Here is a 140,888-nt window from a genome sequence, read left to right as displayed (position 1 = left end):
TTTTGAAGTGAGTATTAAATCGTATATTATCTCACATTTGTTGTTGATCTGTTGCTCAGTCATGCCCAATTCGATGACCCCATGGTCTGCAGCACGCCAGGCTTCCCTGTCCTTCACCATCTCCCAGAGCTTGCTCAAACTCATGTCCATCGAGTCGATGATGCCATCCAACCATCTTGTCCTCTGTCGCCCCCTTCTCCTCCTGTGTTGAATCTTTCCCAGCATCAGGGTCTTTTCTAATGAGTCAGCTCTTCGTATCAGGTGGCCAAAGTATTGGAGCTTCAGCTTTAGCATCAGTCCTTCCAATGAATATTCAGGATTGATTTCCTTTAGGATTGACTGGTTTGATCTTGCAATCCAATGGACGCTCAAGAGTCTTCTCCAGCACCACAGTTCAAAAGCATATATTCTTCAGCACTCAGCCTTCTTTATGGTCCCAAACCTCACATCCATACATGACTACTGGAAAAACCATAGCTTTGTTGCCAAAGTCTCTGCTTTTTAATACACTGTCTAGGTTTTTTATTGTATTAAAACATCTCTGCTTTTTAATACACTGTCATAGCTTTTCTTCCAAGGAGCAAGTGTTTTTTAATTTCATGGCTGCAGTCACCATCTGCAGTGATTTTGGAGCCCAAGAAAATAGTTTCTCACTGTTTCCATTGTTTCCCCACCTATTTGCCATGAAGTGATGGGACCAGATGCCATGATCTTCATTTTTTTAATGTTGGGTTTTAAGCCAGCTTTTTCACTCTTTTTCACCTTCATCAAGAGACTCTTTAGTTCCTCTTCGCTTTCTGCCACAAGGGTGGCGTCATCTGCATATCTGAGGTTATTGATATTTCTCCCGGCAATCTTGATTCCAGTTTATGCTTCATCCAGCCCAGTGTTTCTTATGATATGCTCTACATATGAGTTAAATAAACAGGGTGACAATATACAGGCTTGACGCACTCCTTTCCCAATTTGGAACCAGTCTGTTGTTCCATGTCTGGTTCTAACTGTTGCTTCTTGATCTGCATAGAGGATTCTCAGAAGGCAGGAAAGATTGCCTGGTATTCCCATCTCTTGAAGAATTTTCCACAGTTTGTTGTGATCCACACAGTCACAGGCTTTGGCATAGTCAGTAAAGCAGAAGTAGATGTTTTTCTGGAATTCTCTTGCTTTTTCTATGACTGATGGATGTTGGCAGTTTGATCTCTAGTTCCTCTGCCTTTTCTAAATCCAGCTTTCTGCCATAAGGGTGGTGTCATCTGCATATCTGAGGTTACTGATATTTCTCCTGGCAATCTTGATTCCAGCTTGTGCTTCATCTAGCCTGGCATTTCCCATGACGTACTCTGCATATAAATGATTATCTCACATAATCATTTCTAAAAAATTACTCCCACTGCTCTGTAGAGACTAGATTGTTGAGGGGTTCAAATGGAAGTGAAACAGGGGAAGAGGGCGGGCACAATTTTTGAAAGAATGACATAGCCCAAGAACACAACATAAACCACTTAGAATCAAATGGGTCCAGGATGGCAGACAAGTCAATTTCGACTCAGCCTTGATCTACAATCAGCAAGCTAAATGACACACCCAGAGGTGCCATGACGGTTCCAAGGTACCATCAAAAGACCAAAAAGTGGGTGGTGGCCCAATTCCTGGAAATTTCCAGCCCTTCCCCAAAATAGTTAGAAAAATCTTCCCACTCATTACCCTATGAAATTACCCGCCCATAAAAACGAACCACGCCACCTTTCGCACTGGACTAGCCCTCTGCAATGGCCCACACTCTACCTATGGAGTGTGTTCTCTGGGAATACATCCATGTCTTACCTATCACTTTTGTCTCTTTGTGAATTCTTTCTGGGATGAGACATCAAGAACCTGAGATTCATTAGCTCCTGAAACCAGGACTGTGATCTCAGTTGGAAGACTGTGGGTTTTGGCTGGGTTCGAGTCCCAATCTAAGGTAACTGGTTTCAGAAGCAGGGAATGGAGGGGCAAACTACTTCAGTGGTCCACAGAGGGGAAGATGAGCTGCCCCACTGTGGAAGTGGAAATGGTGAAGAGTAGTCAAATTTGGGATTTCCTAGGTGGCTCAGTACTAAGGAATCCACCTGCTAGTATAGGAGATGCAGGACACACAGGTTCGATCCCCGAGTCAGGAAGAACCCCTGAGGAGCAAATGACAACCCACTCCAGTAATCTTGCCTGGGAAATCCCACGGACAGAGGAGCCTGGTGGGCTACAGTCCATGGGGTTGCAAAGAGTCGGACAGGACTGAGTGAGCACCAAGAGTCAAATCAGTGTATTTTAGACACAGGCCTCACAGGACTTGCTGACAGATTGGATATGGAAGATGAAGGAAAGTGAGGCGTACCAGATTTTTGGTTCTAACCATTGGGAATTTGGGGTGCCTTTCCGCAAGACGAGGGGCGGGGGGGACTAGGGAGGAGGTGCTGAGTGTGCCGTTAGAGGTGCGGTTCTCCCTTGTCCATTCTTCTGTATCCAGATTCTCTGCCTGTACTTTATTTCATCTTCTGTGGGACGTTCTCAGAAGATGTCTCTCATGAGCTGCTGCTTTGAGGGTTGAACATTCTGGGTGTCCACTGTTGTCCCCACGTGGCATGGAGAACTTTGTCTGTGCCTCCCAACAGATTCCAGCTCACCTCTGTGTCCTGCTGGGCTTTGACCACAGACAGGCTGGACTTCTCCAGGGTCTGCCCCCTCCAGCTCAAAAAATGCTCTGCTTCTGTGGCTGAGTCCTAAATACAACCCAAGCTAGAAACCGAATAGTAAGAACAGAGCAGTCCTTGCTTCATCACTCCTTACTAAGTAGCTGTGTGACCTTGGACAACTGACAGAACCTCTCTGAGCCCCAGTGGGGAAACAGTCCTGGCTTTCAGGGCAGTTGTAAGAATGAAGTGAAGTTCCTTATGTAAAGCACTTTAGCTTGGAGCCAGGGGGAAGAGGGGGTGAGCCCTAGTCCACAATCAGATACCAGGATTCTATTTATCTCTGCTGGTAATGCCATGTGACCTTGGGTAAGTTCCCTCTGAGTTGAAATGGACTTGTTCTGTGATATCTAGGAAAAATATCCAAAAAAAAAAAGTCCCAGTGTGACCCATTTTGCTAGTTCCTACATGGTCTTCTGTCACTTTGCAATAGCATCCATGGGCTCTGCATGCAGGACATGGAGACTGCAGACCAAGGAGCACTCCTCAGCAGGCGCGGCCGGGCTCTTAGACAAGGGGCCTCTGCGGTCGGTGGGCTCAGCTGTTCATGGAGGCCATCCTCGTGGAAGACAGACACCAGCCCGGAGGCTGGTCACTGACTTACCCAGGAATTCATGAGCCCAGAGGCCAGGGGTCACCTCTCTCACACCAAGTCGGCCAGAGCACAGGAAACGCCGGAAATGGTAGTTGGTCCAAACAGACGTGAGTGACAGTGGGCGGGCAGGCAGCTGCGCTGAAGCCAGGGCTAGCCCAGGGCCAGCAGGTGTGTGAGCAGGTGCTGAGCTGTGGCCAGGTGCTGCCATCTGTTCAGGCAAGCTGTGGCAGCGGGATCTGGCTGGGGCACGTAGGTGAGTGCTTGGGAATCGGAAGTGGATGGTAGAATAGAGCTAGGGTGCAGGAAGCCAGGTGGAGGTTTGAAGGGGGGAGGGAAGCTCTGAGCAGAGCAAAATGGGGGTGGAGGGGCTTTGGGGACATTGTCTCCAGGGCACCTGGGCTGGTTGCCCAGCCCAGCTGGTGGCATCAACCTCGGGAGAGCCATTTCCTGGGAGCACAGATCTTGCTTACATTAAAAAGGCTTCAGGGGGCTGCTGGCTGGGTGCCAGGTGTCTTGTAGGCATCCCAAGGGCTGGGCACCATTCCCTCCATTGCATGCAGGAGGAAACGGAAACCCAGGGAAGAGGGGTTTGCCTGATGTCAAGTAGCTAGTAAGTGGCAGAACCAGAATTCCAACCACATGGTTGGATATTGAAGGGCTTTTTCCTCCCAGTTTTCAGTATTATTAATAAAAATAACATTGGTAAGGAATAAATTACATTTTTTTCTTTTGGATTATTCTCAGGAGAGCAATTACAGGGTCAAAGTATTAGAGCATTTTCATAGATCTTGATATATGACATTTTACCCCCAAAGAGATGCATCAATTTACAAGCCCAATGGCAATGGACCAGTTTCACCTGAAAACGATCCCACAGCCCCTCCCCGCTCAAACACTGCTGAACCCCAGAAGCTGTGACCTGTCCTGACCACAACCCTCCCTTCTCCCAGGAGTAAGCCCAGTGCAGGGTTTTGTGATACAGTCCATTGAGGTTTTAACTGGGATGGTACTGAACTTATATATCACAAGGGGAGAGTAGACCTTTTTATAATGTTGTTTTCCAATCTATGGACATGGCATAGCTCACCACTTACTGAAGCCTTTTTATCTCGTAACTGAGTCTTATGATTTCCTCCAAAGAGAAAGTCTGTCTGCAGCAGTGAAGACCCAGCACAACCATAAGTAAATATATAAAATTTTAAAAAACTAAAAGGTTAGGGGTATACAAATCCATTTTCAATTATGTTAGAAAGAACTGATGGAGGAAAAACTCATAAAGTAGGTGCCCTTAGACTTGTGGGTTGATGTAGCTGTAGCTGATTCATCAGACTGTTGAGTTCTCTCTACTTTTGTGGATGTTTGAAGCTGCTCATAATAATTTTAAAATATACCTGAACCATTAAGTGATATTCATCAATGAAGGCCTGTAGTTATGGAGCACCTGCTATGGGCCAAGCACTGTGTGAAGTGTTTCTAGGGTCCAAGAGGTCATATTATCCTCACACCAGGGCTGAGAAGACAGCACGTGTTACATGTGAGAGGGATCTAGAGGGATGCGGTCGCCTTGAGAGGACAGGGCAGGGGATCAAGTGTGGGGGTGTCAGGATCTAACAGGGCCAGGTCCTCATCTTTCAGCAGCAGGCAGTCACTGGGTTCTAACTACAAGTGAAAAACCAATAACTGTCAGTACAAGCCTATCACACATAAAGCAGTGAGAGTCAGAAGAAACACCTAGCCCATATGTCTGCCTCTAAGGGGAGGACCTGGGGTGGGGGTGGGATCAGGAAACTGCCAGTTTTTCATTATAACCCTTGTAGTTCTATTTGTCCTTAAAGAACGTGTATCTGTTACTGACTTTATTGAAAATAAAACTTAAAAGGAAAAGGAGAAACAAAACAGACGATCAAAGAGGTGAAATCACTTCCCCAAGGTCACACAGGATGCAGAGCTGAGCCAGAGTTCAGACTTGAGATGGTGGAGCCCGACGGCCCCCCCTGGGCCTGCTGCTGGGGATGGGCAGAGGGCCATGTGGTCAAGGCGACCCGACTCATGCTGAAGACTGGTTCTTTTCACTATCAGATGTTGCTGAAGTTTGAGCTTAACAGTGAATGTTAATAAGTCCTTAATGAACCTCTTTTCTCGTGTTTGACCTTGCAGGCAGGGCAGCGGAGGTTCAACGTCCACCAAGCAGCCCCAGCTCATGCCGGCAAATCAGCAGCGTTCTCCCAAAGCAGGCTGCGCTGTTTTGCAAGCACGCCGATGGGCTGATCTCCCAGGGGGGCCACAGATGCATCCGTTAAAAGGCTGGGTTTGAACCCAAGGCTCCGCATGTGGGGTTCGTCGGGGTAGTGGTGGGGTCAGAGCGGAGCCATCCGAGTTCGGGGAAGTAAGGCCTGTTCTTGATCACATGACGGGGGGCGGGGCTGTGGGCCCCGGAGGCGGTGGCGAGCGCCAAAGAACCCGGGCGTCGACCTCGGAGTTGGCCCGGGTTCGCGGAGCTGGGGAGGATGGGGTGGGGAGGGCAGCTGCAGCAGAGGAGAGACGGGGGCTGGAGAAGGCGGAGGGGGCGTTGGGGGAGGACTGGCTGGGCCCGCGGCGCAGGCTGGGCCAAAGCCCTGGGCAAGGGCGGGCAGCGGCAGAAGACCAGGATGACTGGGGCGGAGGGGCGGGCGGGGAAGAGGAGGGGCGAGGCCAGGAGGCCGCAGGGCTCGGGTCCCCAGGGCTTCGGGGCCCAGCGAGGATTTGTGTCTTTATCCCCCCAAAAAGCCACTGACGAGTCTGGAAAGCTTGCTCCACCGCTAAGAGAGGAAGAAACGGAGGGACCTGCAGCTCCAGGGCGCCGGAGTCTGAAATCCAGGGGCGCAGGGAGGGGCGGAGCTAACTGCCGCGTCACCCCGCCCAGCCGGAGACGAGCAGTACGAGGCCCCGCCTCTTCCGCTGGTTGGCTCGGGGCGGAGACACGTGACCCGGGGCGGCCAATCCCCGCGCTGGCCGTGCCCTCGGACCCGAGCGGTTCGGGAGCTCCGCCGCGTGGAGAGGCGCGGAAAGATCGGCCGGCAGGGGGCGGCAAAGGGGCGGCTCGGGCTGTCGGGGGTCGCTAGTGCGGCCGGCCGTAGGTTGATCGTCAGCCGTCTTCCGACGTCCACTTGACCAAGTGACCCATTTCTCTGAACTTACTCTGACTTGTGTGTTGGCCGAGGCCGTCCGGCGTCCACGGACCGTGGTCGTTTCTCGTGTGGTCTGTCAGGGTGTCCTTGTACAGCCCTGCTTTGCTGGGCCCGCGTTCCAAGGCCCTGAGGGTGGCAGTGTAGGGGTCCATGGAGGCCTTTGGAGTTGCAAGTCCTCTGTCCTCCCCACTAACACTCACCCTGCCCCTTTGTGAGGTCCGGGACTTCTGAGTCAGCGTCGTGCTCGCCGCCTCCTCTAGGAAGCTTTCCCTGAAGCCCCATGGCTAGACGCCCTGGGGCTCCCCAGGACTCTGCGCTTTCCTCTTCTGGAAGCATCCTTTTTTGGGGAGGTTTCTTCTGGCTCAGCCGGTAAAGAATCCACCTGCAATGTGGGAGACCTGGGCCCGATCCCTGGGTTGGTAAGATCCCCTGGAAAACGGAAAGTCTACTCACTCCAGTATACTGGCCTGGAGAATTCCATGGACTAAACAGTCTCAAAGAGTCGGACACGACTGAGCGACTGTTACACTTTCATTTACAGAGGGCAGGGGTCCCTTCCCCAGCCAGGGCCCCGGGCTCATTGGGGGGTCCATGAAGGCGAAGTAAAGGGCTGAAGTTGGCCCACTGGCAACTGACCGGGAGGAGATGCAGACAGGGAAGCCTCTTCCAGGGGAGTGGTGCCTTGTGAGGGCTGGGAAACCGGCCGCGTCCTCTGACCCCTCTGAACCCCCATCTGGACCAATGACTGGTTAGGGAGGCCTCGACCTGTCAGGGGGCCCCAGGGTAAGGAAGATGTTCCTTAGAAAGCCTCCAAGGGAGGATTCTCTGTACTCAGTATTCACCCCTTGAAAACGGCAGGTAACGTTTGAGTATCCAAAACTAAGGAAAGCACAAGGCGAAGCTTGGCTTGTTCTGTTGCAGAGGCCACTCACCCCAGTGGGAGCAACGCCTTTGCCAAAACACAACACAAAAACTGGTTGCTACCGAGTTTTCTCACTGTGGCCTCTCTCCAGGCAAAAGGGTAGCTCTAAAGTCGCCAAGGTGGCCCTAGTGTAAAGAACCACCTGCCAATGCAGGAGACATAAGACATCAGAGACGCAGGTTCCATCCCTGGGTCGGGAAGATCCCCTGGAGGAGGACATGACAACCCACACCAGTGTTCTTGCCTGGAGAATCCCCATGGACAGAGGAGCCTGGCAGGCTACAGTCCATGGGGTCGCAAAGAGTCAGACACACTGAAATGGACTTAGCATGCCCACAAAGGCACCAAAAGGTGTGCAGTGAACAATTTATCTCCACTTAATCACTTTCTGCAGTGTTTTTGTATTTCATTCCTATCTTTTCTTGACTAGATCAAGTACCAATTTAAGCTGTTTTCACTCATGTGGGATCTTAGTGCCCTGATCAGGACTTAAACCTCGGGACCTCTGCAGTGAGAGCCTCCAGTTCTAACCCCTGGACTGCCAGGAAATTCCTACTATTTTCAATTCAAAAAATTATTTCTACTGGATTTACGTTACTGTAATAGTCCTACTGTGGTTTTTTTTTTCACTTCAAAATCATTTTATACTTTTTATTTCTATCCTTGTATTTCTATTAGGATTTTGTTGGTAGTGGTGTTTTTTAACCTCTAGCTTGAGTTAGATACTTAATTCTTTAATTTCTATTCATCCTTATTAATAGAAATATTTAAACCTATGTATAGCTATGGCTGGAGTTGGTGATGGACAGGGAGGCCTGGCGTGCTGCGATTCACGGGGTCACAGAGAGTCGGACACGACTGAGCGACTGAACTGAACTGAACTGATACCTATGGATGATTCATGTTGCTATATGGCAGAAACCAACACAATATTGTAAAGCAATTATTTTTCCATTAAAAATAAGTTAAAAATAAAAAAAGAAGTATTTAAAGCTATGAATTTCCCTCTGAGTACTCATTTAGCTGTAAGTTCTTAGGTTCTCATCTGCAGTGTTTCAATTATAATCGTTTTCTAGATATTCCGAATTTTTGACCTGATTTGTAAGAACAATTTAAGGGTTTTAAAATTTACAGGTAGTAACACTTTTTTGTTTTGTAGTTTGGTTATAATTTCTAATTCTAATTGTCTTCTTTAGTCTTAACTTTTTGTACATATATCTGTGTGAGATGAATTAAATTTTCCTACTACTGATGTGTGTTTTATTCTTTCTCCTTGTATTTCTTTTATTGTATGAATGTGGACTCTGTGTTGCTTGATGCAGTCATGAATGCTATTTTGCGCCTATTAGATATGTGGTATCTTCCCTGGGACTCACACTCTTTCTTATTATAAGATGCAACTCTTGACCCATTTAACATTTTGCCTTGAACTTGACCCCTACTTTCTGTTTGTTTGCATTTGTTTGTTATCCCTTGCACCTTCCTTTTATTTGCATTCTTTCTGAGTTTTCTGGTTTGGGAGTCACTTTTACCTCCAGCTTAGAGTTGAATGTGAACTATCTGACAGCCATGTCTCTTTACTGAACTGAACTGAACTGAGTTTATATATATTGATGTGTTTATATATATTGTTTATATATATTTATATTTATATAGTGTATATATATTGATGTGACAAATCTTCTGACATTCAATGAAGTCATTTTATGTTTTCTATTTTTGTAGTTTATAAAATATTTGCTTAATTTAGGTGCAACTGTTTCTTCTGATATTTTGGAAATTTTGTAGCTGTGTACTTGTGATTACCTCTGTAAGTTTGTATAACACACTTAATCCTTTATTTCTCTAAGGAGACCTATTGACTCCCAGCTATGAATAATGATGACATTTAAGCTTTTTATTTAGTTAGTTATTTGGCTTCGCCAGGTCTAAGTTGCTGCATGCAGGGTTTGTTAGTTGCAGCATTCAAGCTCCTCCCTGATAGCTCAGCTAGTAAAGAATCCGCCTGCAGTGCACGAGACCTGGGTTCGATCCCTGTGTTGGGAAGATCCCCTGGAGCAGGGAAAGGCTACCCACTCCAGTATTCTGGCCTGGAGAATTCAATGGACTGTATAGTCCTTGAGGTCGAAAAGAGTCAGACACGACTGAGTGACTTTCACTCATTCAGACTCTTACTTGCAGCATATGGGATCTCGTTCCCTGACCAGGGATCAAACCCAGGCCCCCTGTTGGGAGTCTGGAGTCTTAGCCACTGGACCACCAGGAAAGTCCCAGTGATGACACTATTATGTCTTTCCTTTCTCCTTCCTTCTCTCCCCATCCTTATCACAATATAATTTTAAATGAAAACAAATATCAGGATAAACACATCAATTTATATCATATACATGTATATAATGGGCTTCCCTGGTGGCTCAGATGGTAAAGAATCTGCCTGCAATGCAGGAGACCAGGGTTCGATCCTTGGGTAGGGAAGAATCCCTAGAGAAGGAAATGGCCACCCACTCGAGTATTTTTGCCTGGAGAATTCCATGGACAGAGGAGCCTGGCGGGCCACAGTCCACGGGGTCACAGAGAGTGGGAACACGACAGCAACAATGCCGTCTAACATGTCATGGATTTTAAGATGCTCGCCTCATGCAATAACAGCTTTTTAAATAAAAACAAAACTCTTTCCTATCCCACAATCCCAGTGGTCACGCCCCAGATGGACTTCAAGGGCATCTTGATTTTTTAAAATTTTCCCTCTGAACCATAAGTCCTTGCCGGGGCTCCCAACAGAGTCCCTGTCCTCTCTGGGGCCAGTTGGAGGAGGTGTCCCGTGTCCTTGCCAGTGATCGCAGGTGGAGCTGCTCCGGTGCGTCGCCCGGATTCCAGGCACACGAAGCGGTCGGGCGGGGGGTGGGGGTGACATCACCCTGCCTTGGTGCTCCTTTTTCTCCAACCTCTTTGTGCATCTGGGCATGGCTGACACTGGCTCCAAACAAATCCTGTTTGACAACATCTTATTAAGGCCTTCTGGAAGTTTCTCAGGACCCCGGATTTCCCAGAAGCTCACCTGGCGCCAACTCCTGGCTGTGCCGATCATGCTGAGGCTGAGCCTCCTCTAGCTCCCGAAACCAGGGCCGCCTATCCGCCCACACCTTGTACCTGCCTCCCTCCAGGCCTTTGCTTCTGCGGCTTCTTCCACCTGGGCTCCCATCCTCCCTTCAGTTTTCACCCAGAGAGCTCCCTGGTGGTCCAGTGGCTAAGCCTCAGCGCTCCCAATGCAGGGGCCCCAGGTTCGATCCCTGGTCAGGGAACTAGATCCCACATGCAGCAAGTGAGACCTGTGCCACCAACTAAGTAAATTAATAAAAATAAATATTAACCATAAAATAAAAATGGAAAATAAACCTCACCACTGGTCTGAACACTCAGCCTGAACATCACCTCCTGCTGGAAGCACTGGTCCTCTTCTCCTCTGGCACCCTACAGCCTGACCGGGCAGGCAGGGGGTACCGGGCCACTGGAAGCCCAGGCTCCATCCTTGGACCCAGGTCTCTGCCACCCTTCCTAGAACAGCAGTGGCCACAGAGCTTCCTGAGAGGAGCGCTGGACTCAGACAAGGCCCACTTTCCCCCAACTGTAGTTGCCACAGTTGTAGAAGTGGCGAAGATGAATGCAGAGAGTTGTTGCCAGGCAGCTCCCCTATGCTGGGTAGTGGAGGAGTCGTTGCCAGTCCTGCCTGGCAGCCCAGGAAGGGGCTCAAAAACGGGGAACGAGCGTTAGTGTTTTCTATACTGTTATTATATTAGCTTTATTGGTGTATTTACATTAAAGTGTAAAATCTTAAGTGAGCAGCCAGATGAATTCTTCCACAAGTCCACACTGTGATTCCATGCCAATCAAGTTAAAATACATTTCAGCCCCAAAAGTCCGGCAAGGGCAACCGCTATGCTGACTTTTACCACCATAGATTAATTTTCCCTGCTTTTTTGCACTTTGTATCAATGGAATCACACAGTCTTTGCTCTCCTGGGTCGAGCTTATTTCACTCAACATTATTATGTTATCCATATGTTATTATGGGGCTTCCCTGGTGACTCAGATGGTAAAGAATTTGCCGACAATACAGGAGGCCCAGGTTCGATCCCTGGTCAGGAAAATCCCCTGGAGAAGGGAATGGCTACCCACTCCAGTATTCTTGCCTGGAGACTCCCATGGACAGAGGAGCCTGGCGGGCTACAGTCCATAGGGTTGTAAAGAGTCAGACGCAACTGAGCGACTCAGACTTTCACATTTATATGTACTAATAATAATAACAACAACAGGGGGTCCTCCCGGGTGGTCCAGCGGCTAGAGGACTCTAGAGTTCCCAATGCAGGGGGCCCAGGTCTGATCCCTGGTCGGGGAACTAGAGCTCACAGTCCACGACTAAGACTCAGAGCAGCCAAAAAATATATTTAAAAAAAACAACGACAACAGTAATGATTGTACCCCCCTCCCCTGGGGCCTGGCACATGTCATGTGATTAGTTAATAGTGAGTCTTGGTTGAGGGAACTTGACCCATTCTGGGTTTGTTTTTTTGCAGGAGAAGGTGACCTGAATCAACTCCATTGTTGGCAACTGCTCTGAAAGTGGAAATCAGGACAGCGGAGAACGTCAGGGAGTTCATTTCACTGGTTGCTGGTGTCTGCGGTTTGGCTTGGCTGTTTATACGTGCCCCTGGCTGCATCCTCGGCTCACCCCAGACGGCTGCCTTCTGTTGCCTCTTGGAGTCCCGGGGCCCTGCCCCGCCACACCTGCTCCTGTCCCGCCCAGGTCACCGACGTGTCCGCTCCTTGCTGGCCTTGGTGTCCAGGACTCCGCTCTCCTCCGCTGCCGTCTGGGGTAGATACTCAGCAGGTGAGACATGCAAGGCGCCCCTGGGCTTGCCCTTTTTTTTTTTTTTTTAATAATAATTTTATTCATTTTTTAATGGCCATGCTGGGTCTTCGTGCTGTGTGGGCTTTTCTCTGGTTTCCACGAGCGGGAGCCCCTTTCTCATGTGGTGTGTGGGCGTCTCATTGCGGGGGCTTCTCTTTGTTGTGGAGCGCGGGCTCTAGGGTGCGCGGGCTTCGGTAACTGCTGTGCGTGGGCTGGGTCGTGGTGACTCACAGGCTCAGTTGCCCCTCCGCAGGTGGGATCTTCCTGGACCAGGGATCGAACCCTTGTCTCCTGCATTGGCAGGTGGATTTTTTACCACTGGGCCACCAGGGCAGCCCTGGGCTTCATTTGACGTAGGGAAACATTCCCTCGTTCTGCTCCAGTGCCCCCAGGTCGAAATCTCCAGGCTGGCGTCTCAGCCCCTGGGCTCCCAGGGGGTGGGTTCTTGGTGGTCCTGACGTCCCTGCCAGAGGGACAGGCCATGCCACTTTTTCCCAGGGTCCCTTCCCCAGATGGGAGACTGAGGCTCCAAGTGCGGGCCGAGTCTTCATTCAGGGAGTGGATGAGAAATGCACTCAGCCAGCACCTATTAGGCAACTGCTGTATGCCCCGTGTAGGCACCGAGGACCCAGAGATAAGCTGACCTGTCCAGGCCAAGGAGAGTCCGTCTCCAGGGAGGGGTCTAGGGAAGCTTCACCAAGGGATTGGCCTTAGACGCAAGGGGACTTTGACCAGGTCTAAGTGAGGGTATTCCAGGCGGAGGGAACCACCAGAGCAAAGGCTTAGCATTGGAGAGTGTTCAGGGCCAGCCGTGGGCGGCGGCTGGATGAGAGACGCAGTCTGCTAGCGAGCCCTGGAGACTCCTTTTGGAGCAGGTGCAGGATGTGAGCTCTGGGCCTTCCATCCACCCTCGACCTGACCCTGTGCTGACCCCTGAGTAAATCTCTCCAAATCTCTCCCTGTGGCAGAGAGATGAACAGAGCGAGGGTGCAGCGAATGCGTGAATGGGGTTTGAAACCCTCAGTCCATGCCGGGGAGGCAGGGAGGGCTGAATGAGCCAGGGCCCTAGGCCCAGGGGTGACTAACTCAGCACAAGGATTAGTCTCGGTTCTATTAGTCATGCTTGCTGCTTTCGCCTCCTCAAGCAGGCCATTCCTGCACTCCGCTGGTGATGGGGGCAAACTCAGCTTCTCTGGCAGGGCCAACCGGAGGCTTGACCACCTCCCCTGATTCAGTCATTGACGGACTTGCTGGATGAGTTTGTCTCCAAGGTCTCAGGTGCCGCCCCGTTCGCTCTTTGCTGAAGTGCGGGTGTCCCTGATTCAGCCCCTACGGAGTTGGCCCCAGGAGCAGAGGCCCAAGAAGAAATGCTGATGGGGGATTCACTCTTAAATGGATTCCTGTTGTGGTTCAGTTGCTAAAGTGTACCCAACCTTGGCTGCAGCACACCAGGGTTCCCTGTCCTTCACTGTCTCCTGGAGTTTGCTCAGACTCCTGGCCATTCTTTTGACATTCTTATTTTAACCCCTTTTCTGCCGGACAGTCTGTCTTCATCTGGGGGAGGGGGACCAGAGGCCCCGCCCTGGGCCATGCTCAGGGCTCTCAGCTCTCCAGGCCCCAGGCAAGCAGATGGGGGGAGGGGCCCCCAAAGCAAATTTTCTCTCTTCCTGCAGTACCCCCTCCCCCACCCCTCCCCCTCTACCCTTTCCCCTGCCCCCCTCCTCCCACCCCCCAGCTATGCACCAGACCAGGGATTCTGCCCTCTGGACCTTCTTACCTCTGGTTGCTTGCTTGTGGGGAGGTAGGATGGGGGGGCCCTCGGGTCACCTATGCCCTGCAGGGAAGCCCCCAGGTCAGGACCCTCGAGGAAAGGGCAAAAGTTCAAGGCAGGGGCTGGGCTGGGCTGCCTCCCTGAAGGGGCAAAAGGCCAGGGTCCATGATGACCCAGCGAGAGCAGGGGAGGCCTGTTGTCTTTCCTACCAGCAGGGGGCGCAGGCGGGCCTTGGGGGGGGTGAGAAAGGGCGAGCCTCAGCCCTGGCTTTAAAACATTCAATTAAATACCTCCAACTAATAAAAAAAATAAATAAATAAATAAAACATTCAATTAGATGAGAACTGAAAAAAATGCAAAACCTAAAGATTGAGGGTTATGTTTTATAGCATGGTATATAACTCAGTGCCTCTCAATTATGTTATATAATTATATATAATATATTATATATAATAAATGTATTATATACATAATAAATATAAATAATATATATAATTATGCATTATAGCCTCAGATAGTCCCAAGGAACTGTTCCAAAGGGGTAAGGGAGAAGCCAGGCTATATAGGAGTTTTTAAAATAAAATGAATAAAATGAAATAAATAAAAATGAAATTTTTAAAATGTGAAAATTTTATTTTCACATTTTATTTGTGAAAATAAAAATGTAGTCAAACATCAAAAGATTACTGCTAGTAACAAAAACCAGGCATCTCAAGTTAATGATTTTAGTGCCTTTCTACGTATAAGAAAGTACAGCAGTCTGGGCTCACGGAAATTGTTCCTTCGATACACATCTTGACTACCTCAGGCCGGTATCCAGTTTTTTTCTGTCTTGAATCCCCTCGAGGCGCATTGTGTGGGGTGGCTGCCGTGGCTGATCGCTTAACAGTGGGCAACATCCTTTGTCTGGGGCTTCTCAGTTGGTGCTAGTTGGAAAGAATCTACGTGACCACAGAGGAGACTTAAGAGACATGGGTTCGATCCCTGGGTTGGGAAGATCCCCTGGAGGAGGAAATGGCCACCCACTCCAGGAGAATCCTGAATGAATAGAAAGAGTCAGACATGACTGAGCACTGAGATTCTTTGTTTACTGAAAAGGCAGGCAACATTTTGTCCATATAGATTTTTTTAATGTATTTTTATTTCAGTTGTATTGAGATATAACTGACATACAGTATTGTATAATGATTTGACTTACTTCATGAAATAAACATCTATCCTCTCATAAAGATACAAAATTAAAGAAATAGAAAAAAAATCTTTCCCTTGTGATGAGAACTCTTAGGATTTATTCTTAACAACTTTCATATATAACATGTTGTTTCGTCACTAAGCTGTGTCCAATTCTGCGATCCCATGGATTGTAGACCACCAGGCTCTTCTGTCCATGGGATTTTCCAGGTAAGAATACTGGAGTGGGTTGCCATTTCCTTCTCCAAGGCATATAGGTATTTTTTATTGTTTCACATGATCTGCATTTGTAAAACTCAGGGCAGAAGCATTAAAATACCAATCCTGGACCCACAGCCCCTCCTCCCGGAAGTGATCCCGGCCCTTCACTCTTGGAGAACATCCTTCCAGCCCTTCTCCAGAGCATTCGCTTATGCAAGGACACAGGCGCACACACACACACACATACACACACACACAGAGCAAGATGCCAGGCTGCCAGATGCACTCAGAGACACGCATTCACCCAGACACACAGGGACACGCCGACACACGGGAACTCTTGCAGCACGTAGAGAGGTTGCTCAGAAAACTCTCTGGTGTGGGTGTATTTAGGCAGACACATCTCTAGCGATGAATCTAAATATGTTTTATTTTTATAGGTTTTGCATAAGAAACCTCGCCTCCTTTTCCGGCCTTCTTCCGGCCACGCCAACAACAGGCATTTCACGTTTCCAGCCCATCTTCCACGCTGTGGGTGAGGCCAGCTGCTAGGTGCAAGGTGGCCCACCTCTAAACTCTTCACAGCTGATGACACATTGCCGGGGCTGTTTGGGTAGTGGTGATGGGGTGCCCTGGGTGTGGGCATGGCGTTCAGATTCAGCAGGACGCCCTGGGAGTCAGGGCTATGTCAGAGGCCAATGGCTGGCTTGTAGCCCTTGACCTTCTTTAGGGACATGTCTGAGGCCTTGGGGACTCTTTGGATTTGTGTGGGCCACAAACATTGATTGGCCTCTGAAAATCCAACCACGCTGAGCTGCAGGTAGACCCTGGAGAGACCCCTAAGGAGAGTGCTCTCCCACACTCGGGGTTTTGGGTCTACTGTATGCACGGGGGCCCAGCCACTCTGCCTGCAATTCCACCGTTATCGCCACTCTGGCGAATGTTAGAGACTTCTCTTCAAAGCCACTCTACCCCAGTGGGGGTGGTCCTAGCCTCAGCAGAGCCCACAGGGGCCTGACTGGTTGACACTGACTTCTGCAGTCTGTGGGTGGGTGTGTTGTCAGGGGGACGCATTGTGACCCCCAGCTTCAGGCCCAGCTCTGAAGGTGTTCCCGTTGGGTGGTGCTGGCCGTGGAGGTGAAACTGCTTAACTCAGATGGAGTTTGCACTCAGCCAACATCCAGATAGGAACTTGAACCCACTGTCCTTTAATTAAAATTGCATACCTGGTCTCAGGACTTAATGAAGCCCAGGTTCTTTATGTTTTGTCGTGGAAAGAATTCAATGTGAGACAAAGTGACAAGTGGATTTATTTAGACATTCCATAGACAGAATGTGATCCACCTCAAAAAGCAAGATGGGCCTTGGGAGAAACACATGCCACAGAGTGTGGGCCATCTCAGAAGGCAAGAGGCCCCTAAAAATGGGGTGGTTTGTTTTTTATAAGCTGGATAGTTAGTGGTAGGCTTCCCAGGTGGCTCAGTGGTAAAGAACCCACCTGTCAATGCAGGAGACACAGATTTGATCCCTGGGTCAGGAAGATCCCCTGGAGAAGGAAATGACAACCCACTCCAGTATTCTTGTCTAGGAAATCTCACGGTGGACTACAGTCCATGGGGTCGCAAGAGTCGGACATGACTTAGTGACTAAGCAACAACGAGTGGGAGGTTTATTCCAACTGTTTTGGAAAAGGGGCAGGGGCTTTTAGAAACTGGGCCACTGCTCACTTTTTGGCCTTTATGGCTGGCCTCTGGACCTTCGTGGCGCCCCGGCCATGCCATGTAGCTTATGAGTCACAATAAGCGTATAATGAGGCTCAAGTTCCTCTGGAAGTTGAATCTTCCACCGTCTTGGATCCAGCTGGTTCTACCCAGTTTATGTCGTGACTTCAAGGGCTATGTCATTGTTTCAGAGGCTGTGCCCTGCCCCCCCTTCTCTCCAGTTTCTAAGGCATTTAGAGGCCTCAGACCCTGAACAAGATCTGAGCTTCAGAAGGCATCTCTGCAGGCTGCCAGCTCCCAAGAGCAGGTGAGCCCCGCAGAGAAACCTGAACAGGACCCACAGACGGGTGTAGATGGACACGGGAGAGGACTGAGTCTGCAGTGTGTACACCCTGGGCTGCCCCCGCGCCTGGCTGCCAACCTGTCACACCTAGGCCTGGGCTGGGGATCCAGGCCTGGAGACCAAGAACCTTCCAGAGCTTCGATTTGCAGCCTCAGCCCCCTGGAGTGTGCACAAACCGTACAGGCTTGTGGGCCAGAGCTTGTGTCTCTACTCCACCGAGCCTCTGTTTCCCCTGCTGCCCCGTGGGGGCGAGGTGTGGGGAACCAATTTATTACTGACTGTTGGGAGGTGCCACCGTGGCCTGGGGCAGAGTCTGGCTTCTGGTTCGGAGTTGACTCAGGCCCGAGGGGCTGACACCCCCTCCCAAGTCCCAAGCATCTGTCCACCCCGATAGGGCTCGTTTGTGTGAGGTTGGAAGCCTCCCGCTGTCGAATCAGGGCAGACGTCTCCAATGGGTTTTATTTTTATCCTTCAGCCACATGTCTGAAACAACCGAATCAGAAAGGTGTCATAAATTAAATCTCTACAGGAGTCCTTGGGGCTTGGCTCCCTGCCCAGAGTGCCGAGGGCCCCAGGAGGAGGCTTCTGCCAGTCCCGTGAGCAGCCTGGCTCTCCCAGCTGACAGGTGCTGCCCACGGAGGGTCCATGATGTGCCAGGTGACGTCTTGGGTGCTTCCCACACAGGTTCCCACCTATAGCCAAGTGGAGGAGCTATCCCCACTTTACAGACGGGGAAACCGAGGCTGGGAGGTGAGGCTTGTCCCAGGTCACCCGACACGTGAGAGGCAGAGCTGCCGCCCCAGCTGGGTCTGCCTGTGTCCACAGGCTGTGCCGCCCCTTGGGCAGAGCAGGACAGACAGAGTTCCCAGGGGTCGCTGTCGCTGAGTCTGAGCTCTTACCCCTTGCTGCAGGACGGACAATAAATGGAGAGACGAGCTGTTGGGGCAGAGAATAGCGATTTTTTGGACAGCCAGCACACTGAGAGGGTGGTGGACTAGTGTCCCAGAGAACCATCTTCCCTGACCTAGAGTTCAGGTTTATCTTGCTTCTTTTTCGGCTGCGTTGGGTCTTAGTTGCGGCACGTGGGATCCTCATCGCATCCTGCAGATCTTTCTTTCTTTTTTTTTTTATCTTATTTTTTTTCCCCTGCAGATCTTTCATTGAGGTGCATGGACTCTCTAGTTCAGGCACAAGGCCTCAGTGGCTCCGCGTCACGCACGATCTTAGTTCCCCAACCAGGGATCGAACCCACGTCCCCTGCCTTGCAAGGTGGATTCTTAGCCCCTGGACCATCAGGAAAGTCCCTTCATGCTTCTCTCACACTGGAACGGGAGGGGTAAAGCCCTGGTTTCGGCCAGACTCTGGAGGGGATGTGTTACTTTCTTCCTTCCCGCAGCCATTCACTGGTGGGCCTGGTCAGGAGGTTTCCTGTGAGCTGAGCAGAAGTCTTTTAGCTTAACTCGCGTTACCTGGGAAGCAGGGTTCCCAGAGATGGGCCATCGTGTATCATTTAAGCTGATAGGCGTCATCCCTTTTGTGGTTAACTTGTGCATGCGTGCGTGCTAAGTCAGTTCAGTCGTGCCTGACTCTTTGTGACCCCATGGACGGTAACCCGCCAGGCTCCTCTGTCCATGGGATTTTCCCGGCAAGAATACTGGGGTGGGTTGCTAATTCCTCCTCCAGGGGATCTTCCGGGCCCAGGATTGAAACTGCATTTCTTACATCTCCTGCCTTGGCAGACGGGTTCTTGACCTCTAGCGCCACCTGGGAAGCCCAGGTTAACTTGTAATCGAATACAAAGTTCTTTTCTATTCTGTCTTGACCACTGCCGGGGAGAGGGTGCAAGAGAGGTGAGCCTCTAGCTCAGGCTCACAGATCCAGGAGCTTCTGGAGGAGGTGACGCATGGGCTTGGTGTGAGGAATTTGGAGAGAGATGGGGAAGGCACGTGAGGTGAGAGATGGGGGGACACGGGGGGTGGGGCATTGTGGGGCGGCCGGAGGAGGGGCTCAGACTGAGCTGTGTGGGCAGAGCTGTCCTGGCCTGAGTGCGCTGGGTGGGCCGGGGGTGCCCCAGGTGTGAGAGGCCCGAGGCGGTGGGCACGACAGCCGCTCCAGGACTTCTCTGCCCGGCATCACTGAGCAGCATGTGGCCATGCTGACTGTGTCCTTTTATAGGCAGTATCTTTTCTGTCTCTTCTTGGACACTTTTGGCATTTTTCTCTTCATCGTGAGTGTTCAGAAATTTCTTGATGGTGATGTCTGGCTTTTCTGTTGTAACTATTTCCTCTCGTGTTCACTTTTTAATTCAAATGTGACGTATATTGCATGCATACATTTTCAGAGTACAGCTCCAGGAATTTTCACATTCGTCTACACCTGTGTAACCATCACCTGGCCCAAATGCTGACCACTCTCTTCCAGCCTCCATTGGATTTCCTGGCACCCCCGAAGGAAGCCACTATTCTGACCACCAACCCCATTGATTGGTTTTGCCTATTCTTTTTTTTTTAAATTTATGATTTTATTTATTTTTGGCTGTGCTGGGTCTTTGTTGCGGTGCACAGGCTTATCTCTAGTTGCAGCGAATGGGGGCTGCTCTTCATTGTGGTGCATGAGCTTCTCGCTTCGGGGGCTCCTCTTGTTGGGGAGCATGGGCTCTTGGGCCCTCAGGCTCAATGGTTCTGGCCCATGGGTTGAGTTGCCCCACAGCATACAGCATCTTCCCAGACCAGGGGTCAAACCCGAGTCTGCTTCATTGGTAGGTGGATTCTTAACCACTGGACCCCCAGGGAAGCTCAGTTTTGCCTACTGAACGTCACATCAATGGAAACATATAGTCTGTATGCTTTTGTGTATTTTCCTCTAAATAAACTTTAAAAATTTTAGAACAATTTTAGATTTACAGTTACTGGGAGGATAGCCCAGAGAGTTCCCCTGTAGTCATGCTTGTTAATATGGTAGATTCGTTACGATTAGTGATCACACAGCGAAACATTTTTACTAACTGGAATGCGTACCTTATGCGGATTTCATTTTTTTTTTTAATTTATTTATTTGGCTGCACTGGGTCTTAGTTACGGCAGGTGAACTCAGTTGCTGCATCTGGGATCTAGTTCCCTGACCAGGGATGGAACCAGGCCCCCGGCATTGGGAGCCTGGAGTCTTAGCCACTGGACCACCAGGGAACTCCCCCAATGTCATTTTTCTGTTCCAAAATCCCTTCCAGGACACCACATTATGTTCAGCTGTCATGCCTCTTCAGGCTCCTCTTGGCCGTGACAGTTTCTTAGGCTTGTTTTTGATGGTCTCAGCAATTTTTTTTTCTTTGATGTGGACCGTTTTTAAAGTCTTTATTGAAATTGTTACAGAACTGTTTCAGTTTTATGTTTGATTTTTTGGCTGTGGGGCATGTGAGATCTTACCTCTCCGACCAGGGATTGGACCTGTGCCCCCTGCATTGGAAGGTGAAGTCTTAACCACTGGACAGCCAGGCAAGTCCCCTTGGCAGTTTTAAGTAAAGTCAGGTATTTTGTATTAATATCATATTTCTCAGTTGGGGTTTAGCCGACATCTTTCTCATGATTAGGCTCGAGTTACAGGTTTGGGAGGAAGACAACAGAGGTGAAATGTCATTTCTTCACATCAAGGGCACATATAATCAGCGAGGTTCATCGCTGCTGATGTTGACCTTGATCTCCTGGCCGGGCTGTGTTTGTCGGGTATCTCCTCCGTGAAGTGACTCTTCCCCTCCCCTTCATACTGTCCTCTTTGGAAGGAAGAGCCCACACCTACAGCCCACACCTGAGGAGTGCGGAAGTGTCCCTGAGGGTGGGGCATGCTCAAGGAATTCTAAACTCCTTGGGAAAAAAAATAAATTCCTTGGAATTCTTTTGCATGGGAGATTTGTCTCTTCTCCTCCATTTAGTTATTTACTTTATCATTTATTCATATCAATATGGACGCATGGATATTTATTTAATGCTGTGGGCTATAAGCCAATGCTATTTTGTTTTTCTTTATTCTTCTGAAATATAGTTGATTTACAATGTTTGGTAGTTTCTGCTGTATCAGTTCAGTTCAGTCGCTCAGTCGTGTCTGACTGTTTGCAACCCCATGAATCACAGCACGCCAGGCCTCCCTGTCCATCATCAACTCCCGGAGTTTACTCAAACTCATGTCTATCGAGTCGGTGATGCCATCGAGCCATCTCATCCTCTGTCATTCTCTTCTCCTCCTGCCCCCAATCCCTCCCAGCATCAGGGTCTTTTCCAATGAATCAACTCTTCGCATGAGGTGGCCAAAGTACCGGAGTTTCAGCTTCAGCATCAGTCCTGCCAATGAACACCCAGGACTGATCTCCTTTAGGATGGACTGGTTGGATCTCCTTGCAGTCCAGGGGACTCTCAAGAGTATAGCACAGTGAAAAAGAATGTATATATGTTCTTTTTAAGATTCTCTTCCATAATAGTTTATTACAGGATATTGAATATAGTGCCTGGGGCTATACAATAGGACATTGTTCTTTGCTTTATGTATAGTAGTTTGTATCTGCTAATCCCAAACTTCTAATTTATCTCTCCCTCACTCCCTTCCCCCTTTGGTAACTGAAAGTTTATTTTCTATGCCTCTGAGTCTGTTTCTGTTTTGTAAATAAGCCATTTATATCATATTTTAGATTCCACGCGTAAGTGATATCATGTTATTTGTCTTTCTCTGGCCTCACTTGGTGTGATCATCTCTAGATCCATCCATGCTGCTGGAAATGACGTTATTTTTTTCTGTTTTATGATGGAAATGTTCCATTGTATATATTAATGCATACCGCATCTTTACCATTCATATGTCAGCGGACATTTAGGTTGCTCCCATGTCTTTGCAGTTGTAAACAGTGCTGCTGTGAACTTTGGGGTGCACTTAGAATTTTCGTCTTTTCTGGATGTACGCCCTGGACTGGGATTGCTGGGTCATATGGTAACTCCAAGTTTAATTTTTTAAGGAACTTCCATACCGTTCTCCACAGTGGCTGCACCAGTTTACATTCCCACTCACAGTGTCAGAGGGTTCCCTGTCCTCCGCTCCCTCCCCAGCATTGTTGTCTGTGGACTTTCTGCTGATGGCCATTCTGAACAGTGTGAGCTGACACCTCATTGTGGTTTTGATTTGCATTTCTCTAATATCCAAGGCCACTTTATTTTGTCGCTCAGATTGTTGGCGCTTTGGCCATTGGGCACTCTTGCAGTCGGCTCCTGGGTCTCTTTGTCACGCCCCCATCACTCTGTGGTGTGTATGTGTTGGGCACCTCCTTGCTTTCTGTAACTACAGAGTGCTCCCGGCTCATCCTGTATAGTTCTTACCCTAGTCTTATCATCTGCGATTTCTCCAAAGAGCACCACTTCTTTTGCTGGAGAAGGGTATTAGATATCAAAATCAACTGTGATCACAGTTACTGCCATGTCCTTGTTATACTAGGTGTTCGCAGCTAACAAAGCAAGGCGATCTATTTGCGTAAGTTTAGACTGATGTCACCAACCAAAATCAGTTATTGCGTGGAATATTGCAGCCTCTTGCCCTTGTTTATCTCAATCTCCCACTCCAACAACAGGAAACCTGGCTCTCACCATCCGCCACCTATTTGCTTAATTGTTCAATTCCGGGATACCTCTGGAGTGGTTCTAGAATCATTAACACCTGTCCCCGTGGGAAACAACTTTATTAACTAGACCACAGTTCTTTTTTTAAAAAACCTTATTTTGGGCTGCATTGGGTCTTAGTTACGGCATTCGGGATCTTCACTGTGGTTTGCAAGATCTTTCCTTGCAGTATGGGGGCTTCTCTCTAGCTGTGGCACAGATTCAGGACTTGTGGTTTGTGGGCTTAGCAGTCCTGAGGAGTGTGGGATCCTAGTACCCGACCTGGGATCAAACCCTCCTCTCCTGCATTGGAAGGCAGATTTTTTACCACTGGACCACCGGTGAAGTCCCTAGACCACAGCTTTTTTTTTTTTTGCCTTTTAGTCTGACAGTCTGTACACATTTCCAGTGTTCCTTAGGTCTGTACCTTATTCCCCCAGGCCCTTCAGTGAGGTTGTTTTATCCATCTCTAAGAGAATTAGATTTTTTTGGTCATATTCTGCATAATATCTTGGGATCCCTACCTCCTAAATGGTTTTTAATAATTTTGCATACTTTTAAGATTCACCCTTTGTGATATACAGTTCTGTGAGTTTTGGACTTCCGTGGTAGTGCAGTGGATAAGAATCTGCCTGCCAATACAGCGGACGTGGGTTCTATCCCTGGCCTGGGAAGATTTTACACACTGGGGAGCAACTAAGCCCATGTGCCACAGCTACTGAGCCCGCGCTCTGGAGCCTGTGAGCCACAGTTACTGAAGCCTGGACGCTCTGGGGCCCGAGAGCCACAGCTAACGCGCCCCGGAGAAATGCTGCATGCAGCAACGAAGACCCAGCAAAGCCGAAAATAAATATAGCAAAGGGTACATGTCAAAAAAAGTTCTGTGACTTTTGACAGATGCTAATGAAGCTCCAATATTGTGGTCACCTGATGCGAAGAGCTGACTCATTGGAAAAGATCCTGTTGCTGGGAAAGATTGAAGGCAGGAGGAGAAGGGGACGACGGAGGATGAGATGGTTGGATGGCATCACCGACTCAATGGACACGAGTTTGAGCAAGCTCCGGGAGTTGGTGATGGACAGGGAGGCCTGGCGTGCTGCAGTCCATGGGGTCGCAAAGAGTCAGACACAACTGAGCGACTGAACTGAGCTGAACTGAATGTTCTTATATTTACTATCACACAGTAATTTCACCTCCTTAAAAATGCCCTGTGCTTTGCCTATGACCTTCTAGCAATCCCTTTCTCTGTTCAGCACTCCTGGCAGCATTCATTTGGTTTGCATTCTTAATAGTTTTGCCTTTAAAAAATAAAATAGTTTTTCCTTTTCCGGAATATTCATAATTGGAGCCATACAGTGTTTTCAGACTGGCTTCTTTCATTTACCAGTGTGCATTTAGGAGTCATCCATGTCTTTTTGTGACTTATTAGCTCATTTCTTTTTATCTCTGAATAACATTCCACCGTATAAATGTAGCACAGTTTCTGTTGCCCCTCATGCTTGCCCAGTTTATTATCTCCAGGAACTGACTTCCCAGGTGGTGCTAGTGGTAAAGAACTCATCTGCTAAAGCAGGAAACGTGAGAGATGCTGGTTCAGTCCCTGGGCCAGGAAGATCCCCTGGAGGAGGGCATGGCAACCCACTCCAGTATTCATGCCTGGAGAATCCCATGGACAGAGGAGCCTGGCGGGCTACCATCCATGGGGTTGCAAAGAGCTGAACGTGACTGAAGCACAGGAACCGGCTACCCTGGGAGGGGTAGTCTCTTCAATGTCAACAAGGCCCCAAGATGTCCAAGCGTCAGAATTATGGAAAACCAATAGGTGTGACTAATACAACCAGCCCCGTGATGTTGTGATGTCATTCTAAGGGCTCCTTGGGGGTGATGATAGAGGAGGCTTCTAGAGAGTAAGGCATAAGTTTCCCTAAACAGCATGGAAAACATTTTATTGTGAGAATAGGAAGGAAAGGACACAGGTAGCAAGTATTAGGTGTCCCTCTGAAGCCGTGTAATTCTGACTAGGGCTTGAACATGGTCTTTCAACTGAGGTCATACACCTGGCCTCAGTACTTAATGAAGTTCAGGTTCTTGATGTCTCATCGCAGAAAGACTCCAGTGAAAGACAAGGTGATAGGTAAGAAGTGGACTTATGTAGAGAGAAACACCCTCCACAGACAGTGTGGGGGCCATTTCAGAAGGTGAGAACAGCTCTGGGATATGGGGTTAGTTTTTAATAGGGGTGGGTAATTCCTTAGGCTAATGAGTGGAAGGGATAGTCCAGCTATTTTGAGGAAGGGGAGGGGATAACATGGGCTTCCCAGGTGGCGCTAGCGGTAAAGAACCCACCTGCCAAAAAAATTAAAAAAAAGAACCCACCTGCCAATGCAGGAGACATAAGACTTGGGTTCCATCCCTGGGTCAGGAAGATCTCCTGGAGGAGGGCCTAGCAACCCACTCTAGTATTCTTGCCTGGAGATTCACGTGGACAGAGGAGCCTGGCGGGCTGCAGTCCATGGGGTCACAAAGAGTCAGACACGACTTGGCGACTGAACAACAGTAACACCCAATAAAACAGATCGGGAATTTCCAGCGTCGCGAACGATATCTCCGTGGAATTCTAGAGTGTGTTAAAAATCCGAGAGAGACATATGTTTTGCTGCTGCTGTTGTCTGTTTTTCAACAATACTATCTTGGTGTGTTTTGGGGGGCAGTAGCGTTACTAGTCCATCCTAAAGGAGATCAGTCCTAGGTGTTCATTGGAAGGACTGATGCTGAAGCTGAAACTCCAATACTTTGGCCACCTCATGCGAAGAGTTGACTCATTGGAAAAGACCCTGATGCTGGGAGGGATTGGGGGCAGGAGGAGAAGGGGATGACAGAGGATGAGATGGTTGGATGGCATCACCGACTCGATGGGCATGAGTTTGAGTAAGCTCCGGGAGTTGGTGATGGACAGGAAGGCCTGGCGTGCTGTGATTCACGGGGTCGCAAAGAGTCGGACACGACTGAGCGACTGAACTGAACTGATGTTATTAATTACAAATACTAAAGCTAATTTAGAACCTGGGGCTTCTCTGGTAGCTCAGCTGGTAAAGAATCTGCCTGCAATACAGGAGACCCAGGTTCAATTCCTGGGTCGGGAAGATCTGCTAGAGAAGGGATAGGCTACCCACTCCAGTACTCTTGGGCTTCCATGGTGGCTCAGACAGTAAAGAATCTGCCTGCAATGCAGAACGCCTGAGTTCGATCCCTGGGTTGGGAAGATCCCCTGGAGAAGGGAATAGCTACCCACTCCAGTAATTTAGAGCATATGTAATAGAATCGTGCATGCATGCTCAGTCCTTGAGTCATGTCCAACTCTTTGTGACCCCATGGACTGTAGCCTGCCAGGCTCCTCTGTCCATGGAATTTCCCAGGCAAGAATACTGGATTATAGCGGCAAGAAAGCTAACTGGTGCCTTTTAAATCTTTTTGTTAGATAAATTCTATGGTGTTTTTGTTAGTATAGTTTTATATATATAAAAACTTATTACTTTCTAAATTTTGTACCTCCACTTGGGTGAAACTATGACTTTTAAGTATACATGTAAAAATTATTATATATTTTTATAAATTAAAATATTTAATTATATACTTTATGTAAAGTTTATTGTATATTTTATAGATATGTATAAAATATAAAATTTATGTATTCACCTTTTGCTTTCTCCCCCTGTATCTAGGGTTTTGGTTTTTCTTCCTTTTTTCCCTCTTCTCCACCACTTCTCTTTTTATTTTCTATGAGGCTTTTATTCTCGTTCATTCTGTGCTCTTTAGTTTTGGTTTGGGCTGATAGGAATAAGGAGGGGCAGGAACAAGGGCCCAGCGGTCACTCTCAAGGCTGCAGCCATCCCCTGGGACGGTTCTTTAGAGCCCCCCTCCCCTTCCTCCCATGTCTCCACTGGTGTGGTCCCTCCTATTCTGCTGGGTCAGGGGGGAAACAGGACTGCAGCCAGGCAAACCACACAGCTACGGCCCTTCCCCCAGGCCCTGCTGGGTGTCACGGTCCCTGGGGTGGGGGCCCTGGCAGGGTGATTCTGAAGAGGCCTCCCCTGCTCCAGGGCCAGGCTAAACGGCAGGGGACCTTCCAGGGCAGCTTGGTTTGCCCACACGCATCAGGGCTGCCAGGTTGGGCCCCCGGCCACAGCACTTGGAGGGAAGTCACGTCTCTCTCTCTTAGGCCACAGCACTTGGGGCCTTTGGAAACTTAGCTGGTCAACCAGGAAAAAGGGGGACCTGGTGAACGTCCTGTGGCCTCTGAGCAAGTAAGGGTTCAGACTCAGAACAGCAGCGACACCGCCGCAAGTGTTGCCAGCAGGGGGCGCCGCGCTCCCGGGCAGCCGCTGCCGCCCGGCGGGGCCAGTGAGTCCGCGAAGAGAGCCTCCTTCCATCCGAGGCCCAAATGTAGGTTTCATCGTCCTTCGGGTTTGGTGAGGCCAGCAGATCAGGGAACCACTGCCCCGGATGAGACAGGCCGTCCTGCATCGTTTGCAAGAGCCGGGGCGGGCCGCCAGGGTCACACGTAGAAGCTGGGCAGGTTCAAGAGCAGGGGTGTGAGCGCGGAGCAGGGCGGGAGCCTTTATTGTGGTTTCCAGGAAGGAACGGGTGAGGCATGGTCGGCAGGCTTAGGATTCGTTAGTTTGAACAATTTTTTAAAAAACACTTGTATTTGTTTCTTTTTGGCTGCGCTGGGTCTTCCTTCCTTCTTCTCACTAGTTGCGGTGAGCAGGGGCTACGCTTCCCTGTGGGGTGAGGGCTTCTCGTTGCGGTGACTTCTCCTGTCGCCGAGCGCGGGCTCGAGGCGTGCTCGCGTCGGTAGTCGTGGCTCCTGGGCTTTGGAGCACAGGCCCAGTACCTGTGGCTCCGGGACTTGGTTGCTCTGAGGCATGTGGGATCTTCCCAGACCAGGGATCGAACCTGTTTCTCCTGCATTGGCGGGAGGATTCTCACTGGCTGTACCACCAGGGAAGTCCGCTCTGAATAATTTTTAAGCTATTTAAAATTTTATTTCACTTAATCTTTTTTTTTTTTTTTTTTTTTTGGCTGTGCCATGCAGCAAGCGGGATCTTAGTTTCCCAACCAGGGACTGAATCTGTGCATTGGAAGCCTGGAGTCTTAACCATCGGACCACCAGGGAAGTCCTGGTTTGAATAGTTTTATTTGTCTGTTGAGTTGTCCGGCACCTAGCCTTGGGGTGATCCGGGCAGGGGAACACTGGCTCTGAGCCCAGAGCAGGCAGGCCAGGTGGTGGCCCCACGTAGGTGAGTTTGCCCGATAGGAAGGGGGCTTCCCTGATGGCTCAGACCGTAAAGAGTCTGCCAGCAATGCTGGAGACCCGGGTTTGATCCCTGGGTTGGGAAGATCCCCTGGAGAAGCAAATGGCTACCTACTTCAGTATTCTTGCCTGGAGAATTCCATGGACAGAGGAGGCTGGCAGGCCACAGTCCAGGGGTTGCAAAGAGTTGGACACGACTGAGTGACTAACACTGGACTGGCCCTACAGGAAAGGCATGCTCCCGGACTAGGCTTTCACCATCTCTAGGAACTGGCCAGCCCTGGAGGGTGGTCTCTTCAGGGTCAGCAATGCCCCCAAGATGTCAAAGCATCAGAAATACAGAAAATCGGGACTCCCCTGGTGGTACAGTGGATAAGAATCTGCCTGCTAATGCAAGGGACACAGGTTCGATCCCTGGTCTGGGAAGATTTCACATGCCTCAGAGCAATGAAGCTGCTGCACCACAGTGAACCTGCCCATGAGCCAGAATTACTGAATCCACGCTTACAGCCTGTGCTCTGCAACAAGAATTGCCACTGCAATGAGATGCCTGGACACTGCAATGAAGAGTAGCCCCCACTCGCTGTGATTTGAGAATACTCTGTGCAGCCACAAAGACCAGTGCAACCAAAAAATAATAAGTAAATAAAATAGAAAATAAAAAGCATGGAAAAAAAAAAGAAATACAAAAAAATGCAAGAGCTCAGATGAGACACACATTGGTGTAAGTTTCGGTTGCTGTTGTTTGATCTCATCACACCTTCCAGCGGGTGAATTGGCCCTGAGACGTCTGTCTGTTCTCCAGTGGCTGGAGGCTGGGGTTGTCTGCAGGACTGGCTCCTGCCAGTAAAGCTGCTGTGAACATCCATGCACACATCTTTGGAGAATGTCATTTCTGTTTCTTTGCCACATGTCCCCAGGAGTGAAAGCGCCCCCATCATGATGGAGGTTGCGTTTCGGCAGCGTTTGCCAAACTGGCTGAACCAAGCTTTCCTCTTGTCGACACCCTCTTCTGTCTGAAAATTCATGTCTTTCCTTTGTTCTGGGGAAATTTATCACATGTTTGATGTGACTCATTCATTCTCTCATTTAACAAATTGTTATTAAGGTCATCTCCAGTGCTAGAAACTCTTTTGGGCATTAGGGGTGAAGAGTTGCACCCCAGGGAGCAAGACACTCTAGAGGAGGGAGCAGATAATGAGCAAATTAGCACATGGTGTAACAATGTTTGTCAGGCTGGCAGAATTGTCCATATATATAATTACATTACCATTTCAGTGGGAGGTTATTTCTTCGAAGAAAAGGCAGAGGAAGAATAAATGTCACCTCTCCTTCATTCTCTCTCTCCTTCTAGAAATCTCATTAGAGGGACGTTGGGTTTTTATTCCTGCTCTTTATTCTCTTCTTTTACGTGCCTTTATTTCAACAGAGGTTTCCCTCCCACAGGTGGCTGTGCTGTTTGGCATGTGAGATTTTAGTTCCCCAGCCAGGGCTGGAACTCTGCAGTAGAAGCACAGATTCTTAACCACTGGCCTGTGGGGGAAGTCCTGAGATTGGTTGCTGATTGTTTTTTCTTTTTAAAGAAGCAATTTGCACCTACCCATCTGTGGTGTGTTTATTTAACAGGTTGGAATAGACCTTTATGTTTCCTGGGAGACATTATTCTCATTCCTCAATCTGGTTCTCTTTCCCCCCTGGCTCTGTTTTCCCAGGTGTGAAGTTCCTCTCATTCTTGGGGTGAAAAGTGAAAGTGTTAGTTGCTAAGCCGTGTCGACTCTTTGTGACCCTATGGACTGTAGCCCAGGCGCCTCTGTCCATGGAATTCTCCAGGCAAGAATACCTGAGTGGGTAGTCATTCCCTTCTCTAGGGGATCTTCCTGCCCCAGGAATCTAACCTGGGTCTCCCGCATCACAGGCAGATTCCTTGCCATCTGAGCTACCAGGAGAGCCCCTGGCTGCCCTTTTTTCATGGAGTGACTTCCCTCCGGTGTTGGCTGGCTCTGAGTCATGGGCTGATAGACTGCTGGCTTTGGGGAGGGCTGGGAGGTGCAGTGTGGAATGCATTCTGGCCTGTTTTCTGCAAACATTGGGCAGGGGAGGACTTCTGCTGGGGCAGCAAGCACTATGTTAGGACTTCTGGGCGTAGCTGCTTCCCACTCCTCACAGGCAGCTGAAGACACCAGAGCACCCTGCCAAGAGGTCAGGATCTCTCCTGGGGGCCGGTGAACCCCCCCTACTGGGGCTGGCGCCCACCTTAGAGGAAGTGGGGGGCTGAAGGACGTGCAGGAGTCATGGAAGAGTGGCTGGCCTTGTTGGCTTCCTTTAGTTACCACCCACAAGAGTCTCCGTTTTCCAATGCTGTTAGGGGTTTAATGACAACAATTACACATGTATGCATATATATGCATATGTACGTGTATATCTGTATAGGTAGGTGTGTATAGGTATATGTATATTTTATACACTTCATTTTTAGTTTAGTTAATTATTTAAATGTTTTTTTGCCACACTGTGTGGCATGCAGTCTCTCAGTTCCCCGACCAGGGGCTGAACCTGTTTTCCCTGCAGAGGAAGTGAGGAGTCCTAATCACTGGACACCAGGGAGGTCCCTACACTTCATTTTTAAATCAGCTTTAACACCTGGTTTAGATTTACAGAAAACCTGCGAAGATAGTATTGATGGTTCCATAGCCTCTACACCCAATTCTCTTTATATCTATAAGATATTAACATAATCTAATGTATAAGAAAGTGAACATTTTTCATGTTAACATATTATCATCAACTTAAGTCCATACTTTATTCAGATTCCTTTAGTTTTTACCTAATTCCCATTTTCTGGTTCAGGATCCCATGTAGGACACCGCATTGCAAGCAGACATACAGTTTCTTTCATTTCCAGGACCTGAGACGTGGTGGGGAGGCTAGGGCACGTGCTCTGAGTGGGTTCACCATCTTGAAGCTGAGTCTCTGTGGGCCAAGCCGACCTCGGGCAACTGGGGATTACTCAGGATTGGAAAAACCTGGTTTAAAATTCAACATTCAAAAAACAAAGATCATGTCATCTCGTCCCATCACTGCATCAAAAATAGATGGGGAAAAAGCAGAAAGAGTGGTAGATTTTATATTCTTGGGCTCCAAAATCACTGCAGACCATGACTGCAGCCAGCCACGAAATTAAAAGAAGCTTGCTCCTTAGCAGAAAAGCTATACAAACCTAGACAATGTATTAAAAAGCAGAGATATCACTTTGCCAACAAAGATCCATATAGTCAAAGCTATGGTCTTTCCAGTAGTCATGTACGGATGTGAGAGTTGGACCATAAAGAAGGCTGAACAATGAAGAACTGTTACTTTTGTGGTGCTGGAGAAGACTCTTGAGAGTCCCTTGGACAGCAAGGAGATCAAATCAGTTAATCCTAACGGAAATCAACCCTGAATATTCATTGGAAGGACTGATGCTAAAGCTGAAGTTCCAATGCTTTGACCACCTGATGCGAAGAGCTCACTCACTGGAAAAGACCCGGATGCTGGGAAAGATTGAAAGCAAGAGCAGAAGGGGATGACAGAGGATGAGATGGTTGGATGGCATCACTGACTCAATGGACATGACTTTGAACAAGATGGGAAGGACAGGGAAGCCTGGCATGCTGTAGCCCATGGGGTCACAAAGAGTTGGACATGACTTAGCAACTGAACAACAACAGGATTGAAAGTCCTGAACTTTTATTCTACTCCCAGGTCTCTCTCCAGTCTGTCCTTTGACTTCTCCCCTTTTTGGCTTCAATTTTCTCATCTGTAAAATGAAGCCATTGGGCTAGTGTCAACTGGACAGGCGCAGTCCTGGGGTCCATCTGTGAGTGGTTTTCTGATCTCTGTACTGGGCAGAGGGAGCTGGCAGTCATGGTGGTGACCAGAGGGCAGAGCCGGGACCCAGATCTCACTGGTTGTAACATGGATCTGACACTCTGACTTTGGGCTTTTAAAGTGGAAGATCAGGGGCGTGTCCCAGCTTTCCTGCTTATTCTGAAAAGTGAAAGAAAGTAAAAGTGTTCATTGCTCACTGGTGTCCAAGTCTTTGCAGCCCACCAGACTATTCTGTCCATGGAATTGTCCAGGCAAGAACACTGGAGTGGGTTGCCATTCCCTTCTCCAGGGGATCTTCCCCACCCAGGGGTTGAACCTAGTCTTCTGCATTGCAGGAAGATTCTTTACTGTCTGAGTCATCAGGGAAGCTTATTCTGAGGCCCTCTTTATCTCTGAGCCTTGGTTTACCCATCTGTAAAGTGGCCGCTGTTGGGATGACTGCTATGGCTCCCTCTGGCTGTGAGCAGAGCAGGTTGCCCTGGGAGATGCTGAGCTCTCCGTTCCCAGAGGTGTGCAAGCGAAGAAGGTGACACTGTTGGATGGTGCAGGGGGTGGTGATGACCCAAGGCTCTAAGCATGTTCCTTTTGGACAGGGAAGCCAGCCTCCGCACTGGCCCATTTTCCTACCCTTGACTCTGGGGCAGGTGGCTGGCTGTCACGGTGTGCCCACATATTTGCTTCCCTTGTCATCTCATGCCAGGACTGCCTCTGGCCCTAGGCTGAGGGCCGTCTGCCAAATGTACCACACCCCTGGCCACAGACTTGCAGGAGACTGGGGGGGATGCCCGCCATCATTTCCTGCCTGCCTTGTGGTACCTCTGACTTCCAGGTCAGTCTGCTTCCCCAGGCAGCTCCTGCATGCCGGGCTCCAGTACACAGGGCACACCATGCAAAGCCCCAGAGGAGCAAGAGGAGGACGGGAGGGATCCCTGGGAAGGAGAAAAATGAGGAGCCCTGAGCCCCGACTCCCCCCAGACCAGACTCTCCATTCTGACAAGGTTTGGGTTCTTCCAAGTCCCAGCCTTTGCATCTTCCATTGGCTCTACCGCCAATGCCCTTGGCCTTCTTTAGCGGTTGAACTCCTACTCACCCTTTGAGACCTAATACAAAAACCACTGGACTGTGCCCTGGCTGCCCCAGGACCTACCTGTGTCTCGGCATGTATCATCCTGAGTTGTTATCGGCCTCTTCCGTGCCCGTGTCCCTGTCCCTAGCTTTCCCAGAAGGCGGGGATGGGGCTGACTCACCTCCCCGAAGCTGCAGACGCCTCATCACCTGCCCTCTGATTGCCTGAAAGGAGTGGGTAGGGGCAGGGCGGATCACTGTGACGAACCGTCCCGAACTCCTTCTGCTTTTGGTTTGTTTGTTTGTTTATTTTGGCTGCAAGGCGGGGCATGCCGGCATGCAGGATTGCCTCCACGCCCCATACAGTGGAACCGCGGAGTCTTAATCCCTGGACCGCCAGGGAAGCCTCCCCTTCTTTTCACCCGCACAACACAGCCGTCTAACCCCTGTTAACTACCCTCCAACCCCTGCCCCGGGCCGGGCGGCGGGGCGTAGGGGAACGCTCCTCACTCGCGGGTCCGTCGGGGCAGGGGCGGCGGGAGCGCGAGTGGCTCTGGGCCGCCGAGAGAACAGGCGCCCAGCCGCGATGGGCCCGTGCGTCCCCGCACACCCCGGGGTGCGGGGGTCCGGGGACTCTCCCGGGGTCGCTCTAACAGCCCATTTTCCAACCCGAGGGAACTGAGGCGCCGAGAGGCCCGGGGACTCGCCTCCGCCCCGCCCGAGGCCCCGCCCCTCCTGGTGGCCCAGGCGCCCCGGCCCCGCCCTGAGGCCCCGCCCCCTGCTGGCGCAGGGGCTCCTTGTCCCGCCCAAGGCCCCGCCCCTGAGCCCCCGCCCCGCCTGCTGGCCCAGGCGCTCCAGGCCCCGCCCCGAGGCCCCGCCCCCATCCCGGCCCCGCCCCCGAGCCCTGAACTGGTCCTCGCGCGGCGCAGGACGACAGGTGCCGCGGAGCCGAGCCCTGCGCAGCAGTCGGGCGCTCAGAGCCGCGCTCCCAGCCCCACCATGGGCAACAGCGCGGGCCGCAGCGACTTCGAGTGGGTCTACACGGACCAGCCTCACACGCAGAGGCGCAAGGAGATGCTCGGTGAGCGCGGGCCCCAAGTGGGGACAGCCCTGGGGCCGTGTGGTGTCCCGGGTCAGCCCAAACCCGGGGAGGCGTCGCTTCTGCGAGGCCCGGATGCCCAGCAGGCCTTCTCCGACTTCTGCTTCAGAGGGTGGGAGCTCCACTCCCAGTCCAGCAGCCTCCCCAACCCAAGGTCCCCCGCTCCGGTCTGGGACTCTCCTTCGCGTCTCTGTCTCTGTCCCGGGATCGAGGACCCGAGCCCAGATCCGTGCGTCGGGGGAGCGCGTCTCGGCTACTCCATCCCGGCTGTGGGACGGGAGACCCTCCCCGGACTCGAGGCGCACAGGTCAGCCCCAGGGACTGTCTTTGTGAGGGATGCGCCGCCCCCGCCCGCGAAGGCAGCTCCGTGGCCACCTGTTGTCCGCCTCACCCTGGGTTCCCCTGTGCGCAGGGCGCCGGCTCCCGGCGGCCCCGCCCGAGAGGCGCCAAGCCCAGCCCCAGTACCCGGCTTTAGGGCAGAATGAACGCCTCGAAGGAAGCAAAGCTGAACGAGAGACAACTTATTTAAAAACAAACAAACAACAAACAAAAGTTTACCAGAGTGTCCTTTTATTTTGTAGCGCAATGTACGGTGGCCCCTCTCTGTTATGTAGTGTCCTGGAAAGTCATCTTTACTTACATGGTCACCCATCCTGTGGACTCACCCACCTTGCGGGCTCCATCAGTCTCTCAGAAGGACCCAGAATGTACGGTTCCTTTACCCACGATTAGAGGTTCAAGGACTCGCACCTCCAGAGCAGCTGCTGCTAGGTGCCACCAAGTCACCTTTGCAGCCATATCGGTTTCCAGGTGAACACGGTGGTTCTCCCCAAAGTCGGTCACCATTCCACACCCTCACCCACAAGTGCAGTTGGCAAAAGTCTTTATTCTTTGCCAAACAGGTTGACAAAACAATACTATTTCATTCTGACTTTAATATTTAATTTGATTGCTTTCAGTGTCTAATTGGCCATTTAAATTTGTGTTTTGCTTTCTCTTGGGTTGGCATTTTGCTTGTTGGGTTGTTAGAACTCTTTGTATTGAGGTTTTTAACCCTTAGTCTTATACAATACATTGGAAATCTTCCCTTTATAATCAGAGGAGCTTTTTTTTTTAAAATGCATTTGAATAGATTGGATCTTTTGTTTAGAATTTTCTCTTTTGTGTCTTCCTGCTCCACCCCAAGACTAGGAAAGTATTCCTTTTAAACCTTTCAGACACAGGATGCAGAGTGGTTAATGTAGGGCTATGCCCTGCTGTTGCTGGGGTCCCAGGGCCTGGGGGCCCCTGGGTGGGTCTGTGGGTCTGTGGTTTTCCCCTGTGAGGTGAGCGATAACCCTGCACTGTGCGTGGCCCCAGCGGGGGCGGGGGTGGGCGGCATCGTCTGTTGCACTTGCGAACTTCCTGCAGGTGGCTCAGAGGGTCCTGCAGGGCTGTGTTTCCTCCCCCTTCCTGGGCTCTCCCCGCCACCCACCCCCCTTACGGGACTCACTGCGCACCTGGCCCCAGGTGGAGAAGGCTGGGGGATATAGCCTGGTCCACAGAGCTGCCTGGGGGGATGCAGACACTCTGGACTGCAGCCTTACTTCCCCAGTCTGCATAATGGGCACAGTAATCCTTTCTGGCAGAGTGGGTTTGAGGATAAAAGGAGATGTTGGGTGAGAAGGTGCTCCATTGTGGTACCCAGCTCGCCAGGACGTGGAGAAGGATTCCTCTCTGAAGAGAGAAGCCATGGGCCCTGGAACCAATCCAGGAAGCATCCTGGATGGGATGGCTGGGAACCCTGGAAGACCTGGAGGAGAGGGTGGAGACTTGGGCCAGGGCAGGGACAGCACAAGTTCTCAAGGGCTGACTCTCCAGGGCGCTTTGCAAATTCCCACTGCACTGGGTGCTGCGGGTACCTCCCCACACAGCCAGTTTTGAGCTAAGGAACTTGGAACGTGTCCTCTTCCCTCCCTCCCTCCCAGGCACTTCGGTTCCTCCACCCCAGAGTCCTTCCTGCCTGCCCTACTCGCTCAAGCTCAGCTCTCCCTCCTGCAGGAACAGCCCCCTCCCGGCCTGGGCTGGGGGAAGGTGCTCCAGGGGAATTCCCCTTCCAGCCCATCAGGTCTTTACTTCTTGGAGGCAGGTTTCCAGACCTGGAAGCTTTGTAGACCTTGATTGTGAGCCAGGACCACACCCACTCATCAGCTTTGTGACCCTGGGCGAGTCAATAAGCAGATGAAGAAACTGAGGTCTGATTGAGTTGAACAGGTTAATTGTAGTTCTTTCTTTGTGGAGGTGTTGTGCAGGTTAAATGAGGTGGTGTGAAGTGTTTTGCCACCACTCAATCAATGTTAGCTGCTCTCTTGCAGCAAGGCTCCGTGATTTCCCCAAGGACGGGGAGTGAGTGCTCTTCCATCTCTGTTTTCCTGTTTTCTTCCATCTGCTGTTTCTCAGCCTGAGAAAACCCTACGTGTAACTGTTGGCCTCTCTTTAGATAGGAGGCACAGAGTGGGGCTCAGAGAGGGGAAGTGACTTGCCCAGAGCCACACAGCTCAGAGGCCAAGTTGGTGTTCAGGCAGGAATGTGCCCCAGTGCTCCTAAAGAGCCTCACCTCTTGGAGTCGTGCGTGCATGCCAAGTCACTTCAGTCTGTCTGACTCTTTGCAACCCCATGGACTGTAGCCCGCCAGGCTCCTTGGTCCATGGAATTCTCCAGGCAAGAATGCTGGAATGAGTTGCCATGCCCTCTTCCAGGGGATCTTCCTGACCCTGGTGTCTCTTACATCTACTTGCACTGGCAGGCGGGTTCTTTACCACTAGCGCCACTAGGGAAGCGCAATCCCAGAGTCAGAACCCAGGAAGTCCTTGCGTAGAGCCAGCAGCAGTGCTCTTTGTGCAGGACCAAAGTCCACCTCCAGATCCTGCCTGGATGGAGGAGACATGCCTCCCAGGCCAGGGCTGAGGTTCCCGTGCTGCAAGGGCAGGAGCAGAGAGCCGGTGGGGCTCCGTCCTGTCGGAGATCAGAGCCCAAGCCAGGCACGCCCAGAGGAGTAAGAGGCAGGGTTTGACTTTGTCTTTTCAAAAACAAATAGCTTTGTGATTTTTTTTGTTTGTTTTTGTGTTTTATTTATGAAAGGGCACACACATAGTTAAAAAAAAATTCAAATAATCAAAAAATAATCCAAGGAAAACAAGGAAGTAAGGCTCCGGCAATTGTTGGCTTATTTGCTTAGGAAAAGCCTTTGCCGGGGCTCTCTCAGTGGCAAGTGGTTAAGCCCAGAACTGAACTGGCTGACAAGCTCGAGGGAATTCATGGAGACCACAGGAGAGGAGGCCACAGGGCCGTTCTCTCTGCCCCTGATCCTGCCTGACCCACCTTCTCCGTGTCCACCAGGCGGGCTGCAGCCTGCGGCCACCCAGCTCTGAGATCCCGCAGAGGAAACAGGTGCCTCCCTCCCCTTCTGCCCTGAGCCAGCTCACCTCTGGCCAGAGCTGTGAGGCCTCTGATTGGCCAGTCGGCAGGGGATGGGCAAGCCACACAGCATCACATTGTGAGGACAGAGGGAAGCAGCTATTGGAAAAAGGGGTGCTGTGCTCCGAAGTTGGGTGGGGAGGGAGGGGTGCTTGGGTACACAGCCGCACAGACACTAAGTGATCCCTAGGGCCCTATTTGACCTGACTGCGTCCTTCCTGGCTTGAATCCTCCAAGGCAGCGGTCCCCAACAGTTTCAGCACCAGGGAACGTGTTTCAAGAAAGACAGTTTTTCGGTGGACCTGGGGTGGGGTGGGGATGGTTTGGGGATGACTCACACGCACGACATTTATTGTGCACTTCACTGCTATTATTATCACATCAGCTCCACCTCAGATCATCAGTCATTAGAACCTAGAGGTTGGGGACCCCTGCTCTAAGGGTTTCGCTTCCTAAAAATCTCATCTCTGCTGTGTCGACACCCCAGTACTCTGGTAACCTTTCTCCCTAGCTCCTGCTCTCTGCCACTCGGTGGAGTGTGGCTAGCCCTCCATCTGCCCATTTCACGGCTTTTGCAAACGCTGTTTCCTCTGCTTGAAATCTTTTTCCTACTCCACCTCCTTCTAGGATTCCTTCAAGTCTCAGACTAAATGTCCCTTTCTCAGAAACATTGTGTGATAGCACGTGTGTGCACACAGACTTTTTGTTTGGAAATAATTAATGAGTTGACTCTCTGGAGGAAATGAAAAGTCCCCGATTTGCAGACTGGCAGTTGTCAGTCTTTGTAACTATTTCCATCATGGCCAACTTCACACTGCCAACAGGCATCGCTGCCCACGTTGCTGGGGAGACGGGAGCATACGTGGGGTGTGACAGCGTCAGGCGTGGGCTGGTGGTCTACACCACAGTGTACCCCACCCTCGCTCCCCAGCCACCCCTCCCTTGTCCTCCCGTGGAGTACTGTGCACTGTTACCTCGTGACCTTTGCTCCCATCTGTAAATCTGCATCGGCTTGTGGGGCGGTAGCTTTAATTGTCCGACTCTTCCACTCGACTCTGAGCTTCCCGAGGGCAGGGCAGGGCCGGGCCCACCGCCACCAGTGCCCATCCCAGCGAGGCTGCAGGAGGCAACAGTCACCTACAAAATCTTGAGCATCTCTAGTCCCACCTGCCAGGACCGTCCCGGGGCTTTATCCCCTTTCAAGCGGCGCCCAGGTGGCGATGTGGTAAAGAACCCACCTGCCAATGCAGGAGACGTAAGAGACACGGGTTTGGTCCCTAGGTTGGGAAGATCCCCTGGAGGAGGGCTTGGCAACCCACTCCAGTATTCTTGCCTGGAGAATCCCATGGACAGAGGGGCCTGGAGGGATACAGTCCATGGGGTCTCAAAGAGTCAGGCACACAGCGATGCCAGGGTCGCATCAGCAGCAGCACGGGGCATACAGCTTAATCCTTGCCACTGGGGAGCAGGAAGCCCTGTCTTTTCACTTAGAACATTTTTTCCATTCTTTTCTCTTCTCCTCCCTACTTTTTTTTATTTAATCTTACAGACATTTGCATTTTTTTTTTGCATTTTTTAATGCTGGGCGGGACCTTGGGAATTTAGGCACCCTGCCCAAGGTCACCTGGCCATCTAGGGTTAGGGTTAGGACAAGTCTCTAACCTGGTGACACGGCCCGCGCCTCTGACCCACCCTTTCCTCCACCCGGGACCTGAGAACAGCCTGCCTCCCGTCCAGCCCCTGGCACGTGACTCATGGGCAGACTCCAGCTCACGTGGCCCCTGCTCTCATTCTTTCCGACCTCTGTACTGATGTGTGTGCCATGCCTTTCCTCCTGGCCTGCTTCTAACCTGCATTCTTTAATTTGTACCCACTTTTATGAAGCATGATTTATATGCCATAAAATTCACTCATTATAAAGACACAGTCCAGCGATTTTTAGTGAGGTTACACAATCCAATCGAGTTTAGAGCGCTGCCCTCACCCCGGAGGGCCCAGGACCCCTTGCAGTGACCATCCTAGACTCACATCCCGAGTCCCAGCCCGCGAGTTCCCGCCTGAGGGTCACGGGTCCGGTGTGCGTCCTCTCCCGGCGCATCCTCGTGGGGACACAGTATGTGCCCCCGACGTGCGGCGCCCAGCCCTGCTCAGCCCGGGAGCCCCTCCCGCCTCGGGATCTGGGGCCTGGCTCATCCCCGGAGCTTTGGCAAATATTTGTCAGTGAATCAGGAGCAGGTTCTTCGGGAGGCAGGTGAGGGGGTGGGGTCGTGACTCCTGGAGGTGCTCTGGGCCCCTTCCCCGGTCCCCTCCACCACTCCCAGTGCCTCCCACACTGACCAGACAGGCCTAGCTTTGCCTTTTGGCTCCGAAACCGAAACCCAGGTGGGAGAGACAGGGCTGGGGGTGGGGGGACGGCTTAGCAGAGCTGTGAGGAGCCGTGAGGGAAGGAGCAGTGGAGAGGGCTGGGGCGCCTTTGTCGGAGACGCCGTCAGAGGCAGGGCCGTGGAGGGGGGCAGTGAGGGAAGGCGCTGCACCCGGAGCACATGAGGTGTGACATGTGGCTTGGGGGGGCAGCAGGGAACTGACAGACGTCAGGGAATGTTCTAGATGAGGGAGCTCCTGGTGGGGAAGGGACCCCTCCACCCCGAGCTAGTGGGACCATCGTGGCACTTGACCTTCCTGGGGAAGCGGCCGGTCAGCAAGGGCGAGGTGGGGGCCTGGGGACCACCCCCGGTGCCCGCAGAGGGTGAGGACCCGGCAGCCTTCACTGCCCACTGCGACCTGGCACAGCGGGGCTCGTCAGGAAAGCTTCTGGGAACAGCCAGGTGGCATCCACGGGAGACTGCTCTGTGGGGTGGCGGCAGACCCTGGGCCAGCCTGGGGTCCTCCTCTGCTGGGCCCTCGGGCCTTGTGAACAAGTCCGCCGTGTATGTAAATGTATGTCGGCACCTCAGGGCCGGCGGCCTCCTCCCTCTTCCACCCCCACCCCCGGGTGTTTATAGCCCGGGACTCAGAGCGGGCCCCCTAGGGATGGAGAGTGAGGAAGCTGGCCCAGAGAGGGACAGGGGCTTGCCCCAGGGCGCACAGCAGCTGGACTGAGTCAGGCTGGAGTGTGGCTCTCCTGAACGGGGACCCAGGGTTTATCTCCGGACACTTGGCCCTGACGACACAGCCCAGCTTCAGGAAACAGTTCCTCTGGGGCTGAGGGATCCTTGCAGACTCTGGAGGAGCCAGTGGAAATCAGGCGTGGTGCAGCCTCTGTGTGCCTGTCTCTAAGCTAGGAGCCTGGTCCCCTCCTAGGCGGGCTGGTGGGGCCCGAATGACGCCGAGCACGTTTCACCTGCTGAGGTCTGGTTCCACACCCGGGCTCTGGCTCACATCTGGCAGGCCCGAAGCCGGGGGTCCTGAGGTCAAGTCTTGGCTCCGTCGGCCTTGCCCGGCCTTGCCTGGACCCTCCCCTCCCCTGGGCCCCCATCCCTCCTGTGTTGTGCCTGGACAGTGTGACTTCCAGCAGTGACTGCTGTTCTTGGCCTGCCGCCTCGGGCCCCACCTGAGTCGCTGCTGGAAAGCCATTTGCATGGGTCTGGTTTGAGGCGGCAGTCGGTGCCCGGCTCCAGGGTGCCAGACGGGACCAGAGAGCCCTGAGGCCTGTGTGTCCTTAGCCAGCTTCTGCGGTGCTCTGCGCTGGAGGCCCGGGTAGGCAGGTTTCCCCTGCCGTCAGCTGAGATCGCCCGGGGCGGGGGGGCGAGCAGAGCCTGGTCAGGCTGGGCCAGGGCTCCGCTTTGGGGGCTGCAGGGCACTCTCGTCCTCCTCTTCCAGCCTCACCCCTCTCCTGGGACCCGGAGAAGATGGAGCCTGCAGCTCTCCCCTCTCCGGCCACACCCCTGAGCCCTGGAAGTCACACCCCTCGGTCAGGCCAGCCACCCCCACCCTGGCCTTCTCCATGACCCTGCCCCACACCTCCATCCCCTCTTTCTGCCACCCCCTCTCCCCCGTCTCAACCCCCTAGCCCGCCCACTACCCCCTTGCCCTCACTCACCTTCTCACCTTGCTTCCTGCCCACACGGCTCCTGCTGGGGCCCCCGGGGGCCTTGCTAAGTCCAGCAGGCGCCTGTCCTGCCTTCCTTTCTCTAATCCTCTTTGACCCCCGCAGTGGGACACCCCAAGCCCACAGCTACAACTATCTGGAATCTGACTGTGCCCAGTGACCTCATTAGGCCTGCGTGGCTGGAGGGCCCCAGAACATCTTCTCGGAGAGGACCCCAAGCCTCCCAAGCTCCCCTGGGGCCTGGAAACCCTGGCATTGAACAGATTCAATGTTTGCTCTTCCACCTGTCCAGCAGGTGGTAGATGGCTTAGAGAACCAGCTTGACCCGCTCACCAGTGCTGCTCGGGTTGGTCCAGAGTTGCCGCTGTTCAGTCGCTCCGTTGTGTCCGACTCTGTGACCCCAAGGACCGAAGCACGCCAGGCCTCCCTGTCCATCACCAACTCCCGGAGCGTGCTCAAACCCATGTCCATCCAACCATCTCATCCTCTGTCGTCCCCTTCTCCTCCCACCTTTAGTCTTTCCCAGCATCAGGGTCTTTTCCAATGAGTCAGTTCTTCCCATCAGGCGTCTAAAGTATGAGAGCTTCAGCTTCAGCATCAGTCCTTCCAATGAATATTCAAGATTGATTTCCTTTAGGATGGACTGGTTGGATCTCCTTGCAGTCCAAGGGACTCTCCAGAGTGGCCCCACTTAGATGGCGCCTTCCTGGGGTCTTCACTGAAGGCTGAGGCTGTTCATTGAGGCCTCCCAGTGCTGCCACCCCTGGAATCTGCTGCGCCCCCCCCCCCCCCCCGCCCCGGTGCTCTGCTGTCTGAACCCTCATAGGGTCTTGCCTGGGTCCCCCTTGGGCTGTAGCACTTGCTCTGCCCATCCCCCCACCGTCATGGCTTGCTGGGGCTCCCCCCGCCCCGTCTCTGTGGTCTGGACAGGGCTCCGGGCAGCGGGGAGGTGATCTGGAGTTGGCCCCTTCTCAGATTGCCCCTGAGCTGCCCAGCGTCCAGCTTGTGCATCAGCCCACTTTCTGTTGCTTCCGGCAGGACAGCCAGGCCCAGTGGCATCGTGGTCTGGGTGTCTGGGGCCTGTTCTCATAGGTTAAAGCAAGTCTGGGGCCAAATCGGCTTCTACCGTCATCAGTCCACGGCCCCAAGGGTCAGAAATGGGATGTTTTTACTCTTAGGTCAGGAAACTGTGTTTAATAACACCAGTAGTAACAGCTCCTAGGGCTCCGAGCTGTCACTCCAGGCTTGCCACAGTCTGGATGCGGCGGGGCGTCGGGGAGCAGGCATCACCCCATTTCCCGGATGCGGAGACCTAGGCCGGGGGGCAGTGTGCGGCCAGGACTCGGTTGGCCGGGGTGGGGGCTGGAGACCGGGCACTCCCGCCCATGTTGGGGCCGCGGCCGAGCTGAGGGCAGCTGGGTCCTTGGGGAACTATCAGGAAAGCAAGAAGGGGGCGCCAGGCCAGGCAGTGGGGGGACCCCCAGGATGCACTTTGTTCCACTCACGCAGGACTTACTGGCCTTGTTCCACAGGCACTGGGGGCTCCCCATCCAAGGTCACAGCTGCTGGCTTGGTCACGGCCCTGGCCTCTGAGCAGCACAGGAGTGGCCTGTCCATGGGCCTGGGTGCCTGAGCTGGGGTCCTTCCTGGTCCCTGCTGGCCCAGAACTTGCCAGGCTGTGCTCACCTGGTACTGGTGTGGCCTGCCCTGCTCTCCTGCCCCGGGCCTGGCCTCCTTCCAAGGGGAACCGGGTGGGGGCGGCCAGCCCTGTAGAGGCTTGTGGCCCCTGGCTACCTGAGTCAGCTCCCAGGTGTGTCTGGGCAGGTAAGGGCCCAGTCCCTGCTTGCTCAAGGAGGGAGGCTGGTGCCCAGAGACCCGCCCCTGCTGGTCGGGAGACTGGTGGAGCCCGGCGGGGCCTGTGGTCCCAGCCTGACATCCAGGTATGCAAAGGCCTTGCATTTGATGACATGCAGGCCTGGACTGTGGGTGAGAGCTTCCCCACTGCTGAGGTCACAGGCACGTCCTTCTGGCCCCAGCTGTCATGGAGACACCTCTTCCTCCCCTGCTCCACCCCACCGTGGCCACTGGACCTCCTCCCCAGGCCTCTCAGCCCCCCACTGGAGGCATCCATCTTCCTGGGTAACACTGAGGCCCACCCTCTGACATGTCCCTGCTCACCCTGACCCCTCTCTCGGTGCCAGAACAAGCTGGAATGAGGCTTGCCCACTGCACCCCCTCCCGAGTGGGGCCTCCACCCCCCGGCTGGGTCCTTGGTCTCCCTGGCCCTGCGCGGCAGGGTGATGCTGGGCGCACGCCATGCTGGCTGCCCCACCTTGGCCAAGGCTGGTGGGCCGTGCGGCCCTCGATGGGCAGGGTCGAGCGTGAGTGGCCACTGTGCCCAATGCCAGGCCGGGCTGAGGTGGGGCCCGAGGCTGTCTGGGCTGCTGGAGCCCCGGGCTTTCCTCGTCCGCGGTCCAGCTGCTGCTAGTCTCCTAGGGCTGCAGACCCCACACTTGTCCCCTCACGGTCCTGGAGGTCCGATGCCTGACCCGGGTCTCAGGGGGCTGCAGTTTCCTCCGGCGGCGCTGGCGGGGGAATCTGTCTCCGGGCCTTTCGAGCTTCTGGAGCCGCCTGCGCCCCTCGGCTCGCGGCCCCTCCATCGTCACAGCCAGAGAGGGAGGTGGAGACCTTGCGCATCCCTGGACCTCCTCTCCTGCCGGCTTCCCCGCTGTCCCCAGCCTGGAGTGACGCTGGGCTGCTGGGATAACCCAGACGCTGCTTGCTGTCGTGAGGTCCGCAGGCCAGCACCCCGGGCACCGTGGAAGTGGAGAGTAGGAGGTGGGCATCTTTGGGGGCGCTGTTCTCTGCCCCTCCCCCCCCCCCCCCCCGCCCAGTTGCCAGTCTCTCCCTCCACCTTGGGAGCTGGTTTCAGGCGGCAGGGCCTTGCTTCCCGGTCCCTGCCTCTCCTGCCAGCCTGGGGCAGCGGGCATCGCCTGGGGGCCTCTGGCCTTCCTGGGGAAGCCAAGTGGCCTCCCACAACAGGGGGATGACCCACGTGGCCGCCGTTGGGCCACGTGGGCAGGCCTGGGAGGAAGCAGCCACTGGCTTAATCCCACCACCCCCGTCCCCAGCATCCCCGTCTGCGGGCAGCACCCTGGTTGTCGGCCTGTTAAACCTGCCGGGTCTCCACATGTTGACCGCTCGTCACAAAGTGCAGATAATCTGGGTGCCTGCTCCCAGCCAGTCAGCCCGAGCCTCCGTGCCTTATCTATCCATCCTCCCAGTGGCCTGTTTACGGTTCAGAAACAAGCCTTGGAGCTGAGGTAACCTGCTTGGAGCCGGCATTTTTTTTTAACTTTTTTTATATCATGGGACGCTCTAACAGAATTTGCCATTCTAACCATGTGTGCTGTGCTTAGCTGCTCAGCCGTGTCCAACTCTCTGAGACCTCATGGGGTGTATGCAGCCCGTCAGGCTCCTCTGTCCGTGGGGATTCTCCAGGCAAGAATACTGCAGTGGGCAGTCTGTCCTGTCTCCAGGGGATCTTCCCGACCCAGGAATGGAGCCAGGGTCTCCTGCATCGCAGGCGGATTCTTTACCAGCTGAGCCACCAGGAAGCCCCGCTTTAACCGTGTGTAAAGCGTGTGATTTGGTGGCGTGAATTCAGTGTGGTGTAGCCCTCACTACTGTTTCCAAACCTTTTTCTTGACTCCAAAGAGAGACGCTACACCCCTTCCCCGTCACTGCCCATCCCCTGGCCCTGGCCGCCTCCACTTTCTGGCTCTGTGAACTTGCCTATTCTAGATATTTCACTGAAGTGGAATCATACCGTTTGTGGCCTCTTGTGACTGGCTTCTTTCACTCTGTGTAATGTCTTCAAGGTTCATCCATGTTGTGAGTCGCCTGGGTCAGTCCTTCATCCCTGTTTTTGGAGGAGGAGGTGCTGGTAGTTTATTCGGGAGTCTGTTCCCAGGAGCAGGATTAAGGACGCTGACATTGTGAAGTGGGGAAGTGGGAAAGTCAATATAAGGACTTTTTATTTTCCCCGTAGCCCCCGACTTTATTATTTGAATATTTGCAACTCTGACTCTATACATAAGTTTTAATTTCTTACAAAACTCTACATTCCATATTGCTAGGTCACTTAACTCTCCGTCTTACGTCACATTTCATCAAGAGGTATTTCCCCAAATGACAACCGGCCTGACTGTGGGCTTGCTGCTGTTCAATTGCTAAGTTGTGTCTGACTCTTGTGACCCCATGTAGACTTCCAGGCTCCTCTGTCCACGGGATCTCCCAGAAAAGAATACTGGAGTGGGTTGCCATTTCCTTCTCCATGTAAGGATTTTTTAAATTGAAGTATAACTGACCTATAACATTATATTTATATTAGCTTCAGGTATACAACATAGTGATTAAAAACATTTTTAATGGAAATAGTCGATTTATAATGTGTTAGTTTCACATATACAGTAAAATGGTTCAGTTATATACATGTACACGAATATACATATATTAGTTTTTACATTCTCTTCCATTATAGATTATTACAAGGTATTTTTTTTTATTTTATTTTATTTTTTTTTTACTGTAGCCTACCAGGCTCCTCCCATGGGATTTTCCCGGCAAGAGTACTGGAGTGGGTTGCCATTTCCTTCTCCATATTACAAGGTATTGAGTATAGTTCCTTGTGCTCACAGTAGGCCCTTGTTGATTATCTATCTTATATATAGTAATGTGGATATTTTAATCCTAAACACCTAATTTCTCCCTCCCCCCAGCACAATGATTTCATATATTTCAAAATGACCCCCATAAGTCTAGTTAACATCTGTCATCTTACTGTGTTACAGTTTTTTATCTTGATGAGTTCTTGGATGACAAATTCTTTTTTCTTTTCCCAGTTTTGAGATGTAATTCACAGATGATATCTTGTAAGTTTAAAGTGTACAACATAATGGTTTGATATGTGTATGTATTGCAAAATGATTACCACAGTAAGTTTAGTGAGCATGGGATGACAAATTCTTGATGAGAAATTTCAAGACCTGCTTTTGTAACAAGTTAAAAGTATGCAGTACAGTATGACTAACTGTAATCACCATTCTGGGTATTACATTCCTATGTCCTACTTGTTTTATAACTGGAAGTTTCATTCCTCTCTGAGGCTGAATAATATTCTATTGTGTGGCTGGACCTCATTTTTGTTTATCTGCTCATCAGTTAATGGACACTTGGGTTCTTCCTACTTTCTGGCTGTTGTGAATAGTTCTCTGAACATGGGTGTGCAAGTATCTGTGACCCTGAATTTAAATTCTTTAGGAGTGGAACTATGTGGTCTTATGGTTAATTCCATTTTTAACTTTACGAGGAACCACCCAATTGCTCTCCACAGTGGCCGCACCATTTTGCATTCCTACCAGCAACACACAGACAAGGATCCCTGTTTCTCTGCAGCCGTGTCAGCACCTGTTATTTTCTGTTTTTCTGAGTTTAGGTGTCTTAGCAGCTCTGAGTTGGGACCGCACAGTGATGCTGGCGGCACCCCTGGTGACTGATGATGTTGAGCATCTTTTCATGTGCTTAGAGGACCAGGCGCACATCTTTGGAGAAACATCTATTCAAGTTCCATTGCCCATTTTTCGTTGGGCTGTTTGTTTTTTTGTTTGGGGGTTGAAGGAGATCTTTATATAGTTTGGTTATTAAACCCTCTTTCCAGAGCTGGAATTTGAACTGGCTCTGAACGCTGCTGTCTTCCAACTCTGGCTGGGGATGCTGTGGTCCCCAGGGGCCCATTAAGCAGGGCTGAGATTTATTGTCCGTCCTGCGCTTGCTTGCGCTTTCCCAGGTTCAGCTTTGACACTGTGCTGTGACCACCCTTCTCTTGGACCTGATTAGGTGGTGTCCTTGGCGGATTCAGGGAGAGCTCTCTGGGTCAAAGGGCCCAGGCAGTTGTGCGAGGTTTGGAAGCCTGGGAGTAGCAGGCAGTAGGGGGAAGGAGGCCGGAATAAGAACAGGGGGCGGAGGGCTTCCCTGGGGCTCAGTGGTAAACAAAAGTAAGTGAGGGTCGCTCAGTCGTGTCCAACTCTTTGGGACCCCATGGCCTATACAGTCCATGGAATTCCCCAGGCCAGAATACTGGAGTGGGTAGCCGTTCCCTTCTCCAGGGGATCTTCTCAAGAGACCTGGGATCGAACCCAGGTCTCCCACACTGCAGGTGGATTCTCTTATCATATGAGCCCCCAGGGAAGCCCAGGAACACTGGAGTGGGGAGCCTATCCCTTCTGCAGGGGATCTTCCTGACCCAGTGATTGAACCAGGGTCCCCTGCATTGCAGGCAGATTCTTTACCAGCTGAGTTACCGGGGAAGCCCCAGTGGTAAAGAATCTGCCTGCCAATACAAGAGATATGGGTTCAGTCCTTGGTCGGGAAGATGGTACATGCCGTGGAGCAACGAAGCCTGTTCGCCACGTCTATGAAGCCTGTGCTGGAGAGCATGCAGACCGCAACTAAGCCCACACACCCTAGTGCCGCGCTCTGCAAAAAGAGAAACCGCTGCAATGAGAAGCCCGGGTACCACGACTAGAGGGCAGCCCCTGCTTGATGTAATTAGAGAAAAGCCCTCGTAGCAACGAAGTCCCAGCACAGGCAAAAATAAAGAAGTAAAACTGTATATTAAAGAAATAACAGGGGGCAGGGGTATGATATTCAGACCCCACCCTGGCCCCCCGGCAGGCTGTCTTGAGGCAGACTGTAGTGCATCCGCTCACTTGCTTGAAGCCCAAACCACTGTAGCTGCCAGATGAGGTGACGGCTCGGTGGGAGTGTTGCTGTGTAGGCAGCGGGGGTGTAGGTGCTGCCAGGCGGATTCCGTGGGCTTCCTGGGCAGAGGTTGCAGGACATGGGGACCCCAACAGTCCCCCCATCATCTCCAGCGGATGCGAGCTGGCCCACCATCAGGACCAGTCTGGGGGACACACAGCCTCCGAGGCACATCCGCATGTCACTCTGAGACTCAAGAGGCCCAGGGAGGGTGGGAACGTACCACGGCCACCCAGTGAGATCAGGGCTGACCTCAAGATGGGCTTGTGGTGCCACTGCAGCTCGGTTGGGGGGACTTGGAGAGAGCTTCCCCCCTGACTGGACAGAATTCCTTGGCCCTTGTGTGCATCGCCTTGCATACCCCCAGGGACAGGCAGCTCACCACCTCTAAAACAGTTGATCGCATTGCTGAGTGGCTCTGATAGGAAGTTCTCTGGGCTGGGAGGAAGGAGGAGCACAAAAGGGAAGCGACTTCCTGGGTCACTGGGAGAGACGGGCAGGCCAGGATCGGATGCTAGGCGATTCGAGTCAGGGCCTGCCTGGCTTCTGCTGCAGCCCTGGGGACCCTCTTCCCAGGCCAGCCTGAGGCCGCCCAGCTGCTGGCTGGGCAGGAGGGGTCGACACTGGGCACACTGGAGTTGGGCACTGATGGCCCTAAGGGTGCCTGCATCCTCCCTGGCCTCAATCCCCATCCGTGTGCCCGGACACTGGCCCCACCTGAGGATCCCAGGGAGAGAGCAGACCTGGGGTGCGAGCGTGACGGTCCCCTCGAGTGTGTGTCGCCCCTGCCCTGTCCCTCCCGGCCTCTGGACACTGCACCAGCCAGCTCAGCAGCCTTACGCCTGGCCCTGCAGCCCCCTCGGGCCAAGCAGAGGTTTCTAGAAGGCACTGCCCTCTGGACCTAAGGGCCCCGACTCCACCCTTTTCTCTCTTGGCTACTCCCTGCCTGGGCGACTGCCCTGCCATTGTGTTCTCCCTTTTCTGTTAAACAAAATACAGAAAAGTACAAACGACATGATAACAAACACCCACCACCCACACCCCCAAATAAGCATATCCAACGTTTTATCCTATTTCCTTCAGATCTTGTTTAAAAGGACTGAAATACCGAGACAAAGCCAGAGCCCTCCACATTCCCCTCCCCCAGCCCCGCCGCCCCCTCCCAGGGCCCAGAGAGTCTGCCTGTGGCCCACCCCCCACCCTTGAAGACACAACCACGCACAGCACCGCGTGGGTATAGAACCTGCAGCTCCCGGCAGCTGCTTTGATTTTGGGCATCACGTTTCTGTGACCCAGGCTGACACCTGCTCTTTACTGAGGCTGGTGGCCAAGGACCCCCCAACCCCGCCACTCTGGGAAGTCTCCCCGGAGCCCCCCTGGGGTGGGCGGTGGAGGCGGGTCTGCGGGTGCAGAGTCTGCAGTACTCTCTGGGTCACGGCCTGGGGGCTTGATGGTGGAGGGAAAAGGCGGGAGGGAGGGAAGAGGGCAGGAAAAATGGGAGGAGGAGATGAAGGGGAGGGAAGAGGAAGGGGGAGGAGGAGGGAGGAGGAGGGAGGAGGGAGGAGGAGGGGGGAGGGTTGGGCCAGCAGGCGGAGGGGAAGGAGGGGGAGGTCCAGGGGGTGGGAGTGGGGGGGAAGCACAGATTTTGGGACCCGGGAGGCCAATGCCTGCCTCACCTTCTCCTCCGCCCTCCCTACAGCCAAGTACCCAGCCATCAAGGCCCTGATGCGGCCGGACCCCCACCTCAAGTGGACCGTAACGGGGATGGTGCTGGTGCAGCTGCTGGCCTGCTGGCTGGTGCGGGGGCTGGCGTGGCGCTGGCTTTTCTTCTGGGCCTACGCCTTCGGGGGCTGCGTGAACCACTCGCTGACTCTGGCCATCCACGACATCTCGCACAACACCGCCTTCGGCACGGGCCGTGCCGCCCACAACCGCTGGTTCGCCATCTTCGCCAACCTGCCCGTGGGCTTGCCCTACGCCGCCACCTTCAAGAAGTACCACGTGGACCACCACCGCTACCTGGGTGGCGACGGGCTGGACGTGGACGTGCCCACGCGCTTCGAGGGCTGGCTCTTCTGCACGCCGGCCCGCAAGCTGCTCTGGCTGGTCCTGCAGCCCTTCTTCTACGCGCTGCGGCCGCTCTGCGTGCACCCCAAGGCCATGACCCGCATGGAGCTCTGCAACGCCCTGGTGCAGCTGGCGGCCGACGCCACCATCTACGCCCTCTGGGGGCTCAAGCCCGTGGTCTACCTGCTGGCCAGCTCCCTGCTGGGCCTGGGCCTGCACCCCATCTCGGGCCACTTTGTGGCTGAACACTACATGTTCCTCAAGGGCCACGAGACCTACTCCTACTACGGGCCCCTCAACTGGATCACCTTCAATGTGGGCTACCACATGGAGCATCACGACTTCCCCAGCATCCCCGGCTGCAACCTGCCCCTGGTAGGTGGGGTCAGGGTGGTGGCAGGCACCCGGGGGTGGGGGGCAAGGCGGGGAGGTGCGGGGAGGGCTTTGGGCTGCCCTGTGGCCTCTCTCTCCTGCCGATCACGGGGTGGCCACGTTCTCCCTTGCGGTCCCCAGGGCAGGGGGAAAGGCCACGAGGCACACGGCGTGCCTGACTGGAGAACGAGGAGGTGAATTCAGGGTGGGCAGGGGCTTGAGGGCTATGTTACAGTTCAGGCCTCTTGGTTTCATGGGACCCTGTTTGAGCACAGTTGTGACAGGCACGGGCTGGCTGTGTGTCCTGGGCCCAGCCGCTGGCCCTCTGTGTGCCTCAGAAGGTGCAGCGGTGTGGGCGAGGCAACCCCCCTTCTTGTCCCTGCCCTGCGACCCTCCAGGGCCCCCTCATGGCACAAAGAGGCCAGCGGTCTTGCCCTTTGTGACCCTAGGGGTCAGCATGAAGCATCCGTCCTGGGAGACCTGGGGTTGGAGGAGTGTCTGAGTGTGCGAGTCTGTGTGTGTGTCCCTGTGTGTCCACGTGGTTAGGTGTGCCTGTCCGTACATGTGTGTCTGGGTGTGCATGTTCACCCACCCGTGGGTTCGAGTGTGTGAGAGCGCTGGCCTGGGTGTGCAGGTGTTTGTGGTGCGCTGACCCCCACCCCCCTCCACCCCACTCCTCCGAGGTCCTGCTTTGTGCTGACCACTGTCTTGTGGACGCCTCACCCTAAGCCCATGTGACATTTCAAGGCCATCATGCCCATTTCATGGATGAGAAGGCAGAGGCTAAGGTTGGAGGGGGGTTCCCTGGCCCCAGGAAGCAGCAGAGCCAGACTTTTGACCCAAGACGCTCACAGGAGCGTCTGCTGTCAGCTGTGACCCTTTACTCCTCCCAAGCAAAGTCAAAGGCTCCCAGCTCCCGCCTGTGGGTCCCTTCATCCCCGGAGGGCGCCCCCCACCCCCTCTCGCCCCGTCTTCGGCCATAAAGCAGGTCCTGTGGACCTGGCCCTCCCCACGGTTGGCGAGCAGGGGAGGTGCCGGTGTGGGTGTAGCTGCTCAGGCTGGAGCGCTTCCTGGAGGAGGCGGGCTGAGGGTGTCAGGTGCAGAGTGGGGCAGGGAGCTGCAGTGGGAAATGACAGGTACTGAGGCCAGAGAGGAGGGTGTTGGGGTGAGGGGGTGGTGAGAGCCGAGGCCGGAGGAGAGCCTGCAGGTCCCCGAGGGCATCTTGTGCCGGGTGCGGAGGCGCGGGCACAGACCGCGGTTGAGCAGGACTCAGCACTCCGGCCCACCCAGGGGCTCCTGGATCAGAGACTTGGGGTGTGGGCCCCCGGGAGGGAGGGGAGTGTGCATTTTAATTCCTCACCCCGTTTGGGGCCGGGGGCGGGGGGCGGCGGGAGGGGGCGAAGCTCAGCGCCTCCTGGTGCCAGCGGCCCCTCCGCTTTCCCGCAGCGCCTGCGGCCTCCTGCCTGGCTCAGCGGGAGAACACAGGTACCCTCAGCGCGGACAGGGCTGTGCGCGGGCGCACGTGCTCACGTGGTCTGTGTGCTCGCGCGCGCGCCCGCTGACCCGCTCGCCCCACCCCTGCAGGTACGGAAGATCGCACCCGAGTACTACGACCACCTGCCCCAGCACCACTCGTGGGTGAAGGTGCTCTGGGATTTTGTGTTCGACGACTCCCTGGGGCCCTTCGCGCGGGTGAAGAGGGTGTGCAAGCTGGCGGAGAACCACCTGTGAGCCCGACGGCCGGCTGGCGTCCTGGGGCTCGCTGCTGTCCCGCCCCGCCCCGCCCGATGCAGGGCTGGCTGTCAGCTTTCCCGGCCTAGTGCCCAGAACTGGTTTGGCTGCATTTGGTTCCCGCGCCCTGGGCCTCTGCTCTTTTCCCCGGAGCACCGCCCCCCCCCCCCCCCGCGCCCCGCCCCGCACCCCCTCCCCCAGACCACACCTGGCGGCAGTGGGCACGGATGGCCGCTCGGGCTGTACATGGCCTGGTGACCTCAGGCCGGCCCTCCCTTTCAGGGCTGGTCCTGACCCTGCCCTGGGCACTCTGCGCCTAGGGAGCAGAGTCCTCTGGCGTTCCCATGCCCTAAATTAAATCCAGCGTTGGTTTTCAAGTCCCCAGAGCCTACTTCCCCGGATTGGGCCTGGCTCCCTGCGAGCAGGGCGGGGGCCGCTGTGTGCCGCCCTCGTAGGGAACCAGCACTGAGGCAGCATCCTGGCTGGCCCCAGGTGTGGGCAGAGGTCCATGTGTCCCTTGGCCCATGCTCCTGCCTCAACCCGCCCACCACCCCGGTCTGCCTCACCCCTGCCCCACCTTGAGCCCGCACCCCCACCAGCTCAGATGTGGGGCTGGAGAAGAGGTACCACGGGTCAGGGAGATGGTGGGTGGACAGGTGGCCAGACCAAGGTGTGACAGTCCAAGTGAAGGGCAGCTCTGATGGTGTCTCCGGGACGTGGGGCACAGCCTGTCCTGGCTAAGCCAAGGACTGATGACACAGGTGACAGGGGAGGCATCGGCAACCCCCCGGCCCAGGGAGGGGCTGTGTCGGGATGGGGGTCTGGGTCTCCCAGAGGCAGGCAGGCAGCAGGAGGGTGCCTGGGCGAGGGAAACAGCCCCCCTTGGAGACGTGAGGCTGGGGAGGCCGAGGATCACCCCTGGGGGCAGGTGTGGTGGGGCTGGGAGTGGCCCTGGGCGGTCTGACCACTGGATGGCCCGGGGAGTAGACCCCTGCGCTCGATGAGGGAGGGGAGCGTGGCTCTCAGTAGAGAGCCCCAAGCGCTCAGCTGAGCCCTCGAGTTGCCAGGCGCTTATCTGACCCCGCCAGAGCTGAAGGTGGGCCCAGGGCTGTCAACCGTCCTGGGAGGCGGCAGCCCGGGAGCTGGGAACACCCCGTGGACACCTGTCAGCCCCCGTCCCCACGGCCCCGGGATTCCTGGACTGTGGGTGGTGGGAGGAGCTGCAGAGTGCCTCGGAACGGTGGGTTAAAGCCGCTCCCCTCCTGACACGCAGAGCAGGCTTCCTCTCTCTCTGTTGCTGGGAGCACACAGTGAGACGGACTATGTTCAACCTGGCCAGCAAGCGGTCCCGTTGTCCTGAACCAGACTGGGGAGTGGGGTGGGGTTCCTCCCACGGTCCCCAGAGGATGGCTGGGCCAGAGCCCAGGCACACTGCTCTCCTGGAGGCCGGGGGATGGTCACAGGATTTCAAAGCTTTCCTACTAGCTGGGGCCACTCTGGGTGCAGGGGCAGCAGTGGCCAGTGCTGAGGGCCAGACCCTTTGTGGTTCAGCCCTGCATGGTCTAAGATGTGCCTCTGAGGGGCACAGGGGCTGCGGGCAGGGCAGGGGCCACGCCTGCTTGCCTTGCCTTCCTGTCTGGCTGAGCTGGAGTCACAGGGCCCCATCTGTGAGGTGGGGGTGGGGGGTTTGAGCTGGTGCACCCTCCTGGCCCCTCTGATGTTCCCACACAGGCCCCACCTCCCTGGAGGAGGCCTATGGGGAGGGGCAGCCCCCAGGACCCCTGCTGGAAGCGCCCAAGCTGGCAGCCCACACCCTGTCCTTCCTTGCCTCACTCCCAAGGCCCCCGTCTGGCCCCCCCCCCAACTCCTGGCACCACTCTGCAGGCCCTCCCCTAAGAAGTGGCCTCCCCAGCCAGGCAAGACTGGGAGCTGGCGCTGAGTGAGCAAGCCAGAGCCGGGGTGTGGACAGTAAGCGTTTATTACCACGTGGACACAGACGGCTTGGTGCGTGGACGGACCCTCACCGCCGGGACGCGGGGAGGAGCCGCGTGGAAGCGGCCGCCACTCCCGGGGGCACCTAGGAGAAAACTTGAGACCTTCTAACGAGGCGCGTGACTTGGGGCGTCTTCTCTATGAACCCAAAGAAACGTACACTTAAATAGGCAGATATAAAATACAAAAAAAGGCTGTAGGCCTGGTGTTTTGTGTCAGGTTGAATCTAAAAAAATCCAGGAACTGAACTTTTCTCCTCATTTTAATATTTTATCACAGGTTAAGACTTAAACGAAGCACGTCCTAGCTTCAGCGCGTGCCGAGTGTGCCGGAGGCCTGGGCACTGGGCTCTGTGGGGGCCCCGCCGTCGGGTGGCCCGGGGTCGTGGGCGGCGTCGGGGGCTCTGGCCTACGAGGTGCTGATCCCGCTCAGCTCCTGCCTGATGGCTGAGGGACAGGACAGGAGAGGGTCTCAGTCCCTCAGCTGCCCGCGCGAGGGGCCTGTCCACTGCGGCCGCTATAGCAGGTGGAGACCGAGGCGCCCCCAGTCCGCCCCACCCCCCTCCGGCCCATGGCCTCCCGAGGCAGGGGTGCCCAGCAATAAAGTGGGGTTAACAGTTGGCCTCTGTGTCTCTTTTTGGCTCCCGCTCCGTCTCCCCACTTCATTCATTAACTGCTTATCTGCCCATCCCAGCCTGGTAGGGGACTGGACCCACAGGAAGTTGAGCGCTCGCCGCTGGATCAAGGACAGGGTGTGGCCGATCACCCAGCCCCGGGCAGGGGTCCGGGTCTGCTGGCTCCCAGCCGCTCTCCTCTCTCCAGAGTCCCCAACTCGTGATGGGGTGGGGCAGGGGGGGCGCCCGGACCGCGCCTCCCGGCTCTGGGGCTCAGCCAGCCTGGCCCACACCTTTCCTTTTCCTCTGGCCCCAGATCTGAGCCAGCCGTTTCAAAGGCTCCAGTGGGGAGTGGACGAATGGATGTGATTCACTGCGCCCAGCAGGCGGTGGACTCGGTCAGGCCCTTAGGTAGTTCTGTGGCTTCTGGGGCCCTCTAGCCTCTGGGAAGGCAGCAGTTGCCCTTGTAGCCCCAAACCCGGGGATCAGAAGCAGCAGAATAAAAACAGTGATCTAAGTCCACGGGATACTAAGATAAAGAGCAGATGGTTCAAAGCTGCTCTGAACTGGTGAATGCACCCCTCCCCGCCTCCGACTCATCTGGGAGGGAGCCCAGGAGAGTCAGACCGAGGCGCAGACCGCGAGCACGTGCTCACACTTGGACAAGCTCCTTAATCTGTCTGGGCCGCCTCAGTCTGCCCAACCAGAATACTGGGAGGCCGGAGTGGGCTGTGGGGAGGAAGAACGAAACCCCTCAGCGCAAACCTTCAGCCTCCCAGCCCAGGACAGCCTCGCTGGCTGGGCCATCCTGGCCCCTGGCTTGCAGCCCTGGGCACAGGCACCCCTGCCCTCCCCGAGGACCCTCGGCGTGAGCCTGGCCTGGGTGCTGCCCCGTGGCGGGGTTGGGGTGCGGTAGGGGCGCCACTCACCATCGATGATCTCCTCCTTCACTTTGTGAAGCTCCCGGACCACCTCCTCGAGGATCTCCTGTTGGGAGCAGGGCCTCGGGGTGACGGTGGCTGTGGTCACGGGCAGGGGCGGCCAGGCTCCCTTCAGAGCCACGTCCCTCCGTGTTCTCAGCAACCCCACCACCGGGGAACGGTGTGTGTGAGGCAGGATGGGACACCCTGCGATGCCTCAGAAATACCTGGGCGAAGCCAGAGTGGCCCCACCCAGAGGCAGGCTGGGAGGGCCCAGAGCCCTTTCCTGGTAAAGACGGGGCAGAGGCACTGAGGCTGCATGCGGCTCCCCGCCTGCTTGGGGCCTTCTTGGGCCTGCCACCCCCGCGGCCCCCAGAAGCCCCCAGCCCTGGCTCCTGCACAGACTCTCTGGACACACACACTCACCTGTTTCATCCGGTCCAAATCTAAGGCATCCAGGGCCACGTCGTTGACACTCCCCGCTGGCTTCATCCTGGGGAGAGGGTGGCGGGGTGTGGTTGGGTGGGCACTGGGGGGGCTGAGCTCAAGAGGCAAGTGGGCACCCCAGCACTTGCCCGCTGCGGGCCTGGCTCTGCCCTCTTCAAATGCTGCTGCTCTGGCGCCTCAGAAAGGACTCTCATGCCCTGTCTCCACCTTAAGAGGGCCTCCTGGATACCGTGATCATATTTCCCAACCCAAGCGTCAGGACCTGGGGTCTCCCGACTGGACAGTGCTCACACGGAAGCACCCACGCATGTGGATGGCGTTCTGAGCCACACGCTCCCTCCCCTGGGAAGAGGATGTTGATAAGCTGGTTCAGAGTAAGCGCTCTGAGCCCGGCTAGACCACGGCCTGGGGAAAACCAGTGATGCTCGGCCGAGAGGCACCCGCATCTGACACGAACCAGGGTCCCTGGTGTTGGCGACCAGCTCTGTACGTGGTTTCACTCTTCTCAGGCAGACTGCTCGGTTTTGGGGACTGTCCTTCTCTGAAGTGTCTGAACTAAGCTTAGCTAGTTTGAAATTTAATGTGTCCCGCACACGAATCCTCCCTGGGAAGTCTTGACAGGGACTCCCCTGGCGGTCCGGTGGTGTTTTCACTGCCAGGGCCCAGGTTCGATCCCTGGTTGGGAAACTAAGATCCCAGAAGTGGCACAGAGTGGTCAAAAAAAACAAAGAAAATCTTGGCAGATGCTTTCACCTGGCCTTTCAAAGGGGAATCACGGTGCTGAGGGAGCACTTTCTGGATTCAGTTTCTCTCCCCGTGTGGAAAGAGAGGCAGGTTCAGGGAAATGACATGGCCAGAGCCACCTACAGGAATCATGGACGTGACAGCCAGTGGACACACGTGACAGCCGGTGAACACACACCTGACTGGGGGAACTGGACACGTGACAGCCGGCGGACACACACGTGACAGCCGGCGGACACACACCTGACTGGGGGAGTGGACATGTGACAGTCGGCAGACACACACATGACAGCCAGCAGACACACCTGACTGGGAGAGTGGACATGTGACAGCCGGCGGACACACACGTGACAGCCAGTGGACACACCTGACTGGGGGAGTGAACACGTGACAGCCGGCGGACACACACGTGACAGCCGGCGGACACACACCTGACTGGGGGAGTGGACATGTGACAGTCGGCGGACATACACATGACAGCCAGCAGACACACCTGACTGGGGGAGTGAACACGTGACAGCCGGCGGACACACACGTGACAGCCAGCGGACACACCTGACTGGGGGAGTGAACACGTGACAGCCAGCGGACACACCTGACTGGGGGAGTGGACATGTGACATCCGGCGGACACACACGTGACAGCCGGCGGACACACACCTGACTGGGGGAGTGGACATGTGACAGCCGGCGGACACACACGTGACAGCCAGCGGACACACCTGGCTGGGGGAGTGAACACGTGACAGTTGGCGGACACACACGTGACAGCCAGCGGACACACCTGACTGGGGGAGTGAACACGTGACAGTCGGCGGACACACCTGACTGGGGGAGTGGACATGTAACAGCCAGCGGACACACCTGACTGGGGGAGTGGACATGTGACAGTCAGGACACGCTGACCGGGGGAACTGGCACGACCGCCAGGCGTCACTGTGCAGATCAGGTCGGGCTGGCGTCCTCTGCAGCGGAGGAAACCAGCAGGACACTGAAGCACTGGTGCGGCTGTGACGGAGAACAGCGTGGAGGGGCCTCCATGTGGGCCGGCGATCCCCCTTCTGGGGACACAGCCACAGGGAACAAGCTCGCTGTTCCCAGCAGACAGCCGAACCCCATGCTCGCGGTTGGCTGTTCACAACCGTCACGACATGGAGACAACCTGAGTGTCCACTGACCGATGAGTGGATGAAGATGATGTCCTATCTGTATCTACGTGGGTGTGTGTACACACACATGTACAGATATAGGTACACGTCACAAACACTTATAGAATGAAGTATTCCACAATGAGAAAGAAGGAAGTCCTGCCATTTGTGACAACATGGACACTGTGCTGAGTGAAATCAGCCAGAGGAAGACAAATGCTGCGTGATCTCACTCACACGTAAAATCCAGAAAAGCCCGGACTTAAAACGGGCAAACGACAGGGCCCTACGGGGCAGCGCAGGGGGCTCTGCCCAGGGTCACGCGGCCGCCGGAGGAGAGGGGCGCTCGGGGGAGAGTGGACACATGCGTGTGTGGCTGCCCTTTACTGTGCGCCTGAAACTGTCACAGCATTTCTTACTAACCGGCTATACTCCAAACAAAATAAAAAGGTCTCGAAAAGCCAAGCTCCTGGAAACAGAGTGGCCCGGTGGCTGCCGGGGTGGGGGGCGGCTGGTGAGGCAATCAGGCACACAGCTGCGGTAATGGGGTGTGGGGGTGAATGTGCAGCGCAGTGACCGCGCCTGGCGGTACTGTGCTGCGTACTTGGGAGGCGCACAGGAAGGAGATCTGGAAGTTCTCACTGCACACACAGAGGAAGCTGACTGTGAGGTCACGGACGTTTTAACCTGCCTGCCCGGAGTAATCGTTTACAGCGTCTAACACATGAAGTCACCGTGCTCTGCACCTTGAACTCACACAATGGTAGATGTCAATTATATCTCAGGAAAGCTGGATTAAAAAGCCATTGAATGCCATGTAAATAAAATTTTAGTGGTCCAGTGCACAAACCCGGATTAAAAAAGGAAAAAATAAAGCGCTCCTGCACGTCTCTGGATGAACTCAGTAAAGCAGCCAAACGTGGTCCTGACTGAATGTGTAAGTAATTTTGGATCCCCTGTAGGTTCAAGTCCTTGTTTGAAGAGCAATTTTCTGGGGCACCTGGAAAAACTGCGTCACCTCTCTGGGCCCTGGTCCTCCCCTCTGGACAGCCCCCCGCCTAGTGACCCCGACATCTCTATGGGCCCTAGAGCGGCTGCCCCCAGGGCACCATCTGTGAGTCTAGGAGGCACTCGGGCTTGGAGCTGGAGAACCTGCTTTCCCAGTGGGAACGCCCTGGACAGCGTGCTCGCCCTGGGAGGGACACCTGGCTGCTCAAACTTGGCAGCCCGTCCTTGCTCCACCAGCAGGACCAGCGAGCCACAGCTCGCAGGAGCCATAGGCCGGCCCTGCCCACCTCACCTCCCCGGGCCCTACTCTGGCTCCTGCCTGATGGGTTCACCTCCTGCCTCCAGCCAGGCGAGCAGCCCAGAGAGGCGCTGCATCATGGCGACCTGGCCCAGGGCCCACGGACCGCGGCCTTCTCGTGGGATAAACCCACGCTTTCCCCCTCTCAGTATGCCTTCCTCCACCGTCTCCACGTCCCACGTGTGTCAGCCACACTGCTCTCCTTTCTCTTCTCTGAACTCGCCAGGCTGGGGGCAGGCTCAGGGCCTTAGCACTCGCCGCTCTTTCAACTTGCAAGGCCGCCCCCACACTCTTCAGGGTGGGCTCCCCTCATCCGTGTTCACTCAAACATTGCCTCTGAGAAGCCCCCTCGCTGAAGCCCTTCTGTGCCCAGCACTGCCCACCCCGGGACCCTAGCTGTCTTCCCCCGAGCAACTCTAGGATTGCAGGCTTGTCTTGTTTGTGGGTCTTTGCACACGGAGACGAGCTCTGTGCAGGCAGGGACCTCAGGCCCGGCCAAGGAGCTGGCTGACTCGGGCCCCCCACAAGCCCTGGCTGACACCGGGGCACCCCTGTCTGAGCACCCGCGTGTCCCCGCCGCTCCCGTGGGGCCGGCCGGAGTGCTCGGAGCGCTCTCTTGGTTGACTCGGCCAGACCAGGACCAAGCTCCGCCTGCTCTGGGTGGTTCCCCTTCGAGTTGTGATGGACGGTGGAGACACTCCTCAGTGTGGGCTCTAGAAGCCTGCACCTTCAGGCCACACTTGGCCTGTGGTTACCATGTGATTGCCTGAGTTTTTTTTTGAGCGACCTGTTGCAAACAACTCATCCTGTTACCACGTCAGCTTTTGGTTTGGGAAACGTGGTCAGCATCTCTCTGGGAAGCCGCAGAGGAAGGGGAAAAGGTGCGGTGTGGGGCCAGCCCCAGGACTGTGGGCCGCAGGACGCAGCGAGGGCTGGTGAGGAGGGACTTCCCGCATGCGGCTGCCATCCACACACGACCGCCCTGCGGGGGGTGAGCAGACCTCCGCGCGGGGTGGAGCGGGCAGTGGAGGCTGCAGAGGACCCCTGGCGAGCCTGCTGTCCTGGCTGGCAAGCCCAGAGCTGGGACGGCACCTCCGTGGCCCTGCAGAGTCTCTCTGGATAGTCCGGCCCCCTGGGCCTCAGGCCCCCCATCAACGAGGGTGAGGAGGAGCCGGCCTGCCCCATCCCTCACGAAGCACAGCCCACCCTCTCCCAGAGGCAGGTGTTAGACGACAGCGCGGCAGGGGCCGGGGTGTTAGTCAGGGGAGGGGACAGAGGAGGCCCCAGAGACGGGCGGTTCGGTACCTAGAGTGAGGCTGTGACTGCAGGGGGCTCTTAGCTTCGGGGCTCTTGGCCACAGATGGGGTTCTACGCAGTGGGCGGAATGGAGCAGAGGTGAGTTGGTGACGAGGCCCGCCTGGGCCCCCGACCCGGGTGTGGCGCGGGCTTCTGAGGCGGCTCACCTGGACAGCAAGGAGGACATGGGCTTCTCCGCTGAGCCGCTCCGCTCCCAGGGCTTCCGGCTGGCCTCTGTCGGTTCATGGCACGGACGAAGTGCCTCAGGGCTGGGAGCGCAACCGTGGCCCCACGCCCCGCAGCATCCCAGGCAGACGGCCCCGCCCCAGCTCCCGTGGCCCAGGCCGCCCTTGCAGGCCTGGCACCTGCGTCTCCCCAACTCAGGTCGGGAGCCCCTGCTCCCGCGACTTGGTTGACCTGGTTTCAAGTCCTCTCCCCATGGCTAGGGCTTTCCTGGGAATGAGTGCCAGCTGGGCAGCAGAGCTCTGAACCAGGACCTCCAGCAGTGGGCCGGGCCCAGCACAGGAAGCCCCTCGCGTGCACCCTCCGCGCAGCCCACACCTGCATTGCGGGCCAGTGTCCCGCTGTCCCCTGGCTCCGTGGCTTTCCCTGCACACTGCTGGCTGGCTCTTTCCCAACCTGGCCTTGGAAGTTGATTTGTCTTTCCTTTCTCAAGTGCTCTTTAACTGCACTTCACTTTACTACAAGAGGGCCACTGAACTGAATGCGCTCCCTGACTTGGCAGGATGAGCAGAGAGGCAGAAGGGAAAGATCCCCGGCGCTGCAGGGGCCGGCCGCTCTGAGCTGAGCCTGGAGGCCGCGGTCTGACCCTCGCTGGGCCTGCAGGGCAGACCCAGGAGCGGGACCACACCCGAACTCCAGGCGCACCACTTACACGCACTGAGCTTCTAACTGGAAACATGCACCCCCTCCACTGGGACATGAGGCGTTCACACGGTCACTCACCAAGAATCGTGCCACTGTCTCAGGAGAGGCCATGGACCCCAGCCTCACAGGGAGTCCGACAAGCCAGCAGAGGGGCAGGGCGTGAGGCCCAGGTGGCCGCAGAGCCGTGCCCCAGCGAGCTGCCAACAGCGGGCCTGAGCCTCCCACCACTGGCTCCCCCGCAGTGAGCTCGGGAGCACAGGCCTGGCTCAGAGCAGACCCTGAGATGTTTGTTGAATGACTGAGGGATCAACTGCAGTGGCATCTTCCCACCACAGAGCCTGGAGGCGCTCTTCTGACCACACACCTGTCCCAGAGCTCGGACCAGGGTAAGTTTAAGGGCCCTCTGCTTTGCAGGCCTCGTCTGGCTGACTGCTCAGTGGGCAAGGCTCCCTGGTGGTGACCGTAACATCCTGGCGTTTTGCAAGGAGCAGGACTGCAGCATTTACATGCTCCTCTTCAGAGGAGGGCCCAAGGCCAGGAAGCTGAGCCTCCAGGCGCATCTCTCCCACCCCTTGTAGGTGCAGGCAGGCCTGCTGGGGAAACAGCCAGATGTGGTACTCTCTCCTCCAGGGTGCCCTGCTCGGGCTCAGGCTCAGACTGCAGGCGGCCACTGATGGGGGTCAGGGGGGCTTCTGTGCAAGATGGCAGGGCGCCCCACCAGCTCAGCCTCTCTGCTCATCTGCCAAGTGAGGCCATGGGGGTCAGATCGCCTTTCTGTGAGAGCCCCTCCCACTCTAAGACCCCACGCCTGGTGCAGGAAGGGTGGGACCCCTTACCTGATGAGCTGAGGGGCTGCTGACTGGCTGCTCGGGTCCCTGGAGATGGAGAGGTGCTGGGCTCTTCCTGAAACAGAAGAGAAAGGCTCTGCTGTCGATCTGGTTAGGAAGGCTGGCTAGGTGAGGACCTTCAGGCCAGGTCATCTAGGAGACCTGTTTTCCAAATTATCCAGTGAACCAGTGTTACTTTCACAGTGAGACAACCACTGTGCTTCACTAATGAAGACCCCAGGTGGTGCAGGGAGGTGGTCCACCCCATGGCAGTCGGGGAAGGAGAAGACTGCAGGGAGACACAGCGGACGAGAGTCAGGACAACTCACCGCCGGTCCCCACACCGAGCACCAACCCGGCAACTGTCAGGAACCCCCCACCCCGTATTTGTGGGGTGCATGAATGAATTCTTGGAGTCGCTGATTCAGAGGCAGGGTGGTCTCAGGGGCTGTGGGTCTCAGGAAGATCTCCCAAGGCCTCTTGTTGTGAGAGAGAGTACAGTTAATGAAATTATGGAAATCAATACGTGTGCCTGGGGACCAGGACCCAAAGGAAACAGGCAAGAGTGGGAGACATTACAGGTGAAATTAGAGTAATTGAAGAAAAGTCAGAAAAAATTTTAACGTCATCCTATTATTTTAAAAATAACTAGTGAGACTGCTCCCTCTATAAAGGGAAGTTTGGCCTCAGTTGCAAGCTGGGAAGAGCCCCCCCAGCCCCTGCAGGCACCTCCACTGGCCCGTCTCACAGCCCGTGAGGCTGCCTGGTGCCTGGGGGCTGTGCTCTTCATGCCTGAGACACATCCTTAGAGCCCCATGGCCAGCAAGGGGCAGTAGCCCCACCCAAGCCACCTGACTCCACATTCGGGGTGCTTTCCTTCTTTAAACCTTGTGCACGTTCAGGGGAGAAGATCTGGAAAACACTGAACAGTGAAGAAATGAAAACGCCAGGGACCCCCTGGAGGTCCAGTAGTTAGGACTGACCGCTTTCACTGCTGAGCGCCCAGGTTCGATCCCTGGCTGGGGAACTAGGATCCCCAATCTGTGCAGGACGGCCAAAAAGAAAAAAGAAAAAAAGAAAAGCCAGCTGCCGGTGTCCCTGGCCACACTGCACTCGCTCCGCTGTGTGGGAGTGTCCCAGCCCTGGAAGAGGTGTCCCGACCACATGCGACCAAGATGTGGGACCAAGGCAAATGGAACTCGCAGTGGCCTGGAGGGCTATAGAAGAAGGGGAGTCAGAGAAGGAAAACTCTACCATTGGGGTCAAAGATTTCTCCTGGGTCCCTAGGATTTGAAACCCATTCTTTCCTGGTGGCTCAGACGGTAAAGAATCTGCCTACAATGCTGGAGACCTAGGTTCAGTTCCTGGCTTGGGACGATCTCCTGGAGAAGGGAATGGCAACCCACTCCAGTATTCTCTCCTGGAAAATCCCATGGACAGAGGAGACTGGCGGGCTACAGTCCGTGGGGTCACAAAGAGTCAGAGACAACTGAGTGCTCCCACTCCTTTTCTTCTGAGAGCCCAGGGAGCTGGGGCTGGTGGTGCTGGCTGAACCAGCCACGGTCTCTGGAGACCCGTGACTACCCCCAGGCTCCCGGCCACACAGGCCTCTGCACTTGGAGACAGTCAGGCAGAGTCAGCTGGATGGACTCCATACTTGGTGCAAGGCATGCGGACAGTGGAATATGCACGCCTGGTCCTCGCAGGGCTCACAATCCAGCAGCAAAGAGTGAGTTAACGAGATAAGTGTGTGTGCTGAAAGCCGAGCAGAAGCACGGCAGGGCCTGGTGTGTCCACATGGCATGGGAAGCCGGGGCAGGCTGGCGGTGGGTGCACTTACTGTTTGGCTTTCGTCTTCCTTCTTGTCAGCCGGCTTGTCTGTCTGGGAGGCTGCTTTTCTCCTAACACAGGAGGAAGAAGACATGCCATCAGTCCTGGAGGTTTCCACACTGACCGGGCGCCTCTTCTGTGTGGACGTGGCTTGGTCCTCAGAGGCCCCTTGCTGGGGTCTAACCTGGTTCGTGTGAAGGAGGCAGCTTGTCCAGGCACCTATCTGGCCTGGGGTGATGCCTGAGGGAGTGTCCAGGCCTTCTGTGCTGGCCCCAGGACTCTAGACGCCAAACTGGTCTGGCGGGGGGCGTGGGCACACTTGCATCTCTGTCTACAGCACCCGAAGGACAGAAGTTGGTCCACACCCCATCCAGGTCAGAAGAGCTGGGTGACAGCTATGGCCCCAGAACACCCAGGCCTGGCCGTGAGGGGTAGGAGAACCCTGCACCCCGCAGGTCAGTCTGCAGTCTGCGGGAGGAGGAAGCCTGCCATCACCCTGAAGTCCCTCTGCCTTGGAGCCCAGCAGCCATGCACTCCCAGCCTGGATGCTGCGAAGAGCTGCTCAGGAAGGAGAGGCTCCGACAGACGTCTCTGGTCATGACAGCACCCGCCTGGGGCTGAGGCCCTGCTCAAACACCCTGAAAACTCACTGCTCTCCGCTGGTCGCACTGGGCACCGACATCTGGCTAGTTCTCAAATCCACACGCAGCAGCCTCTCTGAAGCTGCCAGAACACACAGTGCTCCAGAGCTCACAAGTGAGCTGCCCATCACGGGGGAAGCCGGCCTGATGGGGTGACGGCCACCAGCGGGCTGTCCCCGTTGAGGGACCAGCCCATGCTGCAGCCTCCTCAGTCACATGGCGGCCCCTTCTTCATCTGCTCACCCCGGGAAGGACGGGTCCTCCCAGAGACCTGGGAATCGTTCCTGACATCTTCCTCCCGCCAGCGTGCCCGCTCAGTCCTGCCTCTGCATTTGTTTCTGGGCTGGCTGTCCCGTCTTTATTTCCAACACTGGGTGCAAGCACCCCGGTTCCTCCCTGGTCTGCCCCTGTGCCCGTCCAGAGCCAGCATTTGGTCTTCTAAGAAAACAGCGGACCAGGTCCCTCCAGTCCCGTGGAGGTTTCCTGCGCCGCGCACCTGTGGACAAGATGCAAGATGCCCCTGCCTGGGAAAGGATGTGGGGTGGCCCTCGGAGGGAGGAGGCAGCAGCTCCGCCAGGACCTCCGTTCAAAGAACAGCCTGCGAGCTCCTTGCTGGTTGTGTGGGGTGTGTGTTCTCTGTGGGCCCGGCTCTGCCGCCAGCACCTGGCATCTCCCTGGCTCCCGGCACACTGGCCTTTTCCTGTTCTCAGAAACTTCCTCTCCGTCTGGTCTAAACCATCAAGGCCAAGCTGTTACTGTGAAGGCACTGGTGCTGGGCTTGGGGAGAGTGTGCATATTTTGTTTTTAAAGAAATCTTCTATTTTTAACGTGAGGCCCCCCTGGAATGGAGTCCAACCTGCCTGCATGACGAGGCTGCTTTTCTTGGACAGCAAGGAGCGTGCTGGAGGCGAGGCCCGCTCCCAGTCCCCTGGTGCCTGGGTGAGCCAGGGCACGGGACCTGTCAGCATACCCCTGGGGCCACCCCATGTCCACAAGTACGGCCCGAGCTCTGTGATCGCTCCCAGAGGGAGCTGACTGTCCGCTCCACCTGCTAGGGATGCAGCTGGGGACCAACCGAGCGCCGTGGCGACAGGCTGATCACCCCGCGTGAACCGGAGCCGCAGGCGCTGGTGCGGATGGGAGTGGAGGCCCGATCCCTGGAGCCGACCAGGACATGGGGCCACTGCTGCTCTGTCTCTGGGGGGACATCCTCGGGGCTCCGGCCACCCGGTCACTCCTCCTGGGGCCTCTGTAACCTCCCCACAGGATGGGCCCCATCATCACCCATTCCCCAGGGGGAACAGTTCTCTTTTTCCCTCAGAATTCAACTCTGAAATTATCTCCAAATTTCTCTTCGCTCAGGACAAGGCTGAGACATGGCAGATACTTTGAGACGAACACTTGTTTGACTGAAATGAGGCACGTTTTAGACTTGAGAGGACTCCTTTTGGCTCGATGTCTCAGACTGACCCCCGGAGAAGGGAAACCTGACTGATAGTCCCCCTGCCCAGCTGAAGCCAGGGGACGGTGGCTGCTGGTTGGGGAGGGTGGTACTGCACCCCCCTACCCTTCTGGGCCAGGAACTGGGAGCAGAAGCTCCCCACAAGCGGCTGAGCTGGCTGCGGTCAGTCAACACACCCACCTTTTGGCCAGCAGCTTGTTCATCTCTTCCATGAGGCCTCCTCCGCCACCCCCACTGCTGGCCCGGTTGGCGTCAGACTTTGAGGGCCCGCTGGGACTGGAGCCTCCAGACGCATCTTCTGGCTAAGGGGAGAGGATGCTTCAGGCCAGTGACTTGAGGGAGAAGGGGCTGGGTGTGACGGTAGAGCTGGAAGAGGCCAGGCCAGGCCCTTCCCCAACCCCACCCGCTGGTGTCAAAGTCAAGAGTCCGGAGGGAGCTGTCGACTGGAGGTCACTGTTCACAGACATGCCCCAGGTCCACTGGCTCACGGTCAGCGGCCTTGACGAGGGCGGGTATGATCTGAGGGGCAAGGGGGCATGACTGTGAATCAGAGGTGCCCTTTAGCCCACAAACACACACGGCCTTCTTCCAGAAGCTCCACCTGCCAGGACACTGGGGACGGCTGGGGAGGACCAGCTGAGCCCGAGGAAGCTGACAGACTTAAACTCAGGAGACCCAGGGCCTGAGTCCACGCTGCAGCTGCTGGCCTGCGTGCTCGGGACAAGCTGCTCACATGCCCAGCCCTCGGTTTCCTCCTAAGGAGGGCGGCAGCTCCCGCCTCACGCAGCACCGCCCCAGTAACCGGGGAACCAGGGTTGGGGAGGGTGGTGATGCGCCCCCCGGTAGGGAAGGGCCCCCCAGCCTCATCCTCCCCCACCCGCCCTCAGGGGCCCGCGACGCTCACCCGCTGCACTCGTCTCAGCTTGGCCCCAGCCAGGGCGGCGGCCAGGCCGGACACGGAGCTCTCATCGTGGCTGGCGCCCTGGGCTCCTCCAGCCGGCAGTGGGGGCGGGGGCGGGGGGGTGGCCCCCGTGGGTGGTGGTGGGACGGGGGGTGGGGGTGGGGGTGGAGGGCCGCTGCACAAGAGGGGGGCGCTGGCCGCAGAAGAGGGGTGCCCCGGCGGGAGGCTGGGTCCTGAAACACAGCGGTGGGCTCGGTGAGTGCCCAGGCCCCGCGGGAGCCTCTCGGGGAGCTCCTCGGCGGATGAGGAACGGCTCAGGGTCACTCTTCCAGGAAGCCCTTCAGGAGGCACTTGCTACTGTCCCGGTCCCTGCTGACACCTGGGGCCTGGCGGGACCCAGTGACACATACTGGCTTCGCGCCCCCGAGCTCCACTGCCTTCCTGCCACTCAGCGGTGGTCCTCCCGGGGAGAGGAAGCCCTCTGGTGCACAAATGGCATCTGTTTCCTCCTCTGCTCCTTCTCAGCACTGAGCACCCGCCAGGCACTGGCAGACGTCAGCCCCCGAGATGCAATGGTGGCCGCCCTCTTGGCCTTGGGGGATGGCGGCAGGGCCGACAGGGGCGCGTGTCCAGGAGCGGCGCCGCGTGTTGGGCAGTCCCGCCCCGCCCCCCGTCCGGGTCTCCACTGCCTGCCCGGCCCTCTGCAGGGCGCCGGGGACCAGTGGCCACAGGCTCCGTGCTCTTGGAGCTCATGGCCTGGTGGGGAGCAGTGAGTCAATCACACGGACGACTGCACATCTGTCACCGCGGAGGGTGACAAGTGCCAGAAAGAGCGGACGCACAGTGCCACCTGGCCTGTGAGGAGGGGCTCCGGCTGGCCGGAAGCCCGCAGGAGGCTTCCTCAGGGAAGGAAGAACCATGCCGGGACAGGAGTGAAGCCTGGTGAAGGGGGCACGGGCGCGAGGGAGGCGGCGGCCCCGGAGGAAGTGAAGGAGCTGCAGGAGGGGCGCTCGCGGGGTGCTGGGCCTGCAGGGACCGGGCCTGCACACCTGGAGGCCGGGCAGGGAGCCCAGGTCACTCAGGGTGATGGGGAAGAGCTGCCACGGCGACAGGGTCAGATCCGAGTTAGAAATGTGGGGTGTGGCTGGCACCCTCCGAGGCCCGTGCACCCAGCAGCAGGTCGCCGAGTGCCCAGTGTGTCCCAGGCACCGTCCAGGGCAGGGACGGCCCCCGCAGGGGCGGGACGCTCTCACCTGTGGCTGAGGTTCTTCTCTCGAGAGACTCCTGTCGCTGTTGGTGCTGCTGCTGCTCCATCACTTGTCTGGGAAGCAACCACAGAGGAGTGAGAACAAGTCTGTGTCAGAGCCCAGGCTGCAGAGTCAGGCTTCCTGGGCCCCCCGGGCTCAGCAGTGAGCCTGCCTCATCCCTCCCTGGGCTCCGGCTGCCAGGCCTGCTGTCCCCGCTTCCACAGGCCAGGCTGTGGCCAGTCCAGGCCCCCACCCAGGGCAGCGCCGGCAGCCCCTCATGAGGGCTCACCACCTAGCCGAGTGACCAAGCGTCCCCCGGGCTGGATGAGCTTGCCTGCTGTTCAGGGGCTGACGGGCTCCGCAGACAGGACCTCAGGGCCACCCACGCCCACTGCACCTGGCTGAGCTCCCAAAGCCAGTGGGAGGCTGTGTGGCCGCGCCAGGTGACCCCAGCAGAGACAACCTCCTGGCTCCTCGGAGGAGGGCCCTGGGTTGCTCTTCAAGGCCGGGTGAGTGAAGACACGGGCCCAGGGGCACGTGCACAGAACCCGGGCTGCGACGCTGGTGCGGGAGGGGCTCAGGGGTCACGGGGGCTGCCGACGCTGAAGCCTGTCTCGGGGCGCGGGGCCCGGGCCGCTCTGAGGGCTACTTTGCTCCCAGGCGGGAGGTGGGAGGGCGCCCGCAGAGGGAGAGACCGCGGCCGTGCGTCTGCACCGCAGGCTCCCAGCGCTCTGGCGTCGGGCTGGCTGCTCAGGGTGTGCGTGGCGGGGAATAAGCACGCGGGGCTGCCAGCGCTTTCACCTTGAAGGAAGGACAAGGGACACGCGGGGCTCACTGCACGGCCACTGAGGAGCAGAGCGCTTTCGGGCCCCCACTCTGGGAGTCACGGGTTTGTGATCATGGGTGGGCTTTTTCCCTTTCCTGGGCCTAGATGCCTCTCCATAAATAAGAACACGTGTCATGGGTTCTTGGAAGGACTGTGCCCGGTATCTAAAAAATACTGAAAAAGGCCCTTCTGACACTAAAGATGTTTGGAAAGCTCCCAGCAGCATCTGCATTAAGCTTCTCCATCCAAACTGCCAAAACATCACCCCCAACTCCAGCCTCTCCAGCATGATCCACGTGCCCAGAAACCCTCCACGAGAGGAATCGGCCTTCTGTGGACGCAGGATGCTGGTGGTGAGAAGACAGGACGGCTCCGTGCTGGGCTCACTGCGTCCCTCGTGGGCACCACGCAACCCCTCTCCAGGCCTCCCTCTATCCTGACCAGCAGGTCCCTGCTCTGGAGTCTGACGCCTGTGGTTCACAGACTGACCTCGGGGGTCACTTGGCCTGGGGACGCCGACTGCAGACAAAAGTGAACCGTGCTCTGCAGCCAGCAGCCCTGGACGCTGGCCTTGGCGGTGGTGTTTCTCCAGCTCTGAGGGCCCAACAGCAGGGTCTGTGTGGGACCCCCGTCCCTCTCAAGGAGGGGATCTGGGAGCCGGCAGAGGGCTGGGCCGGGGCCAGTCCTAGTTCTGCTCCTAGCTTCTGCTTCCTTTCTATTCTCCCACCTTCAGTGGCTCATGTGAGAAACAGCACAGGTAATGATAACCCCTGATGGCTAACGTAAGCGTTAAAGTGAGACAAAGTGTGCCTAGTAAGCCACATGGTATCCTGAGAGGCTAGGAATGAATAAATAGGAGCCTCTCTGACCTGAGTCCAGGAAGCATACACCCATCTTTCCCTTGTTAACACTGCTACCTGCAATCAGAAGACTGAGGCCCAGGGTCACAGAGTCCACCGTAGGGGACAGGGCACTCACGGCAGGGGGCAGACTCGAGGCGAGGACCCTGAGAGCCTCAGCCAGGGGCGGGCCTCCCAGCCCTGACCTCAGGCTCTGCCTGAGCCTGGCTACAGGCCGGGAGCCAGGCGCTCTTCCGCTCCCCTGGAGAGGATACGGCCCAAGCCTGTCTCCCAGCACGGCTCCACGGGGCCAGGGTGCCAGGCCCTCAGAGACGCAGAGCCCCTGCCCAGCAGGGCGGGCCCACGCCCTGGCCCTGCTCTCCTGGCACAGGGACTGGGGAGGCGGCTCCTCCTCAGACACCGCGACGTCTCCTGTAACTTCAGGACAACAGCACTGACCGTTCCTTCCAGACATTCCAGACGCACCCTGGAGGGGGTGGGGGGACGGGTCACTCTACCCCACAGGAGCAGCCTCCTCCGCGGGCCAGCCCCACGAGGACGAGGACACGGCCCCAGCCTGGCCACCCAAGGGCGGCTGCAGCCCAGAGTGCCCTCGCGGCCTCTGTCTGCTTTAACCCCTGCTGCGGGGGCTGTGTGGGGCACCTACCAAGGCATCCAATGAGCGACCAGGGCTCACAAGGCCTCCAGACAGACAGACACGAGATGGGGGCCTAGGACGGGCTCAGTCAGACTGGCCCGGCGGGTTGCGTGCAGCCCAGGCCACATCCCAGGTTCCCGGACGATGACCTCCTAATATACCTGGGAGGGTGTTCAGTAAGTGAACGGGCCGGGACTCCGCCAGGCTGACGGTGAGGCTACAGAGTCAGCGGTGCCCCCGCTCGTCATCGCTGGCAAAGTGGCAACGAACCGCCGCCTCTTCCTCTCTGGTCAGGCCTGTTCTCCCACCCACCCCCCTCCCCACCGGGTGTGGCCTCCACGACGGCCCTGCTGCGGGGAGGGTTACCTTCTCTGGATGTCCATCTCGTCGGGAGAGGGGCCATTCTGCACCTGACGCTGGCTGGAGGGGCCTGTGGGCAAGAGAAGCACAAGGGCGCGGAGGTTAACGGGCAGAGGACCCCAGGGCCTGCCCCGCCTCCGCCCCTTGGTCCCCTAGGAGACGGTTTCACGGCTGGCTCTCAGCCTCGCAAAGCCCGGGCCCACCCCATCCTCTCATCAGCGCTCTGTCCCTTTCTTGTGGTTCTTCCCGTGGAGCCACTTCAAAGGGTCCAAGCTCATCCTTGCTCGTGCTGACCCCCCTTTCCTTCCCCTCAAACGGCACCTGCGGCTACCACTCTGCTCTCAATCCCCTAACCTCGAACTCCAGTCCCTCCACTTCTCACAGAGCCGTTATAACTTGGAATTGCCAACCCAGTGGGTCCATTTTATTCCGCCTTGTGAGCAGGGGAGCGGCCTTCCAGCAGGAAGAGTCGGGGTGCGGATTTCAGCCCGTGCCCCTTCCCGTGACATGACACCCTCCCGCCTGCATCCAGGAGCCCGGAGGTGTGGTGAGGGCAGGTGACGGGGTGGCAGAGGATGACCGAGCTCTGTGGAGCCTTCTGGGCCGCGCTCCTGCCCTTGACCCTGAAAGTAGGCAAGGGCTGCCGCGTGTGCCTTGTGTCCAGACAGGGGCTGCTACTGTGTTACGCTTACAAGAAAATCAGGCTTTGGCTCCAATCTGAGAAAGAGCCGATTGTTCGTTCTCTCGGCCGGCTCAGGTGTCACCGGGGAACTGCAGACAGTCACGGCGGCGGGGGAGGGACCGGGGCAAGCTGGCCTCATGCCTAGCTGCCGAGATGGGGAAGGGGCGTCATCTCCACTCCAGGATGAGCGGCCAGCAACGCTCAAGAGCGAGACAAAATCCACGATGGGCAGAAGGCCTGCCCCACAAGGTGCTTCAAGCAGCTGGGAGGTGAGCTGCGTGTCCCCTGGCGCGGGGCACGGCAGGACACGGGGTAACAGAATCTCCAAGCTGGAACAGGTCACCTGCTGCCCCGCACCGGGGCCCTTGGTGCCTCCAGGCGGCTCTCCCGGCGACGGAGGCGTGACCTCCCGAGGGAGAGGGTTCCTTCTGACACGGAGGTCCCAACCTACCCACACCCACAAGGCCGACTTCCACCCCTAGGGGTGATAATACGGGTGGAATCTTGTTCTGTTTTTCTATACTTGACAGCCCGTTCTGTGCTGGAAGCTTGCCTCCATACTTGGCAATGCCCAGCCCTAGGCCCTGCTATGGGCTTCAGTCAAGTTTTCTGCGAGCCTTGTCCACCGCTTCCTGGCCCCTGTGTGGATGCTTCGGCTGCAAAAGAGGAGGGTCCAGGGGGAGGGCAGTGGGCCAGCTGCCTCATGGCAGGAACATTCCTCCCTGGGAGACGCTGCCCTGCTGGGCACCCACTGCCACACTCGGTCGAGCAGGAGAGGAGATGCCTGCGGGCTCTTTACAAGGTGACTACATACACATATATATCTGGTGGCACACGAGAGGAGTGAAAGAAACACTAGTTTTCTTTCCCTGTCTTTAAACACCCTTTTGCTGCTCTATTTATTCAACATACAATAATTTCGCTTGTTTTAAAAACTGGTTTGTCAGTCAATATGTTCAGTATAGGTGTTGGAAAATTTCTTAAAGATTAAAGAAAAACAGTTCCCAATTAAAAAAAATCTACGGTGGAGGAGAGGTCTTTTTCTCTCCTATTCCATGAGGCCCAGGCCTGAGGGCTCCTCCCCTCCTTGTTCTCAGGAAACCAGAGCCAGAATATGAGAACAGTGCTTTACTGTGGCGTCAAGGCACTTTTCTTAGTTTAATTTACATTTACTTTAATTCTCACAACCCCACCAGACAGTTCCCAGGAAGACCTGTAACAGGTGCGGGAACGGCCCAGAAAAGGCTAAGGGACACAGCTGTCAGCAGCAGAACCTGCCTCAGTCTCCCTGGGAAACGCCACTTCCTTTCCTAAGTTCAGCTGCAGCGCGTGTCGACTGAGACGGGGCTCAAGGATGAGGCATGCAGGGGCAGCCTGGCCGTTAGGGCCCTGGGTGAGGGTTGCAGCCCTCGGACAGCGCCCGGGCTCTGCCTGGTGTCCACGTGGCGGGCAGGGCTGCCCCACTCAGCCCAACGTTTGGGGATCAGGCCCGACACCCGCACTCCTGCCGAGCCTGGATCTTCCCTCTCCTGGCTGAGCCCGTGCTCTGGAGCCCCCGCCTGGCTTGGCCGGGCCCCGCCACGCCCGGACCCCGGCTGGCAGCAAGCTGCCATGGAAGTTTGGGGCGTGCACCCCTCGCTCTGCCTGCTGGCCTGGCCTGCCTCCCGACGCCCTCAGCTGGCCAGCCTGGTTCTCCTGGGTAGGGAGGGCTGAGCAGAGCCCCCGCTGCTCCTGTGGGCCTCTGGCATCTCACGGCGACACGGCTGGGCCTTCAGACACTACAGAGCAGGGAATGATGACTCTGGTTGCGTAAGGCCTTCGTTCCTCTTGACCACAGAACACGTAGGTTGGTTTTGAGCTGTGAGGGTCCTTCGCATTAGGATGCACAGGCCCTCTGTCTCAGGGGGAGGGGTCTGTCCAGGGTCACACAGGGTGTGTCTCCATCCTATGGGTCAGTTCCACTCGCTGGCCACGTGCCCCGCGGCAGAGGCGTGAGGAGGGGGAGGAGGCGCTGCCCTCCAGGAGGTCTAGGGCCCTTGGGATGCTCGGGCAGAGCCTGTCCATGGTGCTTCCTGAAGTCTCAGGGTGGGGGTGCTTGGTGGCTGTCACCTCTCCCGTCTGTCCAGGGCCCCATGTCATTTCCCGATGGTGCGCTTAGAAGCCAAGGTGGAGGCCCGGGTGAGTCTTCCTCGCCCCAGAGCCGTCTCAGGCCAGCCGTGCCCCTGCCTCTGGGATCCAGGTGGGGACACTCCCCCCGCCACCCTGTCTTCGCAGATCCCCACAGGGTCCACCCGCCTCTCCCTCCCCGCGTGGCTGCCTCAGCACCTCTCCCGGACCCTTGCCGTCATCAACCGAGGGGCCCTCAGCCTCCACCCTCTTCCCTTTCTCCACATTTGTCTTCCACCTGACTGCAGACCGTGCGATCTCTGGAAGACACAAGCCTGACCTTTACGGGGTCCAGTTCAAGCCCACCCCCATGGCCACTTCTCCTGGAGACCCCCCAGTAGGCCTCTGGTGCCCGCTCACTAAGCCCGCGCCACCTGCTGTGCTCCCTGCTGGGCCCCTGTCCCCCCACCTTCCTCACTGCCAAGTCTGCAAGGCCCAGCTCAGCAGCTGCCTCCTCCAGGAAGCCTGCAGACACCCGCCTGCCCCCCGCTGCTTGATTGCAAGGGCCTGTCTTACCACGCCGCTCTCTGTTAGCACCCTGACGGGACAGCAGGTCTCCCCTCCCTCCGAGACCCGAAGCTCCCCGAGGGCAGAGCCCGCGCCTCTCACTCGGCGCTCGAGGCCCGCTCAGGTCAGGCACTTGGCACGCTCTACTGAACCGAGTTGGAAGGCCCCAGGGAGCGTGCACTCGCCAGGCCCAGGGGAAGGAACGGGGCTGAGCTCTGAGCTTCTCGGATGAAAGTCAGACCGACCGAGAGCTGATCCACCGGAACACAGGGCTCCCCACAGCCGTGCTGCTCGGAGAGGAGGCCGACCGAGGTGCGGGGCCCAGGCTCACCACTCCCCGCTGGGAGTGGGTGCTGACGGCTCTGAGGGGCGGGGGGACCTGCCCCAGGCCACGGGGCCCAGGGAGCTGGCCTCGGCGTCACAAGCTGGCCACGTCTGGGAGCTCCAGACGGCCTTCACCCTTCTCTCTCACCTCAAATGAGTCAAAGCCTGACTCGCGCTGCAGACACGTGACAGAGGAAAACGTGCCGGGACAGGGACCCAGCGTCGGGAGAAGCGGGGGCCCGTCTCCGGTGTCCTGTGCGTCCCGCCTACGGCAGCAGGGCTCACACCCCGATGAGCCGAGGCAGCGGCGGCTGCAGCTGAGGGAGCCCCTGTCTGCACACAGCGCAGGGCTGGGGCGGGGCGGGCGGGCTCAGCCTGCGTCCTGAGGACACGGAGAGAGGCAGCGGACTTCCGGCCCTGAGGTTCATGTTCCAGCTTCAGGTGGGAGGCGTGTCAGACGCCCACTCCTACAAGCTGCTGACCCAGATGAGGTCCTTTCACCCTTGCGGTCATGAGGTGCGGGAACACGGAAGAGAAACAGAGCCGGAGGGGTGGGGGAGGTTGGCCAGTCTCGGGCCAGCAGCCCACCCGGGAAGCGGCCACAGGGGGAGGGGAGGCGCCAAAGGGGTGGGAGCTGATGGTTAAGGGGCCTAAGGCGTGCCGTGTGAGTGACCGAGGGTCCTGCCGCAGGCCAGACTGCAGGTGAGAGTAGGGCCGGAGGTCTGAGGTCAGAGATCAGACCTGAGGCAGGCCACGGCCTCAGCCCCTCACCTGTGAGCAGGGTGAGCGGCCCCCACCCTCCAGAGGGAGCAGGGCAGCTGGTATGGCGTCCCTGGCCTCCACCTGTGACTGAGACTCCAGGGTGAGATGCGGCCACCCTCGGGGACACTGCCCCGGTTCAGCAGAAAGGCGCAGGGGCGGCAGACGGCTGAAAACCTGGGCACACAGGATCAGGCTTCCGGGAGAAGGGACAGAGGGGCCGACCCCCCGCCCCGCCCCAGCCTTGTTGAGAGGGGGCAGGGGACAGGCAGGGCAGAGGTCACGCTCCGTTGTGCAGGGGGTACAGCCCGGGCCCCTCGTCCCCGAGGACACGGAAACACAACACGCGCCCGTACGTGCAGGACCCGGGCGCACAGCTGTCCGCCTTCACCTCCAGGAACATAATTGTCTGTTCTCCTCCTCGTTCCCAGCACACTTACTGTAGTTCTTGGCATCCGGTCGACACTCGACAAATATTTATTGAATAAACGAAAGACAGAGCCCCAGGCAAACTGTCTCACTACCGAGACTGAGTGGGTGGCTCCTTCTAGAGCCCTTCCTCTGGCTAGAAAACGGTCCTAGACATTCTCCACCTCCTGGGGAAGGGACAGTCAGGAGGGGTGGAGGAACCAGATGGGAGGAGGGGGCAGAGAGTCCTAAAGAGGAGTGGGAGGCGCTGAGCAGAGAAATAGCCCGGGCGGGAGCGTGACGGGGTCGAGAGGCCGGGTGGGGGCAGAGGGGCCTGCCCTGGCCTGGTGCCTTGGCCGCCCTTCTCAGCAGGCACCCACCTCGCGCAGCCTCTCAGCACCAGTGTCCACGGGGAGAGAGACGGCAGGTTGGCCTGCCTGCTGCCATCCTCCCGACCACACGCAGGTGGCCCTGCACACGCAGTACTTGGGCAAGGTGTGTGCAAACCCGCCCTCCTGACCCAGGAGGCAGATCTGGATCCCAGGCTCTCAGGCGTGCAGACCCTGAAGGGACTGAGCGAGGAGAAGCCCCAGAGGTGGCCCCAGGTCCCCCCGCACCAAGCAAGCACTGCTCCCAGAGGTCCTGGTCGGGACCAGACACTGGTGTGGAGGCTCTGCTCCCCCTCCAGCCCCCCGTGACCCCCACTCCCATTTTCCAGCCCCTCCCATTCCCACTGGGCCTCTCTGGACCGTTTCAGACTGTACAATCCCCTCCGGGGCGAGCCTGGAGCTGGGAGACCCAGCTTCCTGCCAGAGTGCAGCGCTGACTATTTAGGCCTCTCTCCTTCCAGGATTCTACAGGTGAGAAGGATGGAACCGAGGATCACCCCACTCTCAGTCGCTACAATTTCCGAGGGCAGGATGTTCACAGAGGCCATCCTAGGGCCGTGCGATCCTCTCCCTCCTTTTGAACTTCTAATCTATGTACAAGCAGGCCGCACCACCTTGTAATAAGGAGTCCCCATGGAGGGGACAAGTGCTTGGGTGTAACTCCGTGCTGCGTCTGGCCGTGCAGGGAGGGGCAGGCCTTACAGCTCCCGCCCCAGGTACGCACTCGGTTGCCCAGCCAAGGTGGGTGGGTGAGCCGAGGCAGCGCTGACGCACCTCCTCCCGAGAAGGGTCATCCTCCTGCGCCCCGTTAACACGTATGAGGCCCCAGGACACCCGCCCAGCTGCTGGGGACACAGGGACCGGCTCGGTTTCCAGGCGGCCTCTCCAGGCAATCCCCTGGGCCTCTGGAGAGGATGGAACCCGAGACCCCAGCAACGCCAGGAACCATGGACCCAGCACCTGCTCAGTGGCGCTGATGGAATTCCTGGCCAGCGAGCGACAGCCACCTGGCCCGGGCTGGGCAGAGACCCAAGCCCGCCCCAGACTCCCCACCTCTGCCGGCTCGTTCTCCTGTCTCCTGAGGCGCCTGCGTCCTGCACGGGCCCAGAGCCGCCGAGCTCTGAGATGGGGCGCAGCCTTCCCCGCTGGTGTTAGGCTCCTGCTGCCAAGCAAGCAGGCATCCCCGTAGAACGGGACCTGTGATCTGGGCTGGCCGTGGTCTTCAGAGCCACACTGCCAAGGCCCCACACGACCTGGTGGCAGAGCTGGGACCAACGCCCAGGACAAGTGTCAACAGCCTAGGGCTCTGTCCATACCAGCGTGCTGATGCCTGGCCCTGCTTAGACAGACAGACAGACAGACAGCTGCCTCGTCCCCTCTGTGCTCAGGAAGCCCGAGGGGTGGGAGGCTTGCCCCACTTCCCGAGCTTGGCTCAACAGCAAAAAAATCCTGACTGCCACCGCCCTGCCGGTTGGCTTCTTGCTTAAAGTCACCCTGTGTACTTTTCAGCCCAGTCCTTACCAGTGAAATGAGGCTCAGAGCAGCAGCTGATATGTGAGGCAGCTGGCTTTGGTTTCCTCAGGTCACAGGGTCAGATGATTTATCACTGCATTGATAAGTTGATGGTTTATCATAGACGATAATGACCCCTCCTCTGGGTCATTTTCCACTGCAAGCCTCTAACATGCCCTCATCTCTGGGCCCGCCAGTTACGGCTCGCCCCAGGGTGACCGGCGGTTAAAGCTGTGTTTAAGTGGCCAGTGTCGAAATGACCTGTAGACCCAGAAGGTCAGCATGGGCAGATGCACAGGCTGCCGTTCAGAGAGGGCAGGTGGCCCAGGACCACAGTGAGAAGCAATCTCCAGCCTCGCAACTAAGCATCAGCAAGTACCCCCCCACCCCGAGGGGACAGGCCCCTTCACTCTGATGGTGATGGCAGGAGGCCTGTGTGCCACCCAGGGTCCCAGCGAGGAGTGTCCCCGCTCCTGGCATAGAAGGGTCCTGAGGTGGGGCGAAGGGAGAGAGCTGCCTGAGAACACATCTGAACTGGGACAGATGGGGCTGGAACCCAGGCCTCCCAGCTTCCAGGCCGGGACGCCGCCAACCAGCCTGCTCGGTCCCGCTCAGCGCCATTCCAGGCCGACGCGACTCAGTCAATTACTGCCCGAATAAGACATTTTTTTCTCCTTTTCTTAATAAGCTCCATTCAGGACATAATACTCGAAAAGCATCTCAAACAGGATAAACTGCAATAAAATTGGTCAGGTTTATCATGCAAAGGACCTCTGCGCCATTTCTGTGATTAAACTGCTCAACTGTTCAGGGCAGATCCTGCTGGACCTGTGTCACAGATTGGGGGGAAACTGAGGCTTGGAAAGAGTGAGCGACTTCCCAAGGCCACAGGCGCCCCACGCGGACGGGGCTGCTGGGACTGGAGCCCACAGTGAGCACCACCGAGTCCGCCACCTGCTGTGGCGGCCTGCCCATCCTGCAAGGCCTTAGCCAGAACAGCATCTCAACCTTCCAACCCACCAGTGAAGGGACTAGGTCCCAGGACCCAGGGCTCTGCACCACCCCCACCCCCAGCACCTGGGAGTGAGCGGGGAGGGCCGGGGAGGGGCTCCCGTCACCTACAGTTCACCCTGCAAAGCACGGTGCAGTGGCAGAAGCAGAAGCAGTGGGAGGTCCACTCCCTGCTGACCATTGCGGGGCCCGGGCGCCGTCCGGGAGGCACGCCGCTTGCCTCCTGCCCACTTACCTCTCCTTCCTCCGCCGCTGGCCTGGGCTCTGGGAAACCGATATGCCGGCAGCCGTCTAATGGGCTTCACCGCGTCAATCTTTAATGAGGCTTCCCAGCCAACCTATCAGAACCCTCCTGTCCACCCGATTCCAGAGAGCTCGGGTGCCGGGGGGCCCGACCCCAGCCCGCGGTCCCGCTGACAACACATGTCCTCCAGAAGCCTCTCCTGTCTCCTGGGGGCTGCGGGGAGGGACCAGATGACCGACCAAAGGACGAGCCCTGGGCAGCGCTCAGCGTGGCTGCCCGCTCCCCGCCGGGCGCCCCTCGCTGTTCCTCCCCTGGGGTCCCAGCCAGCCTGCCTGTCCCGTCTTCTGTTCCAGCCCAACCGGCTGCAAGGCCTCAGGAAGTCAACCTGCCAGCAGCCTGGTCTCTTGCACCGCCCGGACCCCTTTCTGGGCACACCTATGGCACAGGGCTGCTCCTTCCGTGTGAAGGCTCCTTTGCCCTCCCCAGCTGGCAGACGCCCAGGGCCCTCCAAGCCCCGGTGAAGAGGTCTCTGTCCCTATGCCACCTCCCCGGCTCCTTCGCTGGCAGGAGGGCCGCCTCCTCCCCTCTCTGGGTCTCAGACTCTCCTTGAGTTTCCACCTGAATAGCAGAAAGCAGAGCCCTTCTCTGCTGGTCCCCGCACAGGAAGCACCGTTTCTGCAGGTCCTGTGGGAAATGCTTCCTTTGGGACGTGAGCGAGGCCTCCTACAGGCTAACCTGCCTCCCCAGCCTCCTCTCTCCCCACCGGTGACCTGTGCGGCTCAGGCACCACCTCCCTTACCAACTTCCCTCATGGATAAAATGCAGATGTGTATGAATCTGTGAGGGACCATGCTAGACTTGGAAAGAAACTCGGATCCCCCAGACTTGCTGCCCAGGAGGGGCTTCTCAAGGCTGGCACCTCCCCAGCCCCACCCATTTCCTCCCTCACCCTGGGGGTCAGCCTTGTCTTTCAAATCTTCCCCTGGATGACGAACGCACGGATCCTACTGGACTTGGGGCCTCGGGTGGCCAGTTGTCTTCCCTCTTTGGGACTTAATCCTCCCGCCTGAAGGGCTGAGCCAGAGGAAGTGTGAAGGGGCTGGCAGCAGGACCCCCCTTTACAAAGCGCTCACCACGTGCCCGGCACTGTTCTGAGAGCAAGGGCCTGAAGCTACCTGGAGCTGAATTTGAGTCCTGGCTCTGTCACTCTGACCCTGGGCCTGCTGCTGAAGGGCTCGCCAGGGGGCGCAGTGGTAAAGAATCTGCCTGCCAATGCAGGAGTCACGGGTTCAATCCCTGGGTGGGGAACATCTCCTGGAGGAGGAAATGGTAACCCACTCCAGTATTCTTCGCTGGAGAATCCCATGGACAGAGGAGTCTGGCGGGATACAGTTCATGCGGCTGCCAAGAGTTCGACACAACTGAGCGACTAAGCATGACACCGCACGGCGCGGAAGCTCTTTGACTCTGGTTTCTGGTCTCAAACACGCAAGAGCATCACTCATCTTGGGCTGTGGATCTTCAACACAGCCTAGAGTCTGACACAGCGCGACTCAGCCCTGCCAGCGCCCCCGCATCTTAGGTAATCCTGAGTGATCATCACTCCACGTCTGTATTAAATTCTCATCACACGTCCCAGGAGTGGAATCATCATTACCTCATTAGGCCAGGGACGCCCAGAGAGATTAGAAGCTTGCCTGCAGCAAGTGAGTGACACAGTCAGAACCAGAACCAGAACCACCAGCAACCAAAACCACCTGCTCCAGCGGCTTTCCACCCCGTGCTGTGCCCGTCTGCACCCTGTCCCTTCCTTCTTCATCGAGGATTTATTCTAAGTTTTCTGCTCCCGTGGAGGGAAGATATTTCTAGACGAGATCAGGTAAGAATATCCTGCCAGTTATCCGTGGCCTGGCTGACCTTCAGCCATGCCCGAGTCCCTGAGGTCACAAGGCGGGGCCGCTCCTGCACACAGCAGAGGCCAGGCCACGCTGCACACCCGACCTGGAGAGGCCCCGTGCCCTGGGCAGACCCTTCCACCGCTCGCTGGTACTCTGAGATATATGCAGAAACAAGAGGGCACAGACCACCCTCTGGAGCATCAGTTTCACTGAAGGGGAAGTAACTCCAAACAGGCAAAGAGAGACAGATACATAAAATGGGTGTGGGCTTTTACGACATATGGGCCCGGACTTGAGGGACTGTGAGACTGCGGGTCTCCTGCGGCTCCACCGTGCACTAGCCCAGGACAGGGGGATCCTGACCGCACCCAAGGCCCTGTGACCCACTCTCCTAACCTCTGCTGTAGATCACCTGCGCCCTCCGGATGTGCTTTTTCTTTCCCACCTTTCTCTGGCGGTTCCCCTGCCTGTGGTGTGGCCCGTTCCCACCTCTGCCCCACCGGCCCGCCACCCCAAGGCCTGCTCAGGGCCTTGGTGCAGCCCTGCCCGCCAGGCCCCAGGCCACTTCTGAGCACAGTTGGTAGGTGTCTGTGTGCGCCCCTGCTGGACAGCAAGCACTTTGAGCAGAGACATACCCCATGTTCTGCATCGCAGCGTGTACTTCCCAAAAACACCGGACAAGCTCTTATCACCACCCCATGCAACAACTCAGGACACAGCTGGAGGCCTGAGTTACCCACCTCGGCGGTGGCTGAGCTGGATTCCTTCAGCAATGCCTGTCTGTGCTGTGTTCCTCTGAAGCTGGGAGACAGACTGGGTGCTATCCGTGGACAGGGGGTGACCCGGGCCGGCCGGCTGGGGCAAACCATCGCTAAGTCCACTCAGGAGCCGCGGGCGGCAGCCACTGCTGCACAGTAGCTGGAGAGGCAGCGCCCAAGGCCCTCGGGTCCCAGCAGGCAGCTGGGACCCTGCAAGGATCCTCCCCCTAAGCCCTGGCAAGAGTCAGGCTCCAGGGCAGGGTATCAGGATGCAATTTTTCACCTCTGAAGACACCTGATGCCAAGAGCTGACTCACTGGAAAAGATCCTGATGCTGGGAAAGATCGAGGGCAGGAGGAGAAGTGGGCGACAAAGGATGAGACAGTTGGATGGCATCACCGACTCAATAAACACAAGTTTGAGCAAACTCCAGGAAATGCTGAAGGACAAGGAAGACTGGTCTGTTGCAGTCCATGGGGTTGCAAAGAGCTGGACGCGACTGAGCAACTGAACTGACTGACTTTCGTGAACCTCCCCGATAGATCCCCCCACACCCACCAGGATGGGAACTGCTCTTGTGAGCTCAATGCAAACAGGTCTCCATGCCTCTGCTGGGCAGCTTCTCTCAACTGCCCTCTCTCTCCTCCACCTGGCAAACTTCTCTGCATCCTTTAAGCTCTAGAAAGGTCCCCACGGGCCAGGCCTCTCCCCCTCTATCCCAGCACTGGCCATGCTGTACCTTCTATCCCTCTTCCCCGCCTGACTGAGCTCTGTAGTCCCCTCTGGGCACTGGTGCACGGCCCGAAACGGAACAGGCCCGGTGCACGCCTGGTCCTTCCTCCATCACAAAAACGTCACTGTGCACGTTTGTGCACGGCACTGGGGAGGTGGCCGTGGACATGAACGGTTGCCCTGGACCCAGGTTCTCGAGAGCGGAGACAGGCATCATGTACCAGGCAGACCGCAGCAGGAAAGAGCTGACGGGCCAGGTCTGGGGGTGCTGCCTCCCTAATGGGGTGTCGTGAGCAGAGGCATCAGGGAAGGAGCCACAGTTACTCAGAGGGAAGAGCGCTCCGGGTGGAGGGGCCGCAGGGTAAAGAAGCATGTGGCACAATCATGGTGGAGGCCAGGACGAGGGCGGCCCAGGCGGGCCTCAGTCAGGGTTTGGATTTGATGCTGGGTAAGACTATAAGTCCCTGGAGAGTCCTGAGCAAGGCTGACCCGGCCTGACTGAGATGTGCAAAGATCAATCTGCTTGTGTGTGGAGAACAGACTATCTCAGCTAAGCACAGAAGCAGGTAAATCAAGTAGGTAGGTGTCCGCTGTGAGAACCCAGTTGTCTGCTGAATGAATAAATCATGAATGAAGGCAGGCAGCCGACAAGCGGGCAGGGGGCGGGGCCTCAAGAGCTCATACCCTGTCCACTCTAGGAGCCGCAGGTTGCATCCAAGTCCCGCACTTGGGTTCATGAGTCCCTGGGATGGTCACTTACTAAAATATCTGAGCTGGCTCTTATCCGATGCGAGCTTAAGTTGGCAGAACGATAACCTGTGAAATCATCATTTTTTAGGGAAGGTATACATAGGCCAGGTGAGAAAAAAGAAAATAGATGCTATCTAGTTTTTGACTTATATCAGAAGGTATAAGTAAGTATCTGGCTATAAAGATGGGCCAGGTTAAATGTCCATAATAACCCATGGGGACGTCCCTCCTGGTCCAGAGGGTCAGGAATCCACCTTGCAATGCAGGAGACATGGGTTTGATCCCTGGTCCAGGAACTAAGATCCCACATGCTACAGGGCAACTAAGCCTGTGCGCTGCAACCAGAGAGAAGCCCGCGTGCTGCCAAGGAAGATTCCACATGCCACCACCAAGACCCAGTGCAGACAAATAAATATTAAAAAAAAAAAAAATCAGTCTACAGTCAAGCTGGGTTATGACTCAGAAAACATGGAGGCCGCCAGTTCACTGGGGTCTCTCACTCACGAGGGTGGCCCCGGGCGAATCACTGCTGTGAACCTTCAACCTTAAGGCAGAGACAAGAATTCCTAAGGTGTCCCTGACAGTCTCCAGAGGCTGCCGTGGGGACCCAGTGAGACGGGGTGGGGCAGGCACAACAGAGGACACTTGGGCTGGCCCTGGGGTGTCACGGCCTCTTCCCGCCCCAGCGAGGCTGAGACCCAGGAGGATGTCTTGGGACAGGGGTGTTCCTGGAACAAGCACGACAATTTGTATTCTTAGGCTGCTTCACAGCTTACAAATCACATTCCGTCTATGCCACAATTCAAGTCTGAGAGCAACTCTGCGGGCGGTTTTACATCTACTTTGAAAATGAGGAAACTGAGTCTTGGGGTGATGAAATGGCTTGCTTAGGTTTTCACAGGCTCTTTGTGTGACAGGGCTTGGGGCATGGCACTGGCACTGCGTCCCCTGCCCCCGGAGTCTGTCACATACCAGTCACCCGTGTGGACCATAGGCTGCTCACCACACCTCAACAAGTTCTAGGCAGGTGGGCACCTGTGAGGGAGCCTCTGAAATGGACCCCTCTCGAGCTCAAGCCCTAACTGAGCTTGTGGTGCCCAGGCCAGATCTATGGAAAACGAAAAGCCCCAAAGAAACCCCTCCAATAGCGTTAGGGAGATAATCCTAGGGCTGGTGGAAGGGGTCCTCCTCCTCCTCCAGGGTGGGAGCTGCACATAAACCAGAATTCCTAACACGAAGGTGACAGCAGTAGCAGGCCGCTACTGGGGACTCGGACATGCGGGGCCCACGAGGGCTATGAAGTCCTGCCTGGAGCAGAGGGAGACCCCGGGGTCAGACAAAGCCTCTCCTCGGACCCTTGAGTGGACTCATCATCCCAGCCCAAGCTGCCCCGCTTCCCAGTATCTCCCAAGGCATCACTACAGACGTTGATACATTGGCTAGTTAACTTTTCAAATATTAAAAAAAGAATGAAGAGTGACTTTAAATTGTTACAGTCATTTTCAAGTGACAAGAAACTTGCACAAACACCTCACGCCATTCTCACAATAGTCCTGTGAGGTGGGTGTGGTAAACCCACTGTACAGACGGACAGACCCAGTCTCAGGAAGGCCCAGTGACTTGCCCGAGGGCACCCTGGGGAAGGAGCAGTGCCGGAACCCAGCCCCATCTGACTCCAGGTCCGATGCGCATACACAGGCCACAGCAGCTGGAGGCCGGTGAGGACGTGGCTGCCGGCTGGGAAGGTGGCTCCAGATGCCTCCGCCGTCCGTCTGGGTGGTGCAAGGCGGGCCGAGGAGATGGGTGCGATTTCTGTGTGAGACAGTTCCATTTGCCGTGTCCTCAACCACAGATAGCACCCCTCGCCTCGCGCCCGCTTCCATAGGCTGGTGGTCCAGAAACGGTGTCTTGGTCGGCAGAGGATGGCGTGGCGGCAGGAGGGGCACGTGGGGCACAGACAGGCAGACAGACAGATGTCACAAGCTCACCCTCTCCCGGACACCTGGGACTGTCGGCCCTGCGTCAGGGCTCCTGCCCTTGACGGGCTCACAGTCTAGATGAATCAGTCTCGGGCTCAAACCATGTGCACAAATGCATGTCAACAAACGGGAGGCGGCCCCAGGAGGGGAGGGGAGGGAAAGCGAGAGAACACACATGAGTCTGGGGTCTGGGGGTCTCCAAACCAGCAAGACCCCGGGTGTGCTCACCTAACCTGGTGGATGCAGCCAGAGCCTGTCAGTTAAGACGGTGGGCTGGGTTTGAGGGTCACAGACAGACAGGACTCCTTCTGTCCTCCCAGGCAGGCCAGACTCACATGCTGGGGACAACAGCACACGGCAGGTGGTGCTACCTATCACGACGGAGCGCGGGGGAGGACAGGGAATCCTGCCACGGTGGCTGGAAACAGCTTTGTCTGCAGAGCAAGTTTCCCAGAGGACGGGCGGGGCTGGATGTGTGGGGACAGGAGGGGACGCCAGGCGGGGATCTGGGGAAGGCGCCCTGCTGAGTCACTGTGGGGGCGGGGGCGGGCAGTAGGATGCCCCGGGGGGCTGGTGCGCAGGAAGTGGCCGCCAGGGGGCAGGCAGGAGCGGGATGGGGAGCTGCCAGGAGCGGAGCTGCCAGGAGGGAGTGGGTGTCCCCAGTAATCTTTGGGGTGGGGTGGGGATAGAAAGTGCCCACGGCCTCTGCAGGAAGGAGAGGAAGACAGCTCAGTATTTCTTTTACTTAAGATAATTTTCAGAAGAAAAGAGGTTTATGAAAAGCAGGATCCAGTCCCACTCCAGGAAGCTAAGAGGTAGGACATGGGAGGAGAGTGCTTTGGGCCTCACTCTTAGGGAGAGACCCCGGCCTGAGCGCCTGCCCACTGGGAGTGATGCCACGCTGGGCATCAGCTAAGGACACGGACATTGGAAAGACTGGGAGAACGTCCATCACCAGCTTGAAAGGTACCAGTGATGTCACCACGAGCAAACCAGGTAAGAAAAGACCACACCACTAGGTTCTGAGAAACATGCTTAAACTCGGCCAGCGTGGAGGTGCACCACGCCCCCAGGGGTTTCTTTCCCTTCTCTGCAGAGCCCCTGCAGAGCCCCAAGAGATAAAGCGGAGCTATTCTGGTTGTGTCAGGTGAGGGCCGGACATGCACTCCACCGCATACCCCGTTTGAGAGCCCCTGTGCTCAACCGCCAACTGTACACAGAGCTGCCTCTGACTGGCAAGCTGCGTCCCTCAACAGCAACAGCCACCAACCCACGAGGCACCCCTGCGGCTCAGCCTGCGCCAAGGCCCTCAGGACGCTCCTCCTCACCCTGAGCCGGGGGCACCAAGGTGCCACCTCCTGCTCGAGACAGGCCAGTCAGTCTTCACAACTCCGGCCACCCGCACTGCGCTTTGCTGTCCACAAATGTGCGGGCTTCCCTGGTGACTCAGAGGGTAAAGCGTCGTCTGCCTGCAATGCGGGCGATCTGGGTTTGATCCCTAGGTCGGGAAGATCCCCTGGAGAAGGAAATGGCAACCCACTCCAGTACTCTTGCCTGGAAAATCCCATGGATGGAGGAGCCTGGTAGGCTACAGTCCATGGGGTCGCAAAGAGTCGGACAGGACTGAGCAATTTCACTTTTCAGGATCGCCTCTGAGACCGGCCTGGCCACCTATTTTACAGGCAGAGAAGCTGAGGCTGGGGGAGTCCTAACTGAGGTCTGACGGTCTATCTGTGGGGGGAGCTGCTCCTGACCTCTCTCCCGTGAACACAACTCCAAGTGTGGAAATTTTTGTGTGCTCGTTAGCATTTTCTCTTTTTCAGTAATAAACAAGGACTGTGGGTGATGAGGGAGCCTGTCTCCTGGAGGTGTTAGGTCTTCCGGGAGGTAGAGAGGGACATTCCACCATTCCAGTTTGTTCTCTGGGCTTTCCCTGCTCTGAGCACCGGCCATGGGGACACGTCCGTAAGGAGTGAATTGGCATGCACTGTGTCCAGACAGCGCACCTAAAACCTAAACCACGAGCGCGAGAAGGACTTGCAGAGATCTTGACCGAATCTGTACCCCTCTTTACAGGGATGGGGAGACCGGGAACACCGGGAAGTGGCCTGTTTAAGGTCAGAAGCAGTTGCCTTTATCAGGGTTGGAACCCTAACCCTACCCACGAACTGAGGTCTGCTCAGAGAATGAACTGAGGCGGGGAGGGAAGCCCGGGCGGGCCTGGAGGCAAAGTTCAGCCCATAAACACGGCTCCCTTGGCTGATAACAGGCAGCTTTAACCAGATGGTGGTGGGCGCCCACTGAGGAAGGCAGCGGAGGAAGCCAGGTAAGGGCACTGGCGGTGCAGAGTCGGGATGATGAAGACCCCCCACGACACTGAGGCCCGCGACCTTGGACCTTTGCCTGTAGTGGTGCTAACACGCCACGAACCACGCAGACCACCCTGCCCAAGCCCTTGGGGTCCCCAAAGGGAGACGACCGCCCAGAGCTGTGGGGTCAGGCTGGGCCCACGGCTGGCTGACCCTCCTCTCTGACCTCCTGAGGCAGCGCAGAGCTGTAGAAAAAACACTGGATTTCAAACCAGGGGCCCTAGATACGAGTCTCAGTTCCACCGGAAAGCTATGGCAGAGAGGTCCCGCCTTTAGCCCCCACTCGCCGTCTGAGTAAACGTGTGTCACAGAAGCTGGCCTGACACCTGCAGGAACAAAAGCGGGGCATTCGGGAGCACCCTCTCGGCCAGCGAAGGCCCGGCGGTGGCTTGCTGGGCCCGCATCCAGGTTGCCCGGTTAGCGGGAGTCTTTGCCCAAGAGGCTGCTGGAAGGGGCACGTGCGAGAAGATTCTGGTAAAAACAAACACAAGTCCTGGGCTGTGAGGAGAAAGTGCAGATGTTCTTATTACCATAATCATTCTCTCTGCCATCCGCCCAGTCACAAGGAGCCCCGCTGTAAACCCCCCTCAGCACACCCGTCACACGGCACCCGGAAACCCAGAAACACTGGGCCCGGCACCACGCGAGGGCACGCTGGTGGCATCATTCACACACAGGGGCGCGCCGATGGCGCTGCTCACGCACAGGGGTGCGCCCCACGCACAGCGGCGTGCTGGCGTCTCTCACGCACAGGGGCGTGCCGGCGTCGCACACGCACAGAGGCGCGCTGGCGTCTCTCACGCACAGGGGCGCGCCGCCGGCGCCCCTGACGTACAAGGGTGGGGGTTGGGAGAGGCTGCTGGACTCTGCGTCTCAGAAGAGTCCGTGTTCTAAGAGCCCGGGCCCCGGATGCCCGGCTCGGACTAGGACACGCCAGTGAGGACAGGAAAGGGCAGAGGTGGTTGATTACCAGACGCCCGGCCCCGCACTGGGCAACTGAATCCTCTCCTCCACACTCTTAAGTGGTACTTCTGACCCCATTTTACAAACAAGGATGTTGAAACCTAAAGACAAGCAAAATTCAACAAGATCAGAGATGGAAGGAAGAGCCAGCATTATTCACACTCATCACATATGAGGCACTCCATGCTAAGTGCTTTATAAACACTTCCACTGAATCTTCACATCAGCCCTAGAAAGTAGGGTTTATTATCCCTAGGAAGTAGGGTTTATTATCCCAAGGCCACAGGTGGCAGGTTGAAGCCTCAATACAAAACCTTGGTGGCTCCAAGCATACGCTTTTCTCACCACAGCTGACCCCTGAGCACCGTGGGGGTCGGGCTCTGGTTTGCAGAGGTGAGAACCTGCATGTAACCGCACAGCTGGCTCTGCACCCGCAGATACGACCAGCCGCGGATCACGCAGAGCGGAGACGTGGTCAGGGAAAAGAAGCCAGGCGTCAGTGGACACCCGGTTCAGAGCTGTTATGTTCAAGGGTCCACTGCACTGCGAAGGGCTCCCACCGAGGACGGTGGGACAGCTCTTCCCAGGGCAGGGCATTTGATAGAAACGTCGCAATTATCTGCAGCAGGAGGCCAGTGGCAGCTGGTGGGGAGGCTGCCCGGGTCCTGCCCGGGCTCCAGCGGCTGGACGACCGGGCAGGGAGGCACAGTCATACTCCGGAGTGCGCTCCACAGGGACCGGGCCGGCCGTGGACACACACATGTCCGGGGGCGGGTGCCTCAGACGTGAGGTCAAGGACAAGAATCAGACCCTGATGTCCGCACTGTACGATCCATTTACATGAAGTTCAAACACAGGTAAAGGTGCTCTGTTGTCACAGAAGCTGAAGCTCTTGTTGGGCTGAGAGGGGTGGAGGGGTGTGGTCTCTGTCCGGGTCCCACAGAGGCCTTTGCACAAGCTCACAGAGCTCACACTTCAGGCGTCTGTAAGGTACAGCAGGCCACACACAGGGGGAGGAAACAGCTCTGTCTGCAGTGGGCCCAGCTCTCCGCCTCCAAAAGCCAGTGAGCCAGCAGGGACTCACGAGCAGAGGCTCAGGTCAGGCCCCCGTCAGCGTGAGCACATACCCACCCACCCCAACAAGGACAGCGTTCCGCCCAGAGGGGATGCAGGAGGTCGGGGTTCCAAGATGACTTACTACCTGGCAACAGTCAGTTATTTCTTCATACTGGTCACAGGTCTCTTATCTGAAAATGAGGCTTGGACTAGTTGATTTCCTCCTGATTCTACTGTGAAGTTAATAAAGTCAATAGTAGTTGCTTTGAGCCAGCCATCTGATTAAATGAAAACTTTTTTCCCTCCTTAATGTATCTATATATATATAGATAAAATAAAGTTAAACTCTCTCATCCTGGGGCAAGTGAGGCCACTCAGATCGGAAACCTTAAACTCCGCTCACTCAACCTTGAGGCTCAAGGCTCTTGGGTGGAAAAAAGACGGTTTAATAAACATTTATTTGGGGCCTCCAGTGTTTCAGGCACTGCACTCATCACTCAGTACCGCTGTGGTCCCTCACCACACAGCCTCCATTCTCAGCAGAAAATCCACAAACCGTGCAGTCTTTTCATGGTGGGGGAAGAGCTCTACAAGTACCGGTTCTGCATATGACCTGCAGGAAGCATACTCTAAACACGTTCTTTATTTAAAAAAAAAAAAATTCTCTGAGGGTTTAAGTTAGGTCCCAAAGCTCGGATCTATAAGGCACAACAGTTATTTAAAAGGCATCTCCCTGCAGCTTCTAAGTACCATGGCTCCCCACTTCCTGCCCTAATTCTGGCAGCAGCAGCAGCAATGACAGTAATAATACTCACAAATAGTAATACTGGAAGATTAACACATGTCAGGCGGCCCACTAACATCTTATATTTGAGTTCATTTAAACATAGAATCAGGCTTCCCAGGTGGCTCAGTGGGTAAAGAATCTGCCTGCAATGCAGGAGATGCCAGAGATGAGGGTTCAATCCCTGAGTTGGGAAGATGCCCTGGAGGAGGAAACGGCAACCCACTTCAGTTTTCTTGCCTGGAGAATCCCATGGACAGAGGAGCCTGGCAGACTACAGCCCCTGGGGTCGCGAAGAGTCGGACACGACTGAAGAGACTGGGTACAGACACATAGCAACAACCCCTTATCACCTGTCTTACAGAAAAGGAACTGAGACACAGAGAAACGAAGTGACGTGTGCTGGACTCAAGGCCAGCAGGACGCCCCAGGCCCAGCCCCACACTGCCACCGAGGTGAGTTCTCCAGCCAAGCGCTGGATGGCTCTGGCCTCCAAGACGCTGACACCCCAGAGGGCCCCGTCCTCCCTTGGGAGCTGACGCTACAGATGGCCCAGAAGAACCACGTGTGCTTCTGCTTCTCTGCTTTACTGGCCCTGCAGATGCTCCTGCTGGCCCCTCTCCCCGCCCTGGCCCTACTGTCTACACCCCAGCCTCTCCCTATGCAACCCTCGCCACCTTCCAATTCCACGTCCAGCCTCCTTCCTTTGGTACCACGGGCCCCAGAGACACTGCACGCTCTCCTCCCCGCACAGGCTGGGCTTTCAGGCCCAGGAGCCTTTGTATCTGCCGTTCCCTCTGCCTGGGATGCCCACTCCCCCGTCTCGTGAGCTCCCTGCCCGTCAACACTCCAGCTCAAATGTCACCACCGCTCGAAGCCCAGCTGGGCAGTCCCTTCTTTGCTTTTCCATGCTCCTGAAGCCCCTGCCCTGCTCACACCCTATTAGTTCCCTTATTGCAACACGTTATAGCTAACGGTTCACGGGTCCATCCATGTTCTCTTGGATACCAAGTGCTGTGAATCAAAGGGCTCCATCAATTCACTTCTGACCTATTTTGCCCCAGACAGTTTCCAACATGCAGGAAGTGTTCAGTAACAGTGTGTTAAACTTAGGAATAACTGAATCCAAGAATACAGTTTTGCTTCTTCCCTCCAAACTCTGCCAAATATGTGCTGAGAATGTGGAAAGTAGGACGACAAAGGTAAAACACACCTGGATACCCAGTTTCAGGCATAGTACAACTATCTCCAGCTCACAGCGGGCAGAAATGATGCAAATGTCTCTCTCCTTGTTCAAACTGTTAGTAGCGCTTTGTATCTAGAGTCAGGCAGTAGTTTTCTCTGCGAATCCACCAGACATCAGCTCAGTGCTGCTGCCATCGAGGACACCCCGGGAGCCACAGCCATGGGAGGGCGGAAGGAGGGGAGGGAGGGTCTGGATGCCAGGCGAGACAAAGCCCCACTTACCGCCTTCCTGGGAATTCATGATGTTCAGGGCAAACAGCATGGCGTTTGAGAACGTGGTCGCCTCTTCCTTACTTGCAAAGTTTAAACCGTAGACCTGGCGGGCATCTCGCCACTGGTGGAAGGTTGGCGTTGCCTGATTGTACTTCAGCCCTTTCACGATTGAATAATTGATCACAACCTGAAAGGGAAAAGAGACAGAAATACGAGTAAATAAATAAAAGGTAAGTGAGCTGGAGAGCTGCTGCGGGGTAAGGACGCCGTGTCCCTGGGGCTACCAGGGGACAGGGGGACGTGGATGCGTCAGAAGGGGGAGCTCGGCCAGGGAGCTCTTCAACATGATCAGCGAACAGCGAGGGTCTGAAAACCAGTTATTTCATTTAACTGATAAAACTGTGTGGTCATGGCCTGAGCGGGGAGTCGGGTTCCCGGGCCCTGGCCCTGTCACCCCAGGCAGCACCCTGGGGCTCAGCTTCTCCAACTGTGAAACGGGGATAGTCATCCTGCCTCAACTGACCTAATGCGGTTACTGCAAAGGTCATGGTGTGACACATATCTCATCAAGACTGCTAGATATAGATTCCTAAGGACGAGTCTTTTTTAATTCATATTTATGCTCCCGTAGCTCTCTGCATAACGTCTAGAATGCATTAACCAGAGGGTTGTTAGTTAAAAGGACAACCCCTCACTCTTTCCCATGTGGCTATTCAGATTTCTCAGCACTGTTTATTGAATAGGATGCCCTTTCCCCACTGTATGTTCTTGACTCCTTTTGTTATAAACTAATAAACCACATCTGCGTGGGTTTATGACGGGGTTCTCTCTTCTGCTCCACTGATTTCTGCTTTTATGACAGTCTCATGCTGTTTACATTACTACAGTTTTGTGATACAGTTTGAAATGAGGGCATGTGGTGCCTCCAGCTTTGTTGTTCTTTCTCAAGATCGCTTTCGCCATGGGGGTCTTTTGTGGTTCCCTACAAATTTTAGTATTATTGTGCTAGTCCTATGAAAAATGCCATTGGAATCCTGATAAGGACTGCATTGAGTTTCTTGATGGCTTTGAGTAAGAATGGACATTTTAACCTGAGCACAGAGTCCTCTCTCTTCCTTGGTGAGTCTGGCTAAAGGCTTGTCAGTTTATCTTTTCAAAGAACCAGTTCTTAGTTTCATTGCTGTTCTCTGTTGTCTTTTTAGTCTCTATTTCTGCTCTAATCATTGTTGCTTCCTTCATTCTACTACCTTTGGGCTTGTTTTGCTCATCTTTTCCCAGTGCCCTGAGTGTACAGTTAGGCTGTTTGAGACTTTCCTTGCTTCTTGAAGTAGGCCTTTACTGCTATGAACTTAGCAGTAGCATTGAGAACTGCTTCTGCTCCATTTCCCAAGTTCTGTTAGGTTATACTCCCATTTCTGCTTGTGTCCAGGCATTTACAAGTCTCTCTCGATCTGTCCTTCAATCCACTTTAGCAGCATGTTGTTTAATCTCCATATTCTTGTGATCTGAAACCATAAAGCTCCTAGAAGAGAATCTAAGTGATTAGCTCCTTGACACAGGTCTTGGTGGTGATTTTTTTGAATCTGACACCAAAATCAAGAGCAACAAAACCAAAGCAACACAAGTGGGACTACATCAAACTAAAAAGCTACACGCAAAGGAAGCCAGCGACAGGATGGAAAGGCAGTCTGCTGAGTGGGAGGAAGTGATTGCAAATCATAGATCTGATAAGGGACTAATATGGCTAACAGACACATAAAAAGATGTTAGACATTAGCAGTGATCAGGGAAATACAAATCAAAACCACAAGGGGTTATCATCGCACACATGTCAGAATGGCTATTATCTAAAAGATAAAAAATAAAGTGTTGGCAAGGATGTGGAGAAAAAGGAACCCTTGTGCACTGTTGGTAGGAATGCAAATTGGTATAGTCACTATTAGAAAACAGTACAGAGGTTCCTCAAAAAGTTAAAAATAGAACTATCACATGATCCTGCAATTTCGCTTTTGGGTATTTACCCCAAGAAAACGAAAATACTACTCTCACCTGGGAAATCCCATGGACAGAGGAGCCTCGTGGCTACAATTCTTGGAGTCACAAGAGTCGGACACGACTTAGTGACCAAACCACCACCACCAAGTCAAAAACATATATGCACCCCCATGTTCACAGGAACAGTATTTAAAATAGCCAAGATACGGAAATAATCCAAGTGTCCACTGATATATGATCAGATATGGACAACTGTGGTATACTGTATACACAATGAAATATTATTTAGCCGTAAAAAGGATGGAATCCCGCCATTTATGACAACATGGATGTATCTCAAGGGCATTATGCTAAGGAAAAGAAGTCAGACAGAGAAAGACAAATACCATACGCTCTATCTCGTATGTTCTCAGGGATACAGAGAACAGATGGATGGTTGCCAGAGGAGGGTGGTAGGAAATGGGGGGAAATTATGCACATGAAGCCACTTAACACAGCTGCTACCACACAGCAAGTTGTCGGCAAGCGTTAACTGAGAAATACTCGGTCCTCAGAGATGGAAACATGCAAGCGGCGTCCGGATGAGGCTGGATGGCCGGCTGTGAGTGCTGCGGCGGAAAGGATCCTGCTTTAGGAGGGGTACGAGATGGGTTCTCAGCTCTCCTCTGGCTTTGAAGCTCCAGGGTTCTGTGGTCTGAAATTGGAGGTAAGTCAGTCCACTGTCGCTCAGTCGTGCCCAACTCTTTGCAGAATCCTCCAGGCCAGAATACTGGAGTGGGGTAGCCTTTCCCTTCTCCAGGGGATCTTCCCAACCCAGGGATCGAACCCAGATCTCCTGAATTGCAGGTGGATTCTTTACCTGCTAAGCCACAAGGGAAGCCTGCCTCTGGTCAGGAAGGCTAGCTCAGGAAAAGATTCAGAGAAGTGAAGGGCCACCCTGCGTGCTGCTGGGGCACTAAGACAAGAGGTCTGGTTTACTGCGCCACCGTGCTGCGCTGCTGGGTGAAGCAAGGCCAGAGCACAGGGGGAAATACCGTTTTTCTTCAAGCCTTAGCCAGGTGGAAGGCAGGTTCGGCTGTCCTACAGTGAAGAGAGTGAGTGAGCAAGAGAGAGAGAGTGCAAGAGAAGCACGTGTACTAAATTAGCTAAGGAAACACAACTGTTTCATAACTTAATTGTTACACACTGACAGTGCAGTGTGGGCCAACATTTATACCCAGGTTCCTGGGGTGGCTCTCTCTCTGGGTTCAGCTTTAGATCATCAGAAAAAGGGCTGGAGGTTTTGTGGTTACACGCGTGATAAGAAGCACAGCGCCTTGTGGTTAACACGGCTCTTCAGAGGGCACATTAATCTCAGTGCAGTGACCAGCGTGAGGGAGATAAGATCCTCCCCTTTTCTACCACGGCTAAGTCCGTCCCAGAAAGCCTGTGTTCAAGTGGCTTTGGTGCTACACCATTAGCGGACACAGAGGGCCACGTTTTAAATGGAAGGAGGCCTGGAAACCACATCATATCAAGAATGGCTGAGGGATACTGAAGCGGATAAAAAAGACTCTTCAGTGTATCTATCAGGTACCCAAGGGGAGGACGTGGGTAAGTGAGATTTAGAATGCTATGGTTTGAAATCTCTAGTTGGCTATGCTCTTGGAGGGGGATTTAGTGGCAGTGGGAATTGGGGGTGGTGGATGCCTATCTGGAATATACGAACAGTGTGGCCAAAAGTACTGGCTTAAGGAACTCAGAGACCAGACAGAGTATCTATTTTTATTTATTTATTTCATTTATTTTTATTAGTTGGAGGCTAATTACTTTACAATATTGTAGTGGTTTTTGCCATACATTGACATGAATCAGCCATGGATTTACATGTGTTCCCCCAGACAGAGTATCTAATTCAATCCTCCTTTTTTACAGGCGGGAAAACTGAGGCCCAGGGAGAATGAGTGACTTGTCCAAATTACACGGTACATAACAGGAGAACTGACTTTAGAAGCCAAGCTTGTAACCTAGGACTGTGTGCTACTTCTGATTGCCAGCATGAGTTGAAATCTTTCTTCCTATAATTCCTTCTTGGCCTTAACTCTAACCTCCTAAAGCCTTAGAAATCAATGCTCTATTTTTAGAGACTTTCAATATTAGACTGGGAGAGAGTGATAAAGCCATTCTAGAAGTTCTCGGGGTTCTCTGAGGCATATGGCTGGCCTATCCTCTGACTGCAGCTCTTGGGTTGCCAGCTCTGTCCCATCTATTCCTAGAAGTGAAGTGAAGTGATAGTCACTCAATCATGACCGACTCTTTGCGACCCAGGGCTGTAGCCTGATAGCCTCCTCTGTCTATGGAAGTCTCCAGGCAAGAATACTGGAGAGGGTAGCCATTCTCTTCTCCAGGGATCTTCTCAACCCAGGAATCAAATCCGGGTTTCCTGTACTGCAGGCAGATTCCTAAGGCACAAGAGAGGCCCCTACACCTAGAGCATAGAGTCTAAAAGCTGCTCACCTAGTGATGTATCTGCTAGCCAGACACAGCCCACAAGGGCTTGTTTTGAACACAACTACTGAAGTAGGTACAATTACTAGGCAGGGGGTTTTGAGTCAAACGGCTCAGGATTAAAATTCTGGCCTTATTACTTTGCAGTTGAATAACCTTGGAAAAGTTACTGACATTAACTTCTTCATATGTAAAATGAAAATACTACAAATTATGCTGGACTGAATATCCTTGTGATTATACCAGTGTGAACATTCCTATAAAGCAGAACTTCTGAATCAACGGACATGATCACTGAAACATCTGGTATTTTCTACTTGAAAAGATCTACTCTGAAACACCCCAACTGCCTTCTAAAAAGGACAGTCCATGCAGCGTGTTTTGGACATGTGTGTGGATGACACACAGCCGGCATGTCAGCTGACCGTCTGTGGAGAGGTGGTCAGTGTTCACTAACTGACAGACAGACCTCACGGGCTGACACTTGAAATGCTCCGTACCTACTCAGTGGTTCCACTCCTTTGTCCACTCTCCTTACAGCACGTGCATTACTGCAAGTCCACTTAGGGGTGTGGACCTGCTTCATTTAACACACTCCTCCCCAGAGGTGCCCACATCTGAATGCCACCATCAGTCACTTTCTTCTGTTCCTGAACAACACAGAAGTGGATTCATACAGCACACACTCTTATTTCAATGCTCTTTCACTCAGTATCATATCTATGAGATTCACCTGTGTCACTGCCTTTATAAGAATTCAGGTTTTTTTGATTGCTAATAACATTCTCTTTTTTGATATACCATAAATAACTTATCCATTCTCCGGTTGATGGACTGTCTCATCGTTTCTGGCTGTTGGCTATTAGGAGTAAAACTGCTGTGAATATTTTCACATGGGTCTTTTAGTGCACACAGGTGCTCATTTCTCTTGGGCATGTGACCCTAGAGTAGGTCATAGGGTAGGTGTATATTGAGTTTTACTAGGATTTGGCAAACCATTCTTCAAAGAGGCTGTATTGACTGACGCCTCCACCAGCACGAATGGGAACGCCAGCTGCTCTGCGTCCTCACCAACATGTGGTGTCCTGTTCCTTTCAGCCTTTAAATCTCAGCCTGCTTCGTGTGTGTGTGTGTGTGTGTGTGTGTAAGTACTCGGCAGTTCTCGTTTGTACTTCCCTGATGAATAGCGATGCAGAGCAACTTCCGTGTGCTCATTTGCCATGTCTTGTTTCCCCTGTTGTTTTTTCTTCTGTGAAACTCTTGTTCAAGTGTTTTTGCTCATTTTTAAGAGGCTGTCTGCCTTTTTCATTTCAGGTTGGAGGAGTTTTGTGTACATTCTTCATGAGTCCTTTGTCATATTCATACCCACACACACACACCTTCTCCCAGTCTGCCCCTTGCCTTTTCACTCTTTTAATGGTGCCTTTTAATAAAGAAAACTTAACTTTAAAAAAGTCCAACTTCATTTTTTTTTTACAGTTAATGTTTTTTGTGTCCTGTTCCAGGTTATAAAGATTTTTCCTGTATTTTCCCCTCAATATGACGAAGATATTTTCATGAATCTTCTTGTAGACACTTTACTGATTCACTTTTCATATTTAGGTTGACTTTGAATTAATTTGGGGGTACAGCATGAGCTAGGGGCAAAGTTTTCTTTTTTTTGTATTGATATCTGATTGTTCTGGTATCCTCTGTTGAAAAGACCATCTTTAGCCCATGAAGTACAATGGTACCTTTGTCATAAATCATGTGACCATATACATGGAGGTCTACCTAGACTCTTTTTAAAAAATAAAAACAAAAATATTTTGCCTTTTCTCTAGTGTGTATATGCTTTCTATTTCATTAAATTTTGGGTTTTAATTTTTCCTTCTATTTTTACTGGTTTATGTTTGTTTTTTTTTTTTTCCTAGCTTCTTGAGATAGAAGCTTGGGTCATTGACTTTTCATTCTTTTTCCAAAATATGCATTTCTAACTATACACTTCCCTATATGCTGTTTCATCCCACACGTTTTGCTACATTGCAGTTTCACTATTGTTCTGTTCAAAATACTTTTTAATTTATATTGTGAATTCTTTTTTCTTTCGGTACCATGGATTATTTAACAGCATACTGCTTAATTCCTCTGTGATCAAAGAAAATCTCTATGATTTTAATCCTATTACATGTGTTGAAATTGGCTTTGTGGCCTAGAATGTAGTCTATTTTGGTTAATGCTCAGTGTGCACTTGAAAAGATCATATATTCTACTGTGACTGCTTATAGTTTCTATAAATGTAGATGAGGTCAAGTTGGTTAATAACGCTCTTCAAATTTTCTATGTCTGCTTATTTTTGTCTGCTTATTCAGTTTCTTGCAGGTGTCATCAGAATCGCCAACAAGGCTTCTGGATTCCTCTACTTCTTCCTTTAGAACTGCCCATTTTTGCTTTATATATTTTGAAGATATATTAGAACCTACAAATTTAAGATTGTTACATTTTCCTTTCCAACTGATGCTTTTTATCACTGAATAGGTCCTTTATCTATAGTACTACTTCTTGCCTTGAAGTCTATTCTGTATAATATTAATACAGTCACACCATTTTCTTTGGTCAGTGTCTGTAAGGTTTATGTTTTTTCCCTGTTACTTTTCAACCTATGTCCTTACATGCTTTATTTTAAAACTAATTCTCCAAGCTTTGGCAGGAATAATCTAGAGAAGTACTGAAGGTTAATCTTATTTTAAAAGGTCACATTGTTTTGTGTATGTAACAGTCTACAATTACATGTGCACATGTTTTATTTTCAGGAGTGCAGGAACAAGTGGGAGTGAATCTCTGTCCTCTTCAAGGAAGGCCTTGCAACTCCAAATACTGTCTAACGTGTTTTTGAGGCCTCTGAGTAAGAACAGTCAAGAGCCCTTTACAGAGAAAGAAGCTGATGGTGGGCAACAGTCTTCCTGACCCACGAGTTCATCTGGGTCTGAAACCTGCAGGGTCTACAGGCTGGCCAAGGCCTCATGTGAGGTCTCACCACATCCAAATCTCTACCCAGTGACAGGATGTCCTTCCCAGGACGCTTACCAAATGGCCAGCTGGCTCGTGGGCTCACAAGCAATACACTCTTCCATAGGATGCTTGTAAAACAGTTATTTCTTTTATGCAGTTTAAATCTTCCTGATTGTAGTATCCATGCAGTATTCCTAGTTCTGTTCTCCGGGCTTCACAGAAAAATATTTCCCTTCCATGTGGAGAAGGAGCCCTTCAGAGACCTGAAAACTGTGCTCATGCCCCTTTCAGTTCTCTCCTCCAAGTATGTATCGCTTGCTACTTCTTCAACTGTTCCACATATTAGCGCTGCTTTCAGTCTTCTCACCAGTTTCGGTGCTGTCCTCATTAGAGAGGCCATGTGGAGCTCAGATCTGGTCCTGACATTCATGGTGAAGTACGACCAGTTCATGGTGGAGCAGAGCAGGTCTATAATCTCCCTCCGTCTGCACTGCTACTTCTATTAATGTAGCCTGAGAACTACATTTGGGAGCTAACATTTCCAGTGGACATAATGAAACATCATTCTCAACTGAGCGTCTTTTGGTTTCTTCCCTTCAATGTGAGGTTCAGGTTAGACCTTGGCTAATGATACTGTAACTTACCAGTCCTTTTCCTCACACACAATCACCTGGTTTTATGTCCACCTATTTTAGCAAAATTGGAGAAGACAATGGCACCCCACTCCAGTACTCTTGCCTGGAAAATCCCATGGACGGAGGAGCCTGGTAGGCTGCAGTCCATCGGGTTGCTACGAGTCGGGCATGACTGAGCGACTTCACTTTCACTTTTCACTTTCACACATTGGAGAAGGAAATGGCAACCCACTCCAGTGTTCTTGCCTTGAGAATCCCAGGGACGGGGGAGCCTGGTGGGCTGCTGTCTATGGGATCGCACAGGGTCAGACACGAATGAAGTGACTTAGCAGCAGCAGCAGCAGCATTTTAGCAAAATGGGGGCGAGAATTCTTACAGCATTATCCTTTTTGGTGTTATTGGGGGAATGAAATAATAGACATGAAGAGTGCTCCATAAGCCATAAAGAGCATTAAACATATAAGATATCCCTATCTGGGTATAAGACCAGGAATCTCTGTTTCTCTTAAGATGCTTGACCTTGTAATCCATATTGGCTGGAAAACAGACCTGAGGAAAATCAACTTTTTCTCCTGTGTCCATAAAGGTTATTATAGACCAGGTTTCCTGCCACTCTCTCTAGTACCTCGGTTTACTGAGAATCTCTTTTGTGTTTCTGACTAACATGCTCCAGCCACCCAGGCAGAGTTGCAACCATGTTCCAGGAGCCTATGTGTTGAATATGTAATTCCAAGTGGAAGGCTGCGTTGGTAACTCCTCTGTCAGCCCAAGAAGACTGCTAAGGCAACAGAGTCTCTCTGAATTTTCCTGGAAGATTATTGCCTGCCTGCCCCCCACCCTGCCCCGATGCAGGAAAGGCCTCCTCCCAAATGAGCCCCAATGTGTGCTTTCCTCTGAAGGAGGTCGAGGCTCCTGAGAACAAGGTTTATGCTGGTTTCAGGGAATCTGGTTCTCCAGTCCCAAGCCCTTCCCACACACCATGGTATCTTCCTAGTATGCCTTGCAGGGCAGCCGAGAGGCACGAAGGGAATGGAAAACTTGTTCTGATAAAAGCGACAACCACGCAGGGAACACCCACTGTGATTTAGGAACCACACGAGGTTATGGGCTGTATATCCAAAGTGCACACCAGAGTGGAACTGCCTTGCTGGCCCCCACCCATAGGTGTTAGGGAAATGTGTGAGATGTTTTGGTTATCACTGCAGTTGGGGCTAAAGGTGTCATATGACCCTGCAGTGTGTGATGCAGTTTGCCTCTAAAAGGCAGGGCAAGAATCAATGAACTAGAAGAACAGGGAAACAGCTTCTAGAAGCTTCCTAGAATAACCTTCCTGCCAGGGAGGCTCAACCCCAAGGGATGGAGATTGACCTGGAGGAGCCCAGGGCTCCAGGTCAGACAGACTCCCTCTGACCAGGGGTTCTGAAGTGAGGCTCTGCTCTTCAGCCACAGGAATCTGGAATTCAATTGGACTGTTTTGGCCAAAGCAGAAACCCATTCATCAGGCAACACGCTTTAAAAATAGAGTCTTGGTTTCTGTTCTCTTTTCTATTTGTGAACAAGATGATTCTTGCAGAGATAGCAGCTAACCTGCTGCTCAGCTCAGCCAAGGACTGACCGACATGGGCTGTCAGAAGATGCTATTTAAGGCAGAGGTTTTCATAAATGCTAAACTACAGATCTGTTCATTTCATTGCTGAAAATGTCATCGCTAAGAAGAGAGCTGAAGCCCTGACCAAAGTCACTGTGGTGAAGCCACACAAGCCCTCTGTCTATATCTCTATTTCAGTCCACGTCACACCAGACCGCTCTGTCGAGTTATATTTCACAACTACCCCTGACACAGGTGGACTTACCTTGTATTTACTTGCACAGGCACTTACCAGATACACTCACAAACTCTCTCATCTGATTTGCCCAGGATGCACTACTAAGGAGATAAATGATCCCAGAATCTTCACATCATCTTGAAGATTTAACTACCTTCTTTACCTTCCAAAGTAAGACTCGGGGTTGGTGGACCAAAACTCTTAACAGCTATAGTACTGGTTTGGCCAGAAAGCTCGTTTGGGTTTTTCCTTAACATCTTTTCTGTAAGATGTTACAGAAAAATCCAAACAAACTTTCTGGCCAAGCCAATATTTATAAGTATGTAGGCAGAGAATGTTGTTGTTTTATTTATTACAACCGTGACTATTCATTGGAGGACTGATGTTGAAGCTGAAGCTCCAATACTGTGTCCACATGATGCAAAGAGCCAACTTATAGGAAAAGACCCTGATGCTGGGAAAGACTGAAGGCAAAAGGAGAAGAGGGTGGCAGAGGATAAGACGGTTGGATGGCATCACCAACTCAATGGACATGAATTTGTGCAAACTCTGGGAGATAGTGGAGGACAGAGGAGCCTGGCGTGCTGCGGTCCATGGGGTTGCAAAGAGTCAGACGTAACTTAGCAACTGAACAACAATAACAAGGCAGAGAATAATACTAACACATTTGTACAATACATTTAAAAAAACTGTTTCACATCTGTTATTTTATTTTTATTCTAATGTGACACAACATACTGAGGGCGGCACAGTGTGGATTACTGTCTCTGTAAGACAGACGTGGAAAATGAAGCTCACAACAGACAGCGTGCTCAGGGTCTCACGCCTTGGGAATACGAAAGTATGTCGTCAGGACTTAAAACCCAGACCTCTGACTAAACCGTGACCATGCTGTTCTGACCTCTCTCCACCATGTCACGTACGTGTGTGTGTGTGTGTGTGTGTGTGTGTGTGTGTGTGTGTGTGTGTGTGTGTGTGTGTGTGTGGCGCAGGCTTGTGGCAGGGCCTGTCCCTCCGGCACTTACCTGCTGATCCTGAAGCTTGACCCCGAGTGTGTGTGTGTGTGTGTGTGTGTGTGTGTGTGTGTGTGTGTGTGTGTGTGTGTGTGTGTGTGTGTGTGTGTGTGTGTGTGTGTGGCGCAGGCTTGTGGCAGGGCCTGTCCCTCCGGCACTTACCTGCTGATCCTGAAGCTTGACCCCGAGTGTGTGTGTGTGTGTGTGTGTGTGTGTGTGTGTGTGTGTGTGTGTGTGTGTGTGTGTGTGTGTGTGTGTGTGTGTGTGTGTGGCGCAGGCTTGTGGCAGGGCCTGTCCCTCCGGCACTTACCTGCTGATCCTGAAGCTTGACCCCGACGACTCTGAAGGTGTTGCTGGCAGTGTTGTGGTAGATGTTGATCCGGCTGAAGCCCTGCTGGCCAGGCTTGATTGGTACCCATTTCTTACTGGTGTCATCGTAGACCATCACGGAAGCCCGGGCTTGGCAGATACTCTGTTCACTGCAGAGCAAGAGAAAACGGTAAGCGTCGGCCTCAGCCGCAAGGGATGGATGCTGGCTTTGTCCTTTTCTGAAACGGAGGCCAGCTGCCACTTGACACAGAGGAACTCCCTGGTCGCCAGAGCGTCCAACTCCCTATGGAAGGGCTGCTGGGTGAGGTGATGGGTTCTAAGTCTGCAGAGACCAGGGGAGTGGAGAAGAGCTCCTGGGTCAATGTTTCCATGGAGGTACCTGGCAGAGACTCAGCTCTGCTCTCAGGGGAAAGGAATTTCAGCCATAATGTGCTGTCTACGATATTCCAGGCACAGGGTTAGAGAAGAACACGCACTGAAGCACCTAAGCTTCACAACTTAGGAAGCAGTCACTTCTCCCCATTCTCTAGGTGAGAAAAAGAGTGGCCTGGAGACTTGGAAAGGTTTATGCAAATTCACACAGGTATTTGGTGATTTTATCTGGGACTTCCAACCAGTTCTGTCTGACTCTACACAACATCAGTAACATTCTTCACAAGAGCCGACAAAATGCTCAACTGGTGAAGCTACGAGAGTGTAGCTTCACACAAGCTTTGTAGACAGTAACATGACTAGGTGTGCGTCTAAGGAACAGAGTGACGGAAATCAAAATAAACAGATGGCTGCACCCTACTGCACTGGAGACATTTCCAAGCACCTTCCCCTGCTCAGAATATGACAGAAAACCAGGGAAAAGGCGAAGGAGGTGCCTGAAGAGAGAAGACAGTCATCAGTGAAGTCAGCGCGCTGCCACTCCTGCCACCAGTTCGGGGCCAGCCTCCCCGAGCCCGCCGCCTCTTCACTTCCATGGAAGCCTCATCACCTTGAACATCCACTGTCTCAGTCTCTAGTCTATTAGAAGCCCCTAGTGCAAAGGTGAGACGTGGCTGTGAAGGAAGGCACACCAGGGGCGGCGGGCAGCGGCTGCTAGTGGAAAGGGAGGCCGGAGGAACACAGCTCAAGAATCTGGAGTGGAAAGTGAAGCGCAGCAGGTCGGGGCCAGTGTCTGAGGAAGTGAAAGTGTGTGTGGCGGCCACGGTCACGAGGAGGAGACTGAGCAGGCAGGACAGAGGCAGTCAGTCCCGTCACCATATTTAAGGGGCAGGGAAAGCGAGTACTCGAAGAAGTTCCCTCGCCCCCCGTCCCAGTGGTCACCAGGCGGCAAACCTGTGGTCTCACGCGACTGGCCCTCAGCGACCTGGGTCAGCCTCAGCTTGGCTGGCCTCAGCAGTCGGCGCCTGAGCCTCCCCGGGACCCGCTCCCCTAAGACTCCCAGAAAGTGGAGGACCACGTGCCGACTATGATTATCTCAACGGTAATCCGGGCACGTGCACAGACACCCGTCCATACATGCCGCCTCACCGCTCGGTACACGAATCTCTCGGTACATTCCACAGCAGTCCAGCCGATGACTTCACGTCCAGCGCACCCAGACCCCCCCCAAATACCTCCTCTGCTCCCTCTCTATCATGCTGCTGCCCCCTCAGCTCTGCCCTGGGGGGCAGGAGTCTGGGGTCCCCCTGACGTCGGCCGTCCAAGCCCTGTGTTGAGGGCTGTCTGTGGACCCACGTATTGGGAGTGTACGATGTGGGTTTTGCTCTGCCATCGTGCTACACCTTTTTTTTCCCCACAATTCATTATTCATTCAACAAACAAATAAGGGGAAATCAGTGATGAGCCAAACAGGCAGGGGTTTTCCCAGAAGACGGCCATATCATACTGGCAGGGAGAAGAAAGGAAAACAAAAAGATAACTAGGGACTTCCCTGAGGGTCCAGTGGCTAAGACTCTGCGCTTCCAATGCAGGGGGCCCAGGTTTGATCCCTGGTCAGGGAACTAGATCCCACATGCTGCAGCTAAGACCCAGCAAAGCCAAATAAATACACACCTAAAAGTAATTTTTTTTTTTTTTTTTTAAAAAGAAAACCAAACACAGCACTATGTTCTGCCTTCTCTGAGTTCTGGAGCCTGAAACCATGATCTTTCAGGAGAATATTAGCAGTTGCTGCTCCACTGGCTGAGCCTTTGGGGCCCTGTCCTCATGAAGTCTGCTAGGGATCAGAGTGAACTGTACACAGAATCAGCAGACCTTGGTCCAGATCAAGTCAGAGTCCCCTCCTAATGTAAACTAACTACTAGTCAGGGTCGGGGCTCAGGGTGGCCCTCCCTGCTGCTGCTGCGCTCAGGCGCTCACGGGGAAGGGAGAGAGCATGTGTGCGCTCGGATGCCGGCTCAGGAGCGGGGAGCGACCCCGAGACACAGCACGGTGTTCGATAACAAGGCACAGGCTCGATCAAGCCAGGCGCTCTGAGCCCAAGTCCCAGCTGCAGCACTCACTGGCATGGGACGCAAAAGCCCCGAGACGCCCAGGGGGAGCAGCCAGGAAGGGCCCGTGTGGCGGAGACCCTGTGCGATGGCTGTGGGGGAGCGCCCTTCAGTTCGGCTTCAAAGAGCCTGGCTCCACCAGAGGTCCCAGCTGCTGCCCCTGGACACCCACCACGTCCGCACAAAGACCACGGTCTCTGCCAACGACTAAAGGGTGACAAGGTGACCTGGTCCACGGTGGTGGCGGGGGTCCTCCCCAGGGGGAACCTCCTCAGCCAGGCCCGAACCGAGATGCTTCCTCCTCAGTCCTTCCTGCCCCTCTCCTCCTGCACACCTGCCTCGTGGCCTGAGGCTCTGCAGGCCTCTCCACTCCCTCCATCCTCAATGACCTCTGGTAACTAACCTTCTTCGGGGTCTTGGCGCCTGCCTCTTAGAAGACCCGAAAAGACACAGCCTGCAGGGTGCAGGCTGCCCGAGGGCAGGGACATGTAGGTCTCATCCTCTGCAGTCTCGGGAACCTGGCACAGAGCAGGGGCCTGATGACTGGACCCTGTGAAGAGCACTCTGGAGAGGACCCCACTCTCTCCCGCACAACACAACCCATCTTCTAAAGCAGCCCTACAGCCCACCGAGCCTCTGAACGAAGCTGCCGGCCACGGGGACTCCCTGCCCTCCAAACCAGCTCGTTTTGCTGCAGAGCGGCTTGAGCTGTCCTTGTCCTGAGGGACAGTCCACTCCGCACCCTCCAGAGGTACAAAGGTGTTCCAGCGGCTGTTTGGTCTAGTGGACAAGTGAACGAATGTCTTGGCTCTGGTATCCATCATTCACATGACAAAGCCACCCCACTCTGCTCTAGGGAGTCCCCCTGGTCACATGCTCTCTCGGGGTCTGGGTCCCACTATTGCATGACCCTCCTGTCTTCATCTGACAAGCACAGATGCCAGTGAGGAGTCAAGACACATTCAGTGACGCAGAGATGCCCTCAGCGAGCTCAGAGCTACTCAGGAAAGACGACGAATGATCACACACCTTCTCAGCCTGGAGGGCTTAGGGGAACTGGGGAGACTTTCTGAAGAAACTGCGGTGTGGGTTTAAAGATGCAGAGCTGTCAGCCCCAGGCAGGTTCAGGAAGGGGATGTGGGACTCTAGGCGGGGGAGGCCAGCAGAGGTGGGGGGGGGGGGTGGGGAGGGCAAGGATGGTGTGCTGCGTGCGGAGCCAACGCGGCCCCCCCCACACCTCCGGGGCTGCTCAGTGAAGATGGTAAGGTATGGATCCACTGCTGTGCTTGCCCCCGGGAGATGCTGAAACATCAACCACTATTTTTAAAGTTGTAATTATAGTCTCAGGTCCCTCCCCAGCACCCCCCCCCCTTTTTTTTAGAACTTCAGGCTCAAATTGAACTTGTAGCTAAAAAAAAACAAAAACAAAAAACAACCCTCTTTTTGGACTTCCCTGGCGGTCTAGTGGTTAAGACTCTGCATTTCCAATGCAGGGGGCACAGGTTCGATCTCTGGTCAGAGAACTAAGATCCCACACGCCGCATGGCATAGCCAAATATTCCTAATTTCCCCCCCACCAGATGAGTGTTTATCTGTCTCTGCTTATTTTATTACCACTAAGAAAACCTAAATGCAAGGAAGTACTTCTTTACTTAAGATACGTCTTATTGGGATTTTTGTTTTGTTTTATAGGAGTCAGCATTTTTTTTATTGAGATACAAGTGACATATAACATTATATTAGTTTCAGGTGTATGAAATGTTTCACTATTTGTTTATATTGCAAAATGATCACCACAGGAAGTCTTATTATCCATCACCATATCTAGTTATAAAATTTTTTTCTTGTTTTAATAATTTGATTACTACTCAGCCTAGACACTGTCTCTGAGCGCCATATATTCATTGTCTTTTAACAGCTCCACTTGGATGAATATGAAACTCTGTACTACACACACATTTCACAGGCACCAGACACTTCACTTGTCCAAATCAGTTTTTTTGAGGAAAGGTAATTTGGTAAATGGGGCCTCCCTGGTGGCGCTGTGGTAAAGAATCTGCCTGCTGATGCAGGAGACACAGGTTCAAACCATGGGTCGGGAAGATCCGCTGGAGAAGGAAGTGGCAACCCACCCCCGTGTTCTTGCTCGGGCAAATCCATGGACGGAGGAGCCTGGCAGGCTACGGTGCACAGGGTCTCAAAAAAGTCAGAAATGACTTAGCAACTAAACAACAACAATTTGGTAAATAAGAATTTCCAAAAACGGTTTATTGAAAACAAGCATTTTCAAGTACAGTTTATACTGAATTGTATTTTAAACACGTATGTACAGAACTCCGTTTACTAAACTGAAAAAGACTATAGCTACCCTCCACCAAGGCTGGTCCTCCCAGGGCTCATCTTGGACACGCTGCCTTCACAGGAGCAAACCGCCACTGACTGGTGGGGGTCTGTCCGCCAGGCCGCTGGCTGCGTTCACACGGACCGCCAGGGTGACGGACTTTTCCCCTGGGACCTGACAGGCTGTTCTGAGCTAGAGGTACAAGTTTCTCTCCCAGGAGAAGGCTCTTACGGAGTGAGCAGTCCAATTCTAGCCTCATTTTGGGCTTTTATATGGGTATTTTGTGGGCCCTGCAAAAAATCCCAGCCTGTAATTCCCTCCCAGTGGTGTGTGGACAATAACAAAGCCATGGACGGCTCTCTGGTCAGGGCCTGAGACGAGGAGGTGGGTGTGCTCTGGGCCTCAGTTTCCTCATGTGCACCAGGCTGCTTGACCTCAGGGCCCCTCTGACAGCCAAGTTCACGCTGAGCTCTGCCCAGAAGCCCAGCCCCTGGCCAGCAGAGTCAGAGTCTTGTCACTGGTTCAGCAGTTAACTCCTCAAAGACCACTAATGAAATCTCTCACTTAAAAAGAAAAGCGGCAAACACACCACAAGCTTTCTGCAGACAACTGTGAAATCTACTCGGGGATCTTCCTGGACTTGGCCTAAGAAGCCACTGATGAGCTTGTGGATAAAACTAACACACGGGAAGACACGGAGGGGCAGCCTGAAGTCAGTCTCCGCGCCCCGTCTAGTCCTTCTGGGAAAGCACGGCTTCCATGTCCACCAGCCGTCGGACTCCTGCCCCACCACCCGCTGCGTGACCGGGAAGGAGCCCTCTGGACCCCGCATGTGCTGGCAGTGACACCCCATCCCAGCCACACTCTTTCCTGTGCAGTCAGCGTGGACTCCTCTCCACTCTACAAATGCTTTCCGGGGCCTTTCCAGGCATTCACTACAACAATTTGAAGGACACAGTACGATGTCCTCAAGTTTGGCTGTGTGCGCACACTTGCTAAGCTGTGTCCGACCCTATGATCCCACGGACTGAATCCCGCCACACTCCACTGTCCGTGGGGTTTTCCCAGCAAGAATACTGGAGTGGGCTGCCATTTCCTCCTCCGGGGGATCTTCCTGATCCAGGGACTGAACCTGTGTCTCCTAGGTCTCCTGCACTGGCAGGTGGATTCTTTACCGCTGCGCCACATGGGAAGCCCTAAAATTCGAGTAAAATGATGCAAACCAAGAAGGGAACAGACAGCAATAAGGCCAACCACAAGAGGCTTGCTGGGAAACCAAGTCCAGGGTTGAGCCCGGACACTATCCAGCCGCTGGACTGTAAGAACAGGCCCCTCCGCCCTGCACTCGTCTCTGTTCTCACCAGGGCTCTCACCCGTCCGTCCCGCTTCTCAGGGTCTGCGTTAAGCACCTGTCAGCCCCACTAGATGCCGGGCTCCTGGAGGGCAGGGGGCGTTCCCCTTGGTAAACGTGGTCCCTTGTGTGCTGCAAACTGTTCTAACTGTGAATAAGTGCGCTCATGGTCGTGTGCCCGTGGGAACATTCCACCTACAATCCTACTCTGTTATTCTCAGAGAGGCAGTAAGTAACTGCCAAACAGAAGCATCTGTTGCAGATTACCATCAGTGCTGTGGGTCTCACTGCGGCCTGGGATCTTGAGTCAGGAAACCGCAAGGCTGAGGTGGGCCTGCTGCAGAGTGAGGCTCCCCGGAGGCCGGCGGGGGAGAGACCACTGCTCTGGGAGGGCGTGCGCTGCCCCCCGGGGTCCTTTGGAGGGTCCCCTAGGAGTGCATTCGGGTCCCGTCATGCCTCAGCCTCTCCGCCAGCACTGCTCAGCCTGACCCAGCAGGACCGCTCCCTCCAGACGGAACACCTCCTCACACTGTCCCGAGGCTGACTGTGTCCATCCCAGCAGGACCGAGAACCTGGCTTTGCCTGGGACCGAGGGGCTTCCTGGGAGGTGGGCCAGGACGCTCAGTGCTAAGACCAGGACAGTCCCAGGCAAAGCGGGGGAAGTGGTTAGACAACCGGGAGGGCCTTCTCCCTCTCCCCCGAAAACACACTCTGAGCCTGAGTCTGGCTGCTGAAAGCTGACAGGAGCTGGCACCCGCTCCTGACTCCCAGCTGCTACCTCCAGCTCTCGTTTTCTCTTGCATCAAGCTGAGACATGCGATACCCGAGAAGACAGAGCTGCAGAACAGCGGCAGGTGCAGCAGGTGGTGTGAAGAAAGGTCGCCCGGGGCTCTTCAGCGGGCCCGCGGCATCGCCCTCTCAGGAGGTGACGCGGCAGGGCGCGTGGGCGCGGCAGGGCTGAGGCCCGGCGCAGGGGACGCCCCTGCAGCGCGGCCCACGCCTCTGGCGGCTGAGCCTCGGCCCGGGGCTTGGGGCAGGCAGGACCCGACGGCCTGTGAGCTGCCGGGATCCTCAGGGTGACTCTCCAGGCTACCTGAGGTCTCACCTCACGCCGATGTGCTGTCTGCTGAAGCCAGCACCACCTCGTCCGGGACGGCCTCTCTTCCCTACACACATAGTTCGCATCCCGCCGTCTCAGCTTAGGTCGGTGCTACGGCCTCCAGGAAATGCCTACCCCACTCCCCGCCACGTCCTGAAGGTCTGTCGATTTTCTCTGTCTTCCACGAGGCAGGTTTTTTGTGGTCTGTTTTAAAAATATTGTTCATCCCTGGAGCCTCAGTGACTGGGACCTAGTGATGCTCAGTAATAATCTCTGCATAAACGCTTGCTTTTGGGTGAGCCTAGTTTTGCCAGGTATCACATTTCTCAGCCTCTTTGGGGATTCTTTGGGGTGGGGTGGGGGGTAGGGGACGGGACCAAGATTCCCGTAAGACTGGGCCACTACTGCTTTCTATTCCTGCATCAATCTGACAAATAAACCAAGAGAACACCGCCTTTTCTGAGTACTGACTATGTGCCAAGTATATCCTATGCCTGGTACTTAGAAACTGGAGGTCTGAACAGAGCCGTGGTCTGCGTCCTCAAGGGGAGGCGCATGGCCCCCCGTGCTCCAGAGGTGGGGGTGGGGTGAACAGGAAGAACACAACAAATGGTGGGAGTGGGTAGCTGTTCTATCACACCACATCAGGAAGCACATTCAGCTGCCTTCTCTTTCAGACACAAATCTGATGACCAGAGCAGATGCCAGATCTTCCCAGTGGGAAGGGATATTCCCCTTGGTAACGAGTAAATCCCCTCTAGGGTGACCTTTTTTCTCTTAATGGGAACAGGCCTGAAACAGATTTGATGTTTTGTTCTAAACTTAAAATGTTCATTCTGAAACAGGTGACGGCTGTGAGAAGCAGGCGTGGGTTCCCGTGATGCCACCACCCGACTCGGCCCAGGAACTGCGATGTCACCTCGGAAAGCTGTTGAGCTCAAGAGGCCCCTGCACCCCACTGCCCTCCTCTCGAGCAGTGGGAGCCGCCAGCCTGGATTCTTGCCTGCCTTTTGAAGTTCAGTCATATGACCATTTTACAAAGTGGTCCTCAAATGTTTTTTGGTCTCAGGGCCCCTTTACACCCATATTGATAATTGAAGATGCCAGCTAATTATTAGAGAAATGCAAATCAAAACTACAATAAGGAATCACCTCACACCGGTCAGGATGTCCATCATTAAAATGTCTATAAACAAATGCTGGAGAGGGTGTGGAGAAAACTGAACCCTCCTACACTGCTGGTGGGAACATAAATTGGTACAGCCACTATGGAGAACAGTATGGAGGTTTCTCAAAAAAACTAAAAACAGCGTTGCCATATGATCCAGCAATGCCACTCTTGGGCAGACATCTGGAAAAAACTATAAAAAAGACACATGCACCCCTATGTTCAGAGCAGCACTATCCACAGAAGCCAAGACATGGAAACAGCCTACATGTCCACTGACAGATGAATGGGTAAAGAAGATGTGGTGCATATACACAACGGAATACTGCTGAGCCATACAAAAGAGTAAACAGTGTCATTTGCAGCAACACAGACGCGCCGAGAGGTTATCATACCAAGTGACGACAGGGAGAGACAGATACCGTATGATACCACTCATATGCGGAATCTAAAATACGACACAAACGCACTTATCCATGACACAGAATCAGACCCACAGACAAGGAGCAGACTCGGGGTGCCCGTGGGGGGCTGGGAGTCTGGGATCAGCAGATGCAAACCACCATATGTAGGATGGACGGACAACAAGGTCCTACTGTGTAGCACAGGGAGCTGTATTCAGTATCCTGTGATAAACCATAATGGAAAAGAAGATGAAAAAGAATGTATATGTATATGCGTAATCACTTTTCTGTGTAGCAGAAATTAATACAACATTGTAAATCAGCTACACTTCAATAAAATAAGTTTTAAAAAATTACTGAGGGAGCCAAAAAGCTTCTGTTTATGGAGATTAAGTCTATCTATATTTATCGTATCTGAAATTAAAACTAAGAATTTTTAAAAACGTAAGCACACATTTCCTTGGCTGTCGCAGTGACAATGTCAACATATGTCATATAGCCTCTGGAAAATTCCACTGTGCACTCATGAGATGAGACTGAAAAAGGAGAAAAATGTCTCAGTATTATTACAAATACAGTTTTGACTCAGAGCCCTAAGAGGATAGGTCTTCTGAGCACATTTTGGGAACTGCTGCACCACAGGAATGAAAACAATAAATCAGACATCACAGATCAACAAGAAGAATCTCACATGGTGACTAAGCACCAGTTTTGTGAGTGTGACAATTAAAGAAAGGCTTTGGGTAAATGAAGAATAAATTCAGTGTCTAGCCCAAATGTCCTTTCTTCCATCCAAGCTGGTCAGGAGGGTCAGACTGCCAGGTCATGTGCAGTCAAGACTGTCGGTCTCTCCTCATTCCAATGCCAGTGTCCCAGATGCCTGGACAGCTGGCCCTGCTCCCCTGGGAAGCCTGGTGGAATCCAGAACAAACACTCCAACCAACAGTTGAGAGTCTGACACCCTCAGCCAAAGCCCGTCTCAAGCCTTCCCACTCTTCCTCTCGAGGCCACCCAGCTGACAGGCCAGGTGGACACAGGGCTGCCTCAACCTCAAATACATGTTCCAATTCCAGGACAGACCTGTGTCCCCGAGTCTGTGAGGAAGGCGAGCAGGGGCCAACACGGCTCGGGGGCCTCTGAGGGGATCTGGCCAGGCCAAGGACCAGGGCAGTGCATGCAGCTCCAAGGGTAAGCTTAAAGCCTGGCAACGAGACCAGGCTAAGTCCTCCTGACCCCCTGATCACAGGCTCAGGTTCACACCTGAGTGAGTGTGTGCCATCCCCGGGGCACTAGGGCAGGCGCAGACCCCGTGCCCAAACAGCTCTAGGCTGGGAGGGGAGGGGGCGAAGGAAGGATGACTGACAGACAGAAATGTGGGCACTTACAGGAGGGCTGAGGAGGCCACCTGCCTCCGTGGTGTTAACAGTGGGAAATCGGAGACCTCACAGAGTACAGAGATTCGGGGCCTTGATCCAACCTGTAACTCTGGGCAAGTTCCTTTGAGAGGTTACAGAGGAGCTTAGCTTTTGAAAACAGGAGACCTGACTTCAGACCCCAACTCTCCCAATAGCAGTGTGCCCTGGAGCTGGTAAGCTGACTCTGCTGACCCCTGTCCTTACCAGGGAGATGGAACAGCGGCGGAAACCGCAGAGGAGGAGGTCAAATACAACGTACATCATTTCACATGTTGAGCACAAGGCTTGGCATACAACACCAAAAACTGGGTACTGCTGTTACTTTTCTCTTTTAAGGGTTCAGCTGTCAAACTCTAGACCAGCTCTCAGGCACTTCCTGCCTCAGGACACCCAGGGAACAGAACACACTCCCATGAGATGCTCTGATCAGAATAAGGCAGCAAAGTTTCAAGACGCTCTTCAGTGCCCAGGCTCCATGGCCCTGCGGCAGGCGCAGCCCCACTGGCACCCTGAGGGCCAGCAGCCTCTGGGGGCGGGGTGGGGCGGGGGCGCCAGGAAACCTGGGCTGTGGTTTGGCTGGACCGCTCACTCACTCACAGAGAAGTTCTGCCCTGACTCTGGGCCTCAGTTTCCCCGTCCGTGCACCTCAGAGCTGGACTAAATAAGTAGTTTTCAGATTTCAAGATATCATCACCAGCAACAACTTCCCTCCCCACAAACAAATATGGAGGAATACTTAAAAAAGATAAAAGAGGGCAAATCTGGTTGAAGAGGCGGCTGAAGTGCCTGAGGCAACACTACCCCGGGTGACCCACCGCAGGTGGATGGTCTCGAATTGCTTTGAGGATGGAATCTTACAAGACTTCTCCAGTTTTAAAAGGCTTCTAAGGATGGCTCTGCTGCCTCCTTGTTTACTTCTGATACTGTCTTCTGCCATCAGGAGCAGACAGGATGGAGTAAACTCAGCTTTCCACAGTGTAGCTTTTGGCTGATAACGACTCTGGTCCCTGCCCACCGTGGAAGCTGACTGGCCTTTAAAAAGGCAAGCCTTGTTTGCCACAGCTCTACCCACAAATCCCGCCAAGTTCAGGGGAATGACTAAAATGATATAAAACTGGCTGCAGGGACTTCCCTGATGGTCCAGTGTAAGACTCTGCCCTCTCAATGCAGGGGGCCCGGGTTCAATCCCTGGTCAGGGAACTAGACTCTACATGGCACAACTAAGAGTTTGCATTCTGCAACTAAAGATCCCACGTGCTGCAACAAAGACCATAGACCCTGAATGCTGCAGCTAAGACCCAGCGCAGTCAACTAAGTAAATATTAAAGGAGAGGAAAACTGGCTGCAAAGGAGCAGGAGAGGCCAACTGCGTCCCTGGGCTTTTGTGAGCCGCTGGGCCTGGAGGAAGGGGCTCTGGCAGCCTGTGTGAGGCTGCGCCGGGGGTGGGAGGTATGCTGTGATGGCCAAAGCTCCCCCGCTGACCAGGAGCGCCCAACGGGCCCCCTTTACTGTACTGTCCCTGTCCTAACTCCCCGCAGACCGCCTGCAGAGAGCGCGCTCAGCATCCCGGGACAACCTCTGGACGCGGCTGTCCTGTCCTGGGCAGGCTCTCCCTCCCGGCCCTCCTCAACCAGCCGCGTGGCTCTGAGCAATCGCCACGGCCAGTCAGAGGCCAGGCCTCCTTGCCCCCTGAACAGCAGTGATGACCCTTCCCAAGCTGACCACCTGACATGGTTGAAAAAATCAAACAAGAACACTGGTGAAACAGCAGTTTGGGAACTGAGCAGGAATGTTTAAAGGGGAAGGAGTACAACTTATGCTGAGATGATGTTCAGTGCCTCAAATCCCAGAGGATAAAGCTCTGTCTTGCGATCCAGTCTTTCATGGGGTTTCAGGGCGGGGAGAGTCACGTCTGAGTCACAATCTCACCTTTGGAAAGAGCAGCTCACAACTACCAGGGCAGGACGCGGACTGGCTGCTGCCCACACACGTGCCAAACCACTGCAGCCCAAGCCATCTAGGGCCTAAAGGAAGCCCCAAGAGCCTCAAGCAGAAGGCCGGGGCTCCGCCGTGACAGCCCATGCGGTCTCCACCTGTACAAAAGGCACCCCAGGTCCTCCCTCTGTGCCCAGGATTCAGAGAACACCCCTGAATGTTCTCAGGCCATTCTAGAGAGAAGAGCACCTCTGAGTCAAACCCCAGACCCTGAGATAGCTCGGAGCCCCCCACCAACCGAGCCAGGTGTCTGACTTCTGAGGAAGTGCTTCTGCCACACACACACACACACACACACACACACACACACACACACATACACACAATGCCACTGACGACAACAGGCTTCCAGAGACACAGGCTGGTGCGGCGGAGCCGCCGGCTCCATCATAACCGTAACCGTCTGGGGGCCGTGAGTCCCCCTGCCCCCTGTCTCCCTATCAGCGTGACCAGGGGACCTGGGGAGGAATCCACGCCCCTCGGGCTGTACACCGCCACGGCTGCAGGCCTCCTGAGGTCCCTCTGTCCCCTGGCCGCAGTCTCCCCATCAGTGTGACCAGGGGTCCTGGGGAGGTCTCCACGCCCCTCGGGCTGTACACCGCTATGGCTGCAGGCCTCCTGAGGTCCCTCTGCCCCCTGGCCTCGGTCTCGCTATCAGCGTGACCAGGGGCCCTGGGGAGGTCTGCACGCCCCTCGGGCTGCACACCGCCACGGCTGCAGGCCTCCTGAGGTCCCTCTGTCCCTTGCAGTCCCCGTACTCACATACTGGCCATGGCTGCAGGTCTGCAGGACAGGGAGCCGGAGGAGGTGAGGCCCGCGTCCCCACCAGGCCAGCTGACCTGAGAGCACAGACTCTGGGAAGGCAGCAACTCGAGTTTTAGACTCTACTTGAAACCAAACAGGAAAAGGAAGCTGAACCAGAGACAAAGGGGAAACAAGCCCCAGTTAAGAACTGAAACCTAGGTAGAAAACAGAGAAACAGCTTGTAGCAGAGTCCCCCAGTGTGGGCGGCCTGAGCACATCAGGCTGCAGCCTCCAGCTCCAGCACTTTCTGCAGGGCCCGGGCAGGCGGGCGGGGCGTGGAAGAGGTCAAGGCCCAGGCTCCCCACCTGTCATGACTCAGGGGCCCAGTGCCGATGGCTTCCTAGGCGCCTTCGGAAAGGCACTCGGCCCATCCTCCAGAGCGTACACACGCCATGACGAGATTACAGCTGGGGAAGGCTCTCAAATAAACTCTGTACTTCTGTTAGGGAGACCCTTCTCGTGAATGGTGACATTTCTGTCATCGGTGGCCTGAAAGGAAAATATCTGAGGGGTGATGGAACCTGGATTTGTCACTGGCTGGTTAAGGGAACCCGCGCTTCTGCTTCCTCCGCTGTTAAATGGGGTTAATCACCCTTAGTCCGCCTGTCTCCACTGGGTTCTCAGCAAGGTAAGAGCCATTCCCAAGCTTTCATTCAGAAGTGACTGAGAACCCTCCAGATGTCACGCACTGTGTCAGAACTAGAGACAAAACACCAACGAGAACGGCAGCTCTTGTCCTTGAAGGGCTTTTACTGTTCGGAAAGGAAGCGACTGACAGGTTAGCAAATTGATGTGTTAAGATGTTATTACCGATATAGCAGAAAACAGCTGTTCCGGGTATGGTACAAAAGAAAGGGTGCTTCTCACTGGAGAGCTGAAAGCATAAGTCAGTGAGAGCTGAGTGTTGAAAATGCATTTTCAAAGGATTTCAAAGATACGCATCTGCCTTTAAAATCAGCTTTAGGTTGCAAACCACAAACTTTGACATACTGTGTTTTTTCTCTTAGTTCAAAATATTTTCTATTTTCCCCGTGACTTCTTTTATCTACAGATTATTGAGAAATATTTTGTCTAATTTCCAAATATTTGGTGTTATCCTACTTCTGTTATTATTATTTCTAACTTAATCCTACTGTGGTCAAAGAACATACATAGGACTCTTTCTTCATTTTTCCTGTATGACTTCAATCCCTTTAAATTTATGGAGACTTGTTCAACTGCCCAGCAGGTAGTTGATCTTGGTGACTGTACTCACGTGCACAAGAAAAGAAGGTGTGTTCTGAAATTGGGTGCAGGGTTCTAAAAACGTCAATTAAGTCAAGGTGCTTAATAGTGTGGTTCGGATCTTACATCTTTATTGGTTTGTTGTCACCGCTGACTTATTTCTAATTGTTGTATCAACTGCTGAAACAAGGGTATTAAAATCTTCAACCATGATTGTTGATTTGTCCATTTCTGTCAAATTTTTTCCCCATTTATTTTGTAGTTCTTGTTAGGTACGTATATTTTTAAGGCTATTCTATCTTCTGGATGAACAGCCCTTTGGATCAGTATGAAATGGCCCTCTTTATTGCTAACACTGTCTTTACTGTTACTCTATCTGATATTAATGCAACCATTCAAACTTCCTTATGCTCACTGTTTGCCTGGTATATCTTTTTCTGTCCTTACTGATTTTCTACTATGGCAAGTTACCACAAACTTATGCCTTATAACAGCACAAATTTATTACCTTAGTTTTGTAAGATAATAGTAGGCCAGCCATCTGACACTGATCTCATGGCCTCACTGGGCTTGACCAAGGTGTAGGGGAGTTCAACAGGCTCTTTTGGAGGCTCAAAAGGAGAATAATTTCCCGGCCTTTTTACAGCTTCCAGAGGCTACCTGCACTCCTTGGCTAATGCTAGACATATATATTATGCAATAATCACCAAAATCAAGCTAATGAGCATATCCATTTCTACCTTTTAATTGGAGTATTTAGTCCGTTTACATTTATTGATATGTTTGGGTAGGGGCCTATCATTTTGCCATTGTTGCTGTTTATCTCATTTGTTTTTGGTTTTCCTGTTACTCCTTTCCTGCACTCTTTTGGGTAAACTAAATACTCTTTAAAATTCCATTTTAACTTTTCTATACTATTGACTTTTTAGCTATTCCTCTTTACATTATTTTTCAGAGGCCTTTCTAGGGATTTAAATATACATTCTGAACCTTGCACAGTATACTTAGAATTAATATTACACTAATGTAAAATATAAGAACTTTACAACTGCATAAATCCACTTCCATCCTTAATGGTATAGTAGTCCTATGTATTATATATTCTCAGTACAATGTCATATTGCGTGTCTGTTTTTTAATTACAAAAAGCCTTTATAATTACACACATGTATTTATCCTTTATAGCATTTTTCATCCCTTCCTAAACACCTGAGTTGCCTGGTATCATTTTTCTTCAGACTCAGGAACTGCCATCGGCATTTCTTGTACATCAGGTATGCTGGCAATAAATTCTTACTCTTCTTTTATTAGAATATCTTTGTTTTGCTTAACATACTCAAAGGCATTTTTTTTTTTTCTGAATAGAGAATGTTGACTGTTTTTTTTTTCTATCAGTACCTTAAAAATGTTGTTCTACTGTCTTCTGGCATCCACAGCATCTGACAGAAGTCAGCCATCATTCATACAATCATCCTCTCTATGTAATCTTTCTTCTGGCCACTTTTAATATTTTCTCTTTTTCTCTGGTTTCCAGCAGTTGTGACCATGATGGGCTTAGGTGTGGTTTTCTTTATATTTATCCTGCTAGGGGTTTACTGGAATTTGTGCATGTTTAAGTTAAGGCTTTTCACCAAACGTGGGACATTTTTGATAATTATTTCTTCAAACAATTTTTTTCTGTCCTACCACTCCCTTTTCCCTCTCCCTCCAGAATTCTGATTATACATATGTAGGCCTCTTGTTATTATCTCACAAGTCACCAAGGCTGTTGATATTTTTCAGTACTATTTTCCTGTTTTTCAGATTAGATGATTCCTTTTGGTTAGTTTCCAAGTCCACCAACACTTCCTGGTGCTGTCTCTGATCCACCTATAATCTAATCCAGTGAATTTTCTGGCTGGGCCACGCTGCTTGCAGAGTCTCAGTCCCTTGACTAGGGACTGAATCCATGCCCCCTGCTGTGGGAGCATGGAGTCCTAACGACTGGACCACCAGGGAATTCCCTCATTCAGTGAATTTTAAAACTTTATTTCTAGGACTGTAATTTCCATTTGGCAAATTTTTAATAATTTCCATTTCTCTGTCTCCATTTGTTTGCTCTTTTTATCCAACATTCCCTTTAAGTCTTTGAACATATTTTTATAATAGCAACTTTGAAGAACTTGTCTGCTAGTTCCAACTTCAGAGCCACCTGTCTACTGATTTTTTTCCCTTAAGTATAGGTCATATCTTCTGACTGTACATCCATGAATTTACACATTTGACATTGTTACGATACACTCACAGTCTGGATCATGGTGTCTTCCTTTAAAGGTGTTGAGTTTGTCCTGGCTTTTAGGTAAATTATTGGCAGGTCCTTTTAGTGCTATCAAACTTGGATTAATTCTTTCTCAAGTTCTAGTTCCATTCTGAATTTAGTCCTAGGGTATGTCCCTTTCTCAAGGGCATAATCCTTATTCCTAAAGTGTAGCTGTTCTGAGGTCTCACCTGGATGCCTAGGTGCTCAGTGAGGCCTCTTCATTTGGGTTGACAGGCATCTTGAGCATCTCCCAGCACTGCATGACCTTTGGCATCATTCAGCTCTCAGCCCTAAAGAAGGCTATCTGTGCTGGGTCTCATGGAGAGTCTCACTCTACTCATTCACAGCCAGCCCCCAGCCAACAACCCGAAGTGAATCCCTACACAAAACTCAACCTGGCTTCCTCTTCCCTATTTCCTTGCCCTTGCAACATCCAGCTATTTCAGGAGCTTGGAATTGCAATATCTGAGTGCTGAGCTCACTAAGATCGACTTTTAGCTTGGGTACCACCATTCTGTGCCAGGACCAGAAGGAAACTCCAGGTAGAAAGCTAGCTAGACTCATGGTGGGGCTTATCATGGGGGCTTCTCCACTCAAGAGCACTGTGCTGCCTGTTCAGTGCCTGACAACTGTTAAGAATTTAATATTTCATATGAGTTTCAATATCCTTCATATAGTCAGGAATTTTATATGTTTTGTTCAGTTTCATAGTTGTTTCTGTCAAGATGACAAGTCTATAACAATTACTCTGTCATAGCCAGAAGCAGAAGTTCATTATGATTATTAAAGTATCAAAGGGCACTATTTTTCATTTCTTGAGCATTTCCTAAAGATACCAGTCTGAGTTTAAATACCATTATTGTGGGAATGTGCCTTTTATTTTCATCCTTCATTTCATCTGTTCTCCAAACATGTTTCTACTCTAGAGTACTTTTCTTGGCTTCAATGAATAGGTTAACAGGTAAGAGTGAATTTTGGGGGGCATTTAAAAAAAACCCTCTACCATCTGGCTTTAATGCAGCACTTAAATGGAAGAATAATGAGATGGAGCAAGAAATGTGGAAAGATCTATGGCCAGAGCATTTTGAGATATGGACTCCAGGCCATGCTCCATTATTGGCAAGCTATACGTCCTTGGTCATTCACTTCCTCCACTTTTGACCGAGCTGCCTCATGTTCAATGAAAGGACTGGTTGTATTAATAACCATGGGTTGCAGGTGCAGCGCCAATTTCTAAGTCAACTGTCAGGGAAACAGAAAATGTTGGAAAAATAGGGTAGGGGTTGTTGACACTTGAAGAGCAATTTAATGAGACAGTTTAAAAAATGTCCTGTTTAAGGTAGCACCTTATAACGTGTTACTACGAATTGAGCTCAGCACCTAGTAATGCTGTTCCAAATATACTAGGTACACGGTAGATGCTGACTGCATGAATAAATATGTGAATAAAGAAATGAAGCTGAGGGGCACCAAATCTCACATAGGATATTAAATGCTAAGGCATATGGCTCTTGATCATGCTCAATAAATGACAACTATACTGACTTGAATTGAAAGAGGTATTTTCTATGTGGCTAGATCCCAAAAGGAAGCAGAATGGTTGAAAACAAATGAGCGAGCTATACTAAAAGATAGCTTACTTAGGAAATGTTGTTAAGATCTAGTTGCTGTGTGGTTTAAGTCATCTGTTGATTTTAGTTTCCTTTTCTCTAAACAGACTAATCTCTCTTCTACTCAGTCTTGGTGGGATATTTGAGCATAAAAGCATCTTTGTTTAAGAAATACAGAAAAAAAATCATGCTTATATAATACTGGCTTTTCATGAGAATTGCGTGTTAAAAAGAAGGCAGAGTGTTCTGAGTAGAAGGTCCTTGTGTCCTAGGAGTAGAGAAAAAGAGGACAGAGAAATGACTACACAGAATTAGTGACCATCACTGGTGCCCTTCTCCTTCATTTCTTTATTCATGTATTTGTTGATGGAATCAGCATCTACCTTGCACTGACTATACCCTGAGCAGCGTTACTAGGTGCTGAGCTCAATTCATAGTACACATTATAGGGTGCTTCCTTAAACAGGACATTTCATAACTGTCTCACCAAATTATTCTTCAAGTGTCCAGAGCAATTAGCAAGGTTCATGACCAACTGCAGTCACTTTGTCCTCTAAGACCCAATTTACATACTGCCTCTTTAAGGAGGCACTTACTGCCCCCCATGCCCCCAGAGAAAATCATTCCTGCTGCTGTGTTTCTTCAGCACTTAACAACATTATCAATTGAGTTGTCATAGATGATTTCCTTTAGGTAGGAGCTACCATGTTTTATTCATCTTTTATAACCACCTGTGCCCAGCATAATTCTTGATACATAGTAGGTGTTCAGAACTGTTCTGCTGCAGAGACTGGGATTAAAAGACATGAATTATTGGTGGTACAGAGAGGATATACATATGGTCTTGCTTTTCAAACCTAAGCATTTGGAAAGGGAAGAGCTGGGCTTTGTCTATATGACTATGGTGATCTGCCCAAGGAACTTCCATCTCAACTAAAGGGAAAGTGTCAGTCGCTCAGTTCTGTTTGACTCTTTGTGACCACACAGACTGTACCCCTATCCAGGCAAGAATACTGGAGTGGGTTGCCATTCCCTTCTCCAGAGAGTCTTCCTGACCCAGGGATCAAACCTGGGTCTCTGCATTGCAGCAGATTGTTTACTATCTGGGCCACCAGGGGAGCTTATCTCAACTAAGCTCCTAAACTCATCGGCAGCACAAGCTGCAGGACTAGCGGGCAACTGAACATTCCGAGAAAACAATGAACTTGCAGGGAAACCTGTAGTGTCTCTAAGAAGTGTAAGCCCTATAAAACACAGATTTAAAAGAAAGGCTTCATTTAAATGATGAAAACTGTGATATATAACAAGAAATATATATTTCCTTTGTCCCTGTCTCTGGCTCCGTGCTCTCCAAATTCTTGGAATTTCCAAAGTATAAGAGCAATGGAAGCATTCCTTGTTATAATACTTGGTCTTTTAGTCTTCACTTCCTGAAATAGCTTTGTGTGATAAAAGTGAAAGTCTTTTGTTATTGATAACAAGCACCTTTCAACCACCCCTGAGTTTAAGGTAACGAAGTGACTTTTGGAAAGCCCCTAAGGGAACCACCTTAGGTTGTAACTTAAAATCCATAGCCTCTGCTTCCAAGAAGGTTGAGTTCAGTAATCATTGGCTACTGATGTACTCAATCATGCCTATTCAATGGAGCCTCCATAAAATCCCCAAAGGGCAGGGTCCGGAGAGCTTCCAGGCTGGTGAAGAGAATGTATCCAGAGTTGGGAGGGTGGGACAACCTCAACACGAGGACAGAAGCCCCTGTGCCCAGGACCCTTCTGGACTCTACCTTTTATGTCTTTACATCTGACTTCATCTGTATCCTTCCTATCCTTTCATCTCCTTTGTAATAAACTGGTTTTCTGAGTTCTACAAGCTCTTCCAGCAAATTAATTGAACCCCACGAAGGGGATATGGGAGCCCCCCATTTATAGCCAGTTGGTGGGAAGCCCAGGTAATAACCTGGATTTGTGGCTGATATCTGAAGCGGAGGTGGGGGTGGGTTGGGTGGTAACAGTCTTGTGGGACAGAGCCCTTAGCCTGTGGGATGTGACGCTATCTCCAGATAATTGTAGGACACCCAGTTGGTGTCACGGAAATTCTTCACGTGTGAAAACCTCACACATCTGGTGTCAGAAGTGAAGCAATGGTGGTCTACAGATAACAAATGTTGGACAGGGTGTGGAATAAACGGAACCCTCCTACAGCTGGTGGAAATCCAAACTGGTGCAGCCAGCATGGAGGACAGCATGGAGGTTCCTTACAAAATTAGAGTTACCATATGACATGTGATCCAGCAATACCACTCCTGGGCGTGTATCCGGAGAAAACTCTAATTTGAAAAAATACATGCACCTCAATGTTCATAGCAGCACTATTTACAGTAGGCAAGACATGGAAGCAACCTAAGTGTCCATCAGCAGATGAACAGATAAAGAAGATGTGGCCCATATATACGATGGAATACTATTCGGTCATAAAAAAGAATGAATTAATGTCACTGGCAGCAACATGGATGGACCTAGAGATTGTCACACTATGTGAATTAAGTCAGACAGAGGAAGACAAATACTGTGTGATATCATTCACATGTGGAATCTAAAACATGACACAAATGAACTTATGTAGGAAACAGAAACAGACCAATAGATATCGAAAATAAACTTATGGTTACCAAAAGGGAAAGACAGGGGAGGGATAAGTTAGGAGTTTGGGATTAACAGATGCATACTAGTATGCATAAAATAGATAAACAATAAGGTCCTATATAGCACAGGGAACTATACTCTGTATCTTGTAATAAATTATAATGGAAAAGAATCTGAAAACACACACACACACACTACGTACATACATACACATATATATATAACTGAATCACTTTGCTTTACACCAGAAACTAACACAGCATTGTAAATAAACTATACTTAATAGATAAAAATTTAAAAACTGAAGCAGTGTTGTAGTAGAGTAGTGTGGGAGTAAATGAAACACATAGAAGCTTTTCTTGTGGACAAACCATACCATAGGAAACACTTTGAAAATTTAACAAGCATAATAAAATTATTGGAAATACAAGGGAAGATACAATTATAAGGTGGGAATAAGCTATGAGAAAGAAGAACCAAGCAATTTTTTAGTGTAAAAATATAACCGCTGAAATAAAGAACTCAGTGGGCAGCCTCAGCAGAAGAATTGACAAGAGATGAGAAACAAAAAATCAGGCCACACAACTGACCCAGGCTCCCCTGGTGGCTGAGATGGTAAAGAATCTGCCTGCAGTGTGGAGGATCTGGGCTGGGGAGATCCCCTGGAGGAGGGCATGGCAGCCCACTCCAGTGTTCTTGCCTGGAGAATCCCATGGTCAGAGGGGCCCGGTGGGCTACAGTGCAGGGGGTCGCAAAGAGTCAGACACGACTGAGCAACTAACACAACACAACGCAAGACACATCAGGAAGGGAAAACAAGGAAAGGAGAAAAATACCAATTCCCGTGAAAAGGGCATCCGAGAAGGAAAGAAAAAAAGATGAAACATCTGGAGAAACAATGACGGAATTTTTCAAAATCCAAGAAAGACCTAACAGCTTAGACTGAAAAGGCTCACAGGGTAACATATAGAATTGATAAATAAAACACGTTAAGTGTGCATGTGTACGCACCCAGATTCTAACAATATTTACAAACATCAGACAAAGAGAAAATTCTAAAAAGTTTTCCAAGTGTAAAGTAAGATCACCAATAAAACAACGAAAATCAGACCAGACTCTAATCTACATCCTAGCTGCATGCAGTAAGTCAACAGGATGTTATCTTCAGAATTCTAGAGGGAAAACCTTTGATACCTGCAATTCATACCAAACTAAACTATTATTTGAATATGAGGGGGAAATGCATTTCCAGGTATATAAGATCTTAGTTTACTAGGTACAGATCTTACTTTGAAGAACTTTTACTGGATATATTCCAGCACAAAAGAACATTTATGAAGGAAGAAATAACCAGTTACAAAAAGTGGGAGCATATAATTTAACACTGTTCAGCCATAAAAAGGAGGTAGGTACTGACACATGCTGTGGCATGGGTAATCCTTGAAATCATTATGCTAAGTGAAGGAAGCCAGATATGAAAGGCCACACACTGTATGCTTCCATTAACACGCAAAATGTAAAATTCACAGAGATAAATAAACTCAGAGATAGGACAACAGATTATCACCGTCACAGTGGTGGTAATTTGTGTCTGAATCTTAATCAATAAAGGTGACTGAGCGACAACAATGCCATTGAAATAAAAGTTTAATGTTACTCACAGTTTCCCCGAAACAAAAGGTCTGGTACTGCAGAGGCTCTCGTGCTGCTCCGCAGGCAGGCAGGAGCGAGCGGAAGGCCAGGGGCTGCAGCCTTTCTCGGAATTTCCGTGGGGAAAGCAGAGCAGGGTAAACAGACTAGGATTGGCTGGTTTGAATAATTCCAGCAGGCTGTGGGGCCCAGGGAAGATTTAGGGCAGGAAGAAACACTGGCTTCGTGTGTGAGTCAGACAGAGGAGGTTGAGAGTATGGACTGCAGACTGGCTGGTATGTATACGAAAAGTGGACTCACCAACAAATTTACTGCCTACAGGAATTAGCCAGCCCTGGGAAGGGCACTCTCTCCTCAACCAGCAAGAGCCCCCAAAGATGGCAAAACATTAAAAAAAAATTTTTTTTTAATATAATTAATATGGGCAGAGGGTAGGGAGGTATGGGAAGAGATGACTTAATGAGTATGGAGTTTCCTTCTGAAGTGATATAAAAAGGTTTTGGGGGAAAAAAAAAGGATTTTGCAACTACAGAGTAATGATGGTTGCACAGTGTTGTAAAAAAATATAACTGAACTGCAGACTGCAAAATGATTAAAATGGTTGTTTAAAATGGTTAGAAAAATGGGGAGGGGGGCAAAAATCTGATAAAGTTTCTTACAGCCGGAGGTTTAATTATGTTTGAGTAAGCAATGATAATCAGAAACCATTTTTTAAGGGAGTGCATTTATAATTCTGAACAAAAATTGCTTGTGTGTGTGCGTGCGGGGGGCGGGTTACTCTGCGAGGAAGAGAGAGGTCAGAGAGCACTGCAGACGGAGGGAAGCCACAGCCACTGACCAGACTTAAAACAACGGTGATGAAAAAGAAGAGCAAGCACGGGTCACAGTAAGCTAGGAGCAGCAACCAGGAGAATAAAAAGAGAAGCTACAGTTTTCAACTCAATTTAAGAAAATTCAGTATGTACATTAGAATGAGGGGGGGGGAGTGGGAGAGGGGAAAAAAAAAAACAAGGAAAAAACAGTGTTAAAAATAGAAAACACAGACTAAGAAGAAATAAGTGTATTATTCTAGTCCCCCAGTTTTTCTGCTTATGTACCCTCTACAAATATTTAGAAAAATTGTATACCCTGTTGCATATTTTTAAGGTAACATCTATAATTTTTCATGGGAAGCATGGTGACCCGAGGACAAAAGGGCAGATAAAACCCAGGAGGGTCTGGGACGCAGGAACAGAAAGACCAGACCCTTATCGTCCCTCCCACCCCCATGTTGTAACTGTTAATGGAACAGTATACCCTGTCTCCCCTCCCAACCCAGAGGAAGAAGGCATCTGTCCTACTCCTCCCCTTACCAGCATACATGCCTCATCCAATCAGCAAACAACCGGCAAGACCCCTATCCCACGCCCTGTACCCTGGGTGTAAAAGTGGACTAAGGAGCCCTGTTTAATGTCGGTTCTCCCTTAAGCGGGCCTACTGTTTTAACAGCGTCTCTTGCTCTAATAAACTTTATTTCCCTCTCATTCTGTCTCATGTCTGGAAATCATTTCCAACCCGCACCCGGACCAGAACAGGAAGTGGTGATCGCAAAGGATTTAATACTTAGAAACATCAAACATGGTTTGTGTGCATTAAATATGCTAATATTTACAAATGCAATTTAAGGTGTGAGCTTAAGTTCTTTCAGTTTAAGAAAAAGGTCTGCCCTAAAACTTCACTGGCAGAGCCTGTCTCCTCTATCAAACTGTCCAGCCACATCAGTTTCACTTTCTACTCAGAAAAAACTTGACTGATTTTCCAACACTAACATGCTTATCCATATCACAGCGAGAGATTTCTTATTTTTAGAACAGACAACTAGAGAGGCAGGGGCGTGGCCCTCTGCACAAAACTGGCAGCCTGGATGAAACAAGAGCTGCCCCCTTCACTATTTCCAACAGATGCTGTCTTTACTTGGCTCGCGGGAGGCTCCTTCAGGGCCAATGCATTCTCAAATCACTCCTCTGTTTGGTCCACAGAAGGTTACTGTATCCTGAGGCAACGGATCTTCATAAGATCTGGGAAGGGCAAGTGAGATGCCTGCCTCTCTCCACGCAGTGAGAAAAGCGGAACCACGAGGGGTCGTGTGAGGAAGGGGAGCCAGCACACCCCAGGCACACAGAACTGGGAGCTCTGGAAACTGATCCCCTTCAGGCCGCCTTTGCCAGTGCAGCCCTGGGAAGGCCCAAAACCCCGCCAGGAATGACCGTGCCCCAGTCTGAAAACGGCTGCACTAACAGTCATGACCAAAGGGGTTGAAATCACTGGTCAACAGACAGGGAATATAACATGTTGGAACTGATTTTAAAAAAAAAAAGGCAGAGTTATCCAGTCAACACAAGCCACTTAAAACAAAAGGATACTTTGAGACTGCAAATAAACAGAAAGTTATAAGGCAAATATAAATAAAAAGAACACTTGTTAGCAATTTTAATATCAAATAACAACTGAAGGAGAAAAAACATGATGAGGGATCCAGGGGAATATTAAACATGAAAAAAAAATGATAAGCACATACATATGTAACTATGTAATGAAAAAATGATGGGGAGAAATAATTAAATAAACCATTCCAGGGAAATTTTAGAAATATATGATTTACTAGATTTTTCTTAAAACAGAGAGATACAAAGTAAAAAAAAAAAAAAAAAAAAAGTGGGAGGCATTAGTTCTCTATTCAGATGTTCCTTGCTTTAAAGTTCTATTTATTTCAAGTTAGAAAACTCAAACCCATAGAATGATACCAAAGACAAATTAAGGTCCCACCCCCCTCCTCTCCTCTGGTTCGCACTCCCCAGAATGTCTGTATGGAGTCAGTTCAGTTCAGTCACCCAGTAGTATCCGACTCTTTGCGACCCCATGAACTGCAGCACGCCAGGCCTCCCTGTCCCATCACCGACTCCTGGAGTCCACCCAAACCCATGTCCATTGAGTCAGTGATGCCATCCAACCATCTCATCCTCTGTCGTCCCCTTCTCTTCCTGCCCTCAATCTTTCCCAGCATTGGGGTCTTTTCAAATGAGTCAGCTCTTCGCATCAGGTGGCCAAAGTATTTGAGTTTCAGCTTCATCAGTCCTTCCAATGAATATTCAGGACTGATTTCCTTTAGGATGGACTGGTTGGATCTCCTTGCAGTCCAAGGGACTCTCAAGAGTCTTCTCCAACACCACAGTTCAAAAGCATCAATTCTTCGGTGCTCAGCTTTCTTTATAGTCCAACTCTCACATCCATACATGACCACTGGAAAAACCATAGCCTTGACTAGACGGACCTTTGTTGGTAAAATAATATCCCTGCTTTTTAATATTTTGGAGCTCAAAAAAATAAATTCAGCCGCTGTTTCCACTGATTCCCCATCTATTTGCCATGAACTGATGGGACCGGATGCCATGATCTTAGTTTTCTGAATGTTGAGCTTTAAGTCAACTTTTCACTCTCCTCTTTCACTTTCATCAAGAGGCTCTTTAGTTCTTCTTCCCCTTCTGCCATAAGGGTGGTGTCATCTGCAAATCTGAAGTTATTGATATTTCTCCCGGCAATCTTGATTCCAGCTTGTGCTTCCTCCAGCCCAACAGACATCATGATGTACTCTGCATATAAGTTAAACAAGCAGGGTGACAATATACAGCCTTGACTTACTCCTTTTCCTATTTGGAACCAGTCTGTTGTTCCATGTCCAGTTCTAACTGGTGCTTCCTGACCTGCATACAGGTTTCTCAAGAGGCAGGTCAGGTGGTCTGGTATTCCCATCTCTTTCAGAACTTTCCACAGTTTATTGTCATCCACACAGTTAAAGGCTTTGGCACTGTCAATAAAGCAGAAACAGATGTTTTTCTGGAACTCGCTTGCTTTTTCGATGATCCAGCGGATATTGGCAATTTGATCTCTGGTTCCTCTGCCTTTTCTAATACCAGCTTGAACATCTGGAAGTTCACGGTTCACATATTGCTGAAGCCTGGCTTGGAGAATTTTGAGCATTACTTTACTAGCGTGTGAGATGAGTGCAATTGTTCGGTAGTTTGAGCACTCTTTAGCATTGCCTTTCTTTGGGATTGGAATGAAAACTGACCTTTTCCGGTCCTGTGGCCACTGCTGAGTTTTCCAAATTTGCTGGCATACTGAGTGCAGCACTTTCACAGCATCATCTTTTAGGATTTGAAACAGCTCAGCTGGAATTCCATCAGCTCACAAATCTCACTTATCTCAGTGATGCCTCCACTACACCTCTGTCCCTGTGAGGGGAGGGACTAGAGGAAGCGCTGCTTCTCGGACAGACTTGAGTAATTCAACATCTCCAAGAGTGACATACAGACAACATGCAGGCATCCCGAAAACCTTGGGCTAGGAGAGAAGCCCGTCACAAAGAACCACACATTACAAGATTCCATTTACTGAAATGCCCAACATAGGCAGATCCACAGAGACAGAAGTAGCTTGGTGGTTGTTGGGGGAAGGGACTGGGGGGAAATGGGAAAGGACAGCTAAGCGGTACAGAGTTTCCCTTTTGGTGACAAAGATGTTCCAAAATTCATTGCGCTAACAGTGGCAAAACAGAATACATTAAAGTGTACTGAACAGTACACTTTAACTGGATGAATTTAATGGTATGTAAATTATGTCTGAATAAAGCTATGATTTAAAAAATACCCCCAATACAGCAACTGTAATGCTTCCAAATGGGTTGGTTATGAATTGGTCAGACTTGGAGGCTGTTGAGGAAAATCACCTTACCATTCTGGCTCACATCAGAAATAATCCCAGTAGAAAGGACCTCAGGGAGGGTGACAAATCTCAAGTTATGTCAGCCTTCTAGAGAACGAAATGAAAATAGAATGAAATGGGATTTCTGACTAAAATGGCCTTCCCAGAATCCAGTTGTTGCAGTGTACGTGCTATTTGGCTTCAAGGCAATGTCCATACCTGAACTATGCTCAGGCTTTAAGGGAAGTCTAGGAATTGGACCCAAGAAAAATTAACTTCTCAAGGTGTTAAGTTGAGTATTTTCATGTTTCCAAGCCTTCCGCCTCCTTTCAGTGACATCCAATGGCTTTAACAAGCATTTGAAGATAAAAGGACACATTAGCTAGGTTCGGTTAACTACAGATCGTAACTATAAATCCAAAGCAGCAGGAGAGTGAGAAACCATTTTTCATCATTCCAACTACTGGTGCTTTTTGTTTGTTCCTCTGAACTTTTGTTTTGCCTTGGTTTTGATTTTTACTTCATTTGGAATGGGTTTAACACCTGTCTGGATATGAGTAGCCATCACCACAATCAGATTGAGTTCCCGTACCCCCCAAACTCCCTCCACTACTGCTTCCTGCTCACACCTCCCCCCAACACTTTCTCCCACTGATGTGTTCTCCATCGCCACCGTTTCCTCTCATAGAATGTTATACTAATGCAGTCTCTAGGCCTCAGATTACTGGGTTCTAGGCTTAACTTCCTAAGAAGCTGCCAATGGCACTGTCTCCCAGAGCAGCTGTTCCATTTCTATTCCTACCAGGAATGCCGGAGAGCCATACCCAACCCGCGCTTGGTGCTGTCAGGATTTTATTTCAGCCGCTCTAGTGAAGGTCTTGTCATACCGCCCTGTAACTTTAACTTGCGTTTCCTAATGACTGATGATGCTGTATATCTTTTCACATGCTTGTTTGCCATCTGTATATCCTCTTTGGTGAAATATTGATTCAATCTTTTGCCTACTTTTTAGAAACTGGGCTGTTTTATTACTGTTAAGCTTTGGGAGTTTCTCTGTACATTCTAAAGACAAGTCCTCTGGGGTATGCAGTTATCTGTCCCAAGTCTGTCTTTTGCTTTTACATTGCCCTCGCCACCCCAGCGTCTTTTCACAGGGTAACAGTTTTTAATTTTGATGAAACCAAAATTATTTTAATTTGACTAAGTCTAATTCATCTCTTTTTTTCCTTTATGGATGGCTGCTTTTGGTCAAATCCTTTGCCTAACCCTAGGTCATGAAGGTTGTCTCCAGTTTTCTCCCAGAATTTTTATAGTTTTGTATTTTACATTTGGATTTAGCATCCATTTTGAGGTAACTTTTGTACAATTTATAGGGCTTAGGTCAAAGTTCATTTTTTTGGCATAGTCACATCTAATTGTTCCAACTTGAACATCTGCTGAAAAGACAATGGTTTCTTCATTAAACCGCTTTTGCACCTTTGGCAAACACCAATTGTTCAATGTCTCCCTAAGTCATCTTGAAAAACCACGAGGTAATAAGCTTACTCGTATCGTACACACATCTCATTATCAGAACCCAGAACCTGAGTCAAGAACACTGAATGGGTATTTGATTCAAGTTATTTCGTGATACAGGCCGTGGAGTATGTAACCAGGCCCTGTCAGGGCTGGAGCACAGAAGGAATGTTGAGATCAGGTTTTGGTATCACAATATGAGAGGTACTGCCCCCTGGAAACATTCTGAGAGGGTGAGTAAGACAGTGAGGCAAACAGAGATCAGAACACATGAGGACTGGCTGAGAGATGAAAGGAAATGAGAGCACGACCTCTGGGCCTGTGAAATGGAGCTCACTGGGGAGACGGGAGGCTGCTTTTACGGGATCCCGAGGGAGGTGATCAGGGCCGGTGGCTGCAAGCACGGAATGTGCTCGATGCTGGAGTCCAGAGATGGACAAGCTATGCTTCTTGCTTTAGAGCGGGAAAACTATTTGGGTTTGACACAGGCCATCCGGTCAGTTTTAAGTGTAATGGCCATCTGTTTTATAGGAGACTGGACGGGATGATTTGTTTGAGTTTGATTCTGTGTGATTGCCAAAGCTGGCCCAATGGACTCTGTCTTTGGGTTTAATGGCCCCATGAAGAGGCTCAGGTCACGTGAAAGAGATCTGCCCACGGTCTCAAAACAGTGGTTACAAAACTGAATTTGGAAACCAAGCCTCGTGATGCTTAGTCCATGATTCCTATTTACTGTTTGTCAAAATTTTTAATCAACACTGTGTTTGCTGAAGACTCACTGGAAAAGACCCTGATGCTGGGAAAGATTAGAGGGCAGGAGGAGAAGAGGATGACAGGATGAGCTGGCTGGATAGCATCACGGACTCAGAGGACATGAGTCTGAGCAGATTCTGGGAGATGGCGAAGGACAGGCTTGCTTGCAGTCCATGAGGCAGCAAAGAGTCAGGCACGACTGAGTGACTGAACAACAAGTAACCCAAATGCCTCCTGTTTGTCCACGTGTCTCCTGGGTTCTTCTGACTCTTTGGGTTTTCAATCTTGCAGGCTCACTGTCTCAGAAGCCTTTAAAGAGAAAGGAATCCTGCATCTGAAATTTCAACACTTTTGTTTTCAGTGACAAGATGGAGGGAAAATATCACATCACATCAGACAGGTCTCTTCTCAAGATTTTAGTTCTGCTCTGAGCTGCTTCTGGGTGACCTACTGCTCTAATTAGGCTGGAAGTCAACTTGGCTTCCATGGGATTCAGGATAATGGCTGGAGGAAAAAGTTGTCAAAACTGCTTAACATCATCAGGGCTCACAGTGGCCTCAGAGCATTCCAGGAATTCATCGATTCATTCCATAATGCATTCTGCCGGTTAACCATAAACACAGGCACACAGGGAGAACAAACATCATGGAGTGATTTAGTCTTAATTAATATGCTCGGGACAGAACAAAGCAGACAAATGGCAACACTTGAGTTTATTGCCAGTCCCTTCCCCAAGCTCCCCAAGCAGGGGCGAGGGACAGGAGGAAGTCACCGAGGACCCAGGCCGGCTGTCCCACCTCCTCCTTTCTCCCGTGTGCTCAGCCATGAGAGGGGAGAGAGGGAACCCCAGCCCGTTCTGGCTGACAGAGTTCTGGTGAGGGTCAGAGCAGATGATAGGTGCGGAAAAGTGAAAAAGCCCTGTTCTCAAGGGAGAGACGTGTTCACTTAACAAGCATGTGTGGGGCACCTGTGACATGACATGCACTGTGTGAAACATCAGAGATGTGAACTGAAATGAAACATACCCCGGCACTCGAGATGGTCAGATGCAACACGCTGCTTGCTGCTAGGACACTGCTGGGTGTCCTAGCACGGGGTGACCTCAGAGCACAGGAGAGGTCTGTTCCCAGGCGGGGCAGTTAGGAACAACGACTGTGCATGTTCGGCCTCAACAGGGTATTAAGGCAGCAGAGGATTGTTCTCGATTTCAGAAAATACCTCACTCTATTTCACATGATGCTCAAGATTAATCTGCAAAGTGGGTCCTGGTTTTATGATTACCCTCACTCTATTCAAAATCAGTGAGGCTTCCCTGGTAGCTCAGCGGTAAAGAATCCGCCTGCCAATGCAGGAGAAATGGGTTCAATCCCTGGGTCAGGAAGATCCCCTAGAGAAGGAAATGGTAACGTACTCTAGTATTCTTGCCTGGAAAATGCTATGGACGGAGGAGCCTGGTTGTCAGAGAGTTGGACAAGACTTAGCGGCTGAACACCAACATTATAAAGCAGAGGCTCCTAACCAGGGAAGTTACTGGTATGGAGTAGGTAAGACCGACGACGCTGTGAACACCCTGCAATACACAGGGCAGCCCCCACAACAAAGGATCACCTGGGCCCAACTGTCATCTGTGCCAATGTGGAGCAGGCCTGCCGTAAAGGAGACAGGCCCACGGAGAAGCAGCAGCTCATTTAAAAAGCCACAGCGAGTGAGTGGAAAGGCTGGAACCCGAACGCAGGTCTCCTGGGACCTGGCACTCAGACAGGTGGCCCAGGTCACACAGCCCACACCGCTCTACACCCGGGCAGCGGAGGAGACTAGCCTGAAGGACGAGGGCCGGGGCAGGAGCGCGACTGATGCTGGGGTCCTGGAGTCGGAGCAGCACCGACAGGGAGAGAGATGAGGGGCAAGAGAAAAGCAGAGGAGGAGGCAGGCAGGGGAGGTCTATTTCTGACTCCGAGCTAGAACAGCCTTCAGCATTTCCACAGTGATCTGCATGTAAAGAGGCTGGCTTCACACTCTCAGTCATCACAACAGCCTCATCAGTGCGGTCGGTCGGTGGAAAAGGCCAAGATAAAAACATTTTCTGAAGCTCAGAAGGATGAAACACTTTACCCAGCGTTCCTGAGCCTGCAGAGCGGGGCAGGCCTCGGTCAGCACCCTCTCGGGCAGCTGACAGGCGCCTCGCACCAGCTACTGCTCCTCGGCCTGCTGCAGCCCACGAAGGGGGCGTCGGGGCGTCGGGCCAGGGGGCAGGTCCCTCTGAAAGGGCTGAGCTGTGAAGGCAAGCACGCAGGCCCCCGGTGGTAGAGGCGGAGGCCCTGTTTGGAGGCCAGCGTCCAACTGCAGGGAGCCCCCGCCTCTCTGTGCATAGCTGCCTGTCCTCGCAGCAAGAGACCCACCAGTTCACCTTGAGGAGGCCTCCCTGCTCTGCAAACCAAGTCCAGTCTATTTTTAAATTCTCTATTCCACAGAAGCCAATGATGCTGCTTCTGAGTGTGGCCAATGAAAACTGTTACTAGGGAGGCAGCTGCTATAGCTGAGCTCCTTAGCCTCTGCTGACAGGAGATAGAATTACTTCGTTAATGAGCTAATTTTTCAAAAAAAAAAAAAAAGTCGTCTTAAAAAATATCTTTGTCCAAAAAGCCTGGCTGCTGTTTCAGGCGGTTCTGCTGCTGACGGCTTAGCTCCTGCTAACATTTCTCCTGTGACTGATGGCCTGACTGGGCATCAAGGATGCACAGGGCAGGTATGGTGGGAAGGGGGACACGCAAGCTACTCCTGCCAGGCTCCAGGTCTCAGGGAAATGAGTTACCTTCCAGGACTGTCATCTCATCTTTAAAATGAGGGGGCGGGATGAGCAGGCCCCCTGAGCACAGTCAGCACTGACACTCAAACCATTCTGAGTCTGGTCAGAGTCAGCTTCTTCGTTTCCCCTCTGCTTGTGAAGATTATCTAAAACAATGAATGGGAAAAGCTCCTGAAAAGCAGACAGGTCACTGTTGGAGAAGCTTGTCAGAGGGGCATGAAGCCTGGCACTCTGCTCTTGTAGTGCACGGAAGGCCATTTATCCAGGTGCCAGTTTATTTGTTCACAGGGGCCTCCAGCAGTAGCTTTCAACTAAGGAATGCAGCTCATTCAGTGTGATGGGAAAAATTCGAGAGAAAATTCCACCGCAAGTAATTATTATGAAGTGCCGACATTTGCAAAAACTACCTTTTCCCCCATCACCAAGCCAAATCAAAGTCATGCCACAACATCACTTTTGCTACTGTACAGTGTGATCTTTTTGGCAGAGCGGTGGAATCACATTTCATACAACCCTGGGTGGGCACTTCCTAGTTTGGGGGACTCTTCAACTTCCACTGAATTGCACTTCGATCTCATCAGTCTAGATCTAGCTAATAACAGAGTTCATGATTTAAAAATTAAAAAAACAAAACCAAAAAAACCCCTATCATCCTGGCCTGCAGTCTGTGAACTCATGTACCTGTTTCTGACACACAAGGCCGCTGAAACTTCTGCATGCTAACAACAGGCCCGTTCGGCCTCGCAGCTCTGCCTCCTCTGGGTGCACACCCACTCAACACCAGCAGAGCGCCTTCGAAGTCGCTGCCTCGAAGTCATCTACGCCACAGTGCCTAGATCCAGCTGCTCCAGCTGTCAGGCCCTCAGGAGATCTTCAACTCCTGCCCTTCACAAAGCCTTTGAGCTCTAAAATTTTAATAACCTCGATTTCCCACCATACCAGCCTCTTTTTCAACGCTGAGTTCATAGCCAGGAAACGATTACTCAAGGTGCTGCCCAAGCTGACTGTGAGCACGCAGACCTGCCTGTGAGCCCGCGAGGGAGCTTGCAGGGCAGACGACACCTCGCCCCGCCCGTCGGCGTCCACCGCAGCGCCGTGCGCTCCAGAAGCCACCACCTGACTCGGCCACTGGGCGGGACGCTGCTCCGGTCACCTCTGCAGCCCCAGGCCCTGACGCAGGGCTGGGCGTGGGCAGCTGTTTAGATGAAGGACTACTGGATGGAGGAAGTACAGTCCGTGACAGTGACATGGCCTGACCTTGGGACCACAAGACGCAGACCAGCGCAAGCTCTGTCCTTGAGTGGCAGCGGGACCCCAGGCAGATCTCTTCACCTCTCTACCCCTGGCCCATTTGGTCACCTGTAAGATGATTTAATAAGGTGACTGATCCTTATGCTGCCTGGGACTGATGAGGCGACAGCAGACCGAGAAGCCATGGGTATACTGTAAAGCAATGGGCTGTTTTTACACACATATATAAAGAAACCTCTTCCAGCCTGGCCTTTGGGACAGTAACTGTCACGCAGAACTTTTCCTAGATGTTCCTTCCCCTGTAAACACGAAGGATGCCAGGCTAATCCCACATGCTAGCACCCTCTATAAAATCCTAAGCTCAAGAGATCCCCGCTTGGGGCACAGAGGAAAGAGCCCAGGAGGCAGGCGACTCGGGCAGCTGGTCCTGAGTCTCCCATCCATCCCCCATTGGCCTCGGACAAACGAGTCCCCTCTCTGCCTCAGTGTCCCGACGAGAAGAGATCCCCTCAAAGCTTCCTCGTCTGGCTCCTGCCCCTCAGCGGTCCCCCACTTGCCATAGCCCTTTCCCACCCAGAGTTCACAGGCGGCTCTAACTCCATCAACCCCATGCAGGAGGCTCACCACCCTCAGATGGGGTAGTATCAACACACCAGCTGGAACGAGCTCCTCTATCATCGTCCCTGTGCCGAGCTTTTCTTTGAACAGTTTCTGCTTTTTTCTTCCCCTTAGGGGAAAGCGTGAGTGCAATTCCCGACAATCACAAATTATGCAGTTGCGTTTCCCATATTTGGGGAAATCGCAGGGGTCAGCACATCCGTAGTGCAATGGAAAGCCTCGCCCTGGGAAAACCACCTTCGTGATCATGGCATCTCCCCTGCCAGGTAAGTAATAGTTTCTACTTTAATAAAAGCTCCTGTAACTTATTTGGCAGGCAACCTGGAAATCCTTTCCTATTCCTCATCGAATTATTTGCCAAGAACTGATAGCCCAGATCAAACCCCGGGAGTTCTCACCTGGACTAACTCAGCTTCCTAACGGGCTTCCCTGTCTCCAGATATAGCGCCTTCAAACCCACCTCTCACAGTCCGTTCCAAGGGTAACCGGATAAAATGAAAATCTGACAACCTCAGGTCCTCACATAAACCCCTCTGAAGAGCACCGATCTCCTGTGGGAAGAGGTGTAAAGCCTGCCTGAGCTTCAGCGCTGGGGAGCTTATCCCCGGCACATGCCCCGGACAGTCTCACCCCATGTCTGTCCGTCCCTGTCCCACCACCCCCACTACGTGGGAGGACTGCTTTCAGGCTCTGTCTCTGCCGGAACCTTTTTAGCACACACCCAGCAGCACCTGCGTGTCAGGTCCCCCGACCCCAGGCCTGCAGCTCAGATTCCACTACATGGTCTGTTTCTGGGTCTGTCACTGTGGGCTCTGGGAGGGGAGTCACCAGGTTTGACTTCATCTTCCCCAGCGCCTGGCAGCCTGGGAGTGCTCAACCCATGTTTATTTTCCTATGGCTTTGTATGAAGCTTTCTGGACAGTTTTTTCTTTCTTTTTTTTAATAGAAAGTGCATCCTCTTTTTTTTTTTTAATATTTATTTGAGGCACACAGGATCTTCAATCTTCGTCCTGGACATGTGTGACCTAGTTCCCAAATTAGGGATTGAACCCAGACGCCCTGCAGTGGCAGCACAGAGTCTTACCACTAGACCCTTAGGGAAGTCTCTGGACAGTTCTAACATGGGATTCTGGATAGAGGGGTTGTTGCTGCATGTGTGTGTTTAAGCAAAATTTCTGTGTTTAGGAAATATCGCATGTCATGAAGAATTCAGTTCAGTTCAGTTGCTCAGTCGTGTCCGACTCTTTGCGACCCCATGAACTGCAGCACGCCAGGCCTCCCTGTCCATCACCAGCTCCCAGAGTCCACCCAAACCCATGTCCATCGAGTTGGTGATGCCAACCAACCATCTCATCCTCTGTCATCCACTTCACCTCCTGCCCTCAATCTTTCCCAGCAACAGGGTCTTTTCAAATGAGTCAGCTCTCCACATCAGGTGGCCAAAGTAATGGAGTTTCAGCTTCATCAGTCCTTCCAATGAATATTCAGGACTGATTTCCTTTAGGATGGACTGGTTGGATCTCCTTGCAGTCCAAGGGACTCTCAAGAGTCTTCTCCAACATCACAGTTCAAAAGCATCAATTCTTCGGTGCTCAGCTTTCTTTACTGGAAAAACCATAGCCTTGACTAGATGGACCTTTGTTGGCAAAGTAATGTCTCTGCTTTTTAATATTTTGGAGCTCAAAAAAATAAATTCAGCCACTGTTTCCACTGATTCCCCATCTATTTGCCATGAATTGATGGGACCGGATGCCATGATCTTAGTTTTCTGAATGTTGAGCTTTAAGTCAACTTTTTCACTCTCCTCTTTCACTTTCATCAAGAGGCTCTTTAGTTCTTCTTCCCCTTCTGCCATAAGGGTGGTGTCATCTGCAAATCTGAAGTTATTGATATTTCTCCCGGCAATCTTGATTCCAGCTTGTGCTTCCTCCAGCCCAACAGACATCATGATGTACTCTGCATATAAGTTAAACAAGCAGGGTGACAATATACAGCCTTGACTTACTCCTTTTCCTATTTGGAACCAGTCTGTTGTTCCATGTCCAGTTCTAACTGGTGCTTCCTGACCTGCATACAGGTTTCTCAAGAGGCAGGTCAGGTGGTCTGGTATTCCCATCTCTTTCAGAACTTTCCACAGTTTATTGTCATCCACACAGTGAAAAGCTTTGGCACTGTCAATAAAGCAGAAACAGATGTTTTTCTGGAACTCGCTTACTTTTTCGATGATCCAGCGGATGTTGGCAATTTGATCTCTGGTTCCTCTGCCTTTTCTAATACCAGCTTGAACATCTGGAAGTTCACGGTTCACATATTGCTGAAGCCTGGCTTGGAGAATTTTGAGCATTACTTCACTAGCGTGTGAGATGAGTGCAATTGCGCGGTAGTTTGAGCATTCTTTGGCGCTGCCTTTCTTTGGGGAATTAAAAGACTTTAAATTAGAAAGTTCTGTCCAGGGGCAACTGCAGGTGCCATCTCTGTGTCTGTTCCCTGCCGCCTGCCCTGCGTGTGTGTGTTGTGAGCCCCTCAACACTCCCCCACCTCGCAAATGGGTCCCAGCCGCACGCCTCGCTCGACGCTGGAGGTGTGCCGCCTGGCTCCTGGATCCACATTCCCCTGAAACTGCACACAATGTGTGGCTCAAGCACATTGGACTTTCTCAGCGACTGTGTTAATAATTTCCATTAATTTTTCAAAAGGGCTCCAAGTTGCCAAAAAGAGCCTTCCCTGTTCCCC

General features: G+C 53.0%; 3 protein-coding genes and 2 non-coding genes across 9 annotated transcripts; 2 read left to right on the top strand and 3 right to left on the bottom strand.

Annotated features, from left to right (window-relative positions):
* Positions 1–34,331: 34,331 nt before the first annotated feature.
* DEGS2 (delta 4-desaturase, sphingolipid 2) lies at positions 34,332–55,628 on the top strand. The gene is made up of 3 exons (XM_061159414.1): positions 34,332–34,503; positions 50,547–51,289; positions 52,871–55,628. Exons 1-3 carry the CDS (start codon positions 34,422–34,424, stop codon positions 53,015–53,017), a joined length of 972 nt encoding a protein of 323 aa, XP_061015397.1. The 5' UTR covers positions 34,332–34,421; the 3' UTR covers positions 53,018–55,628.
* On the bottom strand, positions 54,978–126,775 carry EVL (Enah/Vasp-like). Of its 5 annotated transcripts, none has more exons than XM_061159410.1 (14): positions 117,006–117,162; positions 103,968–104,136; positions 92,720–92,897; positions 71,968–72,031; positions 69,285–69,352; positions 68,035–68,264; positions 67,311–67,432; positions 65,038–65,098; positions 63,207–63,273; positions 61,650–61,716; positions 61,492–61,554; positions 56,969–57,035; positions 56,552–56,609; positions 54,978–55,455 (listed from the first exon to the last, which is right to left on the bottom strand). In XM_061159410.1, the coding sequence occupies exons 1-14, from the start codon at positions 117,014–117,016 to the stop codon at positions 55,418–55,420; spliced, it is 1,263 nt and encodes a 420-aa protein (XP_061015393.1). In that variant the 5' UTR covers positions 117,017–117,162; the 3' UTR covers positions 54,978–55,417. The 5 variants fall into 5 exon arrangements, with proteins under 5 accessions (XP_061015393.1, XP_061015396.1, XP_061015394.1 ...); XM_061159411.1 differs by lacking the exons at positions 54,978–55,455; positions 117,006–117,162 and adding exons at positions 55,609–56,351; positions 126,484–126,775; XM_061159409.1 differs by lacking the exon at positions 54,978–55,455 and adding an exon at positions 55,609–56,351.
* LOC133068237 (uncharacterized) lies at positions 69,359–71,835 on the bottom strand. The gene is made up of 3 exons (XM_061159415.1): positions 71,611–71,835; positions 71,022–71,430; positions 69,359–70,079 (listed from the first exon to the last, which is right to left on the bottom strand). Exons 2-3 carry the CDS (start codon positions 71,416–71,418, stop codon positions 69,856–69,858), a joined length of 621 nt encoding a protein of 206 aa, XP_061015398.1. The 5' UTR covers positions 71,419–71,430; positions 71,611–71,835; the 3' UTR covers positions 69,359–69,855.
* On the top strand, positions 105,909–105,981 carry TRNAG-UCC (transfer RNA glycine (anticodon UCC)). The gene has a single exon. It is a non-coding gene; the product is annotated as a tRNA-Gly (tRNA).
* Positions 126,776–138,266: 11,491 nt separating the features above from the next.
* LOC133068673 (U1 spliceosomal RNA) lies at positions 138,267–138,429 on the bottom strand. The gene has a single exon (XR_009695636.1). It is a non-coding gene; the product is annotated as a U1 spliceosomal RNA (small nuclear RNA).
* Between the last annotated feature and the right edge of the window lie 2,459 nt (positions 138,430–140,888).

Source organism: Dama dama, chromosome 13 (genome assembly GCF_033118175.1).
Source record: "Dama dama isolate Ldn47 chromosome 13, ASM3311817v1, whole genome shotgun sequence".
NCBI classification, from domain to species: domain Eukaryota; kingdom Metazoa; phylum Chordata; class Mammalia; order Artiodactyla; family Cervidae; genus Dama; species Dama dama.
The sequence above is the reverse complement of the archived record's forward strand: the minus strand, read 5'-3'. Positions and strand labels throughout refer to the sequence as shown.

Excerpts from the sequence above, each read along its gene's own strand:
- EVL (XM_061159409.1), bottom strand. Across the intron at positions 69,353-71,967 it reads GAGATGGACATCCAGAGAAG|ACAAGTGATGGAGCAGCAGC; the intron begins GTAACCCTCCCC and ends GTTGCTTCCCAG. Across the intron at positions 67,433-68,034 it reads AGCTGAGACGAGTGCAGCGG|CCAGAAGATGCGTCTGGAGG; the intron begins GTGAGCGTCGCG and ends CTCTCCCCTTAG.
- LOC133068237 (XM_061159415.1), bottom strand. The coding sequence starts at position 71,418 with ATGTCTGGAAGGAACGGTCAGTGCTGTTGTCCTGAAGTTACAGGAGAC. Across the intron at positions 70,080-71,021 it reads CCTCAGTCTTCTGATTGCAG|GTGAAAGCGCTGGCAGCCCC; the intron begins GTAGCAGTGTTA and ends CCTTCCTTCAAG.
- DEGS2 (XM_061159414.1), top strand. The coding sequence starts at position 34,422 with ATGGGCAACAGCGCGGGCCGCAGCGACTTCGAGTGGGTCTACACGGAC. Across the intron at positions 34,504-50,546 it reads GAGGCGCAAGGAGATGCTCG|CCAAGTACCCAGCCATCAAG; the intron begins GTGAGCGCGGGC and ends CCCTCCCTACAG. Across the intron at positions 51,290-52,870 it reads CCGGCTGCAACCTGCCCCTG|GTACGGAAGATCGCACCCGA; the intron begins GTAGGTGGGGTC and ends CCACCCCTGCAG.